Consider the following 135,954-nt stretch of genomic DNA (forward strand, 5'->3'; position numbering starts at 1 on the left):
AAAATCTTTGAAACAGTTGCAAGTTGCGTTTATATTTTTGTTCAGTATAATTTCCTTTGTTCATATTTCCCAGGTTATGTTAAGAGTTACGTGTGTCTCTGTCATTCTGGATGTGCATAATAGGAGTGCCTGCGCACTACGCTTTGGAGCTTTCCGTTGAATAAGATACAATTATTGTTCCATGTATGAATGGTGATGAAATATCATTAATAATCATAAATTCTGATTAAGATTAATGTACCAATGTAACAATGGATGTGGAAATTGTATTTTACATTGTAGAACCAGTTTATTGGTTGTAATTGCCAAATGGGTAATTGTATGGTCCTGGGAGGGGCCAAGTGCTTATGTATTGTACCTGTTTGAGCTCCTATTAGACAGATTCGATTTGGTTTCTCAAGGGGAGGCTTCAACTATGGGTAACTGCATACTTGGAGCGTGTCTGAAAGTGGGCATTGCAAAAGAAGTGGGTGGCTCAACAGCGATGGGTGTAAAATCAGCGCTCCATTATTGGTTAGACCGGCCATAGTTAGGTGCACCGCTGTTCAGCTTAATGTTTACGTAGCAGGTTAGGAGAATTAACGTGGCAAGTTATGATAATTAATGTAGCAGGTTAGGATAATTATTGTAGCAGGTTAGTATAATTAACGTGGCAGGTTAGGAGAGTGAGGTTAAGGTTAAGAAAATGGTTAGGCGTAGCTAAAATGCATAGGATGTTAGGATAATTAACATGGCAGGTTAAGAGAATGATGTTAAGGTTAGGAAAAGGTTTAGGATTAGGCTTAGCTAAAATGCTACAGTTTTCAACAAATCGACTTTAGCCACGCAAAACAGTCTTGAGTGGTATCAAATCTGCCCAATTAGCTGATTCGCTTTCCATACACCCACTGCTGTTGACATGCCCACTTTCAGACACACTCCATTTATGCAGTTACCCATGACTCGGAGGCTGTGCACCCTTTACCTGTGTCTGTTCAGATAGAACAGGTTAAGCCTGATACAGATGCTATTTCTTTTGGGCTATTGCCCATGTATATTTTGTAAATCTACTTGTATATTTTGTATCTGGCACTTTCACTATTGGATCACCAAGACCTATAAATAAATCTACACTCTGAGCACGTCAACCTGCCTTGCCTTCTGCTGATTTCATCCCCTTACGACTGCTACAAGGTCCCTATTTTACAATTACATAATCAAAATGTGCTGTAGACAAAATAATCAAAAGGGCTGTATGGTAGCCTCAATAAATAGACAAAGATTTGTAGTCGTCATTGCATGTATAGATTTTTTTTTTACTTGACTTGAAAAAACTTGTGACAACTTGACTTGTGCTTAGAATGCACGACTTGGACTTTACTCAACTCGACCCGTTTTACTTGCGACTCGGACCTTGTGACTTGGTCCCACCATACTGAACCCCTCCCTTGAGATGATGTAGAGTCATCACGATTTCAATGGTAGAGTTGAACCGCTAGGGGCAAAAAGAGCTAGATTTACTACAAAAATACCAATATATACAGTGGGGAAAAAAAGTATTTAGTCAGCCACCAATTGTGCAAGTTCTCCCACTTAAAAAGATGAGAGAGGCCTGTAATTTTCATCATAGGTACACATCAACTATGACAGACAAATTGAGAAAAAAAATCCAGAAAATCACATTGTAGGATTTTTAATGAATTTATTTGCAAATTATGGTGGAAAATAAGTATTTGGTCACCTACAAACAAGCAAGATTTCTGGCTCTCACAGACCTGTAACTTCTTCTTTAAGAGGCTCCTCTGTCCTCCACTCGTTACCTGTATTAATGGCACCTGTTTGAACTTGTTATCAGTTTAAAAGACACCTGTCCACAACCTCAAACAGTCACACTCCAAACTCCACTATGGCCAAGACCAAAGAGCTGTCAAAGGACACCAGAAACAAAATTGTAGACCTGCAGCAGGCTGGGAAGACTGAATCTGCAATAGGTAAGCAGCTTGGTTTGAAGAAATCAACTGTGGGAGCAATTATTAGGAAATGGAAGACATACAAGACCACTGATAATCTCCCTCGATCTGGGGCTCCACGCAAGATCTCACCCCGTGGGGTCAAAATGATCACAAGAACGGTGAGCAGAAATCCCAGAACCACACGGGGGGACCTAGTGAATGACCTGCAGAGAGCTGGGACCAAAGTAACAAAGCCTACCATCAGTAACACACTACGCCACCAGGGACTAAAATCCTGCAGTGCCAGACGTGTCCCCCTGCTTAAGCCAGTACATGTCCAGGCCCGTCTGAAGTTTGCTAGAGTGCATTTGGATGATCCAGAAGAGGATTGGGAGAATGTCATATGGTCAGATGAAACCAAAATAGAACTTTTTGGTAAAAACTCAACTCGTCGTGTTTGGAGGACAAAGAATGCTGAGTTGCATCCAAAGAACACCATACCTACTGTGAAGCATGGGGGTGGAAACATCATGCTTTGGGGCTGTTTTTCTGCAAAGGGACCAGGACGACTGATCCGTGTAAAGGAAAGAATGAATGGGGCCATGTATCGTGAGATTTTGAGTGAAAACCTCCTTCCATCAGCAAGGGCATTGAAGATGAAACGTGGCTGGGTCTTTCAGCATGACAATGATCCCAAACACACCGCCCAAGCAACGAAGGAGTGGGTTCGTAAGAAGCATTTCAAGGTCCTGGAGTGGCCTAGCCAGTCTCCAGATCTCAACCCCATAGAAAATCTTTGGAGGGAGTTGAAAGTCTGTGTTGCCCAGCGACAGCCCCAAAACATCACTGCTCTAGAGGAGATCTGCATGGAGGAATGGGCCAAAATACCAGCAACAGTGTGTGAAAACTTTGTGAAGACTTACAGAAAACGTTTGACCTGTGTCATTGCCAACGAAGGGTATATAACAAAGTATTGAGAAACTTTTGTTATTGACCAAATACTTATTTTCCACCATAATTTGCAAATAAATTCATAAAAAATCCTACAATGTGATTTTCTGGATTTTTTTTCCTCATTTTGTCTGTCATAGTTGACGTGTACCTATGATGAAAATTACAGGCCTCTCTCATCTTTTTAAGTGGGAGAACTTGCACAATTGGTAGCTGACTAAATACTTTTTTTCCCCACTGTATAACTTTTGCAAGGAACTGTCAAAATGAAGACCAGAATTGACGTCTGGTTTTCCATTAATTTATTTTCCATTTTTATGAAAGTTACTCTTTAAGGCCAGGATTCAATCAGATTAGAGTTAACCCGTGATAACCAACAAACGCATAGCATATCATTGCTTTTGTTTAGGCGATGTCGGAGGTTTAACTGCTTTGTAGCTGTCAAATCAGTGAGCGGCTGCTGTTGCAGTCATTGTGACGAAACCACACCCATCCTTATATCCCACCCGCGTTAGAAGTTCAGAATGAGAACATGTAGGATATACAGAAATGACACTCAAATGTAAAATCATGAAACAAAATAAGGATTTATATCAGCCTAATCGAGGTGTAATGGCCTAATATTCTGAACAATAACCCCTCCAAAGATTGAAAGGTAGCTGTAATCATTGGAAGGCATATGAATCCCAAAACATCAGCAGAACAACAAGAATGGATGGTAGTAATGTCTCAGTATGCACTTTGGGCTGCAAAATGTTCCATGACGGGTTCTTCACAAAGAATAAATGTAAAATAAATATCCAATATGGAAAGCACCTCCACACCACACCTGTCAACTCCCACTGCTTGCCCTTCTACAGTACATTTAGTGTTTTAAGCAGAAGGGTACAGCACACACCTGTATTCGAGTGTGATACGCTCTGGATAAGAGCGTCTGCCCAGAGCATCTGCTGAATGACTAAAATGTAAATGTAAACGATACAACGCGTCACTCAATCAACAGCTATTACCTAACACCTGAAAACAATGAAACATCCTGTCAAGCTCCAGATATTCTCTTTTGTTTTTAGCAGTGTCCTCACTTTTTGAGCTCCCAAACAGAAAGTGAACAGCTTGAATGCTGGCCTTGAAGAATAATAAGGACGGGGAGGCTGATGTGCACCTCTCTCCCCTGTGAGCATGCCTGCCTGTGAGGAGGAGACGGAGAGAGATAGGACTGGCGTACGCCACAGATGAAGTGATCCTCGTGAGGAGGAGGAGGCACATTGAAGCAGATGCAGAGAAATGTGAGAGGGTGTCAGTGAGACTGGTGATGACGCGCTCATGGCTGCGGAGAACTGGCGAGGCCGCGGACCTGGCTCTGACTCACCTCATCCCCACGAGGCCTCCTGGCTGACGTCACTCGGCGCGCTGTGGCATTTCTCTGCTTCAACTTCACTTGCAGGCAGGCACACTTGAGCCCTCGCCTCTAAAAGACTCACACAAATGTGTACACTCCCTCCTGCAGTCTCACTCACTCACAGCCTCTTCGTTTTTTCTGCCATATTGCTGTTTATTACACGTGCACACTCTTTCTGTCTACCAAATGATTCCCTCTTAACCCTGAGCCAAAACCTTTTGGCTGCTGAGTGCTGGAAACACGTGAATGGCTGGGTATATAGCCATTTTACCATGTCTACAAGATCAAATTAAATGAAAAACAATCACACTGGACTAGATCACCAACTGTTTTCTCCAAAAAATTGACAGTTTTAGTCTGTTTGCCACCTACGCACAGGGCTCATGATGCAATAGTTGCATCACATGATTCAATAGGGTTTGGGCTGACCAATTTGGTTTATACCTTTAGTTAAGTTGGGGAGAACGTCACTGGTTTTACTACTCAGGGGAAAGTGAATGTGCTGTGCATCAAAGGACTATGATGCTGCAGGTTTGTGTACATTGGTGGCCTCTCCTTTTGAATGAAAACTATGCAAGAGAACAACACACACAAACATCACATGTTAACAAAGCATAGAACAGTAAGAGGCAGGGGTACATTGCAATTAAATCATAAGTGGGCCTCCTCAGATGTGGAAATTGTACGTTATTATCTCGCCTGGCAAATAATGCATCAGTGGTAATTGCAGTTGCACTTACGACTTGTTTTGATCAATTACTTGTAATCAGCAATAATCATATAATTTGCCTGGTAGAAACCAGAAATACCAACGACTATTCCGCTCTCTCTTTTTGACCTACCTCCTCTCCCTCCCTTTTTCTTTCTCTCTGGTAAAATGTCAAGCATGAGGTAAAATAAGCAACTGCCTGATTCAATGGTAATTGTATCTGTTAATAATTAATAAGGACAGTCTTAGTCATGCTGCTGGGCTGCAAGAGTGAATGTATTGATGTGGAATATTAGACTAAAAATCATTGTGTTAAAACTGTGATGAAGATACAGTAGTTGTAGCTGTGTGTGTGTGTGTGTACAAGTGTGTGCATGTGATTCAGTCAGAGGAGGCTAGTAGGAGGAACTATAGGAGGACAGGCTCATTGTAATGGCTGGAATGGAATAAATGGTGGTTTCCATGGAATAAAATGTGGTTACATATGTTTGATGTGTTTATACCGTTCCATTATTCCATTCCAGCCATTACAATGAGCCCATCCTCCTATAGCTCTTACATTTACATTTTAGTCATTTAGCAGACGCTCTTATCCAGAGCGACTTACAGTTAGTGAGTGCATACATTTTTCTTTTTCTTCTTCTTTTTTTTTTCATACTGGCCCCCCGTGGGAATCGAACCCACAACCCTGGCATTGCAAACGCCATGCTCTACCAACTGAGCTACACAGGACAATTATTTATTTATGTCCCGACTCATTTACATTTAAGTCATTTAGCAGACGCTCTTATCCAGAGCAACTTACAAATTGGTGCATTCAACTTAGGATAGCCAGTGGGACAACCACTTTTTTTTCTTTTTTTTATGGGGGGGTGGGGGAGGGGTAGAAGGATTACTGTTATACCATTCCATTATTAGTTTTTGACCAATCAGGATCACCCATCTCTCGGCGTCGGTTACAAAGCGGAGAGCTTAATTTCATGTGGGGCAGCTGTTGGTTTGTGCTGTGACTCAGGCCTGTGGCGGCCAAGGAGCCGATGACCATCTGGCCAAGAGGGTCCTCATTGGTCATGTTTATTTGTCCTCCACATTTTGACCAGTGAAGGCTGCTGAGGGAAGGACGGCTCACAATAATGGCTGGAATGGCGTGAATGGAATGTCATGAAACATGGAAACCTTGTGTTTGATACCATTCCACTCCAGCCATTACCACAAGCTCATCCTCCCCAATTAAGGTGCCACCAACCTCCTGTGATTTTGACCCATAGCAAAAATTTTTTTGGGTCTTTGACACTTGATCATGCTGTCCCATTAATCATTTCAGCTACACCATGCCCCACAGTGTAATAACATAGGACTGATCTCAAGTGTTTCAATTCACCTGGGACCAGATTGATTCTGGTAACCCCGTGGATCAAACAGACAAGGTGACAATGTAAAATGAGGGAGGAGTATTCATAAATACATAAAAGTTTTAACAGAGGAGTGGAGGAATCATAGGAACCTTCCCTCTCATCATCTAATTAAATGCTCCATCACAGCTCAGAAATCCAACACCAGGGATCATTAACAGTCTCTTTGGCCCTGATTAAAAAAGGAATCACCCTCCCCGCTAACTGCATTAGAGTTCACTAACAATGAGAGACAGATGCCGTGGCCATTACAGACAGACCACAGGACTCCTGTTCGTACACTGCTCCAGCAATCTGACACACCAACAGGGTAGCTGCTGATAAGCTGCCAGGAGAGACCAGTTTGAGGAGGACTCCATTTGGGCCGTACAGGAGGATGTGCTGCTTGGTCTGGAGTAAATGACACCTTCAACAAACCCTGTCATTACCTAAGGGTGATTGTTTTGTCTGCAACCTCCAATTCACTGTCATCTTAAAATGGTGCGTGGTGAGAGCCCATGGACTGCCACTGGGAATATTACAGACCGCAGTGCAGACGTGATAATGGAGCCAAAGTGGAGGGGCCGCAGGACTGAGTCAGAGGCCCCCACTGTGAGGAAGATTATTTTATTTTGCCGCCACTATCCAATACGTTGCCTCATTGGTGTTGATTACTGATAGCTCCTGGTTTCTGGGCTTTGTCATTCCCCACTGTGCCAAAGAAACCTCCTGTCAGTGTGATTTCCTTTATAGCACCGGACTATTTTGTTATTTTAACAAACAACCAATAACAAAAATAACCCATCTCAATTTATCTATTCCCATGTACGAAAATAAATTGCATTTTTCAGAACTCAAAATTCAGAAATTGACTATGGTGAAGCCTTAACCCAAATACTTTTTCCTTGAGAATAGACATACTGTGTTTAAAAGCTAGGGCACATCTAGGACTAAGAGTTTTTCCTGACTACGTAACCTCAGGCCTGGAGAATTTACTGATGAGGAAAAACTCCTGGCCCCAAATCCTATAGTAATGTCTGTGCCCTGTGTAAATTATGTTACAGACTGTGCACAAGGTTTTCCTCTAGCTCTGGGACTTCTCAGCCTGTCCAGTATGTTGATCATTATTATATGAGCAGAGTGGTGTGGAATTCAATCCATTCATACAGTCCACTGGGGAGTCGGTGACCTGTCTCCAGGGTATCTACTCTCCTGAGACGAGACCATACTACCTCAGGTCACTATGTCATCTGACAATTCAGAGAGGTGCATTCTATTACAGGTGAGAATAAAATAGATTACTTTGAGAACGGACTGAGTCAGAGTGGGGATATTTATGGTTGGGTTCAGGGCATTAGCTATGCATTCTCAGGAGGGGGAGGACTTCATAAATACTATTTGAATGTAATATTTTATTATCCATATCCAAGTTTTTAATTGAAAGTCAGCTAAATGCAGCAGAAGCCTCCCCTACAGTAGCTGTGCTCCCCGGCTCTGCTTCAATATGTCTGTCTCCTCCCACAGCCCCTGCGTCATTCACAAAAATCATTCAAATGGCTTTGACCTCAAAGCCTTTTTCATTGAGAAATCTTTTTATAGCAGGAGCAAGAGAGACGGGCGGGGAGTGAGTGAGTGAGAGCAGAAGGGTGGGAGTTGTTGGGGGGAGGGGGTTCGGAGACTGTGCTGTCCCTACCTGACTAGCAATGTACTCTGAGCCACTGCTTCTCTCTATCGCTCAGAGGGGGAGCCATTGGCCGGCACGTGTGTCTGTTTCATCACGTGTGACGAGCTATTGGCCAAGATACATATCTCTTCTGCCTCTGATAGTGAAAAATTGTCTGGAGCAAGCAACAGTCAGACTGTTCAACTATTGAACAGTAAGCCATTGGCTGGAATAGCCCTCTGTTTACGGATTGGCTAGAGAAGGCTTTTTGGCTCAAGTTACAGCAGTGCAGACAGGTTGAGTGAAACAGTGAGCTAGTCTCGGAAACAGGCTAAAATACTTCAGCTCCTTTGTTCATCTCCCAAGCATGCACAGCACACACACAGCCTACACACGTATGTACTGTAGAGCTCAGATTCCATTGGTGGGCCCCGTGTAGCTCAGTTGGTAGAGCATGGCGCTTGCAACGCCAGGGTTGTGGGTTCGATTCCCACGGGGGGCCAGTATGAAAAAAATAATAAAAAAATGTATGCACTCACTAACTGTAAGTCGCTCTGGATAAGAGCGTCTGCTAAATGCCTAAAATGTTGGGTCATGGGCATGTCTTCAATCATTGACGTTTTCCCAATTTCAAGAGGATGTCATTTTTTCAGCCATACGCATTGAATCTTAACAGGATTCTACATGCTTGTGAATGCAATTTTTTCATTAAATGCATATTTCATATATTTTATTTTCTTCATTCTATACTCCCTTTCTCAAAGCTATGGCTAGTGTTCCAAGACTTGTTATTATAAATATAATTTCCCTTTTCCAAGGTGACTCGACAGCAGGGATCCAGCGTGCACACCCCACCTCCACAAATAGCCTACCCCCCACCACCATACCATCTCCACTCAGCCCACTCAGGATTTCACATAATGGACAAAAGGTGTCTAATTATGGCTAATTAGAATAAATTCAAGCATGATTCTCATTACTAGCCCATTTATTCTGTTGACTCACATTTTTAATTGGTACATTAAAAGAAACACCGCACGCAAAGTCAGGGTGGAGTTAGGCGATGAATGTATTTATTTTGGTCTAGAATGAGCAGCCCAAAGCGAATGCACAGAGCAGGAAACAGGAAGTGCTACTAGGCTCACGTGTTACTAGGCTCACGTGACAAAACTTTCTTTCATTGCCCCTCCCATTGTAAATGTAGCCAAATTTGTGGAAACATCTGGAAAAGTGTCAAATCATTGTTAATGTAGAAAGCATCCAGATCCATTCATATCCTTATCCTTTGGCTCCGGACAGACAGACTTCATCCAATATTGTCAAGGCTCTCTAATCTATTCCTTATTTTTTTAGACGTATACCAAACAACCAAAGCATTCACAGAGAAAAGGACTGGATTTCATTTTTTATTTGCATTCAGTTACAATTTCCCTCTGTAATACCTTTCTCAGAAAACTGAGGTGAGTTAAGAAATCGGTTTTGTGAGTTTGTTCCTATGGCAACTTACCCAATACACACCTTTTGTTAGTACATGGGGACGGACGTGTGTAACTCTGAGAGACTTAGCCAGAAACGGGCTCTGAGAATTGATGAACATCTTCCTGGTAGGTATTACTTATTACTTGGTAGTAATTCAATCCATGGATTGATACATGGCTGTTAATAATAGAGCAATTTATCCCAACGACTGTTTACTTAAGCCACTGTTTCCATGGTAATTGAGAACATACAGGCACAGGTTAGTCTCATTTACAACCACTGACATATCTCCTTTATGCTCATCTCCCTCCACACAAGATTAACTCAATTGATGTTCACAATGTAGTTTACAAGTCTTAATGTTACCAAATCAGGATCCATGACCAAGAGCATGTAGTGTAAAACAGAACACTGACAACAATTGTTGACAGCTATATGTAATACAAGAGACTTGTTGATAGATTTGAGTGTAAAGAAGAATGTGGAATTTGCAATATGTTTCAGAGGGGTCATTCCTCACTAGTAAAATACAAAAGGTGACACAGGTTACGAGACGTGGGGAGAAACAAAGAAAATATTGTTAAATTGGTTGGACAAACTTGGAGTACTGAAGAAAGATTTAATTTGGTCAGGTGGCAGAGAGGGTGTACAGGAAGGAGGCAGATGATGGCGTGATGATGTGTACAGGTGCTGGCGGGTGGATATCTATAGAATAATTTATGGTTGGAATTGTATCCAGTTGCACGATTATGAGCCAGTTATATTGTGGTCATCAAAGGGAAAGAGTCACATTTTGAGTTTTGTTTTTTGAATTCAGATTACACACACCAGGTGTTCCATGTCTGAATAATTCCTGATTAGAGGGGAGGAATGAAAATCAGCAGAACCTCTGACCTCAAGTTCCAGATTGTAGAGTAGGGGGTCTTCAGAGTAAGAGGCTTAGAACCCTTGGACCATCCATTAAAGAACAGATCAAACCATTCTTATTTCAAATTGAATTCAAATAACCCTGACGACTGTGTGACGTCGACCGACCTCAAAGGGAGGGGCGTCCAAATTCTACATACGCCATCGTTTCGCAGAAGATTAAAACAGCAAACACATTTAGACACAGTTAAATGTTACTTCTGCTGTTTAGTTTCCAAGGTAACAAGAAGTGTATATTTAGAGTGTACAGAACGAGGCAGAGGGGAAGAAAAGTGTTGATCCTCTTGATGGAACAATTACAAATAGACAAAGTCCAATAGTACAGATCAAAACACCTTATCTGTTAACAGTTGGAGAAGGCTCATGAACGAAACAGTCATCCGCTCATTCACCGCCACTTGTGACAGTTGAGTCACTTGGTATTTAAAGACATTACTGATTCATGCAGTGCAGTACAGTACAGTACACATTCGTCCAAAACTACCTAGGAAGTTGTCATCTCATTGCTGGGGAATACAGACATCAGTGAGGGAGGTTAGTGCCTACATCCGTTGATCTGGCTACTCATCATTCGGTTGGAGGCAACATCGTTCTGATTAATTCATTAGTCAAAAGAGCAAAGACATTATGGGTTCAGCCAACGGGGAGAACTGAGGAAACTCAGAATACAAGACAGAACTGTTACTGTATGCAACTGTGTCAGCTCATCCATAAAGTAATGTGTGAGTGAGAGAGTGAGTGAGAGATTGAGAGTGAGAGTGAGAGACTTTTTGTCTTTTGTGTCTCTGGCTTCAGCCAGGTTGAAGATACCCAGATTAGAATCTTTCAAAAAATAAAACAGACTCATGGAACCAGTGCCGTTGCTAACTAGCATAGCTGGCCCCTTTGTTTTTGAATTATTTCTCATTTATGCAAAGAGTTATGGGATACTAGAATCCTCGTCTTAACCTTTATCTTCTTCAACTTGGGCTTTAGCACAATTGTGTTTCCTATATTTCAAGTAGTGTACACAAGTCACTTAAACTAAATTAAATACTCAGTACCAACACACAGTATACGATGAACTAAGGAGCACATGCCTAGATGGATTGTTGACTGTTAGTGCATGGCAGTTGAATTCCAGTCAGCCTCAGTGTTCCACCATTAACAAGGCACTTGTTCTGTATGTCACCCGACCGACACCAGTGAGACCGTGCCTGGATATGATCAGTATGGTGGTGTCTGACAAAGACCAGCCTGGTGGTTCTGTGGTTCAGTCAAAACAAGGAGGATTTAATTGGTGCAGGTTGAGGCCAAGTTCCAGAGGGTTATTGTTTGAATGCTGCCCTGAGTTTGGCTGAGCGTCCTCGTGGGTTCTCCAGTACATCTTCTGCCTGTGGCGTCAGCACCCCTCTCTGCAGGTCAACCCAGTGACCACTGTCCCTTTCCCCATCTTTCTCTTCTTCCTCCTCTTCCTCCCATCGCTTGACTCTCTGACGGAGATTCCGACGGGGTGGGGCACCTAAATCCTCTCCATGGAGAAATCGCTTTACCAAGCGGTCCTCTAGTGAATGGAAGGTCAGCACACAGAGCCGGCCGCCAGGTTTAAGCATAGTCTGAGCAGTGCAGAGTCCAGCATGCAGTTCATTCAGCTCATCGTTGACAAACATACGCAGCGCCTGAAATGTCTTGGTGGCAATGTGCGAGGGCCGCTGAAGCCGATCTTTGCGGGCATAGAGAGCGCCGGCTGCAAAAGATCCTAGAGACAAAGAAATGCTTTTATTTTAAATAAATCAAACAAATTACATGACATCAATCAAGCATGTTATTCATCTGGAGAGCAGCATACCTGAAATGTTTCACATTCTATCCAGGAGACTCATGGTTCTCAGCAACAGACCAGAACAGAAGTCTCACAGCTGTGTAATGACTCTTAGTTTTTAACCACACTTCCAGTCTGAATAAGCCCCACTCACAGCCACATTTTACCATATCCTGTCCAGGCGGCAGCTTTAATATGTGATTGACAATGACAGTAAGTAAAACCTGTAAATAAACAGGTGCTTGTGATAATACTTGAAAATAAAGTTGTGGCTCTCTTTCAGATTACTCTCTCTTCATCCCCCCTATTGCTAGAAATGGCCTATAATGATTGCCTTTGCTTGTACTGTTTGATGACGCGGTGTTCAGACAGACTGTGTTCAAACAAGCTCAGATGGTAATGTTTGCATTTTGTACTGTTTGAAGTGCCACAAAACAATCTGTGCTGGGTTAAGAGCACAACCACTCCTCCCTGCTCCCTGGCACTGATTGACAGGGAAGGGCTCCAGACTGCAGTGCCTTCCAGGCTGCTGAAGCACTGCTCTGTTTCCTATCTGGAGCTTTGGTGTCCCCTGTCCAGAGTAATGCCAGCATTGACGTAGGACCCAGCCCATGTGTGTATGTGAGAGGAGAAGACAGGAAGGGAGAGGAGAGGAGAGGAGAGGAGAGGAGAGGAGAGGAGAGGAGAGGAGAGGAGAGGAGAGGAGAGGAGAGGAGAGGAGAGGAGAGGAGAGGAGAGGAGAGGAGAGGAGAGGAGAGGAGAGGAGAGGAGAGGAGAGGAGAGGAGAGGAGAGGAGAGGAGAGGAGAGGAGAGGAGAGGAGAGGAGAGGAGAGGAGAGGAGAGGAGAGGAGAGGAGAGGAGAGGAGAGGAGAGGAAAGAGGGAGAGAGAGAGAGAGAGCGGGAGAGAGACCGCAAGCAAGAGGGAGAGAGAGAAAGAGAGAGGGGGGAGGGGGAGAGGTGGCAAGGGAGAGAGAGCAGTGTGGCATTTCTCTCCTCCTGCGCTCAACAGCACTGAGTGTGAGTCATCCAGCAATCAATAGAAAACCTGCTCCCCGGCCGTGGCCCAGCCTCACCAAGTTGTGCTCTCTCTCTCTAATTCATCTTTCAAGGGTCCCACAGCTAGAGCGCATGAGAAAGAAATAAGCAAAGATGCCACAAAGCAGCAGACTGGGAAAAGGAAACACAAATCTAGCTATATCCAAACAATCTCATTGATCAACTGAACAGGCTGAACAAATAGCATTGCCAAACAGACACCAAATCCTCCAGACCTGTTGGAGGCAGCGGAGCTCTAAAACCCCTCTGGGATGTAGTGGTTATTCCTTTTTTATAAGACTGATCACTTTGTCTTCATCGCTAATGGATAAATAATAGTCGAAAAATACCTTTGTCTAATGTTATTCGATACAACCATGACATAAAATCTGGAAGAATGCCAAAAAATAAGGGAACTTGGCAAAATCGAGCAGAATTGGTTTAAAATAGATACCAAGACGAGTTTTCACTTGCTGAGTTGCAAGATTATATAGAGTGCGAGGAAACAAGTTAAAAGGATGCTGGGTGGAGCGAGTGGCACCCAACCACTGGTGGTCTTGGTGACTCAGCTCTCCAAGGAAAACCATCGCCATAGTCAGTGCCATCACCTAATCTATCATTCCACTGACTCTTAGCTAAGGACTGAGAAAGGATGGCAACACACTAAGTAGCAGTAAGAATAGCCAGGTAAATGGATGCACACCGGGATATCCTGCTCCAATAACTGTAGCACAGCTCATTATTAATGAAGAATTTAGTCTAAGAAACATAAGAATGCCCTTGTTTAAATAAAAAATTTCTCCAGGTGATGTTACCCCTGGTGATTGTCTGGTTTGAAGGCTGACATGATGGAGTCTATGTCTTGCTATAAAATGAAAGTGTATCGCTGCTGGTTCACTACTGTTGAGCTGTTTAGACTCAAGGTAGATGTTTTTTCCATCTTATTTGTGTTTCTATAAAAGGGGGTCAGGGAAAGGCATTCACGTCACAATCATATTACAGCAATTACTTCTCAATAAGGACAGTATTGCACTGTGGAACAATACACCACTAAATATAAGATGGATCCAAATTACATGGCGTCATTTGGAGTCCTGGAAGAACCATTCCTAGGCAGCCATTCGCTGCATGTTTATGCACAAGAGTATTTCAGAGTGATGCTTCATTATTAGTTCATAAATCCTGTGTTCTATAAAGCAGTGAGGCACTTGAGGATGTATTACATCATGAATATTGTCAGGGCTTGAGGCATGAGTGCAATTGACTGCTCGTGAACTCTCCATGGAGCTTGGGCTTGTGCCGTGGTGATTATTTGTTTTTGTGAGCTGAAACCACCACCTCATTCACGGTCTGTGGTTAGTGAAACACCAATGCCAAATGTCACCAAGTTGCAGACACCAACATCGCTAGGAATGAAGGCTCAATCATCACGTGCAGATGACGATTATTTTGAGGTTGTTTTACATTGGAAAGTGTGATTTAGAAATCAACACAGTGTTGCAATGCTAAGGGATATTAATTTGTAATTGAAGAAAACAAGGGTGTCCAATTAGCTGGGCAAACTTCACACTGACACACTGCATTTATTGCCAGGCTAACAGCCATTACTAACTGCATCCATCACGAGTGAATGTTGGGTTGGGGGGTGAAAGGCCGCACACTCCTACAACAGTCAATCATGTTATCCTCACTAGCTGCGTCCATCACCATATCAAGCATGTGCCTGTTCACTCTGCTGCATTAACTCTCAACAACTTGAGTCCATTTGAGATGCATTTCCCAAGAGGCAGCCAGTGAGCCCCATGCACTCTCAATGTTTAGTGGTTAGATGCACCACTCTGACCCACTGAATAACAGAGCCTATATGGCAGGGGTAGGCAACTAGATTCATCCGCGGGCCTATTTTTGTCGGAGCGGATGATCAGAGGGCCGGAACATTATTATTATAATTTTTACACTGCAGATTGACCACATCTAAGACTAAAAAGAGATTGTATTTTAAAATAACAATAATGTCATACCTTGATTACATTGAGACATGATCACATAACTTGTTCTATTTTCGTGGGAATTAAACTAATTTTCAGCTGAATTCCTGGTGATTTTACAGTGTTATTTGACAAAGAAAGATTTTTTTTACTAAAAACTTGTTGCTGACCAATGCTATATGGGCTAAATGGCTTGCTCTCCATAATAATATGTTAGGAGGTCTTTCTATATATATATATTTAAATGAGGGAAAATTTGCAATTCCATGGTAGGGCTGATGTGACAGTCAACCCCCCAATGATTATTTTTGGGGGACCTCAGTCAGCCACAGCTGTGTGGGTTTACACAAAGGAAGGAAGAGAGAGACAGGGGGATGGATGGATGGAGGGAGGGAGTGAGTGAGTGGGGGGAGCGAAAGGCTCCCAAGGCACCTGTCATTATGGTGTCTCAACACCTTCAACAACCCAACCACCACTGCTTCATTTGGAACAAAATAGATGCTGGGGTGCAAGCGAGAGGGGGTAGGGAGGGCTCATTAGGCATTACTGTTGACTCTGGCAGGGAATGGGGTGGGGGAGGGGGACAATCGGCTTAGAATGTATATATTGGAGCCATAACTGAAGCAAAACTGCATGATTGTGTTATGCAAATGTAGGTAAGCAAAACACACAATTATTTCAAATAGTCTAATATTTCATCTGTTAGTGGATTGTTGCCATTGTTTATCACACCCCAAACATGTATTGTTGTATTCATATCAATTTATATAAACTATGGGTCGGTTAAGTCATATTTATTTGACTGCTTTGTCTATTTCTGTATTGTTTTTCTCCTCATGACATCAGACCCATGTCCTTTAGCTAGCTTTGCTAAACAGGAATACAAACAGATTCATCAAATTCAAAAACATTTAGGAATTACGTTCAGTACACTCTGAATGGCTCTATTGAGGCAGGAACAACTTGATTTAGTACGTCTCTACATTTTCATAATACAGGCCAATGGAAAGGAGATGGAGGAGGCGGGGCTACTACTCCTTATAGAAGAGCTGCAGAGCTATTGGTAGCAAACACAGACAGTGGCAGTGTTGAGCCCTGGCTCAAAATAAGCTCTGCACCCCAACATGGCCAAACAGTCTGGAAGTCTTCCTGCCACTGTAGTCTATGGGGCTTAAGAGATCTGCACCCAGCTCTAAGTGTGCCTGCAAAAAGGTTGACAGAGATGGAGAGAGAAAAAGAAAGAGAGACCCGTCCAATAACCCTATAGCACACTGTCATTATGGTCCTGAACACCCCCAACCGTCACGCTACAAAGTGTGCCCCCTTCCACAAATACAACCTCCCCTCCTCCTCCCCTCCGCCCACATAGCATTCTTCCCTAGGCAACGGTGTCACCAGCAGCCTAGCTGACCCGCTGGGACCCACACGAGTCAGGACCTCTTGGATTGATTGGAATAAAGATTGCTGGTGACTCGCTCTGCTCTTCAAAAGAGATCAAACAACTGTCCTTCCTCACACCTGTTCTCCCTGTATGACGCACGTAGCGGCGTAACAGCCATTGAGAAGACCTCTCTTTCGAGCTCTCAGAGGGAGGCAAAAAAATACATTTACAAAAATGCATAAAAAAATTATGATCCATCCTCAATCTGTGCATGAGTGTGTGTGCATGTGTGTGTGTGCATGTGTGAACGAGACGGGTGCGGGGATGGGTATAAAATGAGGTAGGGTGGGAAACGAAATCAAAAGCAACAAAGGGGAGGAGGAAGACGGGAGGGAGGGGATGGGAGAACGGGGGGGCTCGTGTGAAAAAGAGAAGTAGTCACTCTCTCTTGTCAGAGAGGCAGCCGCACCCTACGCCAGACGCACCTCTCTCCTCCTTTTTAATAGTAATCTCATCAGGAAAGGGGTGTGAGAGGCGTCCAAAACCCAGACGGGAGAGGATGATGCTTGAGATTAGAGCCATCGTGATTTTTGCCCAGACAAATAGGTCCCACAGGGAGACGGGGGCTTAATATTTCCCTACCTTTTCTGCCCTGAGCCTCTAAGACGATGTAGGGAATTAATGAGGGTACCTGCCACCACGCTGGCCAGCTGCTGTGTCCGGGTGATGGGGTAGACACTGCGTGCCTCCATCATGGCCGAGGCTATTTTCCTGGCGTGCCTCTCTTCCCCATAGGCAGTGAGGATGGACGCAAGAGCCTGATGATCTAAGCCGTTCACAACGTCAGCGGCGCAGGGCATGTCGGGGTACCTACGCACAAAGAAGAGCCCAATTAGGCTGCTTGACGTCACGTCCTTGCTGACAGCGGCGAAGCCTGACAACTCTCAGACACAGCTGAAAACCTCTGTGGCTAACAAGAGAGATGTAGCCAGTGGCAGAGCCATATGTCTATTTGCCAGTTCATTTGTCTCCATTTAGTCATCGACAGATTCTCGGTACATCTCATTAGAGAAACATAATTAGTGTGGATAAAAATACATAAATATAACTACAAAAAACTGTTGGGAGGACAAGACATTTAACGCTTTAGATGAATAACGTGCCAATGATCATACATATGATGTGTCGTTTTAGTTGGTGCTGGAAAACAAGTGCAAAAGGTTGTCACAGGAAAAATGAATGCTGACCTTCGCATTTTAAAATTCTACAAACACCTCAACAGATTTGAATGCAAAGAAAAGGAGCAGGCATACAAACATCACCTGCACAGTAGACCCTGAAATAGACAGTGTAGACTACAATCTCTGAACTTGAGATCTGCCATATGAACAATTATTTAAAGGGGTTCATTGGTCATTTCAACTAGGGTAACAGAACGAGGGTAATATAATTGAAATATAAAAAAAATGTTTTAAGGAATATGAATTACAATAAAATGCCTTAATGAGTTTAGTACAACTGTCATACCTTATCATAACCTAAAAACGAAGGATATTGTGCTCCATGTCTGTTTTTGTTGTCATAAGATACTTTAAAATATGTAGCTTCAAATAATGTTTAAAATACATTGCCTATGAGGTTCCTCAAATGGGGCAAAAATAAAACACATAATTGACTGAGATGGGTTTTTACAGTGTAAATGGGACGTAAAGGTAAAAAACTGATCTAAGCCCTAATATGTTGTTCATCTACCACAGCAAGAGTGACTCATTCCTTAATCCAACACTAACATGAGATACTAGTTTATGAACCACTCTGCTTTGCCACCGTGAGATGTATCGCTAATTTTCATTTTGCTGCTGCAAGGGTTGGCTGATGCGGCGGAATCCTACTGATTATACAATAACAATTGCCATTCCTTTCCTAAGAAACATAATACCTGTCAATTTGAAAAGCTCACGTCAAATCACTATCAAAGTCCTCGGAGGCATGGATAGATTGCCTACAAATTCCAGGCCTTATGAGTGCTCAATGTGCACATACAGTTGAAGTCAGAAGTTTACATGCACCTTAACCAAATACATTTCAACTCAGTTTTTCACAATTCCTTTATCCTAGTAAAAGTTCCCTGTCTTAGGTCAGTTAGGATCACCACTTTATTTTAAGAATGTGAAATGTCAGAATAATAGTAGAGAGAATGATTTATTTCAGCTTTTATTTATTTCATCACATTCCCAGTGGGTCAGAAGTTTACATACACTCAATTAGTATTTGGTAGCATTGCCTTTACATTGTTTAACTTGGGTCAAACGTTTCGGGTAGCCTTCCACAAGCTTCCCACAATAAGTTTAGTGAATTTTGGCCCATTCCTCCTGACAGAGCTGGTGTAACTGAGTCAGGTTTGTAGGCCTCCTTGCTCGCACACGCTTTTTCAGTTCTGCCCACAAATGTTCTGTAGGATTGAGGTCAGGGCTTTGTGATGGCCACTCCAATACCTTGACTTTGTTGTCCTTAAGCCATTTTGCCACAACTTTGGAAGTATGCTTGGGGTCACTGTCCATTTGGAAGACCCATTTGTGACCAAGCTTTAACTTCCTGAATGATGTCTTGAGATGTTGCTTCAATATATCCACATAATTTTCCTTCCTCATGATGCCATCTATTTTGTGAAGTGCACCAGTCCCTCCTGCAGCAAAGCACCCCCACAGCATGATGCTGCCACCCCCGTGCTTCACGGTTGGGATGGTGTTCTTCGGCTTGCAAGCCATCACCTTTTTCCTCCAAACATAACGATGGTCATTATGGCCAAACAGTTCTATTTTCATCAGACCAGAGGACATTTCTCCAAAAAGTACGATCTTTGTCCCCATGTGCAGTTGCAAACCGTAGTCTGGCTTTTTTATGGCGGTTTTGGAGCAGTGGCTTCTTCCTTGCTGAGTGGCCTTTCAGGTTATGTCGATATAGGACTCGTTTTACTGTGGATATAGATACTTTTGTACCGGTTTCCTCCAGCATCTTCACAAGGTCCTTTGCTGTTGTTCTGGGATTGATTTGCACTTTTCGCACCAAAGTACGTTCATCTCTAGGAGACAGAACGCGTCTCCTTCCTGAGCGGTATGACGGCTGCATGGTCCCATGGTGTTTATACTTGCGTACTATTGTTTGTACAGATGAACGTGGTATCTTCAGGCATTTGGAAATTGCTCCCAAGGATGAACCAGACTTGTGGAGGTCTACACATTTTTTCTGAGGTCTTGGCTGATTTATTTAGATTTTCCCATGATGTCAAGCAAAGAGGCACTGAGTTTGAAGGTAGGCCTTGAAATACATCCACAGGTACACCTCCAATTGACTCAAATGATGTCAATTGGCCTATCAGAAGCTTCTAAAGCCATGACATCATTTTTTTGAATTTTCCAAGCTGTTTAAAGGCGCCGTCAACTTAGTGTATGTAAACTTCTGACCCACTGGAATTGTGATACAGTGAATTATAAGTGAAATAATATGTCTGTAAATAATTGTTGGAAAAATTACTTGTGACATGCACAAAGTAGATGTCCTAACCGACTTGCCAAAACTATAGTTTGTTAACAAGACATTTGTGGAGTGGTTGAAAAACAAGTTTTAAATGACTCCAACCTAAGTGTATGTAAACTTCCGACTTCAACTGTACCTATGGGAATAAATTGTTGACCCAAATGACATTCCTCTCATGGCAGTGACAGAAGCAGGGAAATAAAATTGCCAATTCAGATTATAACATTTCCCAGCATGCAGTAGGAAGGAGATGCCGTATGTGTGTTGAGGAACACAAATACTATGTTAGAGTAACCTGGGCTGACGGTAGTTCAATGTATCCTCCTGACACATAGGCCTATATCATTACTATTCACTGATGCTACCCTATAATACATAGTGATGGACATAAAATGACAATAATGCTTTGGTCGACTGTGTAGCGGTGATTATGCGTGGTCCCACCTGTCTGCATCCATCCTCATGTCCAGAGGGCCATCTTTACTGAGGGAGAAGCCTCTCTCGGGACAGTCCATCTGCATGGAGGAGCAGCCAGCATCCAGAAGAACAGCATCCACACTACCTGGCTGCAACCTCAGTCTAGACAGCAGGGCTCCCAGCTCACTGAAACGCCCCAGTAACGGGTGCACCTGGCCACTGGGGGGGGGGGGGGGGGAGGGAGGGATGGAGAAAACCTTTAATCAGATAATTAAATGTCAGGAAAGAGACATGGAGAAATGGGTACAGATTATGTAAACACATTCAACACAGGTCAGAAATACTGTACAATAATTTGTACAAGAACACCGGTTGACATTTCCTGTTTGTTATGAATGCTAATGAGAAGAAAATGCACTATAAAAGTAACCTTTTAAGCTAAAGTGGTTGACAGAAAAAGTCACCCTTTCCTTGCTGTTCAACACCCGTCTCCTCTGAACCCCATGCCCATGCAAATCCTTCCTGTACAAGACACAGCCTCCTGCCTCAACACACAGCCCTGTACAAGACACAGCCTCCTGCCGCGCACACAGGTGGTGGGTTCTTCCCATCACAGTCATGCATTTTTCATGTGACCTTTTCAGACAGTGAGCACAGAGATGATGGCTGGTGTGAGCTAGAGGGGCAGCCATAAATCAGCCTGGGGGCCAACAGGGCCACCCAACACTGGCAGACAGAAAGGGACAGGCAGAGGAGGGGTCTTAGACACCACACCAACCTGACTTATAACGTCTTCCGCATCTCAGCACCGCAGACAATTGCGATTCCTCCGCATCTAACCTCCTCTAGTCTCCTCTCAATAGAATCTTATTAAAATGAAATAAAAGACCCCCATTGCTGCAATAAAGCTATAATAGCAGTGGCCATCTCGATAAGGTCTCTCCCACTAACGGCTTAGCAAGGGGCGTTACCAAGCAGGCCTTGGGGTCCTTGTGTTTATACACCCACTGACGCTTGAGAGGCCAAGGGTTGAGGGGAGCATCTCGCCCGCGCTGTCAGGCCAGGGCTTTTCCTTATCATGCTCTAGAAGTTTTTCATTCTTCGCTGCAGTCGTTAATTTGCTGTAAAATCTATAGCGAGGCATTCTCCACACCCACATGCCTCACAGACCCGTCCACCCCCTCCCGGTCCCATCTCAACAGAGCAGTGCCCCCAGACAGAGCAACCATGCCTACTGTGTACCGATGCAGTATACAGTAAGACCTTATGTCAATATGCTGAGAATTTATGGCTTCAGCAGCTCATTGGTTTAAGACTGTTTTCGTCAAATCAGGACTCTTGATGTATTTCACTCCCTTCAGAGACTGAAGACCCCTAAAAAGTTACATTGGGTATAAATTGTAATAAAGTGTAAGGAAAACTGAAGGGATATCATATCCATTGGAGGGATATCATATTATCCATACATTGTTTCATGGCCATAAAAGCAACATTTACAAACCTTTGTTATCCCACTAATTCAATTAAACTTGGTTACCATGGTAAACTATACTGTGTGTGGAGATACATTTAATTTCATCCAGGTAGTTGACTTGTTTAAATGCATCGTAAGGTTTAATCAGAAACTTGGTTTGGTACAGATGGTGTCGTGTCAACTCTTCTAGCCTCCTCCACAAATCTTACATTGTCTTCAGCAATAAGGCAGGCAGGCTAGGAGAAGAGGTGGATTAAGTAATGAAGAGAGAAAGACCCTAACAAACTCTTCTTATAGTAGTTATGGCAAAAATGTGTTGAACTACAAAAGATTATGATGGAGCTTTCTTAGTAAGGGATTTTAATCTATGGACTTCATTAATTGATAATTGCAAGAGATGAGACACTGGCCAAGTTGGCAATTTCCTTATCATTAGTTACCATTTTCAGTTACTATATTTAAGTTCCTGGTACTTTTTTCTACATGGCCATAACACTTGTGGAGCTCAACACCCTCAGCTATGCGGGTTGAACTCACCTTCCCCTACACACTGAGGAGGCTCCGATGCTCGGTTTCTGTCAGCCACAGAAGGATTTAAGAATATGCTAAACAGTTACACAACGTTTTTTAATTATTAACTTCTTTATGTGGCTTAGACACAGGGTTGGATATATACATGCCTTATATAAGGTGTTATATTATTCAACAGGACCAGTTTCAGTAGTGTGTGTGTGTGTGGTCCAAGTATAAGCTTAGAATTGCTTTAGAAAACAGATCTATATATAAATTAGTTGTGCAACCCACAACATTGACATCATTCTTAACTTATAACTGAATAAAAGGTTGTTGTTGTTTTAAATGCCATCTCCCCTGGCCCACCTACAACATGTTAAATGATTGAAGAGAAGACCACATTGGGGCATATGGTGGATTTAATGACCTTAAGTAATGCTGGAGGATGCCCTGCCCTGCTGAGTGAGGTAAGAGGGCTCCAGGCAGGTCAACCTTGTTTAAAAAAACAAATATGAACTGGTTATTGTTACAACCACTCTCCTTCACGCGCATGTGTCAAACTAGGGCCAGTAGGGGCACTCTTCCCTCTGGACAAAGTAGACCCCAATGCCCCAGGGTCGTGACTAGGGATACTGTCCTGCAAAGACTACCATTCTTCAGATGAGATGTTAGACTGACTGTCTGTAGTCACTGCAACTTCCATGTCACGTATCACATTAAAAGGGGTTTTGGGAACTGCTTCCATTTAAGTTCCATTAGGGTCTTCAGGAAGTGTGAAGATAGGCCATTAAAACGGCGAAACTTCCGTCTTTCAAAATCAACATGTTCCAATTTCATATTTCTGGCAAGGTTTTCCACAAGTGCTCAGCCTGCATCTATTTTTGCTACTCAGTTTGCTCCAGCAAATGTCCCCAGTTGTCCACAAATGTTAAAAAGAGAGCCCTTCCCCTGTCTGTGTACTGTAGGCCCATCCTGGAAGTAAGTATTGGTGGTAGTATTGGTGCCCTGGAGCAGGACCTTGATAAAGGAAGGGAGCTTTGAGCTGCTGCAGTCCTCTTCATATGAACGTCTTGTCACTTGTTTTCTGGATTTGAAGTAGAGCAGATAAAGTTTTCCTACAGATATTCCTTCGTTGGTTTGTTTCATCTTTTAAGCGCTTCCTCTGGCGGATGAGACAGATGTAGAGTACGGATGTACTGTGTAAAGATTGTGTCCTCTGTTTTCATGACTGTAACCTGAACTATACACATTCCACAAAAATGCACTATTTTCAGCAGCACTTGAAAACACACATCCTCAGATGCCATTCCCCTCCCAATGCCCCATCTTGAGGTAAAAGTGCCAGGAGTCCTCACCGTTGAGTGCTAAGTGTGTGTGTGTGCGTGCATGCGTGCGTCCAACATGACGCGCTGCCTCTCCACAAATCAAGTCTGAAATATTCCCCAGTGCTGACCTGCTCAGTTCCTCTACCTGCGTCACTAAGGCCTAAGACAAGATGCTGATTGATTGCTTTCAGCAGGGGAGCAGTGATGAAAATATCTACAGGACATGAAAAAAGAACACACACAAAGTACCACCGGCGAAAGATGCTTATGTTTGGTTTGGAATGTGAACTTAAGCAACCTCAACTCTAGTTTAAACTAAATTTAAAAAGACAGAAATGTAGCATGATGTGTTTAAGATGTAAGCCTAAGACTAAAGAGAGTAAGAGCTACGTAGATTCTCAGTAGAGTGCCACAACTAATGTCGCTGCCTCTTTCTTCTCCCTGGCAGGCCTGTTCACCAGATTTCTTATGGATTGTCGCCCTAGGAGAGTGGAATGGTGTCTATAGTAAACACGATACATCAGGTTTCTTGCTAAATGCTAATCACCCCCTGCAAATCAATGACATGCAGACACCAATCACTAGTAATTGACTTTCTCTTTTTTTCCCCAGATGTGGCTTTTGTTCATTTTCTACCTAAATGTGGCACACACATAAAGCCCTCTTTATGTAAGTAATAGCAATAAGAAAGATATCTCTGGTAATAGACTAGTGCATAGAATCTCCACAATATTGTCACACTCAGAATAGAGAATTGCGTCTCAACATTAGGGCCAGGACAATACCAGTATCGCGATACTCATTAGTGTAGTGGCAAGGAAACAAAACACAAAGCAGATTTACCTTCTTTAGGAACACAGCCCTAATGTTGGAAACAAACATCATTATGATGTCCTTCAGAGTTACATTTAGAGATTTTTCAAGCTAAAGCACACAATATTTTACTTACAGCAGGTTTTTAAAGGACCAAAGAGTTTGATCTGCTTCGTGTTTTCATTTTTGGCCTGGAAAAAATATTGCGATACTGGTATCGTCCCGGCCTTCTTTCATTTTGATTTCGGCACAAATGAAAACGTGGCACTGACTCGCCCATGGATTGATGTTTCAGCATTGTCTCAATGAAGAGTTTGGTGTTGGACTAGCCATGTGTGACATGCACACCAGTTACAAGCCTGCTAGAGTTAGCGGCAGGCTTCATACCGTAGTAGTACGGATGAAGCCTGAGCTGAAATCTGAAGCAAATTGAAGCAGGTTAGCTTTAGAAAACCCTGAGTAGAGCTAGTTTCCTTCGTAGGATACCCCTCCGACCACTGCACCCAATGTGAAAGTTGTCCGGGCATCTACTACGCTTGAAAATCCCTTCCTCTGGGCTGTAATCTAAGCAATTACATAAATGCAGATTTACATCGCTCTTCAATAGTTTGCATCAAGGCTGTACTTTCTGCAAGGCAAAAGAGAAGTGAAATCAGTGATGGGAGGATAGAGAGAGAGAGAAGAGAATGCTCCCCAGCCCTGTTGTGAGGAGGCATTGCGTGGGCTGCAAGGGTCTTTTATACAGGCTTCCAATAATATTGGCTAATTGCTAGATTTCTCTGGCTTCTCTCAACTCACATCGTGAGTGGGTGTGGAAGGGTTTATAGCCGGGGTATATTGCTGCTGACAGAATGCCGTACTCTGATTTTCTCTCTTCTGTCTCATCCCCCTCTCATAGGCGCATTGCTGTAGCAGACAATCCCCCCGAGAGAGGTTTCCCCAGAATCTACGTAAAAGGATTCCTACCCACGCCATGGTCTTAGGAACATCTAATTTTCATCCTCCCTCATGCGCTCTCGCTCACTCTCGCACACACTCCCTCTCTCCCTCATTATTAAACACAGTGTCCTGGTGTCTCCCTCCTCTCTCTCTTCTAAGTTTGCTGGGCTCTCCTCTCTCTTTACCTCCCACTCACGGAACCTCAGTGGGAGGCAGCATCTCCCTCACACTGGGGCCGTGGGGGCCCCTGTTCTGACAAATGAGACGCCAGGCCCACCAGCTAAGCGTGGGGGGACTGGGTTTAAGTCTCCCTGACACAATGGATGTGGATGGATTGTGAAACGAGGGGCTTTAGCAGCAGTTACTCAGTGATGAGTTTCTTTTCAGGGTTTGAGGGTTGGCAGGGAGGTGGAGAGGGTTGGGAGGTGGGATGTATGTGAAAGGCTGTATCGTGATCTAGCTAACCTTCAATCTAAACTATGATCCAGAAATTGTTGACTGTATAACTTTGAGGGAAAATAACCCACATAACAGCATTAACAATGCAAGCACATACCAATCACATTTGGCAGTTGAGCTATTGTGGGTGAGATTTTACTAGAGTGTCTATTCTGTTTTGTAGTCTCACTTCAAATAAGTGTCTCTAAAGCATGTATACATTAATCAATGTAAGCAGGTATAGTGTAATTAATTGCATTGTAGGTAGCCTACACATTTTACAATTACTTTTATGTGATTGCACATTAAGATGTGTTAAAGGGATCCTTTGGGATTTTGGCAATGAGGTCCTTTATCTACTTTCCCAGAGTCAGATGAACTCGTGGATACCATTTTTATGTCTTTGCGTCTAACGTTAGCACAATTTGCGCTAATGTGATTTAGCAACTTCCTTCAAACTGCACGCAGACATAAAAATGGTCTCCATAAGTTCATCTGACTCTGGGGAAAAAAGAAGGGCCTCATTTTAAAAAATCCAGAAGAAATGTCAATGATGTTCATTGACATTTCTACATGCAGATTACATTTGCAAACAAATGTATTTACATTTGACTTGCAAATCTGTGAAATGTGACTTTTAAGTACAATTTGTATCCATATTATACATACCACTGTAATTATTATAAAAAAGGCAATCACCTGTGTTCCTTGGCCAGCTGTTGAGCTAAGCTGAATGCTGTGGGGTCTCGGTCTAGGGCCAGCACTGTCACCTCAGGAGAGGCCCTCAGGATGGCTTTGGTGTGACCTCCACCTCCAAAGGTCATGTCCAGAAAAACCTATGGACACAGACAATAGGCTATAGGTAGGCTGATGTCAAGGACAGTGCTTTCAGAGGCCTCACAATGACAACCCTCTATCAGTTAGCCTATACATAGTGCTAATCTCTAAGGTGATCGTTCAGAGAATGATTAGTAAGTATACCTCAATTCCTAATGCTCTACTACACTATAACATACAAAATAATCATGAAATGTCCAATGATATAATTGAAATTATATGATATATTATTGCCATTGTATTAATAGCTATCATGCACTTAAACATAGTTGTGAACATTTGATGAACCTTTTAACAGTACTGTTTGTGTCTCTTTTATAAAACACACACGACTAGGGGCTCCCGAGTGGCGCAGCGGTCTAAGCACTGCATCTCAGTGCTAGAGGCGTCACTACAGACCCTGGTTCGATTCCAGGCTGTATCACAATCCGGCCATGATTAGGAGTCCCATAGGGCGGCGCACAATTGGCCCAGCGTCGTCTGCGTTTGGCCGGGGTAGGCTGTCATTGTAAATAAGAATTTGTTCTTAACTGACTTGCCTAGACAAATAAAGGTTAAATTAAAAATATAAAAAATAGACACCCAAAAGTCAATGTGTGAGTCATCCTTGCCCCTCTTGAAAGATCTTTCTCAACTCAGCCTGCAGTCCAAGCTACACCCCAGACCCCAATTCCCTGGACGATCTAAGCTACGCCCACACATCACACAATATGTGTCCTGATAAATACAAATGCCACTGAACAATAAAGACTTATCCCCAATAGTACCTTGTGTAAATATTTACAATTAGTTTTACTTCCAATCTCCTTCTGGAGTTATAAGCTCAGCCCTTGCACATACTTTATCACTCTCTGCATCATCACTGGGGATGGGGATGGGGGTTGGGGGAAATGGCTGTCTGTGCATGAGCATTTAACTCAACAAATGGTAAAATGGTTCAACAAATCAGAGTTAATAAAAATTATGACATTTGTCAAAAGTATTTGTGCCTGTAGAAATTACCCATTGATTATTGTCTGAGAAAATCACTACCTAGTTTTGTAGAAATTACCCATTGATTATTGTCTGAGAAAATCACTACCTAGTTTTGTAGAAATTACCCAATGATTATTTTCTGAGAAAATCACTACCTAGTTTTGTAGAAATTACCCATTGATTATTTTCTGAGAAAATCACTACCTAGCTGTTTCTCTCTTTTACTTCTCAGTGGTTTGTAAAATAATTGAGTCATCCAGACATCTTTTTAAAATACCTACAGAGTTGTTCTCTTCCAGTGAACAAAACACAATGAGCATGAACCAGTTAAGAGATAACTTGTTTTATCAAGGTAATTCGCTTATAGATCAGTCAGTTTTTTATATATTTGTAATTTATTTATTTATTTATTTCAGCTTAATTTATCCAGGTAAGCCAGTTGAGAACAAGTTCTCATTTACAACTGCGACCTGGCCAAGATAAAGCAAAGCAGTGCGATAAAAACAACAACACAGAGTTACATATGGAATAAACAAAACGTACAGTCAATAACACAATAGAAAATCTATATACAGTGTGTGCAAATGTAGTAAGTTATGGAGGTAAGGCAATACATAGGCCATAGTGCAAAATAATTACAATTTAGTATTAACACTGGAGTGATAGATGTGCAGAAGATGATGTGCAAATAGAGATACTGGGGTGCAAATGAGCAAAATAAATAACAATTTAAATAACAATATGGGGATGAGGTAGTTGGGTAGGCTAATTATAGATGGGCTGTGTACAGGTGCAGTGATCGGTAAGCTGCTCTGACAACTGATGCTTAAAGTTAGTGAGGGAGATAAGTGTCTCCAGCTTCAGAGATTTTTGCAGTTCGTTCCAGTCATTTGCAGCAGAGAACTGGAAGGAATGGCGGCCAAAGGAGGTGTTGGCTTTGGGGATGACCAGTGAGATATACCTGCTGGAACGCATACTATGGGTGGGTGTTGCTATGGTGACAAGTGATCTAAGATAAGGCGGGGATTTGCCTAGAAGTGATTTATAGATGACCTGGAGCCAGTGGGTTTGGCGACGAATATGTAGTGAGGGCCAGCCAACGAGAGCGTACAGGTCACAATGGTGGGTAGTATATGGGGCTTTGGTGACAAAACGGATGGCACTGTGATAGACTACATCCAATTTGCTGAGTAGAGTGCTGGAAGCTATTTTGTAAATGACATCGCCGAAGTCAAGGATCGGTAGGATAGTCAGTTTTACGAGGGCATATTTAGCAGCATGAGTGAAGGAGGCTTTGTTGCGAAATAGGAAGCCGATTCTAGATTTAACTTTGGATTGGAGATGCTTAATATGAGTCTGAAAGGAGAGTTTACGGTCTAACCAGACACCTAGGTATTTGTAGTTGTCCACATATTCTAAGTCAGACCCGCCGAGAGTAGTGATTCTAGTCGGGCGGGCGGGTGCTAGCAGCATTCGATTGAAGAGCATGCATTTAGTTTTACTTGCGTTTAAGAGCAGTTGGAGGCCACGGAAGGAGTGTTGTATGGCATTGAAGCTCGTTTGGAGGTTTGTTAACACAGTGTCCAATGAAGGGCCAGATGTATACAAAATGGTGTCGTCTGTGTAGAGGTGGATCTGAGTCACCAGCAGCAAGAGCGACATCATTGATATACACAGAGAATAGAGTCGGCCTGAGAATTGAACCCTGTGGCACCCCCATAGAGACTGCCAGAGGTCCAGACAACAGGCCCTCCGATTTGACACATTGAACTCTATCTGAAAAGTAGTTGGTGAAACAGGAGAGGCAGTCATTTGAGAAACCAAGGCTATTTAGTCTATTCTATGTAGAGTCTATTCACTTCCCAACTGTTTTGGCTAACAGCTACGGTTCCCAGCTTGAATTGAAGACTCTGGGGTATCGGGTTACATATCCACATCCATTGGAGGCTGGGAAGTCCCGCCTAAACTTTCATTCGCTGGTCAGACTGACCGTACATTTATGGTGGAAGGATACGTCGCACCCTCATATGCAACACAGCGTTGGAAAGCTAAGAACCTTCCACATAGATAGCAACTAGCTGTTCTATGACAAACACAAATGGTTTTATAACAAATTATATTTTAAAAAATGAACAATTTGTAGAGAGCCATAATTCGTAATTCATTACAGCAGGACAAAATGTGGAGAAAATAGGAGACAAAAGCTGAGATCGTAACAAATTCGTAGAGTCACTAACCAACTCTGTGCGGTGTACAGGAGGGGAGGAAAGAATGAATCAAGGCAGTGCTGCAAGAAATAAGGATACTTTTCCCAACCCATTAGTTATATGAATTATTACAGTAATAAGGCAGCTGAAATCTTATAGGATGTCATTTGTAAAGTTGATAGTATATATATTTAGATTGTATTTCTTATTCAGGCCATATTCACCCATTTTTCATGAACAGGTTGTTGAATAGGTTGTTCAAAGCATATGAAATCGTAAAATGTCCATTGGTACATTAAATCCTGTAATATTCATCTGTATGCAGATGATACTGTTATGTATGCCATTGCACCAACTGTTGACCAAGCTATGTTAGAGCTGCAATGTGATTTTGTAACATTACAGAAAGCCCTTGTTGATTTAAAACTTGTACTTAATGCGGGCAAAACTAAATATATGTTGTTCTATAATTCAGGCAAGAATGTCACAGATGGACTACATATTTACTCAGTGGATGGTTCTCTCATCGAGTGGGTTCCAGCCTATAAATATCTGGGCGTTTGGATTGATAAAGATTTTACTCTTAAAAAAAACATACGGAAGAGCTAGTTATAAAGCTAAGATTTAAAGTGGGTTTCTTTTTTAGAAATAGATTTTGCCTCGCTCTAAACAGCAGGAAGCTGATTGTACAATCACTTTCCATCCAGTTATGGACTATGGCGACACCATTTATCAAAATACCCTTTTGCTTTGGGGTCTCAGGCCACCATTGAAAATGAGACCCTGGTCTCAAATTGGGGTCCCCTGATTAAATAAAAGTGAATAAATAAATAAAATACAGCAATCAGTAAACATCAATTGATAATGTATTTTCAGATACAGTGGGGGAAAAAAGTATTTAGTCAGCCACCAATTGTGCAAGTTCTCCCACTTAAAAAGATGAGAGAGGCCTGTAATTTTCATCATAGGTACACGTCAACTATGACAGACAAATTGAGAAAAAAAAATCCAGAAAATCACATTGTAGGATTTTTTATGAATTTATTTGCAAATTATGGTGGAAAATAAGTATTTGGTCACCTACAAACAAGCAAGATTTCTGGCTCTCACAGACCTGTAACTTCTTCTTTAAGAGGCTCCTCTGTCCTCCACTCGTTACCTGTATTAATGGCACCTGTTTGAACTTGTTATCAGTATAAAAGACACCTGTCCACAACCTCAAACAGTCACACTCCAAACTCCACTATGGCCAAGACCAAAGAGCTGTCAAAGGACACCAGAAACAAAATTGTAGACCTGCACCAGGCTGGGAAGACTGAATCTACAATAGGTAAGCAGCTTGGTTTGAAGAAATCAACTGTGGGAGCAATTATTAGGAAATGGAAGACATACAAGACCACTGATAATCTCCCTCGATCTGGGGCTCCACGCAAGATCTCACCCCGTGGGGTCAAAATGATCACAAGAACGGTGAGCAAAAATCCCAAAACCACACGGGGGGACCTAGTGAATGACCTGCAGAGAGCTGGGACCAAAGTAACAAAGCCTACCATCAGTAACACACTACGCCGCCAGGGACTCAAATCCTGCAGTGCCAGACGTGTCCCCCTGCTTAAGCCAGTACATGTCCAGGCCCGTCTGAAGTTTGCTAGAGTGCATTTGGATGATCCAGAAGAGGATTGGGAGAATGTCATATGGTCAGATGAAACCAAAATATAAATTTTTGGTAAAAACTCAACTCGTCGTGTTTGGAGGACAAAGAATGCTGAGTTGCATTCAAAGAACACCATACCTACTGTGAAGCATGGGGGTGGAAACATCATTCTTTGGGGCTGTTTTTCTGCAAAGGGACCAGGACGACTGATCCGTGTAAAGGAAAGAATGAATGGGGCCATGTATCGCCAGATTTTGAGTGAAAGCATTTCAAGGTCCTGGAGTGGCCTAGCCAGTCTCCAGATCTCAACCCCATAGACAATCTTTGGAGGGAGTTGAAAGTCCGTGTTGCCCAGCGACAGCCCCAAAACATCACTGCTCTAGAGGAGATCTGCATGGAGGAATGGGCCAAAATACCAGCAACAGTGTGTGAAAACCTTGTGAAGACTTACAGAAAACGTTTGACCTGTGTCATTGCCAACAAAGGGTATATAACAAAGTATTGAGAAACTTTTGTTATTGACCAAATACTTATTTTCCACCATAATTTGCAAATAAATTCATTAAAAATCCTACAATGTGATTTTCTGGATATTTTTTTCTCATTTTGTCTGTCATAGTTGACGTGTACCTATGATGAAAATTACAGGCCTCTCTCATCTTTTTAAGTGGGAGAACTTGCACAATTGGTGGCTGACTAAATACTTTTTTCCCCCACTGTACGTGAGGGTAGCCAGATCCATTTGTCATGTAGCTAGATAGCTCAAATACTTATTTCCCTCATTAAAATGCAAATCAATTTATAACATTTTTGACATGCGTTTTTCTGGATTTTTGTTTTGTTATTCTGTCTCTCACTGTTCAAATAAAACTAACATAAAAATTATAGACTGATAATTTCTTTGTCAGTGGGCAAACGTACAAAATCAGCAGGGGATCAAATATTTTTTCCTTCACTGTATACTTGTCAGGCATGGTTAACTTTTATATCATTCAAATATCCTATTAATGGTGGCCAATATTGAGAGATATCGTGTGGCTACCCTCACTTATCTGAAATGACCAATTTATGTTTACTGATCATGAAAAGCATTCAGTTACTTGCTGTAGGCCTATAACTTTCATGATAGAGCTAAATGTGTACCAATTATTTTGCATGGAATAATCAGAAATGTGTAGTTCTGACTATGCTCTTCAAGAGGTGATGGATGATATTACAAACAAATAGTTAACATTTATTTAACAAAATAGCACGCAGTTGTCAATTGTTTTAGACGAGCTGCAGGTTTCCTTGCCCCCCAGCAGGAAAGTCGAACGCTCTGCACCTTAATGTGACATTTTATTGATTACGACCTACAGCCACAAAGTTATAATTATTGCTAAACCACACCAATTTCTACAATTTATCCTTTAACCTTATGCCTAACCCTTACCTCTGCCGAGTCCCCAACAACCGGATGTTCCAGTTTTCAGGGGAAATGGAAAGGATAGAGAGAGCCTGTGACAAGACTTCTGCTTTTGGACGTTAACAAGGTGACACTCCATCTTAACTCCTCCTCCACATTTACTGGATTGGTTGAACAGTGTAGAAGAGAACCTCCCCTGACAGTTTTTTTTCCTTCTCGTCAAAACCAGTATGTAGGGGATCTAGTTTCAGGTGTTTCTTTTACGCTTGCTATGTTGGGTTAGCGTAACCCTAACCTTAAATTAAGACAAAAAAAGCAAAATGTTTTACGATTTAGACAATTTTGACTTTGTGGCTATATAATCTAGTGGAAACCACTATGCCTGCTAACAGTTCGATCTGAAATAACACTGTGCCTCCATAAGAATTTCATCATGTTCACATTGCTGTCCAAATCACCTATTGTATTTATTTTTTCCAATTGCACATTATTTCCCCTTGCTTCCAGCCTAGCATTTAGTTTGGTATAGCAGGGGTTAATATAAGCCTGGCAGTCTGCCTGTCCGGCCTCTGAAGATTTGTTTCACTTTTGAAATGCAAACTCCCCTGGAGCCTACATAAAGTGCGGACTGGTGTCCAGACGGGACTTAACTTTTTTTGAGCCAGGCGATATCACGCATCAACGTCATTATTATGGATATATCCAAGTAAATGCCAATAGAAAAGAAGCTAAAACAAATGAAAATGCAGCTAGTGTACTATCATTCCAGGAGCAATGGTTGATGACTGAGTTAGCTGAAGTTGGCTAGCTAGCTAGAAATGGTCAGGAACGTTAGTCAGCCTGCATAGCAACCATTTTTGTTAGAACGGATGACCAGTCCTTTTACATAGTAAATATACAAAAATCATTAACGACTGGAGCGCATCTGTAGCAACAGGACGAAAATAACTAACGACCAGACTTCTGTAAGGACTATTTCCTCTGGTGGAAGAATTTACTTTATTTATATATTTTTTATGAAAATGTGTATTTTATTGTTGTTTTAATATGTTGGTAAATGTTTTATAAAAGGAATAAGGCACGCGAGGCAGTGCTTTATTGCTTTCGTGTAGGGCGAAACAACGCCATTTACCTTTGACCTTATTCATGATACAGCACTGAAGAAAACAAATATTTGGGCATAGCAAAACAGGTACAAGAATTAGTCCTGAACAGGTTTTAAGGCCTAAGCTTGGCATCCTTTTCCATTTTCTAAACGACTGATTTAAAGAATGTGCTACGCAAAAACCTTACGCAAAATGCGCCATAGCATTGGAACGTCGACCGGCAGAAAATGAATGGCGGCGAACCAGTATACACTTACTTCCAGGTTGGAATCAGTCTACCGGTAACCTACATCATCAGCCAAATGCTTATTTGTTTCGTTTTCAAGCTAATTTTAGAACATAGAACAATTGATAAAGCTATCTTGTAAACAACTACCACAAACAGTGCCGTGAAAAAGTATTTGCCCCCTTTCTGATTTTCTCTATTTTCTCTATTTTTGAAATGGAATGTTATCAGATCTTCAACCAAAACCTAATATTAGATAAAGGGAACCTGAGTTTACAAATAAAAATATATATACTTATTTTATTTATTTAATTAGCAAAGTTTTGCAACACCCAATTCCCCTTTGTGAAAAAGTAATTGCCCTCTTACACTCAATAACTTGTTGTGCCACCTTTAGCTGCAATGACTGCAACCAAATGCTTCCTGTAGTTGTTGGTAAGTCTCTCACATCGCTGTGGAGGAATTTTGGCCCACTCTTGCATGCAGAACTGCTTTAACTCAGCGACATTTGTGGGTTTTCAAGCATGAACTGCTCATTTTCAAGTCCTGCCACAACATCTCAATTGGGATTAGGTCTGGACTTTGACTAGGCCATTCCAAAACTTCAAATAATAATAATAATAATAATAATAATAATAATAATAATAATAATAATAATAATAATAATAATATGCCATTTAGCAGACGCTTTTATCCAAAGCGACTTACAGTCATGCGTGCATACATTTTTGTGTATGGGTGGTCCCGGGGATCGAACCCACTACCTTGGCGTTACAAGCGCCGTGCTCTACCAGCTGAGCTACAGACATTTAGACATTAGACATTTTCATATAGACTTGATTGTGTGTTTTGGATCATTGTCTTGCTGCATGACCCAGCTGCGCTTCAGCTTACCTACGGATTGCCAGATATTCTCCTGTAGAATTCTCTGATACAGAGCAGAATTCATGGTTCCTTCTATTAAGGCAAGTCGTCCAGGTCCTGAGGCAGCAAAGCTTACCCAAACCATCACACTACCACAACCATGCTTGACCATTGGTATGAGGTTCTTACTGTGGAATGCAGTGTTTGGTTTTCGCTAGACATGATGGGACCCAGCTCGTCCAAAAAGTTGACTCAAGTTTGCCAAAAAGCACCTGCAAACACCTGGATGATCATCAAGACTTGGAAGTATGTTCTTTGGACAGATGATTCAAAAGTATTACTTTTTGGACTACATGGGTCCCACGGTGAAAACCAAACACTGCATTCCACAGTAAGAACCTCATACCAACGGTCAAGCATGGTTGTGATAGTGAGATGGTTTGGGGATGCTCGGGTGCCTCAGGACCAGGACGACTTGCCTTAATAGAAGGAACCATGAATTCTGCTCTGTATCAGAGAATTCTACAGTAGAATGTCAGGCTATCCGTCTGTGAGCTGAAGCGCAGCTAAATCATGCAGCAAGACAATGATCCAAAACACAATCAAGTCTACATGAAAATGGCTAAAAAGCAACACATTTGAAGTTTTGGAATGGCCTAGTCAAAGTCCAGACCTAATCCCAATTGAGATGTTGTGGCAGGACTTGATATTAGCAGTTCATGCTTGAAAACCCACGCTGAATAAAAACAGTTCTGCAATAAAGAGTGGGCCAAAATTCCTCCACAGCGACGTGAGAGACTGATCAACAAATACAGGTAGCATTTGGTTGTAGTCATTGCAGCTAAAAGGTGGCACAACCAGTTATTGAGGGTAATGGGGCAATTACTTTTTCACACAGGGGAATTGGGTGTTGCATAACTTTGTTAATTAAATAAATAAAATAAGTATAATTTTTAAAAATATATTTGTAAACTCAGGTTCCCTTTATCTAATATTAGGTTTTGGTTGAAGATCTGATAATTTAGTATAAAAAATATGCAAAAATAGAAAAAATCATTAAGGGGACAAATACTTTTCCACGGCACTGTCATAAAAATACAAATTTGATGTAAGGATTTTAGATGTAGAGGATTTTAACTTGGCTATTTAGCGATGTACCGTAACTGCGCAGTCCGGAGCGATGTTGCTGCAGAGATGGTTGCGTAACTAGTGTAGGTCTAATTGAGTAAGAACACTCCTGGAAATGTTGGCTACCTTTTCTAGTTCTTTGCAGAGACAGTGATTTTGACAGTAACAGCAAAGAGAGTCACCAAATTTGTATTGAAAGCTATGAACTCCAAGTCCAGTTGAGTAGGCTATTGAACGATGTTGCCGATAGCAGCAGTTTTTTTCTACGTAAGGTTTTTGCACATGCACAGAACGTTAGGAGGTTTAGAAAACAGGAAAAGGATAAACAGGACTCCAAGCCACAAATAAAAAAAATATACAGTGGGGAGAACAAGTATTTGATACACTGCCGATTTGGCAGGTTTTCCTACTTACAAAGCATGTAGAGGTCTGTAATTTTTATCATAGGTACACTTCAACTGTGAGAGACGGAATCTAAAACAAAAATCCAGAAAATTACATTGTATGATTTTTAAGTAATTAATTTGCATTTTATTGCATGACATAAGTATTTGATACATCAGAAAAGCAGAACTTAATATTTGGTACAGAAACCTTTGTTTGCAATTACAGAGATCATACGTTTCCTGTAAGTCTTGACCAGGTTTGCACACACTGCAGCAGGGATTTTGGCCCACTCCTCCATACAGACCTTCTCCAGATCCTTCAGGTTTCGGGGCTGTCGCTGGGCAATACGGACTTTCAGCTCCCTCCAAAGATTTTCTATTGGGTTCAGGTCTGAAGACTGGCTAGGCCACTCCAGGACCTTGAGATGCTTCTTACGGAGCCACTCCTTAGTTGCCCTGGCTGTGTGTTTCGGGTCGTTGTCATGCTGGAAGACCCAGCCACGACCCATCTTCAATGCTCTTACTAAGGGAAGGAGGTTGTTGGCCAAGATCTCACGATACATGGCCCCATCCATCCTCCCCTCAATACGGTGCAGTCGTCCTGTCCCCTTTGCAGAAAATCATCCCCAAAGAATGATGTTTCCACCTCCATGCTTCACAGTTGGGATGGTGTTCTTGGGGTTGTACTCATCCTTCTTCTTCCTCCAAACACGGCGAGTGGAGTTTAGACCAAAAAGCTCTATTTTTGTCTCATCAGACCACATGACCTTCTCCCATTCCTCCTCTGGATCATCCAGATGGTCATTGGCAAACTTCAGACGGGCCTGGACATGCGCTGGCTTGAGCAGGGGGACCTTGCGTGCGCTGCAGGATTTTAATCCATGACGGCGTAGTGTGTTACTAATGGTTTTCTTTGAGACTGTAGTCCCAGCTCTCTTCAGGTCATTGACCAGGTCCTGCCGTGTAGTTCTGGGCTGATCCCTCACCTTCCTCATGATCATTGATGCCCCACGAGGTGAGATCTTGCATGGAGCCCCAGACCGAGGGTGATTGACCGTCATCTTGAACTTCTTCCATTTTCTAATAATTGCGCCAACAGTTGTTGTCTTCTCACCAAGCTGCTTGCCTATTGAGTGTGTGGACAGGTGTCTTTTATACAGGTAACGAGTTCAAACAGGTGCAGTTAATACAGGTAATGAGTGGAGAACAGGAGGGCTTCTTAAAGAAAAACTAACAGGTCTGTGAGAGCCGGAATTCTTACTGGTTGGTAGGTGATCAAATACTTATGTCATGCAATAAAATGCAAATTAATTACTTAAAAATCATACAATGTGATTTTCTGGATTTTTGTTTTAGATGCCGACTCTCACGGTTGAAGTGTACCTATGATAAAGATTACAGACCTCTACATGCTTTGTAAGTAGGAAAACCTGCAAAATGTGCAGTGTATCAAATACTTGTTCTCCCCACTGTATATACATGTCAATGTTTTAAACCCTCCAAAAAATACATCTCTACATTTTGGAAAGGAAACAAATTGCCAACTTGTGTGTCTTAAAAGTTGTCGGCAAAGTCTGGGTGAGCGACCATCAAATTCTAGTCTTGTCTCCTCTAACTGTTTCACACATGATCCGCTCTATTGCCCTAAGTATGAAAATGTATACACTCACTAACTGTAAGTCGCTCTGGATAAGAGCATCTGCTAAATGACTAAAATGTCAAATGTATTTAAGGAAGATCAGGGGGGCAGGGGTTGAACAGGGGTTTAAACGTCACTAGGTATGTTTTTTATTTGATCCTGTCACAGAGACAGAGCTTTCCCCTGTCAGGACATGCTTGCCTTTTTTGTGTGACTGTCAAACAGAAGGTGTGGGCCAACCTGTCCACATAAACTGTGACAAAAGGTTATTTTACTGCCTTTCCATTCATTTTCTTTTTCTACTATAAAAAATGCTATGTAAAAATGATTGATGTAGTGCACAAATTCCCAATTACAGAGCAGCCTACAGTACAATTATCTACATTACACTTGCATCCAATTACAGCAGCTGTGGTCATATTGTTATGCTCCCAATGTAATGGGGTATGGCCTTGAAAAACATTATGAAGGTAGAAAGAAAACAGCAAGCATCTAATTTTTTGATTAGACCACAAATCCCTTTGAATAGAATTTGTTTTGATAACAGGAATGTGTAGATCCCTACCAACGTATTCAGTTCATCTGTATGAGCTGGTTCATGATGGTTGTCTGATGAGTAACTTTGCCTGAAGACTTATGTTAGCTCCCAGAGTGAATGCCTAGGCTTTAGCTCAGTGGGCTTACAGTCTTGTGGCATGCAAGACAGCCAGGTTTTAACCTATTCGTTGACATTGGTGCCATGTCTCAGATCGGTCTTTGCAATAAGATCGTCAAAGGGGGTAAAGTTTAATGAAGATGGTTTGGTAAGACATGCTTGTGCATTGCCTGAGAGTTGAAGACTTGTGATACATCCCAGAGCTAATGCCAAGGATTCAGCTCAGTGAGCTAACACAGTCTTGTGGTGTGCAGAAAACCGGGTTCGAACTCAGTCGGTCACATGTACATAACCATAAGTGTTCAGTAAACCCAAAGTTTAGCCGTACTATACTTTCAATATATTATTTTATTCCTGTGCCTTTACAACCATATATCTATTTATTTTGGGTTGGAAGGGAAATTGTTCTCAGTGTGTCTCAACTGTCAACAGCGGATGCTCCCTAACCATTGCATTTTTTAAGAAAGGAAAACATTGCAGTCAAGTTGTCTGTGGCTTATGACTTCTGCCTTTTGTCACATTGCAATAACAAAAAGGGCTTTTTGGTGACCAACAGATGGAAAATGACAATGGGAAATGTCTTCCCTTCCCCACAAAAACATTAAACATGCCGATCGATAGTGATGTCGGAGGTGGGGTGTGTGCGTGCATGTGTGAGAGAAGAGGTGATCAATGGCGTTTCCCTCTCCCATCTAAAGCACAGCAACAGATGGGGAGGAGGTGTGGGCTAGTGGGATGAGTCACGCGCATAATGAACTCGCCTGTTGTGCCATTCAATACAAAAAAAGAAAAACAACAAAAACAAACTGCAAAGTCTGCTACCCCTTAACCAACATTCTTTATAAGACAACATCTCATGGCACAATAAGGACTGTGAAATGACACACACAGACACTATCACACACAATCTACACACACATTCTGTAGTTGTATTGTTTGTATATTGTTGTGTTTAACATTTGTGTGACTATTCTTGTCTATCAGTGTATCAGTGTTTTGTTACTTGTCATGTTTTGTTTTTGTGTGGACCCCAGGAAGAATAGTTGCTGATTCGAGCCCTGAATGCTGATTGGCTGACAGCCGTGGTATATCAAACCGTATACCACGGGTATGACAAAACATTTATTTGTACTGCTCTAATTACGTTGGTAACCAGTTTATAATAGCAATTAGGCACCTCGGGGGTTTGTGGTATATGGCCAATATACCACGGCTAAGTGCTGTACCAAGGCACTCCGCGTTGTGTCGTGCATAAGAACAGCCCTTAGCCGTGGTATATTGGCCATATACCACACCCCCTCGGGCCTTGTTGCTTAAATCCAAAAGTTATGGGCGGAGTTAGAAAGTTGGCTGTCAGAAGTATTACAATGTAAATGTACTTTTAATCCGTTTGTCTGCATATTTCAAGACATGGCATATGAGGGTGCAGTAAGATACCTGATGGGTTGGGCGATTCTTTTCTCGTCAATCATCTTGAAAAAACATATACTTAAAAACTGGAAATCAACCAATCTGCCATCGTTAACACAATGGAAAGGTAAAATGCTTTATTATCTAAAAATGTTACGTGTGTGGACGATGGAGAGAAACAAAATGGTGCAGTTTGAGGCCATGTGGCAGAGAGTGATACGGGCGCTGGAGATGGTTGTGTGAACAGGTGGGTCTGGGCAGGGGTGATGTTGTGGATGTTTGTGTGCGTCTGTATGTTGTCATTTGTAAGTGGATGTTTTGGATTGTTTAAAAATAGAATCGTACAAAAAAAAAGGCAAACTAGTCTTCTATTGGGGCAAGCAGAGGATCTAATCTTATCAACTCTACCTCAGCTCAGCTAAAGCCTCCTAAATCTTTAGAGCTGTGGCCATAGGAGCAACAATACTGGTCATGCCTAGGTGATGTGGACTACTAAAGAATGAAGTTGAATGTGATAGGCTATGTGCCAGTTTTGGAATCAGAGTTAGATATGGAGGAATCCATCTATGAGCATCAACTAATATTATTTTATAATGCCTTCTAATACAGTACTAACCTGAAGCTAGTAAACCTGCTCATGTAATCACAGCACAACCCACTCCAGTCTAGACACCAATCCTCATGATGTCTCCTAGCCCAGTCTAGGATAACAAGGACTGCCTCTGGGCATGAACAGATAATCTATGACATTTTTAATCCATGCTTTAGATGTATGATGGGAAGATCACCACCCTGACTGCTCATTGTTGATTAGGCATGTGAACACATGGGACCTTTCAAGCGTCGGGCACCAAATGCACTCAACAGTCAATTTTTTTTTATTTGATATATACTTTTTCGGGATGGTAAAACATTTTCAGTGTAAACTAAATAGACTAAAACCAGATATAAACTATGTAGAACTAACAATCACTGTATGCAATCAGGAGTATTTTTTGTCATGGCATAATGTTTTATAATGTTTGAGTCACTCAGATAGCATAAACCATGCCAAAATGTGTAGAACTGCAGGAAAGCCCCTCCACTTGTGTCATATCATGAGGATACCTGGACCACCTATTGAGATGTGCCTTTTGTTAAGTAAATCAGGTGATGGAGGAGCTGAAAATGAGACTGGAGTAGGACTATAAAAATGCAATCTTTTCTCCCTGCCTCATGGCAAAATGTGTCGAATTGCAGGAAATTGGCTTCAGAACAGCAACATTTTGTCTCTATGGCCAAGGGCCGCAAAAATGTAGCCCACTGCCCGACCCACCCACAATCTAAGCCCCATTTTCATCCAGAAAAAACCCTGCCTGTGTTAAACCTCATGTGACCCATGGAGATATATCCTACTACGCAGGGAGCATGCAATGCAACAAGTCTAAAGATCCAGCAGTGTCATTGGAGTGTATTTCATTTGTTTATCCACAACTTTCCTCCTTTTCAGAGCATGAGGTCTGTTTTGAAAAAGAAGACGAGAAAAATCCTAAAATATGAATGCCTTGTGTAACATCTACAGAGGCCATCATTTTATGTGATCCTTCCCCTTTAAGCAACCTGCCATCTCGGCAACCAGACGGACCAAACAACTCCCTGAAGGATTTGGCTATAATGGGCTTGGCATTTGCAATGATGATTGACATTGAAGTTGGAGCGAGTCATTCACATACAGAGATGGCTGTAGTGCTCTAGCCAGGTCTGCCTGCAATAAGACATCCTGGATCACGCAGGGGGGGGGGGGGGGGGGGGGGTCTCAAGTTGAGGGAGCGTGCAATTGGCATGCTGACTGCAGGAATGTCTACCAGAGCTGTTGCCAGATAATTTAATGTTCATTGCTCTACCATAAGCTGCATCCATCGTCGTTTTAGAGAAATTGGCAGTCTCTCCAACCAGCCTCACAACCGCAGCCCACGTGTTTGGCATAGTGTGGGTGAGCGGTTTGCTGATGTCAACGTTGTGAACAGAGTGCCCCATGGTAGTGGTGGGGTTATGGTACAGGCAGGCATAAGCTACGGACAACGAACACAATTGCATTTTATTGATGGCAATTTGAATGCACAGAGATACCGTGACAAGATCCTGAGGCCCATTGTCGTGCCATTCATTCAGCATGATAATGCACGGCCCCATGTCGCAAGGATCTGTACACAATTCCGGGAAGCTGAAAATGTCCCAATTCTTCCATGGCCTGAATACTCAGACATGTCACCCTTTGAGCATGTTTGGGATGCTCTGGATCAACGTGTACGACATCGTGTTCCAATTCCCGCCATTTTCCAGCAACTTCGCACAGCCATTGAAGAGGAGTGGGACAACATTCCACAGGCCACAATCAACAGCCTGATCAACTCTATGCGAAGGAGATGTGTCGCACTGCATGAGGCAAATGGTGGTCACACCAGATACTGACTGGTTTTCTGATCCACGCCCCTACTTTTTTTTTTAAGCTATCTGTGAGCAACAGATGCATATCTGTATTCCCAGTCATGTGAAATCCATAGATAAGGGCCTAATGAATTTATTTCAATTGACTGATTTCCTTATATGAACTGTAACTCAGTAAAACTTTGAAGTTGCAGTGATGAAAATTGTCAAGCTCAATGGCCCAGCTAGTGTTCAAAGGTGTTTCACTACGAAGGCTGTTTACTGTGGATCAATGCTTAACTTTGTGGCTTTAACAGATCAGGCCCACAACGCTCTTTTCCATTAACTGTAACTCAGTAAAATCTTTGAAATTGTTGTATGTTGTTTATACTTTTGTTCAGTATACTTAAAAAAGACTAAAACCAAATCAAACAGTGTAGAAATGATAATGGACCTACCTTTATACAGTTTCTTGACTGTGTCCAGCTCACTAATAATCACCGAAATGAAAGCTACACAGTCGGGGAGTATAAAACATTTCAAAAACGATGCAAGGAAATATTTGAACGGCAAGGAAATATAACCCATTTTCAGTGCGGCCCCCCGGACCTCGTTGAAGATCGAAGGTGGCCCCCGGGACAAAATTAGTTTGACACCCCTGTCTTAGATTAACATACTCAGAGATGAGACATGCAAATGATGAGGTTGTAATCTGATTTGACAAGGCAGGAGAAAAGGTAAAGTAATCATAACAGGTGAGACATGTATCTTGAACCTTAGCCTTATGAATGAATGATCGTCAAACATCCAGAGTTGCATGCATGTCCACAAATTAAGGCATGTAATATCTGCCTTTTCCAGCAGAGGGAACAGGAGAGTCAGGAGTGCCCCAAGTGTCGCAGTTGGGCATTGAAACTGCAAGGCAGTGGTAGCTTGAAGGGCAGTTGGGCACAGTCACCTTACTGCATTCCTCTAAGCACCTTCTATGCTCAATATCCTAACAGATGCTAAATGGTAAAGTTACACAATAGCCTATATGAACATACTTCAGGGATGCCCTTGCATTTTATCAAATGTTTTTACATATTCAAATCAAATTTATTGGTCACATACACATACTTAGCAGATGTTATTGCGGGTGTAGTGAAATATATTGAGTTCATTAGTGAAATTAGTGATTTAGTTCATGCAGACATATGATGGTCTCTGGCAATATGGAAAAAAAAGGCCACATTTCGATCGTCTTCCTCTTCAGATCATTAGGAAAAGGGGACAGGAACATGAGAGATGGCAGAGGACTCACGTAAATCCTACTTGTGACTCCCCAGCCCGGGTCAGTTACAGTGAGGGATCTAAAATGTCATTGAGGGGAGTTTTTAAATATCTTGTTACACTAACAGACAGACCATTAGGGAGACCGATCCACTGGTACAGGATCGCGTTCCTTGTCGCATCCGTTGCCATGACAGGGATGGGGGAGTGGGTTTGCATTTCCCCCGTCACTCAAAGTTCAGAGCAAGATTAAGTATACACACATTTGTCAATCTTGTGATGGAGCGCGTGTATTTTATGTAGGGCACTCTGTGTCTTCAATCGCTAATAAAGGTGCAGAATGTGATGGGGGTGAGGACAGATGTCATCGACTGGATGGCTTTACGGTTGAGTAGCAGAAGTGTCTCCTGTATAGCCGTTGCCCATGGATTCACTCAATTGCACGGAAGGCAGGCAGCCAACTGGCACTCTTACTGGTTAAGGCTATTAAGAAGCTGTAAACTACTGTTAAACATCTACATTTACACTGAATCTTGAAGACAGGAGATAAAATCTTGAAATAAGGTCAATGTGCTTTGCAGAAGGAGATGTTTTGTTTATTAGAGTCAACATTACCCTCTCCTCATCACAGACACGTGCAGATCTCACAAAGAAAAAACATCTTAGTGCTTAAATCGGTATTTCTCGCTGCACACCTGTTCAGGAATTAAAATAAGTCCGGGCTGAACATAGGGAGGGAATCAAATATAATACTGAAACAAAGATGTATCTGGACAAGCCAATTGGCAGGTAGCCTGGCGGGTAGGAGCGTTGGGCCAGTAATCGAAAGGTTGCTGGATCGAATCCCAGAGCCAACAATGTTAAAGAAAATTGGTCGTTCTGCCCCTGAGCAAGGCAGTTTACCCCCAACAACAACTGCTCCTCTAGCACCGATGATGTGGATGTCGATTAAGGCAGCCCCCTGCACCTCTCTGATTTAGAGGGGTTGGGTTAAATGCGGAAGACACATTTCAGTTGAATGCATAAAGTTGTACAACTGACTAGGTATCCCCCTTTCCCTTTACTTTAAACCAAGTGCACATATAATTTACAACCCAGCACACTGAAACAGAGTTCACACTTAATTTAAAATAGGTCTGAAGAACTTGCACTAATACACAGTATGGACTTTTGTACCACAAGATGCTGTATCTGCACTTCACATTATTAATCAAGGTCAGACTAATCCCCACTAAGCTAACTTACTTTCTACAAACGCGTCACAGAAACTCTTAACGGTGTCCAATACAAACCAAGTGGAAGTTTAAAATGTTGCAGAAAAAGAATTGCAAGCTACCTCAGAAAACAAATAATTGTCTGGGCATCAACTCCATACACCAAGGCTTGAGCAGCAGCAACGCAGAAGGCAAATGAGAGGTGAATATCTCATGGACAAGAACATTTCAAGCAATTACTCTGTCAAGACTGAGGTTATTATGTTGATTGGGATCATTGATGTTCGTGGCCAAGACACATGTGGTCTCTTGCCTCAACTGTCTCTACAGGCTTTGAGTAGACCTACCTGAAAAAACGTCTGTGTGTGTGTGTGTGTGTGTGTGTGTGTGTGTGTGTGTGTGTGTGTGTGCCGCCTGACAAAAAATGAGATGGCAAGAGGGCCGTCTTCTACTACCTTGCTGTATGTAGAGGTAATCTCCCTTTTGTAAATGGAATGCAGTAAAGTTACAACAAATACAAACATTCTTTGTCTATTCATCTACAGAGATTTTAAGTAAAGATTTTTTTTAGGAGAAAGCTTTTAAGCTAGCGAGGACAAGAGGGAACTGCACGAGCCAAAACATTTGTTACAATAACCACCCCATCTGAGTAGGTTTAGGGAATATTTCCCAAAGAAATGAATACATTAGCAGCTGAATTCCATCAGGAAAATAAGTCAGAGGCCCAGAGCACACAGTTTTTGGGACTCTACCATAACCCCTCTATGGAGAGTCCGGCCAATGGCTGCCATACTAGAGATCTAACCCATCCTAACCTCGGAACCCATTAGCACATCTCTCGCCAGGTAGCTAGCTAATGCCATCTTCATATTTATATGAATGTCTGTTACGAGAGATTAGACCCATCACGATCTTCATAAAATCATAACTGCCTTTTGCAGACCAAGTCAGATTTTTCAGACCGAAAAGTCAGCAGGTAAAAACTAAATTGCTTGCAAATCAATTGCAAAACTGATGTCCTGCAATGTAACATTATTTTTTAATAAAAACAAGTTAGATTTCTTTGTGATTCTACGGATTAAAGAAATTGACTTAGTGTGCAAGAGGAACTGTACCCATGACCCGGAGGTGAAATTAGCTATACAATAATGTTTCAGTTAGTGAGTTCTACCTAGCACACACAGTCAGTGGAGGAGCTCTACCTTCTTTCGCCCTTTGCTAGCAAGGAAAATAGCTGAATCTTACTACGCCACATAGGCTATTCAAGCTGCATAAAAAGAATAACAAATATTTGCACTTAATATTTTTTCATTATTAGATGGACTCAACATAATCAATTCAATCAATGTGAATTACTTTAGGGCTTAGGGTGAGGGATCTAGTGCCTTTTAAACTAATTGGCATTGCCCTTATATCAAATCAAAATCAAATTGTATTTGCCACATGCGCCGAATACAACAGGTGTAGACCTTACAGTGAAATGCTTACTTACAAGCCCTTAACCTTAACCAACAATGCAGTTTAAAGAAAAATAAGTGTTAAGAAAGTATTTATTGAAATAAACTGAAGTAAAAAATAGATAAGTAAAAAATAAAAAATAAAAATAGAAGAATAACAAATAATTAAAGAGCAGCAGTAAAATAACAGTAGCGAGGCTATATACAGGGGGTACCGATACAGAGTCAATGTGCAGGGGCACAGGTTAGTTGAGGTAATTGAGGTAATATGTCCATGTAGGTAGAGTTAAAGTGACTATGCATAGATAATAAACAGAGAGTAGCAGCAGCATAAAAGAGGGGGTGGGGGACAATGCAAATAGTCTGGGTACCCATTTGATTAGCTGTCCAGGAGTCTTATGGCTTGGGTGTAGAAGCTGTTAAGAAGCCTTTTGGACCTAGACTTGGTGCTCCGGTACCACTTGCCGTGCGGTAGCAGAGAGAACAGTCTATGACTAGGGTCTCTAGCCTAATATCAAACCACATAGGCCTACTTCATCCTCCTCAAAATCACAGGACATGGTGAGAAGAAACCAAGAAAAGATTAGGTTTTTTTTATGGCAACCAATTCAGTCATAAATTCATGGCTTGTTAATAGTCTCATTGGGGTGATCAACTCTTTAATGATCCTACAATCACTTGCTGTTTTACAGATCATGAGGCTTCCACACTGTGTCCCCAAGCCACACTTGGAGGGGGACAGAGGGAATTGGGAGATAAGATGTATCTCTCCATCAACGCCCCCAAAGATGTTTCTAGATGTTAGCAATGCCATGGACAACTCCTGTCCGAGCCTCCTCTTCATAAAAGCCCCTGTCAACCCTGCCTCCCACGGCAGGTGCCCTGAGACTGTCTTAACTGATACGGTGGTGGATGGAAAAGGAAGGAGGAGCCTGTATATGAAGCACTTCATTCTACCGTTAAAATAGTCTGCAATGAATCACATACTGAACTTGTTGTCAGCTAAATACAATGCTAGACAAATGTCTGAGCTATATCTGATGTGAAGATTCTTTTTTTCCTCTGTCAAATACAAGCCACATCAAGTAGAGAGCCAAAATGTTTCACAGGTAAAAGTCCAATATGGTGGCAATCTAGTCTGGAGGCAATGACAGCAGGTAATTAGTTATTTGAATATTGCAGGTGAGGGAGAAGGAGCAAACTCTAAGTGTGTGCATGAGTCATCACCCCATAGACGGAATTCTAGACTGATTTTGCCCTGTAGGTTAGTTATTCACCGAGCACCACTTCAGCTTATTTCCAAACAAATGTGACTGACTCATTTATATCATCCTCAGCATCATCACCATCATCCTCAGCATCATCACCATCATCCTCAGCATCATCACCATCATCATCAACATCATCCTTAGCATCATCCTCCATCAAATAATATGGAGATTAAAAAAATAAAAAGGCTTGTGAAAAAGTGTGGTGACAAATGTACGCAGACATCACTCGACTGAAGGAAGTGTTGATTTGAAGAAAAAAAGAAAGTCTAACGAGAGTGAAATCTGATGAGTAGGCTGAATCCAAGCCATAGCTTTGAGGTAAGGAAAGGATGTTAGTCATGCCTGCTGTCTCTGGGAGGGGGTGGAAGTGAGAATATCAAATAATTTATTATAAAGCTTGAACTAAGGGCGTAGCTTAATATTGCGCCAAGATATTTTGATTGCCATTAATTTGAAATATTTCTTGCCACTAGAGATATTGGAAAATTTCCCGAGGTTGGGGGATGAGGGGAAGGATTTAAAAGAAATGGGAATGCCAAAAAGCTCTTCTTAATTCATTTTAACAAGAACAAAACAAAAACAGGGTCAAACATGATACAGCGGATCCATTCAAAATGACTATGCGGTCGGTTGGTGCCCATTTTAAAAGACTCCACTTTGTCAAATGGACGAGAGTGTAACAGTATTGTCAACACGGCGTGCAAAGGAAACAATGCAAACTATTTATAGCCCAAATGAAACCAAATTGAAAGGAGGGGATTCGGGGGTGGAATCCTCCAACTACTGTATATTCACAAAATGTAAAGAAGCAGCGGGAGAAATGGCTTCCCTCCTGAAGGTGAATTTCATGGTACTAAAGGAAGACAAAAGAAGAACAGGGCCATGTCCATTAGTATGTGTCAAGTGTGGCGTCAAGCTAAATGAAGACCTCCCAGTGAAAGAGTAGTCATAGAAAAAAAGATCTAGAGGCATATGAAGAGATGCTTCCGGTAGTTGAAGGCTGCTTTCACAATAACCGATGAAAGAAATAGAAATGGGGGGAGGGAGGGTTGGATGGGTTGAGAGACTGAGCCATCCTTCATCATGTACTGCAACGGTTTAAAGATTTCCTGATAAAGTGGATGCCCCAGGCAGTTTGATGACTGGAATTATCATCAGTCCATAGCTAGCTATTTTGTATACATCTAGCTGTTAGAAAGGGGGTGGGGGTGTAGCCTACTAAGTGCACAGCATTTCTAGTTCAGCCTCTCAGACTAGACTCAGACACTATGTTCACTTTCTAAGCCTTGTGCTTAGAACCCCCTGAAATGGGTAAGTCATTAAGGCACCAAAACACCCTCAGATCTTGATCTATTATCTTTGTTTTGTGTCTTGTGTCTTATTTGTTTTGTATGGTATAGTTGTATCATTTAGCAATATGCTACATGACACATATTTCAATGTTGGCAATAATATGCAGAGGTTTGCGTTCCTGGACGTGCTATGGGATTAGGCAGAATATGCAAGGAGTAGGATGGAAAAGAGCGTTGTGGGCCTGATCTGTTAAAGCCACAAAGTTAAGCATTGATCCACAGTAAACAGCCTTCGTAGTGAAACACCTTTGAACACTAGATGGGCCATTGAGCTTGACAATTTTCATCACTGCAACTTCAAAGTTTTACTGAGTTACAGTTCATATAAGGAAATCAGTCAATTGAAATAAATGAATTAGGCCCTAAAATATGGATTTCACATTACTGGGAATACAGATATGCATCAGTCAATTGAAATCCTTCATCATGTACTGCAACCATCCTTCATCATGTACCGCCCCTACTTAAAAAAAAAAAAAAAAAATTAGGGGCGTGGATCAGAAACCAGTCAGTATCTGGTGTGACCACCATTTGCCTCATCCAGTGCGACATATCTCCTTCGCATAGAGTTGATCAGGCTGTTGATTGTGGCCTGTGGAATGTTGTCCCACTCCTCTTCAATGGCTGTGTTAAGTTGCTGGATATTGGCAGGAACTGGAACACGCTGTCGAACACGTCGATCCAGAGCATCCCAAACATGCTCAATGTGTGACATTTCTGGTGAGTATGCAGGCCATGGAAGAACTGGGACATTATCAGCTTCCAGGAATTGTGTACAGATCCTTGCAACATGGGGCTGTGCATTATCATGCTGAAACATCAAATCAAATCAAATGTTATTGGTCACATGCGCCGAATACAACAGGTGCAGACATTACAGTGAAATGCTTACTTACAGCCCTTAACCAACAGTGCATTTATTTTTTACAAAAAAAGTAAAAATAAAACAACAACTAAAAAAGTGTTGAGAGAAAAAAGAGCAGAAGTAAAATAAAGTGACAGTAGGGAGGCTATATATACAGGGGGGTACCGTTGCAGAGTCAATGTGCGGGGGCACCGGCTAGTTGAGGTAGTTGAGGTAATATGTACATGTGGGTAGAGTTAAAGTGACTATGCATAAATAATTAACAGAGTAGCAGCAGCGTAAAAAGGATGGGGTGGGGGGGCAGTGCAAATAGTCCGGGTAGCCATGATTAGCTGTTCAGGAGTCTTATGGCTTGGGGGTAGAAGCTGTTGAGAAGTCTTTTGGACCTAGACTTGGCACTCCGGTACCGCTTGCCGTGCGGTAGCAGAGAGAACAGTCTATGACTAGGGTGGCTGGAGTCTTTGACAATTTTGAGGGCCTTCCTCTGACACCGCCTGGTATAGAGGTCCTGGATGGCAGGAAGCTTGGCCCCAGTGATGTACTGGGCCGTACGCACTACCCTCTGTAGTGCCTTGCGGTCGGAGGCCAAGCAGTTGCCATACCAGGCGGTGATGCAACCAGTCAGGATGCTCTCGATGGTGCAGCTGTATACTTTTTTGAGGATCTGAGGACCCATGCCAAATCTTTTTATGGCGGAGGATTAATGGCATGGCAATGGGCCTAAGGATCCCGTCACGGTATTGCTGTGCATTCAAATGGCCATCGATAAAATACAATTGTGTTCGTTGTCCGTAGCTTATGCCTGCCCATACCATAACCCCAACGCCACCATGGGGCACCCTGTTCACAACGTTGACATTGTCAGGTGGATGGAATATCTTGGCAAATGAGAATGCTCACTAACAGGGAGGGGAGACTGCATGTGTCCAGATTCCCGGTCTTCCCTTCCAAGGCTCTTGTTTGTTTGTTTGTTTGTGTTGGAATAGTGGATTGGTCTAGCTCCAATTCGGGAAACGGAAAGGGGGATACCTAGTCAGTTACACAACTGAATGCATTCAACAGAAATGTGTCTTTCACATTTAACCCAACCCCTTTGAATCAGAGAGGTGCGGGGGGCTGCCTTAATCGACATCCACGTCATTGGCGGCCAGGGAGCAGTTGTTGTTGTGGGTTAACTGCCTTGCTCAAGGGCAGATTCGAACCAGTGACCTTTTAGTTACTGGCCTTAACCGCTAGGCTACCTGCTGCCCTTCAAGGCTAGTGCTCTAAGCGGTTATTGGACAACAAAAAATACTAAAACGTCTCAGAAAATCTAATTGTGACAGATTCTGGGTATGCCAGATTCCAGGCTTGTTTGAATATGAACTTCCTTTGAAACAGACTTTTGAAGTTGACAAAACATATGAAACCATATTATAATTATAGTATAAATGTAGATTTCTAATACTTAGCTGGCAGGCACATTAAATCAGACTGAAGACTGCTTGTTGACAGTGTGTTGAAAGCCCTGCTGCACGTGCCCTTTACTACCCCATACCTATTTTTCCCCAATAACAATAACAGCATCATCCTGGGAATGACAGAGTCAACTCAACCCCACCTACAAGCCAAATACGTGGCACTTCACTTCCCTTCACTAGCAGAGTGTTTATTCTGGGGCTGTTGGAGCTGCATTAAGTGTGCTTGTACTATGACACAGATACAATGCAAACAGATGACCTACCCAACTAACAATAAGCAACGATCACAGTGCATACTGGGAGCTCTTTGAGCCTGTTTCGTACAAGCTAAGGCAATGTGTGTAGAGTAGACCATTCATAACTGGTACTAGTCCGGTTGCCCCAATTTCCGTTACACAACAATATATGCCTACCGAGAGATTACTCGTTTGTCACGTTGAGCCTTGAACATTTACAATGTTGGAAACCCAAAATGTTCTACTTTGGATGGGAAGTCCTAGCTTTTGCTTTGGTGGCCCCTTGCAGCTATATCTGCATATCAAATCTCACGTCTTTCATGAAGCAACCATTTGGGTTTGTGGGACATAATTTATGAGGACTAACTTCTGCTGGTGAAGACTGCTTAGCCACGTACTCCTTCATTCTGGTTTTGCCAGGGTGAGAATATAAACAGTACCAGTCAAAAGTTTGGACACCTACTCATTCCAGGGTTCTTCTTTATTTTCTACATTGTATAATAATAGTGAAGACATAAAGCTATGAAATAACACATAAGGAATCATGTAGTAACCAAAAAAGTGTTAAACAAATCAAAATATGTTTTATATTTGAGATTCTTCAAAGTAGCCATCCTTTGCCTTGATGACAGCTTTGCACACTCTTGGCATTCTCTCAACCAGCTTCATGAGGTAGTCACATGGAATTCATTTCAATTAACAGATGTGACTTGTTAAGAGTTAATTTGTGGAATTTCTTTCCTTCTTAATGCATTTGAGCCAATCAGTTGTGTTGTGACAAGGTAGGGATGGTATACAGAAGATAGCCCTATTTGGTAAAAGACCAAGTCCATATTATGGCAAGAACAGCTCAAATAAGCAAAGAGAAACGACAGTCCATCATTACTTTAAGACATGAAGGTCAGTCAATCCAGAACATTTCAAGAACTTTGAAAGTTTCTTCAAGTGCAGTCGCAAAACAATCAAGCGCTATGATGAAACTGGCTCTCATGAGGACCGCCACAGGAAAGGAAGAACCAGAGTTACCTCTGCTGCAGAGGATTTCATTAGAGTTACCAGCCTCAGAAATTGCAGCCCAAACAAATGCTTCAGAGTTCAAGTAACAGACACATCTCTACATCAACTGTTCAGAGGAGACTGCGTGAATCAGGCCTTCATGGTCGAATTGCTGCAAAGAAACCACTACTAAAGGACACCAATAAGAAGAAGAGACTTGTTTGGGCCAAGAAACACGAGCAATGGACATTAGACCGGTGGAAATCTGTCCTTTGGTCTGAAGACTCCAAATTTGAGATTTTTGGTTCCAACCGCCGTGTCTTTGTGAGACGCAGAGTAGGTGAACGGATGATCTCCACGTGTGGTTCCCACCGTGAAGCATGGAGGAGGTGGTGTGATGGTGATTTGCTGGTGACACTGTCTGTGGTTTATTTAGAATTCAAGGCACACTTAACCAGCATGGCTACCACAGCATTCTGCAGCGATACGCCATCCCATCTGGTTTGCGCTTAGTGGGACTATCATTTGTTTTTCAACAGGACAATGACCCAACACACCTCCAGGCTGTGTAAATGCTATTTGACCAAGAAGGAGAGTGATGGAGTGCTGCATCAGATGACCTGGCCTCCACAATCACCCGACCTCAACTCAATTGAGATGGTTTGGAATGAGTTGGACTACAGAGTGAAAGAAAAGCAGCCAACAAGTGCTCAGCATATGTGGGAACTCCTTCAAGACTGTTGGAAAAGCATTCCAGGTGAAGCTGGTTGAGAGAATGCCAAGAGTGTGCAAACCTGTCATCAAAGCAAAGGGTTGCTACTTTGAAGAATCTAAAACATAAAATATATTTTGATTAACACTTGTTTGGTTACTACATGATTCCATTTGAGCTATTTCATTTTGATGTCTTCACTATTATTCTACAACGTAGAAAATAGTTTTAAAAAATAATAATCCCTTGAATGAGTAGCTGTGTCCAAACTTTTGACTGGTACTGTATATATATATATATATTTTTTATTATTATTTGATTTTCTTCCACAGCTGACTAGTTGCAGGTGTAATTCAGCACCACAAGGAGTAATGCATCCTACCCCACCTGAACCCTGGGCCACTAAGCAGCCTGAGCAGGAACAAGGCCAACACCGCAGTATAATCCTACTATCAATGGGCTCAATGTAGAACATTTAAAGCACTGGAAAACCATTATTTAACTTTACCCAATCATGTGCATAGTGAATGCATATGATTGTATGAGTTTGTAGATAAATCCAACATATGTTATTGTTGCCGTTAGTATCGATACTGTATCGTATCGTTATGGATATTGAATTTGTATCAGAAACGTGTTTGTATTGCAGATAAAATATTGTCATCATATTGGTGCATTAAAGCCCAATGTGGATTGACCAAATCCCTGCTATAGTCTTTTCAGGGATTTTATTGAATGTGAAACATGTTATCGTATTTGATCTGAAGGTGTATTGAAATGTTTATAAAAATTCACCTACATCAGTACTTTTTAACATTGCTAAGTGAAATGTATTTTCTCTCAGAAAATGGTCTCCCTGTTCATTATGAAAGTTACAATTTTTTTAATATATCACTAACAGTGGAGTGATTCCTTATTTTTCCCTGACCATATTTTTAGCTATGTTCTACATAAATAAATTAGCCATGTATTTAATTAATCAATTAGTTAATTCCCATTAGATAGTGAGCTGTGTGGGAGCTGACGGCTGCTGCACAAGTTCAGGAAAATTCTGATAAATAGGCAAAAGTGATGTACGTTTATCAAACACTCAACCATCATTCAAGTACTATCCATTAACTCAATACAGTCATGTAGAGCAGTGTTTCCCAACTCCAGTCCTCCAGTACCCCTAACAGCACACATTTTTATTGTAGTACTGGATAAGCACACCTGATACAACTTGTCAACTAATCATCAAGCCCCAGATGAGTTGAATAAGGTGCGTTTGTCCATGGCTAAAACGAAAATGTGTACTTTTGGGGGTACTTGAGGACCGGAGTTGGCAAACACTGATTTAGATGACATGGGCTGTGTTTATACAGGTAGCTCAATTGTGATATTTTGTTTCACTAAATTGGTCTTTTGACCAATCAGATCAACTCTGAAAAAGATCTGATGTGAAAAGATCTTATGTGATTGGTCAAAGGAACAAAATACATTGTTGAATTGGGCTACCTGTGTAAATGAGACAAAGTCAGTCTGGTATAAAGTAGGTTTGTCATCACATCACATGACTACATTATGGCAACAATCAGTTAAACTTGGTTTTATGGCAAATTCATGTAATGTTTTACATCAGTGATGAGTTTAAAATGTTGACTTTACTGATATTTGCTAATAATATAATTGCTGTTGTACATCAATAACCAATGATGATTACAGTGCCACTATGTTTGACATGTTCTGTATGATATGAAAATGACAGCAGTGTTAGGGAGGGTCACAAAATGAAACAAGACAAAATGACAGGCTTCTCAACTCGCCCCCTCTGAACTTGCCTCAGACAAGAGAGCTAGTTTTATTTCCAGCGGTGTATTACAAAGAACTACAATTGTTTCATATGCCTACCCAAACCTCTGTGACCTGTGTATGCACTATACACAGGCCCCATTACTTATGAATGCATTTATTCGGTCAATGCATTGTTAGCTGCCCCCCACGACTGTCAAAATAAACACAAACAGCTAGAGGAATCCATGATGGCATGAGCATACCTGCAACAAGAAATAAATAAATAGGGGTACATACTTTGAGGACTTGTCAATCAGGTGAGGGGCTAACAACTCCACTTCAATTAAATCTGAGGCTGTTTCCCATTACTTAGGCGAGGGCAGGAAAGCTCGGAGTCAGGGAGGCTGACTCATTCCCCAGCAAAAACGTTTTAAACCTCCCTCCCCACTTTTTAAACCTCCCTCCCCCGTTCCATTCAGAAAGACAAATATAATCTGCAACAGATCCGTCAAAGATAAGGTCATTTCCTTATCTAACACACTTAGCCTAGTTCTAACAATTAGATGCTCCCCAGCACCTTGATTAGCTAAATCAGGCGTGTTGTAGTAGGGATGGAGCAAAACCATGCAGCTGTCCAGGAAGAAGGTTGGCCACCCCTGCTTTACCCTTTCTATGTTCACAGGTCTAAACGGACTGGATAGGTGCAAGCAGTATGTGACCAACTCTAGGAAAATGGGGTGTATGACTCAAAGGCTGCGTTTACACAGGCAGCCCAATTCTGATCTTATTCCCAATTATTGGCAAAAGTTCTGATTGGTCAAAACACCAATTAGTGGCAAAAGCTCAGAATTAGGCTGACCATGTAAACGCAAGGGATACCCCTCTGGTTAAAAAAAACGTACAGTAATCAGGGGCGTAAAACAGACACCCTAACTGTTTTAAGAATTTGGTATACAAAATAAAAAAAGCAGCAAACCAATATTTGTCATTGAAGAAACATGAGGGTGAATTATCATTTCCTGCTCTAACAGCAGACACCCAACCACAATGTTATGTTTACAAGTACACCACGTGAACTGTCATGCCTATAGTTGTGCTAACAATTTCATGTGAGGTGTGTGTGCTTATAATAATATAATAATAATAATATGCCATTTAGCAGACGCTTTTATCCAAAGCGACTTACAGTCATGCGTGCATACATTTTTGTGTATGGGTGGTCCCGGGGATCGAACCCACTACCTTGGCGTTACAAGCGCCGTGCTCTACCAGCTGAGCTACAGAGGACCACCCCAGTGTTTCTCCTAGGATTTATTTCTGCAGCAGTGGCATGAACGACTGAAGGTCACTTCTGGGGCCTTTTTTTTTTTTTAAAGGACATTCTACTCCAAAATGCATGAAAATTCAATGATGTTCTCTTCCTTTGAAACTTATCTGAAAATCGAGGACAGTTTAATTTTATCTCTTGATCTCAATGACATCACCAGGCAATTCTATATTAGCTAGGGGTGCATCTTTCCCTTTCAAGACGATACAAGAACTATATGTTATTGTTTGAAACGATTCGGTGCGATTCGGTTTGACTAGAGAACAAATCAATGTGATACGATGCACTAACATTTGTTGCATAAACACATACATTGTCTATTATAAATTCAAATCTGCTGCTGAAGCTCACGAGCTGGGCGTGCGTGTGTGTGAGTGCGCGTGTGAATTATGCATGTCTATGGTGAATGTACTATGTAGGCACCTGAGCTGAGCCATAAGGGAGACTAGGCATCTCCCACCCCACTATCAGATTAGGGGGTGTAATGTAGCCTGTTTTTTTTTTGTCCGCCCACTTTGGTTCTGAAATCACGATCACACACTAATTAACCTGTCATTTTTGCAGTTTAAGTGTTTGAGCTAGTAATGTATCAATATTTATAGTTTAGAAATGAGCTATGACATAGCCAATGAATATATAGCACAACTTTGGATTTCACCCCCATCTCAAAAAAGTTTGGACGTTTTTACGGAGTGATCTTCTCTTCTCCTCTCACGTTGGCCATGCAGTGTGCCTCGCAAAAGTGATTGCTGTCCTCGTTATGAAATTATCAACTTTACCGTGTATATAAAACAATTAATATACAGTCGTGGTCAAAAGGTTTGAGAATGACACAAGTATTGGTCTTCACAAAGTTCGCTGCTTCAGTGTTATGAGATATTTCTGTCAGATGTTACTATGGTATACTGAAGTATAATTACAAGCATTCCATACGTGTCAAAGGCTTTTATTGACAATTACATTAAGTTTACAGTGGGGGAAAAAAGTATTTAGTCAGCCACCAATTGTGCAAGTTCTCCCACTTAAAAAGATGAGAGAGGCCTATAATTTTCATCATAGGTACACGTCAACTATGACAGACAAAATGAGAAAAAAAATCCAGAAAATCACATTGTAGGATTTTTAATGAATTTATTTGCAAATTATGGTGGAAAATAAGTATTTGGTCATCTACAAACAAGCAATATTTCTGGCTCTCACAGACCTGTAACTTATTCTTTAAGAGGCTCCTCTGTCCTCCACTCGTTACCTGTATTAATGGCACCTGTTTGAACTTGTTATCAGTATAAAAGACACCTGTCCACAACCTCAAACAGTCACACTCCAAACTCCACTATGGCCAAGACCAAAGAGCTGTCAAAGGACACCAGAAACAAAATTGTAGACCTGCACCAGGCTGGGAAGACTGAATCTGCAATAGGTAAGCAGCTTGGTTTGAAGAAATCAACTGTGGGAGCAATTATTAGGAAATGGAAGACATACAAGACCACTAATAATCTCCCTCGATCTGGGGCTCCACGCAAGATCTCACCCCGTGGGGTCAAAATGATCACAAGAACGGTGAGCAAAAATCCCAGAACCACACGGGGGGACCTAGTGAATGACCTGCAGAGAGCTGGGACCAAAGTAACAAAGCCTACCATCAGTAACACACTACGCCGCCAGGGACTCAAATCCTGCAGTGCCAGGCGTGTCCCCCTGCTTAAGCCAGTACATGTCCAGGCCCGTCTGAAGTTTGCTAGAGTACATTTGGATGATCCAGAAGAGGATTGGGAGAATGTCATATGGTCAGATGAAACCAAAATAGAACTTTTTGGTAAAAACTCAACTCGTCGTGTTTGGAGGACAAAGAATGCTGAGTTGCATCCAAAGAACACCATACCTACTGTGAAGCATGGGGGTGGAAACATCATGCTTTGGGGCTGTTTTTCTGCAAAGGGACCAGGACGACTGATCCGTGTAAAGGAAAGAATGAATGGGGCCATGTATCGTGAGATTTTGAGTGAAAACCTCCTTCCATCAGCAAGGGCATTGAAGATGAAACGTGGCTGGGTCTTTCAGCATGACAATGATCCCAAACACACCGCCCGGGCAACGAAGGAGTGGCTTCGTAAGAAGCATTTAAAGGTCCTGGAGTGGCCTAGCCAGTCTCCAGATCTCAACCCCATTGAAAATCTTTGGAGGGAGTTGAAAGTCCGTGTTGCCCAGCGACAGCCCCAAAACGTCACTGCTCTAGAGGAGATCTGCATGGAGGAATGGGCCAAAATACCAGCAACAGTGTGTGAAAACCTTTTGAAGACTTACAGAAAACGTTTGACCTGTGTCATTGCCAACAAAGGGTATATAACAAAGTATTGAGAAACTTTTGTTATTGACCAAATACTTATTTTCCACCATAATTTGCAAATAAATTCATTAAAGATCCTACAATGTGATTTTCTGGATTTTTTTTCTCATTTTGTCTGTCATAGTTGACGTGTACCTATGATGAAAATTACAGGCCTCTCTCATCTTTTTAAGTGGGAGAACTTGCACAATTGGTGGCTGACTAAATACTTTTTTCCCCCACTGTATGCAAAGAGTCAATAATTGCAGTGTTGACCCTTCTTTTTCAAGACCTCTGCAATACGCCCTGGCATGCTGTCAATTAACTTCTGGGCCACATCCTGACTGATGGCAGCCCATTCTTGCATAATCAATGCTTGGAGTTTGTGGGTTTTTGTTTGTCCACCCGCCTCTTGAGGATCGACCACAAGTTCTCAATGGGATTAAGGTCTGGGGAGTTTCCTGGCCATGGACCCAACATTTCAATATTTTGTTCCCCGAGCCACTTAGTTATCACTTTTGCCTTATGGCAAGGTGCTCCATCATGCTGGAAAAGGCATTGGTCGTCACCAAACTGTTCTTGGATGGTTGGGAGAAGTTGCTCTCGGAGGATGTGTTGGTACCATTCTTTATTCATGGCTGTGTTCTTGGCTGAGACGCAACCCCACACATGAATGGTCTCAGGATGCTTTACTGTTGGCATGACACAGGACTGATGGTAGCGCTTACCTTGTCTTCTCCGGACAAGGTGTTTTACGGATGCCCCAAACAATCGGAAAGGGGATTCATCAGAGAAAATGACTTTACCCCAGTCCTCAGCAGTCCAATCCCTGTACCTTTTGCAGAATATCAGTCTGTCCCTGATGTTTTTCCTGGAGAGAAGTGGCTTCTATACTGCCCTTCTTGACACCAGGCCATCCTCCAAAAGTATTTGTCGCACTGTGCGTGCAGATGCACTCACACCTGCCTGCTACCATTCCTGAGCAAGCTCTGCACTGGTGGTGCCCCGATCCCGCAGCTGAATCAACTTTAGGAGACAGTCCTGGCGCTTTCTGGACTTTCTTGGGTGCCCTGACGCCTTCTTCACAACAATTGAACCTCTCTCCTTGAAGTTCTTGATGATCCGATAAATGGTTGATTTAGGTGCAATCTTACAAGAAGCAATATCCTTGCCTGTGAAGCCCTTTTTGTGCAAAGCAATGATGACGGCACATGTTTCCTTGCAGGTAACCATGGTTAACAGAGGAAGAACAATGATTTCAAGCACCACCCTCCATTTAAAGCTTCCAGTCTGTTATTCTAACTCAATCAGCATAACCGAGTGATCTCCAGCCTGGTCCTCGTTAACACTCTCACCTGTGTTAACGAGAGAATCACTGACATGATGGCAGCTGGTCATCATGAGGTAGACGGCCTGTTCTTGCACATCTGCCTGGCACCTTCAGCATCCTTTTGTGGCAGGGCTGAAATGCAGTGGAAATGTTTTTGAGGGATAAAGTTCATTTTCATGGCAAAGAGGGACTTTGCAATTAATTGCAATTCATCTGATCACTCTTCATGACATTCTGGAGTATATGCTAATTGCCATCATCAAAACTGAGGCAGCAGACTTTGTGAAAATTAGTATTTGTGTCATTCTCAAAACTGTTGACCACGACTGTATACACTGATTGTTTAAAGCAAAACCTGAACAATCAAAATAAAACCTATTATAAGCCCCGTTCAGCAGGTATAGTCTCCGGTAGATTACTTTTATTCAGGTAAAACACTATTTTCAACAGCTAATAGATAACAAACTAGCAAATTACATAGATTGTCAACTAATAAAGCCAAATATCATGCAAGCCATTTTAGCATTTGAATGCTGAAGGTGCCACGCAGATGTGCAAGAACAGGCCGTCTACCTCGCGTCGGTCAGCGAGCGAAGCTGGGCACAGTGCGCAGTTTGACTCAGCTACTGGGGTTGTTTGGCATGCAAAAAGACTTGTAGATCAATGACTGTCAACACAGTTACATGCAGTTCGACACTGAAGTAGAGGACGCATCAGTTGTCACAAAAGATTAGAGGTATTTTCGAAATGTAGAAAGGAAGCATTTTTGTGAACCGGTAATTCGTAACGTTTAAATAGATTTTCTGACTGATGCATGCTACATTTGGATCGGTTTGGGGTCCACAGACCGATGCATTTATATCTTAAACATTTGAATTGGAGACCGATGCGTATCGGTAAAATCGTTATATCCCTAATATTAACCCCCAAAATAATTTATCTTAGCTAACAATTATTACATACATATTTTCATATGGTTGGCTCATAGAGATAGTTAGAGGATGCAACATTGTATATGTCCCATTATGGCGTCTGTGAGAGCATGGGCAGATGAATTGAGGCTATCTCCAATTTGAAGTAGCACATTTTCTTCTTCTACTACTTCTATGGAGTTGGTAAACAAACTGAAAGGGTGCATACTGCCACCTGCAGTGTGGTGTTTGAACAGGTATGAAGCCAAGGTTGGCGATTTACTGCCACCAGCAGTTATGAAATGTTTGCTCACGAGTATAAATGATTGGCTGATCCCTCCTGATGACCTGGATGGAATTATGTGATCGTTCCTTAACCCATAGGAAGTCCCAACAAGTTGACTACTTAAAAATGGTGAAAGTCCTCAATGGCACTGCCCAATCTAAAACAGGCTTTTGGGCACTAGAGTCCTCTATCCATCTCTATGGGTTGGCTACACTTCCAGGATTACAAGCTAGCTAGTAACCTACCTTGGAGGTTTATCTGACAATCTGATGAGAATATGAGGAAGATATGTAATTTGCTGTAACTTGTCACTCTGATCTTAAAAGCACGTCTCGGCAGAAATGTTAAATTATTATTATTTATTTATTTATTTTTATGTGCAGTGCGCCGCTGCTAAATAAATATAGGGGAAACACTGAACCCCATACACCCCCTCACCCCAAAGAAAAACCTAATCTCCTGACAATAAAGGACATTTTAGTGGACATAATGATAACATTCAATCCACAAACATAGCGGGAGATGTACTTTTTCAGAAAAAGTTTTCATTATGGAGATCTACTGTAATACATTTAAGAGAAATCCTCACTCAAATAATGCAGTTTTTGAGCCCTCATACAAACCCCAATCAAGGACATGTTGCAGGGATGAGTCATCATCTCAATCCAGCTGTCCACGGGGCATACATCTGATTAGCATACCCACGCTCACACACCAGGCGCAAATGTAAATATTGTAATAAAACCCTCCATAATAACATTGCTCCCGTGTCTTGGAAAGGCTTTGCTTTGTTTATTTTTCCCACTTTCAGCAATATGGTATGACTGTGAGCAAGTACTCAAATAACAGTTATTAAAACCGGATTTCAGGTACAGCTTTCTGAGATCCTTCTACAGGCAGCCTCCCCTCCTCTCTATTCTGTGCCTTATGCTCTCTCTCCTGCCATTTTCATCATTAGTATAAATATCATCCTCATTTTTGACAACAAGAGTAACCATCAAGGCAAATGTTCAACTGTACATTTTGATCTCAATATATTAATAACTGAGGTCAAATTCATGGAACCTGTTGACAAAACAAGCTAATTCTGCACACAGTAATGTTCTCATGTGTAATGTAATCAAATAAAACAAACTGGCAAAAGGATACGTTTGGGTGTGATATGATCAAAATGGCTATATTCACACATTATGGCCTTATGCCACTCATAGTTTGCATGTACAGTACATTGATGAACATGTATTTAAATGAAACTAGAGCCGCAGACTGTGTAAGATGAACGGGTTAAAGTAGCTCAACATGACAGTCTGGTGGAGCACCCACAAGGGGGTTGTCTGCTCAGCAATGCTGAACCACCTGGTGCTCTATAGACTCAGGCAGCCCATTTGGCTAATGAAGTCCCAGACTCTCTTTCACACCACGCCCCCATCACCACTATGAAATGGTCTACTCATGAAAGTAATGAGCCAGGGAGGGAGAGAGACTCTGCTGGCCACTGATAACCTCAGACTAAACTTGCAACCTTACGAGACAAGGGCTTAATATCTGGCCGTCAATCAGCCCCGGCGTCCCTAGCTGGAGTGTTTAATTACAAGGATAAATTATTCACCAGCCTCCTCTTTCACTACTCTGTGAGCCGAAAAACAATGGAGGAGTGAAAAAAAAAACTGTGGCCATGGCCCACAGGGGGGCCCAATTTTACCCCCTGCTCTTGTACATACACCGAGTGTACAAAACATTATGAACACCTTCTCTTTCCATGACATTGACTAACTGACCAGGGGAATCCAGGTGAAAGCTATTGATCTCACTTGTTAAATCCACTTCAATCAGTGTAGATGAAGGGGAGGAGACAGGTTAAAGAAGGATTTTTAAACCTTGAGACAATTGAGACATGGATTGTGTATGTGTGCCATTCAGAGGGTGAATGAGCAAGACAAAATATTTAAGTGCCTTTGAACGGGGTATGGTAGTAGGTGCCAGGCGCACCGGTTTGTGTCAAGAACTGCAACACTGCTGGATTTTTCACGCTCAACAGTTTCCCAATTTGTATCAAGAATGGTCCACCACCCAAAGGACATCCTTTGTCTGTGGGAAGCATTGGAGTTAACATGGGCCAGCATCCCTGTGGAACGCTTTGACACCTTGTAGAGTCCATGCCCCGACAAATTTAGGCTGTTCTGAGGGCAAAAGGGGGTGCAACTCAATATTAGGAAGGTGTTCCTAATAATGAGGTCGTTCGACCTCAAAAAGCACAAGAAAGAGGATTGACACCCACCATCTCAGATTGTTCTGAAATTGTTTCTGTTGTTATTAACAGATAAGATTTGTAAGTCGCTCTGGATAAGAGCGTCAGCTAAATTATGTAAATGTAAATGTAAATAAGATATTGTATACTCGTTGATAGGGTGGGATTGGCGTAGGGTGCGGGGGGGTCCGTGGGTGGCTTTTGACAATTTTTTTGGATTCCTCATGTCCTACTCACTGTTAGAAAAAAGTTTGGTCCAAATCAGATGTTAGGTATTTATTGAATAATATATGAATCCTATAAATAAAAAATTGCCAATTTGGGTGCAATCAATTATCTTAATTTATCAGAGATGAAATTATATTGCAACAAAATAATGTTGCAGGAATGCTAATCTTATCTGTTCTAACTACGGAAATTATTTCAGAACAATCCGAGATGGTAGGTTTGCAGACAGTCATTTGCATGGTTTTCAGTTTTTTCACTAGGATTGTTTTCAGCAGCGGTGGCAAAGTTAGTGTGGGTGTGGCGAGAACTTCCTGCAAAGATAACATTTTACAGTTTTAAAGCTAATTTCCTGCAATTTTACACATTTTGCCATGGCTTATGCTGTGTTCTTATGCTATCTGAATGATTCAAACATTATAACAAAATCAATGGGGGCTCCATGCCATGCCATATTTTAATTCTCCCTGACTGTCTAGTATTTATATAGTGATTGATCATGATCTTATAAAAAAAAAAAATATATATATATATATATATATAGCTCCATTATCTTTTCTACATACTTTATATCTGGTTTAGTCGTTTACGTTTACACAGAAAACATTTTACCACCCCCCCAAAAAAAAACAAATCTACAAATTAAAAACCTTAATATATTTGTATCCTTTTTTTTGGAGTGGAGGCAACGATTTAGCAGAGGTGGCCTTGATGTAAATGGTGCTCTTTACGTAAATGCATAGACAAACAGTTGCAGAAGTCACAAAAACAAACAGGAAAAGAGCCATTTAGGTCATCCATTTGTTCACTTTTTATTATCTTTTTTATGAACAGAGTGAACTATAGATTTACATGTATTTTGTACCTATGTAACTATTTCTGCTGAGTAAGTTGAATCTCTGCAGTTCAGCACATACACTTTCCTGTCTCCCTGTTTTTCAAACAGCCGAAAGTATAAGGTGCTTTGATTATATAAAAGTCATTTCATTATTTGGCTAACAAATTTCATTGGAGCTAAATCACTCTTGTAAAAGGACATTGTCCTTGTTAAGTATTTAAAATTAGGTAAGGATAAGGTGTAACACGGGAGGCCATTTTAATTCCACAAGGGGGAGTGTGGTGAGACTGCAGTGGCCACCTTGTTTTTCCCTGCAAAAGCAATAGTGGAGCTTTCCCTGGACACCCAGTTGACGGCTCATTAATCTGCCCTGGCGGAGGTCCCCAATCCTGGCACCAGAGAAAAGGATTCCCCACACCTTGTCCTCACTCTCGCAATTCCACCTGCCTGGGCCAACCACTGACATGAGGAGGGGACGAGGGCCACAACAACGAGACGGGGGATTCCTGGCAGCATAAAAACAAAGAAATAACTTCCTGCCCGTGGAGCCGGTAATGAGGGATGCTGGAGGAGAAAATCTATTGCAGTGGTCGTGGGTGGACCTGACAAAAAGACAAAACACTCAACAATATCGAGTTCCGGGGCTGCGCGACAGGCTTTTAGTCCATACATTTTGAAAAGATGTCTCTTTTCCTAAGAGTGATTGGGGAGGTCGTGAATGGATGAATAACTTGTTCAACTTGCTGAGAAAAGTAAAATCGTATTCTTTCTTTTTAAACATTGTATAAAAGCTATGTTCTACACTTGCAGAGAACACTTGTACAAGACAGTTTTCTTCATTGTTTCATTCAAATAATTAGGTTACAACAAAGGGAGTGTCAGGGATGATGCAGGGGGTTTCATCAACGCTATTAACTTAGCCTGAGTAATAAAGCCTAATTGTATCATCAGCCAGGGTGTACCACAGTGATTTATGATTAATGACTGATGGGCTAGGAACATAGAGATATTCTCTGTATGTTCCTAGCTGACGGGGCAGCCTTGACATTATGTGGTGATGCTGACTGACACTACCTTCTCTAGTGTATTATGATCAGTCGTTAAACTAATGACTTGCAAGTATCAAAAGGAGTGACACAGTAGGGGGATACTGTACTGTGGACTTTTAAAATATGGCCATCCTATTCATCCATTTCAAAATCTTAGTGGCACTTTGTTAGTGTTACCAATCTTCTGACACCTTCTTCCTTTGATTCAATTGGATTTATTTGAGTCATTTTCATAGCAATAAGCAGCCAGAAATCCTGTTCCTGCATGTAAAGAAAATACCCTATCCTCCAGCTCCTCCTGTCTTAAGTAAAGTAATAACCTCCAGGTCAGGAAAAGCCTGATTCTGCCCTGAGAAAGGATATCCTTCTCCAAGCCCCCTACCTCGACCACCGTCTTCCCACATCACGGATTATAATCACGCTTTAGGCCTCACACTGCCCATTATTCAATTAGCCAAATGCTACAATTGCATCAAGATGGTGAAGACAATTAGGTTAAAATGGTTATCCGGCTCGCTAAGCACATCCACGTTCAAGGTGAATAGAAAAATATTCAATTGTACAAACTGTAATCTTTTAAGAGCTAATTTGGTGGTTAATGAGGCCAATCTAGTTTGGGTAATTTATGGTTGATGGGAAGGGCAGGAAGGCCAGCAGGAGAGCAACACTGTGGCTGCTTGAGATAAAGCTAATTTCTGGAGCATAAAAAGGTTTTACAAGGTCCATCTCTACACTTATCAACTATCTCTAGACTGATCAGCACAATTAAGACCTAAGCCCACAACCTTATCGTCAGTTTTGTAAGGAGTACAATCACTTGTTATTTTAAGGGCTGTGCATGTGCAGCACTACTAGCCCTGACAGTGTGAGAAATATCACAGTGTAACTAGTCCACCTGTGTAGATATCTGCGCTGGACTTCATGCGTGGGAAGCAGCGGGGCGCTGAAAGGCTGCATTGCCATTTACCCACTTTGGTGTAATTGCAGCGTTTGCTCTCAGATACCCATCATCTCCCTAAGTGCTCCATTCATACACACTCTGCTTAGCCTGACAAGAGCAACTACGCAGGGTTGATTGCTTTACAATAGCAGTTCAAAATATTAATCTGACTCAGTTCAGTGATTTAAGTGAGTATTTGGCTAACATGGAGGGTGGGTTTCCTCCCCGTCATTGACTTGTCAGTGAAACCCCCACTTAAACAAACAGGGTCTGTGATTACACTACCTAGCTGCTCTACAGGACAGCTGATGGAAACAGAGTGCAGACACCTGATTGCCTGACTGGTTCAGGAACAGAAATGGTGGGGGGATTTCACATGGGGAATCGCTACCATAAAGATTTCTATTGTAAGAGCGCTTAAGTGTTTACATGTCCTGTCATTACTACATGGAAATGGAAACATAAAAACTAAATTGCTGGTAGCTGTTTATTTACATGTATACCTTGACCAAGGCTGCACTTAGAGGCTATTACATATAGCCTAATAGACCACATGAATGAATAAACATTTTATTTATTAAGAGCATGTTTGTGAAACCTTACATTACAGTTTATAAACAGTTGCCATTGTCGTTGCAATGTTTCAGCGAGCAGTCTGAACATGACGCATTTGAAATCTCCATCAAAGAGAAATTACAGTAAGAGCTGGATTCAATCAAACATGCCAAAGTAGGCTTAGTGTTTATGCAGTTTCTGTTTACACAACAAGCCTACTTCCTGCAAACACAAGTGACTCAGTCTGAAAGTTGAAAAGGTAAGATGGATGTGCAGTACCCAAAAAATTCTGCTAGTGTATTTGAGTACGGGTGAGGGGCCTGAGTACGCCACTGTGTATATACTGGAATGCTGGTTTGACAACGTTGCTACGAGTGTAATTACAGCATCATACACAGGTAAGCACAACTGTGACTACTACTGTCACTACTACATCCCCTTTTGGCCTTTTAAATGGATTATTCTTGAAGAATACATCTTATAAATTCCTCAAGAGCTTAGTTCAACTGTCATACCCCATCAGAACCCAAAATATTGCGAGTGGTTACATTTCTCCAGCCCCAACCCTCAACATTTTACCAAAACAGTGGCGGGGTGTTATTTTATTATTGTTTTACCAGCAGATTCCTGCTTTAATGTAAAGTATTACAGCTTTTAATTATTGTGCTACGTTGCCGGTCTTCCAGCTTTTAATATGTTGTATTTCAGCATTTGGGGTTGAAGCAATATACAATATTATGGTATTATATAAAGCAATACCGTAATATACAGTACCAGTCAAAAGTTTGGACACACCTACTCATTCAAGGGTTTTTGTTTATTTTTACTATTTTCTACATTGTAGAATAATAGTGAAGACATAAAAACTATGAAATAACACATACGGAATCATGTAGTAATCAAAAAAGTGTTAAACAAAATATATTTTATATTTGAGGTTCTTCAAAGTAGCCACCCTTTGCCTTGATGACAGCTTTGCACACTCTTGGCATTCTCTCAACCAGCTTCATGATGTAGTCACGTGGAATGCATTACAATTAACAGGTGTGCCTTGTTAAAAGTTAATTTGTAGGGGTCTTAAGGTAGGGTTGGTATACAGAAGATAGCCCTATTTGGTAAAAGACCAAGTCCATATTATGGCAAGAACAGCTCAAATAAGCAAAGAGAAACGACAGTCCATCATTACTTTAAGACATGAAGGTCAGTCAATACGGAACAGTTCAAGAACTTTGAAAGTTTCTTCAAGTGCAGTTGCAAAAACCATCAAGTGCTATGATGAAACTGGCTCTCATGAGGACCGCCACAGGAAAGGAAGAACCAGAGTTACCTCTGCTACAGAGGAAAAGTTCATTAGAGTTACCAGCCTCAGAAATTGCAGCCCAAATAACTGCTTCACAGAGTTCAAATAACAGACACATCTCAACATCAACTGTTCAGAGACTGCGTGAATCAGGCCTTCATGGTCGAATTGCTGCAAAGAAACCACTACTAAAGGACACCAATAATAAGAAGAGACTTGCTTGGGCCAAGAAACACGAGCAATGGACATTAGACCGGTGGAAATCTGTCCTTTGGTCTGAAGACTCCAAATTTGAGATTTTTGGTTCCAACTGCCGTGTATTTGTGAGACGCAGAGTAGGTGAATGGATGATCTCCGCATGTGTGGTTCACACCGTGAAGCATGGAGGAGGAGGTGTGATGGTGCTTTGCTGGTGACACTGTCAGTGATTTATTTAGAATTCAAGGCACACTTCACCAGCATGGCTACCACAGCATTCTGCAGCGATACACCATCCCATCTGGTTTGGGCTTAATGGGACTATCATTTGTTTTTCAACAGGACAATGAACCAACACACCTCCAGGCTGCGTAAGGGCTATTTGACCAAGAAGGAGAGTGATGGAGTGCTGCATCAGATGACCTGGCCTCCACATTCCCCCGACCTCAACAAATTGAGATGGTTTGGGATGAGTTGGACTGCAGAGTGAAGGCAAAGCAGCCAACAAGTGCTCAGCATATGTGGGAACTCCTTCAAGACTGTTGGAAAAGCATTCCAGGTGAAGCTGGTTAAGAGAACCTCAAGAGTGTGCAAAGCTGTCATCAAGGCAAAGGGTGGCTACTTTGAAGAATCTCAAACATAAAATATATGTTGATTTGTTTAACACTTTTTTGGTTACTACATGATTCCATATGTGTTATTTCATAGTTTTGATGTCTTCACTATTATTCTACAATGTCAAAAATAGTAATAATAAAGAAAAACCCTGGAATGAGTAGGTGTGTCCTTTTGACTGGTACTGTATGTGCAATAAGGCTACACCCTAGATAGAGCCTCTCATTGTGCAGTGACTAGAATTACATAAAAAATCCATCTAACACTTGTTTTTAATGGCAAGCTCTTGGCAAGCTTTCTTGGGACAGTTGGTCAATGGGCGGACAGTGAAGGAGTTACAGTAAGAGGCGCTAAAGTTCAGGCAGGAGTGTTGCAGGCAGCACTCTATGTCCTGCCAACAGCCTTACGGTGGCGCAATGCCTGACTAAGTTGTTGACCCATGGCCCCCACCTGCCCTGTCCGTGCAGCATCTCTCGGCCACCCAGGGGGCCCATCAAGTCTCCCTCCGCACTGCCCACCAGAAACAGAAGGCCTTTGACTCATGCCCATCTGTCCTGGTAGTATGTAAGGGAAAGCCAAGGTAGTGGGATCCTGGTGACTTAATGTGCCCTCTCAAGAGAAGTAGCCCATCTTATGAACTGAAAAGTGAAGTTTGGCCACAAACAACCTTTCAAAGAATGCAGATTTCTCTATGACTCATCATAGGGGTAAAAACTGGCAAAATGCACAACAAACTTCCCTGCTGTTCCATTGAATTTTTAACCATCAAGGGCTCACTAAGAAAAGGTGCGTCGACACACACACACAGCGTGTTAAGAGAAGCAAGACTTACCTGGCCAGGTTGAATATCTAAGCAGCGGAGCACTTCTTTAAGCATGACAGGTGTGTGCAGTGTCTGTTCAGCCAAGATGATGGAGTCCTCTTTACGTCTGTCCTGGTGACCAGGCACCAAGGGAGCAAAGCCCGAGTAGGACAACCTACTCCCCTTCCATGGCTGGCTGACTCTACAAGCAGCATCAAGACCCACTCTCCATGATGATCTCAAGGTGAGACAAGCAGACACATGCTGGCATGCCATGGTCTGAAGAGAATTGGAAGGGGACATGATGAGAGTGACATGACAAACACACAGCAGCTTTATAAGATACTGTTCTAGCTAATGCAATAACGGCCACTAATTGTGGATGACAGAAAGAATGGTATTAGATAGCTACAATATGTAGCTAACATAAAAGATAAGCCATTGATCCGTTATTTCTATTTAGTTATCCAGCTACAGTAAATAGTTAGCTACTTAGCCAACTACACAGTGATCCAAATCAAAGTGGGCTACAGGGCACCTTTTTACAGTAGAGTAGAGTACTCCGTAGAAGAAGACCACGTTGAAGAGAGCTCTGCGATGCAGTCTGGCAGATTAGAGCTGGCTATCTAATGTCAAAGTGGAGTAGTGCGAAACAATGTTTTGTTTAGCTAACTTGGCAGCTACTAGCATTAGACCGCTACTAGCTAGCTATTCTCAGGCGCATCTTCATAAAAAACTCTCGGGAAAAGTGTACGGACATGTGCGTTCCGTTCAGCTGTAGTAGCTAGTTAGTAGTTTGTGTTACAACACCTTGAATAGCTTGCAACTGGACGATGCAAATTGTACTTAGGATATTGGTCTTGACGCAATAATGCTAGCTCTGTGCCATAATGGTTTCAATTATATGATACAAACCAAATTTGCTAGCTAATAGCTGGCATACGAACAGAGTTTTTAAACCACTTCTTCCTCATGCACTGTAACACCAACCTCATCGACGTCACTCGCAGTGCATAGCCAATCAGCTGTTACGAAGGAAGAGGGGGCTTGTTTTTGAAAAGACGCGCTGGTCTTGGGAGAAAAGGTAGCCTTGGCTGTACTAGCTAGCCACAATTGCAAATGTGAAAACATTATAGTCAAAGGTAAGCTGTGGATGTATTATACTTTGTTCCTGAGCAGAACTAATGTTTACGATGTATTTTAAACTCGCAGTACTTGCTGTTTTCGCTCAGAGTGGAGCTTCTATGGCTCTTTGTTGACTGCTAATGTTAGTTAGCCAGTGACTAGGCAATACGGGCGACGACTACACGACACATTCAAGTCGCCCTGTTCTGAATGTAACAACATATTTGTATATGTTCACTGCTTAAAATGTAATGTTGTCGAATGCAAGTAGCTAGCTATGTTATTATTACACAAAGCCTGGTCTCTGCTCCACTCCGTTGGTGGAGTTCATCAGAAACATCCTTCACCGTGGAGTTTAGTCAGCTAAAGCCTCTTCCTTGTGATCTCTCAACTAGATCAATACACAGGGAGAAGAGTCATGGACGTGTGCAGCCATGTCAAAGTGGTTGTTCGTGTGCGGCCAATAAACGACAATGAGAAGTGCGAGAACTTCAGGAATGTGGTCCAAGTTGTGGACAACCACATGCTAATATTTGACCCCAAGGAACAGCAAATTACATCTTTCGGGGGACCAAGAGTTCGAAACAGAGATGTCAACAAGAGAGCCAATAAGGACCTGAAATTTGTCTTTGACAATGTTTTTGGGGAGGATTCTTCTCAGGTGGATATTTTTGAGAACACCACTAAAAGGATACTTGATGGAGTGTTGAATGGCTTTAACTGTACAGGTAATAAAATGGGCCTAAGCCTACTAATCTATACAGGAATACACCATCTGATTAGTAGGCCTATGGCTATGTGCACATTGAGACAGACTTCGTGAAAACAGTGTTGCAAACAGCCTGATTTAAATTAATGTCATAGTATAGAGGCCCATTTTAGAAATGTTAATTAGTATGCTGTACTAGCCTACATCTTTATACCCCAGTTAAATTCCAAAACATTTGGTTTCACATTTAAACCTACCAAAATCAGATGTATTTTAATTTGAAGTGGAAGTTTTGATATTGTTTAATTACTAATCCTTCTCTGAAACGTTGCAGTCTTCGCTTATGGCGCAACAGGAGCAGGCAAGACACACACCATGTTGGGCTCAAGCAATGACCCGGGTGTGATGTATCGCACCATGACGGAGCTCTTCAACCGTATGGATCAAGTCAAGGAAGAGAAAATATTCGATGTAGCATTTTCTTATCTTGAGGTGACTCTTTGGTTTTGTCTGTCTGATTTTTTCAGTTAATAAATGTACACAGAAATCAAGGAAAAATATTCCTCCACCATACCTGGGAATTAAAGAAACATTTTATTAATGAATCAGAATTTGAATGTCTTTAAATTGTCATTAGAAAGAAGTCACGTTTTTGTCATAACTGGTTTGCAGGTCTATAATGAGCAGATCCGGGACCTCTTGGCTAATGTGGGACCTCTTGCAGTGAGGGAGGACCCCTCGAAAGGAGTGGTTGTCCAAGGCCTTACTCTGCACCAGGTTAGTGAGAAACAGGTTATTTGTTGTCTGTCAGCTGTGTTTGTTGTTGTTTTTTCCATAGTTGAATGAATTTACATCTATTTTTTATGTATGTGTACTGATTTTATTTGTTTAAATGGAGCCATGTGACCTCTTCTGTAGCCTAAGTCTGCTGAGCACATCCTTGAAGCTTTGGATTATGGCAATCGGAATAGAACGCAGCACCCCACCGACATGAATGCCACCTCGTCACGATCCCATGCTGTATTTCAGGTAGGCTATTTCAATGGAGTGGAGTCATCTACCTTTCCTCATTTTACCAGACGGCAAGCGGGTTTACCCACTGCAGTCACTGGACAGGTGAAGATGAAATTGTTGGTGTTCTTGTCCCCCTAGATTTACTTGAAGCAACAGGACAGGACGGCCAGCCTTAATCCAAATGTCCGGGTGGCCAAAATGAGCCTGATTGACCTCGCTGGCTCCGAGCGAGCAAGTGCCACTAACGCAAAGGGAGCACGTCAACGGGAAGGCGCAAACATCAACCGTTCACTCCTTGCCCTGGGAAATGTCATCAACGCTCTGGCTGACCCTAAGGTATGTGTAAAGCATCTTGATGCATGTTTCTGATTGAATAGGACCTTCAATTATTCAAAGGAAATGTTGCCGTGCACAGAATTCAATATAATTCAAAAAGGTGGTTGATCTTTTGACAATACCACCCACAGGCATTTCTGTGTGACTCGTAAGCAATGTTGAACAGGCCTGGGTGCTGCTACCTCACCACTGAGAATACACAAACTTATGTCTAGATTTAACTCTAAGACAGGGGTGTCAAACTCATTTTTTATTCCGGGGGCCGCATTCGGTCTTCGAGGTCCAGAGGGACGCACTGAAACGTATATTTCCTCGCCGTCAAAATTTGCTTAAGATAGTCCTCTATCCATATTTTTTCGCATTTTCAATGCTCCTGGGCTGTCTGGCTTTCATTTTGGCGATTATAAGATAGCTGGACACAGTCAAGAAACTGTATGAATGTAGGACCATTATCATTTCTACACAGTTTCGATTTGGTTTAAGTCATTTTAAACTATTGAGTTCGTTCCCGAACTCATGCGTGCATACATTTTACGTATGGGTGGTCCCAGGAATCGAACCCACTACCCTGGTGTTACAAGTGATTTACATTTACATTTTAGTCATTTAGCAGACGCTCTTATCCAGAGCGACTTACAGTTAGTGAGTGCATACATTTTAATACTGGCCCCCCGTGGGAATCGAACCCACAACCCTGGCATTGCAAACGCCATGCTCTACCAACTGAGCTACATCCCCTGATTTCATATGTTTATCTCACCAATGAATGGTATTAGGGTTATCCCTTGCTGAAGTTCATTTTCTCTGTGCCAGTTGATTCCTGTTGTCACCCTGTGCATTTTTTAAGATTCTTTTTTTCTTTGGGAAATTTAGGGTGGTCTAGTCTAATTTATTCTGCCTTCATTTTGTTTGTATTTTGTTTCATTGATTGCAATTTTACATCATACACTGGCAGCTACACTCCCCTGCTCAGTTGTTGCCATAAAAAAAGTGAGCAGCTCCCTGTGACTCATGGAGTCTTGCTTGGTCTGTTAGCTAGCCAAGTATTTGGGTAATATTTCACTCCAGTTGCATATATTAACCTGTCACTGAAACGTCTCGGTTTACCACTGTCCCTGTGGAGTCCACAAGCAGGCCACTTGCATTTAGGAAATGCTGGACAAACGTGCCACCGCTGTTCCTAAATGTTTTTTTTTATTTTTCATGCCACCGTTGTTCGCTTTAGGGAATGATAGGACTGGTCCCATGGCCATGAATTGCAGTTGCACATTTAGCCTTTGTGGTTTTCTCCACTGGCCCATTTCCTCTCTCTCAGGCTGTTTCTCTGTACATTGTAAATCCTGCTCTGACGAAAGACTCGCTCTGCTTAATTGGGACAACCTCCTTTTAGCTGCAAACTTTGAGCTCCCATAGGATCGACTGGAAATATAAGGGTTTCCTGAATCCAGATGTAGGGTTCGGCCAGGGAGAACAGCTGGGCAGCCCCCAGCTCATTGTAGATCACTTTTCCTCTGCAAGTTCCTGGTAATTCCTGCCATTTGAATCTCCATGAGACTGTGACTCACCTGAACAGATGTAATGTACTCAAGATGCATCTGTGCCATTAGTGAAGCCAGGCTGAATTCAGACCTAGCACATTCACACCAGCAGAAGATAATGTGATTGGGAGTTTTCATATTCTATAGAAATGAAAGGTATCTGTCTGCCAGAAACCTGTTTATGGAAACAAATAGTTAGTCTGCCAAAGTAAAAAAAAAAAATATATATCTATATACAAAACATTAAGAACACCTTCCTAAAATTGAGTTGCAATATTTTTTGCCCTCAGAACAGCCTCAATTCGTCGGGGCATGGACTCTATAATGTGTCGAAAGCGTTCCACAGGGATGCTGGCTCATGTTGACTCCAATACTTCCCACAGTTGGCTGGATGTCCTTTGGGTGGTGGACCATTCTGGATACACACGGGAAACTGTTGAGCGTGTAAAACCCAGCAGTGTGGCAGTTTTTGACACAAACTGGTGCGTCTGGCACCTACTACCATACCTCGTTCAAAGGCACCTAAATCTTTTGTCTTGCCAATTCACCCTCTGAATGGCACACATACACAATCCATGTCTCAATTGTCTCAGCTTAAAAATAATTATTTAACCTGTCTCCTCTCCTTCATATACACTGATTGAAGTGGATTTAACAAGTGACATCAATAAGGGATCATAGCTTTCACCTGGTCAGTCTGTCATGGAAAGAGCAGGTGTTCTTAATATTTTGTACATTCAGTGTATATGACTATTCTAAAACGGCCCACTATACAGCCTTATTAGTGTGTTGTCCCATTGTCACTGGGCATTTACTGTATGCAGTAAGAACTAAGGGGTCATATGACTGTTGGAATGAATTGGTATAAATAAAAAAGCATTTTATGTTCAGTGAGGTTTTTCAGACCTTTCCCCACCCCAAACCTGAATGTGTAGGTCTAACCTTTTCCTGTTTTCCGCTTTTACTCTTTTCGCAGGCTAATGTTGCTTTTGCTTTATTTATTTTAGCAGAGTAAGAAAGCCCACATACCATACAGGGACAGCAAGCTAACACGACTCCTTAAAGATTCTCTGGGCGGGAACTGCAGGACGGTCATGATCGCCAACATTAGCCCCTCCTCCAAATCGTATGACGACACCCACAACACACTGAAATACGCCAACAGGGCCAAAGAGATCAAATCATCGGTCAGTAAACTACTCACCCATCCCAACAATGTTATAGGATTTACTTAGGCCTCTTTGGCTGTGCTCCCCTTAGTGGACCTTCATCTGTAATAAGCTCTGTGTTTTTTAAAAGCCGAACATGAGTTCAGAGAGGTAGTTTTGACAGTGGAACTTGTACTACATGGCATTTCTTACAATATTTCTCTGTTTGTAATGCCTTTCTCCCTCCTTACATCTTTACATGCATCCACCTGTCCTTTAGCTCAAGAGGAATGTTGTCAGCTTGGACAGTCACATCGGCCAGTATGCAGTGATATGTGAGAGGCAGCGAGAAGAGGTAATGGAAGACGAAGCACCCATCTCTACTACACTGACTGGAGGCCCTTAGGGTCAGAAAATGTGTGCATATACATTTCGCTGTCCTCTTTTTTTTTTATGGCCTTCCTCCTCAGATAAAAGACAGATACTTTGTCTTGAAATAGGTGATTGTTTCTACCTGACCATTTTATCTACGGTTTATGCCGTTTCAGATCGTTCAGTTGAAGAAGAAGTTGAAAGAGTATGAGGAGAGGAAGATGGACCCTCTTGTTCCTGGAGGCCATAATACCATCTCCATTCAGAACCAAACAGAGATTCACAAGTAAGCACTTATTTCTTGTGCCAGTGTGCATGCAACAAACAAAGGCAAAACATGTATTTATACAGTAATATAAGTTCTGTTATGCATAATATGCAACCACACTTGAGTGTTGTCCTTTAAACTTGTAGACTTTTAATTGAAATCCATAGATAATTTATCATGACGAGGAAAAGTACAAAGCCCAAGGACCTGGTGGGTGGAGAGTTTGCTCTGCATTTTTGATAGGGGCAGCTGTGAGCCACGTAAAAAACAACAAAAACATTTACACATATCTATATTAGACACCCCAGAAAGCTAAAAACTTCCTTCCTTCACTCCCCTCCAAGGGCTGCAGTGGCATCTGTTTAAAGAGGGGGGGGGGGGAGCTGAATGAGTCTCATTCCCACGCGTTTCATTCACCGGCATCAGAATTCACAACTCGCACAATGTGAGGCTCTGAAGAGAGGCAGCACGCTTCTCACACTATTAAAAATTCATCAGTCTGGCAAGGCCACGGCGGCTCCTACGTCACAGGGGTTACATTGGAGAGTGCAGTCACATCTCAGCGGCAGCTCTCCACTGTCTGTCTATTTATTTATTTACCTGCATACCCCTCTTCCTTTACCAGAATGAGACATTGTTGCAAGGCCTCTGCCTTATTGGGTAAAAGCTGCTGAGGGTGATCCAGGGCAGAAGCCTGATTTGAACATCGTTCAACCTGTTGAGTAGTACAATAACGTAGTACAATAACATGACATAGGATTTTTATTGAGGAAAGGCAAACACTAAAAACAGTATTTTATTAAGCAAAGACTCCATTTAACGATAACTGGCTGGTTGCCCCTTTTTTCTGGACAGGGTGTCAGAGTCCCTGCAGAGCATTTTCTCCAGCCGTACTCAGATCAGGAGGGAGCACCTTGTTCTGGAGCGGCAGCTGAAGGAGAATGAGTTACGTCAGCGCCACAGCGAGGAGTGGAACCAGCAGGCCCAGCTCTTCGGTGCCAAAGACAAGACTGAGAAGGTCTGAAAAAGGACCTGCTTTATATCACCTCACTTAGAAGACTCCCTCCCTCCTTATCAAATGTTATCACTGTCATTTTAGCCAGAAAATGGTTCCAGAAGGAGCATGTCTTTTATGATGTATCAGTGATAGATGGATGTTTAAAGCGCATACACTCCTTTGTCATATCCCCATCTGACAGGCTCTGTTGTTGTTGAATAGGCCACCTGCAAGCACGAGCGCAAGCTGGCCTCCCTCCTCACACAGCAGCAGCACATCCGCAAGAGGCTGGAGGAGGCTGAGCTGCGCTTCCTTGAGAACGACGGCTGGCTGCACCGCATGGAGAATGACATGAAGCTGCTGGGACAGGACTCCCAGCCACCAGAGGTGAGGGATCAGGAGATATGGTAGCGCTTGACCCAGGGGTTGGGGTGGTGTGGTATATGGGTTATTTTGTTCATGTAGTGGTAGGTGGAGCTGTAGAGGAAGACTCCCTCCAGGATTCTGCGATCTAAATTTTTTTAGCAAAATCAACAATTCCCTGCATATTGTGCGAGGGTTTGCAAATTTGACCAATCACCGCACTATTTCCACATAAAACAGTAAAATCGTCACATTATTAACGCATAAAACAGACCTGTCACCGCAGTACAAAAAGAGGGCTTGCAATTTCAACCAATCGTGGCACATTTATAGCATAATATGTTTCAACCAAGCCACACGTCAACACACTTTTTCCCTCGTCAGCGCATTGTTGCCCACAAATATCACAGAAAATCCTTGCAAAATCCTGAAGGGATTGGGAATATTTATTGACAATGCTGCTAATTGTAAGCTACCTAAACTAAGCCACCTTTTTGGTTGCTGACACGCTGGATCGGAGTCATATAATAAACGACTTGCTAATTATACATAGAAATTGTCCTATTTACGGTTAAGGTGAACTATCCCTTTAAATATGTTTTTTTCCATCTCCCAGAGTAAATTTTTAAAGGGATGGAACGCGTCACAGGAAGTTAGCTCAATGCTACCTTTCTTTGTGTGGGGGGGTGTTTGTTCTTGCAATTATGTCCCAACTGTTGTTGTGACAGTTTGTTTTCTTCCATCTGTTCTCCTGGTAATTAGAACTGTGCTTATTTTATTGCTCTTGTTCACTGGTGGATGACTGAGGTGAATGGATCAATGGTCTTTACGCATCCCTCACACAGCCAGTTACCTAAAACCATGTAGATGTTTATTTTCTTTTCTCATCCCTCTTCTAGGAAGTGGCACAGGACAATGATTCATCCGCTTGTCAAATGTTCTCTCTGCTGTCGTTTCGTATAGTCTTTTACGTCAGAGGTGGATGACAGCTTTTCTTTTTTACCCAGAAGACAGGTTCTCAGAGATGAAGCATGGCACAAAATGAACTCCTCAAGACTCATTGTCTTGTGCGTCACTGATGACTCCCTGCCAGCTTGTTCTCTAGCTGTGGTCAGGGTTACTCAATATGTTCCCTCGTGGTCATTTCACCAGCTCTTCCACTTTCCCCTTTCCCCCTCAGGTACTCCAGAAGGACCTTCGCTGCCACAGGCTCCAGCTACAGGTAGAGGACCTCAAGCAGCACATTGAGCAAATGACCCACCTCATCAGTCTCCAGGACCAGGAGAACAAACAGACTAAAAAGTAGGTAATTTTTCCTCTTACAGGGTTAAACATGTACGGTAATGTTGTCACCATACCAGAATTTGGACTTCGATACCAATATTAATTGTATTATTTGGTACTCGGTACCCCAGTGATACCACGGTAGAAAAATACCTCACTTACTGTATAAAACATGTGGCCAAGCCAACGCTCCAGCTGGAGAGCTACTGGGTAGGCAGGCTTTTGTTCCAGCCCTGCTCAAAAAGATCCTGTTGAGCAGCTGATTGCAAGATTCTGGTATGCTACAGCAGGGCTGGAACAAATGCCTGGCATTGCATGTCAGAGTTGAATCATCCACGTGTATCCACTGAAGACAGAGAGTGGAAATGCAGTGATATTAACATAAGATGGCGTTGGGGTTTGTCAGACCTTTCAGACCAATAAAGTAGACTTAAGTCAATCTGAGCCTGTACTCCACAACATCTGTTGTACAGATATTGCTACATGTTTTAGAAGTAATCTTCCGGCCTCAATCCTACACGAATGGGCAGATATGGTCAGGTAGACGGACAGGCATATTAAGATGGGAATGATATGAAATAATATTTATGAATAATTGAGTATCAGTCATGTGACTCACACTGTACTATGTGAGTATGAATAGCTGTGCGCCATCCATACCTGTGTCATACATTACCTCCAGAGAATGTACAGTGTTGTTGTCGCTTACTCATATGAATTAGTGAATAGAGAGTATTAGTCATATGAATCATACTGTACTAGGTTTTGCATACATATGGAACATCAGTGGGGGGAAAAAGTATTTAGTCAGCCACCAATTGTGCAAGTTCTCCCACTTAAAAAGATGAGAGGCCTGTAATTTTCATCATAGGTACACGTCAACTATGACAGACAAAATGAGGGAAAAAAATCCAGAAAATCACATTGTAGGATTTTTAATGAATGTATTTGCAAATTATGGTGGAAAATAAGTATTTGGTCAATAACAAAAGTTTCTCAATACTTTGTTATATACCCTTTGTTGGCAATGACACAGGTCAAACGTTTTCTGTAAGTCTTCACAAGGTTTTCACACACTGTTGCTGGTATTTTGGCCCATTCCTCCATGCAGATCTCCTCTAGAGCAGTGATGTTTTGGGGCTGTCGCTGGGCAACACGGACTTTCAACTCCCTCCAAAGATTTTCTATGGGGTTGAGATCTGGAGACTGGCTGGGCCACTCCAGGATCTTGAAATGCTTCTTACGAAGCCACTCCTTCGTTGCCTGGGCGGTGTGTTTGGGATCATTGTCATGCTGAAAGACCCAGCCACGTTTCATCTTCAATGCCATTGCTGATGGAAGGAGGTTTTCACTCAAAATCTCACGATACATGGCCCCATTCATTCTTTCCTTTACACGGATCAGTCGTCCTGGTCCCTTTGCAGAAAAACAGCCCCAAAGCATGATGTTTCCACCCCCATGCTTCACAGTAGGTATGGTGTTCTTTAGATGCAACTCAGCATTCTTTGTCCTCCAAACACGACGAGTTGAGTTTTTTTACCAAAAAGTTCTATTTTGGTTTCATCTGACCATATGACATTCTCCCAATCCTCTTCTGGATCATCCAAATGCACTCTAGCAAACTTCAGACGGGCCTGGACATGTACTGGCTTAAGCAGGGGGACACGTCTGGCACTGTAGGATTTGAGTCCCTGGCGGCGTAGTGTGTTACTGATGGTAGGCTTTGTTACTTTGGTCCCAGCTCTCTGCAGGTCATTCACTAGGTCCCCCTGTGTGGTTCTGGGATTTTTGCTCACCGTTCTTGTGATCATTTTGATCCCACGGAGTGAGATCTTGCGTGGAGCCCCAGATCGAGGGAGATTATCAGTGGTCTTGTATGTCTTCCATTTCCTAATAATTGCTCCCACAGTTGATTTCTTCAAACCAAGCTGCTTACCTATTGCAAATTCAGTCTTCCCAGCCTGGTGCAGGTCTACAATTTTGTTTCTGGTGTCCTTTGACAGCTCTTTGGTCTTGGCCATAGTGGAGTTTGGAGTGTGACTGTTTGAGGTTGTGGACAGGTGTCTTTTATACTGATAACAAGTTCAAACAGGTGCCATTAATACAGGTAACGAGTGGAGGACAGAGGAGCCTCTTAAAGAAGAAGTTACAGGTCTGTGAGAGCCAGAAATCTTGCTTGTTTGTAGGTGACCAAATACTTATTTTCCACCATAATTTTCAAATAAATTCATTAAAAATCCTACAATGTGATTTTCTGGAATTTTTTTCTTCTCAATTTGTCTGTCATAGTTGACGTGTACCTATGATGAAAATTACAGGCCTCTCTCATCTTGTGGGAGAACTTGCACAATTGGTGGCTGACTAAATACTTTTTTCCCCCACTGTAATTCACTTTGGCACCTTTACACTATAAATTGTGATACTGACTCAACAGAATGTCATTTAAGCCTGAGTTTCATGCTTTCTTCCATTCAGAATGGTGCACATGCTGCTGCCAGCCTACAGCAGACAGTACTGGACGCTGAGGGTGTCGGGCCTGGTCACAGCTGCCGACGAGGCTGAGAACCAGGACCTGGAGCACCTGGTCCTCAGGGAGAGGGGTGTGGTGTGGGCCGATCAGGAGAAGGGAGGGGAGCAGAAGGATGAGGAGACCCAGGCTGAAGGTTCTAGGCTTAGGCCAGAGCTCGCACCCATCCTGTCATTCTCACACCTCATCTGTCCCCATCAAAACAGTCCCTGCAGTAGTAAGTCATGACTTCACACCTTATGTTGTCTTAAAAATCCCAAAATATTTGAGTGTGTGTGCACCGCATAATTGTTTGGCCAATTTGCTTGAACTCCCAGTGGCAATGATGACATGTCCTTTCCCCCTGATGGGGTATACTACAAAGCAGGATCAATGAGTTAGCCATCTAACTTTGATAAACAACCAGAAATAACTATTGATTTTCGGGTTCATTAAGAAAGCTAAAGTTAGATATGGGTTTTTGGTTGTTGATTTAATTAGACTGTGCCCATTTCATGCTCATCTTTCTAGAAAATCTCAAGTTAATTCAGAATATTTTTGCAAGTTAGCTGGCCATAGATCTTGCTTTGTAGTATTACCCCCCTGGTCGACTGTTTAATCATCTGTTGTAGTGTTTTATTTTCAGGCCACCAGTGGCCATACAGCAATATCTGGTGGCCCTGGGCTATTGGGCTCTATTTACTGTTGTTCATGGGAGCCTACACACACGGGAGCCACCATTCTCCAGGTCCTATCACACCCTTTATAACCCAGCACCAGTGCACCATCAGGCCTCCTTTCATGACATTCAGCCCCTAGGAGACAATGGAGCGTGAACCAAAGCTGGCCAGCAATACTTAATTACTATGTTGCTGTCCATCATATGTCAGCAGGTGCACCCCGCACCTGTCCCCCTGCACCCGTCACATGCTTGTTTCCCTGTGTCTTTTATTTAGTATTTTTGGCCTTGTCCACTTGTGCTTGTAGTTGAGTGATACCCTGTAATTTGACCCTGCTTTCACAAGCCATGAGCACAAACGTATGATACCAGATCTCAATAGGTCCCGTCTGTTTGTTCTATTCCCTCCGTTTTCACCTTGCAATGACTATCCTGAAGACTACTGTTATTATTTATTTAACGCTACATTTATTTAAAGGCCCAGTGCAGTCAAAAATGTGATTTTCCTCCATTTTATATATATTTTTACACTGAGGTTGGAATAATATGATGAAATTGTGAAAATTATGATAATAATTATTATAATAATATGCCATTTAGCAGACGCTTTTATCCAAAGCGACTTACAGTCATGCGTGCATACATTTTTACGTATGGGTGGTCCCGGGGATCGAACCCACTACCTTGGCGTTACAAGCGCTGTGCTCTACCAGCTGAGCTACAGAGGACCACACATAATGCCCTTTTAGTTTAAGAAAATACCATCAGAAATGTCTGCCTGTTTTGATGGCATTTTGGCCTGCCTGGTGACATCACCAAATGGTTAATTAGTTAATAAGAAACCGTTCCAAACCTCTCTGCTAATAACAGCTAGTTTTCTCTGCCAATAACCTCATTCGACCACTCCCAGACAGTCCACTAGCAAACTTCTTGCTTGAGAAATTGCTCTTTGCTAAAAAGCCATTTTTTGTTTGTTTTCAATTAAAATGGTCAAAAAGAATCACAGTAAGGAACTTAATTGTTACCCTGAAATGATTTCATATTTAGATTAAAATGGATGCATTGGACCTTTAACCCTTACCCTTGTGGGAATTGGATAGGGCTAAATTGAAATGTTTCTTACAGAATAAATATGGAAATGCATAACCATGGTAGAAATGAAAAGGGAACAGTTTGGAGATTATGGGAAAATGATTAGACTAAAGGTGAGGGCAACAGTTCAGCTGACACAAGACTGAATCCAAACATTACACTGTTGATTTTATGTGCATTTTACATTTACTGTCATTTTCACCGCATTAGTTTTTTAACCAAATCTGAAAAGACTCTCTGCAGTAACATGATAAGAATATTCTTGGGAAATTTGAGGTAGGTGCAACATAAGACAAAAACATTTCAAGTTTTTTGAGTGAGAGGTCTAACTGATGTTTCCAAGTAGCCACACCTCTCAAGTGTGCACAGTTCCAAAGTAATTTCAATGCAGTTTTATGACTCAGTCCTCAACTATAAGGTGCTTTTTTTTTTGCTCTCCTAGCTGTGCCGTTTAGGAATTAGAGCAAGCACACTGGTAGTTGTTTTATTTGGAATATAGCCCTGCATCCTTGCCTTTACACAATTACTGTTGTTTACGCAATCCAAACACGGTCAATTTTATAAATCACAATCTGGGTCAAGTGGGCAAAATGACTAGCAAAATTATAAAATACGATCTTAGTGTTAGGCTTTCACAAGCCAATTCAGAGAAACAGATTGTAATTTTGGTGCGCATGGAATGGATGCACGAGTGCATTCAGATGCGTGGTCCGCCGCAAGTTTTCTTCACAATACAACAAATAGGCTCATTCTGTTCAGGACAACCCAGGGTATAACGCCATGTTATCTTGTAACTGTACATCAAACATAGTCAAACAAAGCGATATGTATTATAATCCTTTATCGTCTCATCTTTCAAAATACATAGAGTCCTCGTACTTTACAGCATTTCACTCACTCAGACATGTTTTCTAAAGTTGCCCAATTAGCGGGAGGGATGGGGGCATCTTCTTGTTGTGTGCGGTGCTCAAGTTCAGAACAGCTGTCAGTCAAAACCCATACAGCGCTGTGAATCTCAGACCCTGAGATCTGACGTCATGTATAGCATGTTACTGTACAGCCACTGCATTCCAATTTAGGTGCTTATCAATGTTCAAATCTGCCATTTTCAACCCATATACGGGTACAAGTGTAAAGGGCTACCCATTCTTTAACCAGGCAAGTGTACAGCAGCAGACGTTGCTGCACAGCTCATGATGACTATTCACATTTGCCACAGCCAAATGCTGAGGCACGATTGTGTCTGTTCTATTGATAACTGTGCCGGCTGAGCTGTGACGCTAGTCATGCTGTGTGTTGTGCTGATAACTGGGGGGTGGCATGGTAGTCATGAAGGAGGCTGTGTTGTTGAACATACTGTTGTCTGTCACTCAGGTGCTGAGAAACATAAGAGGAGAGTCTCGCTGCGCCTTCAACCCAATCCATCATGGAAAGGTAAACCTGTCTTTACTCTCCCACAGGCCTGCTAACCTGGTCATTAATCTAACAGCTCGCCACATGGAATCCTTCATAGTGACTGTCGGAGGGGATCAAACATGTCCATCAAAGTCATCACTCCTGTGGTAAAAGCTCTGTTTCAGCTGTTAAGTGTTCATCAGCAATTTCACAGTTGTGATAAAACTTGTTTCAGGATTCACTAGTATAAACTTGATGTTAACAAAGACTGGAATGGTTAAAATAATGAACTGACAATATTAAACATCCCCACTGTAATGGTCAAACAGAAGTGAGAGGCCATGAGTAATATTGATCTGTGAATTAACAATGTGTTTTTTGTTTTATTCCCACTGATCACTGGTGTTTAGTGTAACAACTTAATTTCCCTTCTGCCTTCCTCAAGAGATGATGGGATATCAATTGGCACTTCAACTGATTCTTAAACTAGGAAAAATAGGCAAACTGTTACAGAATAAACTACAAAAGTATTCCAAAATTAAATAGAATTTCATTTCCAGTTGTGCAGCACTGCAGACTTCCTGGTCTGGAACTAAAGATATTTTATGGAAATGAAATAACACTCAAGACCCCTTTAGAGAAAGAAAAGGACTGGGAAAACCTTTGGGAAATACAATAAGGAAGTATGTGAAATATGGCCGTCCAAATTGGCTGTAATGATATTTTCTGCTGAACAGGTGGTCTACATTTGATTGAAACACATTGTGGGAAACGTCGGCTACATTTGAAAGAAAACAACACCAGACGACCACAGTGCAACAACGGAAATGGCTTTAAAAACACTTTTTACTAATAACCTTCATAACCATTTAAAACGTTTATTTTTTGGGGGTGGATGACTGAAGACTGGGTGGCCAGGCATTTGTGCGGTTGAGTCTGTTTCTGCGGTAACATGGACTCTTAACAATGTGATTAAACTTTGTTGCTCCTTGCTGAAACAAGCAAGGTGTTGTAGCAAACATGTACTCGGTTGCCTAGGCTACAGCCCCTCCCTGCAGCAGCAGCACATGCAGTCAGGAGCAGAGCAATGTGCATATTTTATTTTGCTATTTGAGCAGTAATAATGGTGACCGGTCATTTGGCTGACCAATAACCATCATCCAAAATTCTATGACCGTCACAGCCCTACTTTTTGCACGTCTTTCTTATCTAGTTCAGAATTACTTTTTGTGATTGTGAATTACATGAATGTCCTTGACTTAAGGGTCATCACACATGACCCTCTCAATAGGGTTCTACACCCCGCCAGTCCAATGCCTTGTACCCATCCCTTTATCTCCCCTCAGCACAGCATGGCCCACACAATTTCAATCACTCTTCTCTCTCTCCTCCAACCTCGTTCTGTACCAGTCTTACTTATTCCTGCTCGATCACACTCTACCTCCTTGCCCCCCTCCCCCTTTCCTCCATATCTTGTACTCAGTCAATCCAGCATCCAGCCCTCCCAACCCAGGCTGCTCAAACCTCATTCATGAAAATGCAAATTCACTGCAGGGAAAAGAAGGTAGGCGAGGCAAGCGTAAACGCCCCTGCCCCGTCAGCGAGAACAGCAGCAGTGCTATAAAGAGAGAGGCAGCAGCCAAGCGACCCTAATACGGCGCGGTCTCCACCAGAAATAGCACCTCATGCATGTATTAATCCTACAAGCCAAAAATATGTGATTGAAAGAACTTGGCTGCCATTTATTGCCGGGCCAGATCTCCGTCAGAGAAGCAGTACCATTTATCACTGTCCCCTCATCCTGCCTTGTTATCTGAGCTGTGACTCAAATTTCCTAAATATTGCATTCTGCTATCCACATTAATAAATAGGTCCATTAATCTTACATATCCCCCCCCCCCCCCCCCCCCCCCCTCACTTAAAAGCATCTACATTAAACAATTAGTTGCTTGTTCTATTTTGTCTGTGGGGGGGGGGGTGTTGGCAAATTGATATATCAAATCCACCGCCACACAGTTCACATTTCTGGGAATTGCCTCCTCAGTAAAATGTAGGAGGTAGGAAGCAGTGTCACAGATCTGTGGTCAGCAGCATGTAAATGATGCATCCGCAGTGTCTCACTGAAACAAGTGAGTCTGCCTCCTCATGCTGTGATGCAACGTGCTCTCCACTTTACTTTTACACACCAGCGTTTAACCTCTAACAACCCTGCTTGTGTATGTTATTTTGGTGACATCATCCTCAATCTCAGCCAGGTGTTATCATAGTCTAGCTATTCCCGTAATTTGTTTAATTTATGAATGTTCATAAGTTTAAGCACTTTTATTACAGAATTAAATCCCAAAGTTCTGTTCATAACATTTATAAAATATAGCTAGGCCGGTTAATGGAAGACACGTTTATATTAAAACGACTTTGGTGTATATTAAAAATAAATTGTGTAGCCTATAACAATTATTCCCATTTAATCAGTTGTATGTAAAGTTAGTTGTATCTAAATTGGTCTTGATCAAATGTCCAATAATTAACAGTATGTAGCGTGTATGACTCATCCTCACTGATGACTAATATGGTGACCATTCAGTGTAGCTGTATCTTTTATGCGACAGGTTGTTCAGCGTGAGTCATCCATCATGGCTAGTGATTGTGAACCACTTATACCATGAAACATTTAGGCCTAACATAGGATGTGTCCACTCCTGTTTTGTCGGCCATAAGTTGTTTTCCCTCATTCCCTGCTTTGTGTTCCATAAGGATTTTATGTGGCCTTGTTATGTTTGCTTGATTGGTTAAAAGTCCAATGCAGCAGTTTTTATCTCAATATCAAATAATTTCTGGATAACAATTAAGTACCTTACTGTCATTGTATTCCATTAAAATGGTCAAAAATGAACAAAAATAGCTTCTTAGCAAAGAGCAATTTCTCAAGCAAGAATTGTTCTAGGACTGTCTGGGAGTGGTCTGAGTGGGGAGGGGAAAACTGAAAACAAGCTGTTATTGGCAGAGCGGTTTGGAACTCTCTTATTGGTCTATTAACTAGTTTACTGTCTGGTGATGTCACAAGGCATGCCAAAACTCCATCCCACCAAAACAGGCTGACATTTCAGTATTTTCAAACAGCTCTTATTAAACTAAGAGGGCATTATAATTTTCATAATTTCACAGTATTGTTCCAAGCTAATAATGTGGAAAATATACACAGTATACAAAACGTTATGAACACTGACCAGGTGAAAGCTATAGTCCCTTATTGATGTCATTTGTTAAATCCACTTCAATCAGTGTAGATGAATGGGAGGAGACTGGTTAAAGAAGGATTTATGAGACGATTGAGACATGGCTTGTGTATGTGTGCCATTGAGGGTGAATAGGCAATATAAAATAAGTGCTTTTGGACAGGGTATGATAGTAGGTGCCAGGCGCACCGGTTTGTGTCAAGAACTGCAATGCTGCTGGGTTTTTCACGCTCAACAGTTTCTAATGTGTATCAAGAATGGTCCACCACCCAAAGCACATCCAGCCAACTTGACACAACTGTGGGAAGCATTGGAGTCAACATGAGCCAGCCTGTAGTACGCATTCAACACCTTGTAGAGTCCGTGCCCTGACAAATTGAGGCAGTTCTGAGGGCAAAAGGGGGTGCAACTCAGTATTAGGTGTTCTTAATGTTTTGTACACTCAGTGTATATAAAACACAGGAAAATCATGTTTTTGACTGCACTGGGCCTTTAAGTCTTGGTTTCTTTGAAACATCTAATTATTCTATTTTTCTTTTGCCTTATTCGATTTGATTCATTTTTTTCTTTCCCTTACTTAGCCATCTTCCATGTCACAGTACCTGGGCTTGTGTCGGGGCTGGTGAAACTCAATTTGTGAGCATGAATGTGTCCAGGCCCTTACTCCCTTACACCTCTGATTTAATGTCTGCACTGTGTAAAGGTCACCAGGTTCACTTTCTTTGGGTACCTCTACACTTCTCCAACTGCCAAAAGATGAGAACCCATATTAGGCCTACTGCAGACATGGACTTCTCCTTTCAGTATTTTTACAAAAAGGTTATTCCTCTGTCTGTACTCCTGAGTGGCGCAGTGGTCTAAGGCACTGCATCGCAGTGCTAACTGTGCCACTAGAGATCCTGGTTGGAATCCAGGCTCTGTCGCCGCCGGCCGCGACCGGGAGACTCATGGGCGGCGCACAATTGGCCCAGCGTCGTCCAGGGTAGGGGAGGGAATGGCCGGCAGGGATGTAGCTCAGTTGATAGAGCATGGCGTTTGCAACGCCAGGGTTGTGGGTTCGTTTCCCACGGGGGGCCAGTATAAAAAAAAAAAAATGTATTCACTAACTGTAAGTCACTCTGGATAAGAGCGTCTGCTAAATGACTAAAATGTAAAATGTCTTTCAATGGTGGTGATACTCTGTATCTTCTTTTTATACCGGCGCCACCTAAGATCTATTCAGATGTGATTTATTTTCTTTAAAAAATGATTATTGTGCTCTAACACACATGGTAAGGCCATGCAGAGGTTAAAGTTCTCCGGAGAGTGATTTCTTTGGGGTAAAAAAAAATGTTTACAACTCTCCAGACAACACTTGACCGTCTAAGACTAGATAGAAAGTATGTAGAAATTGTAATGGACATACACTACCGATCAAAGGTTTTAGAACACCTACTCATTCAAGGGTTTTTCTTTATTTTTACTATTTTCTACATTGTAGAATAATAGTAAAGACATCAAAACTATGAAATAACACATTAAATCATGTATTAACCAAAAAAGTGTTAAACAAATCAAAATATATTTCAGATTCTTCAAATAACCACCCTTTGCCTTTGACAGCTTTGCACACTCTTGGCATTCTCTCAACCAGCTTCACCTGCTTTTCCAACAGTCTTGAAGCAGTTCCCACATATGCTGAGCACTTGTTGGCTGCTTTTTCTTCACTCTGCCGTCTGACTCATCCCAAACCATCTCAATTGGGTTGAGTTCGGGGGATTGTGTAGGCCAGGTCATCAGATGCAACACTCCATCACTCTCCTTCTTGGTAAAATAGCCCTTACACAGCCTGGAGGTGTGTTGGGTCATTGTCCTGTTGAAAAACAAATGATAGTAGCTCAGTTGGTAGAGCATGGCGGTTGCAACGCCAGGGTTGTGGGTTCGATTCCCACGGGGGACTAGTAGGGGGAAAAATAAAATAATGTATGCACTCACTACTGTAAGTCGCTCTGGATAAGAGCGTCTGCTAAATGACTAAAATGTAATAGTCCCACTAAGCCCAAACCAGTTGGGATGGCGTATCGCTGCAGAATGCTGTGGTAGCCATGCTGGTTAAGTGTGCCTTGAATTCTAAATAAATCACAGACAGTGTCACCAGCAAAGCACTCCCACAACATAACACCACCTCCATGCTTTACGGTGGGAACTACACATGTGGAGATCATCCGTTCACCCACACCGCGTCTCACAAAGACACAGCGGTTGGAACCAAAAATCTCCAATTTGGACTCCAGACCAAAGGAAAAATCTCCACCGGTCTAATGTCCGTTGCTCGTGTTTCTTGGCCCAAGCAGGTCTCTTCTTCTTATTGGTGTCCTTTAGTAGTGGTTTCTTTGCAGCAATTCGACCATGGAGGCCTGATTCACACAGTCCACTCTGAACAGTTGATGTTGAGATGTGTCCGTTACTTGAACTCTGTGAAGCATTTATTTGGGCTGCAATTTCTGAGGCTGGTAACTCTAATGAACTTATCCTCTCCAGCAGAGGTAACGCTGTGTCTTCCATTCCTGTGGCGGTCCTCATGAGAGCCAGTTTCATCATAGCGCTTGATGGTGTTTGTGACTGCACTTAAAGAAACGTTCAATGTTCTTGAAAATTTCCATATTGACTGACCTTGATGTCTTAAAGTAATGATGGACTGTCGTTTCTCTTTGCTTATTTGAGCTGTTGTTGCCATAACATGGACTTGGTCTTTTACCAAATAGGGCTATCTTCTGTATACCACCCCTACCTTGTCACAACACAACTGTTTGGCTCAAACGCATTTTAAGAAGGCACACCTGTTAATTGAAATGCATTCCAGGTGACTACCTCATGAAGCTGGTTTTGAGAATGCCAAGAGTGTGCAAAGCTGTCATCAAGGCAAAGGGTGGCTATTTTGAAGAATCTCAAATATAAAATATATTTTGATTTGTTTAACAGTTTCTTGATTACTACATGATTTTATATATTTTTTTTAGTCATTTAGCAGACGCTCTTATCCAGAGCTACTTACAGTTAGTGAGTGAATACATTTGTTTTTTTCATACTGTGTTATTTCATAGTTTTGATGTCTTCACTATTATTCTACAATGTAGAAAATAGTAAAAATAAAGAAAAACCCTTGAATGAGTAGGTGTTCTAAAACTTTTGACTGGTAGTGTATATATTTTCAAATAACTGCCCTTTTTCATGCCGCAAATCGATTTTGACAAAAGATATGTGCTGCAATTCGTTGAATTTCGAAATCCCAATGTGTCCCTCAAGCCAAATAGTTTCCCGCTGATCTGAGATCAACTTAAGTTTCAGTCATGGGATTTTAAAAAACTTTAATCCCTGGGCCATGTATGACATTGCTATGGCAAACTGCTGCCATGTTGTTAGTGAATACCCACATGCTGAAGCCGACAGGCTGCTGTGATTTAGACTGGATAATGCGTTCTTATCTTGTTCTTGAGCTCAAACTAGTAAACCATGTAGGAATGCCTCACCAACCACTAACAGAAAAGGTGTATTGCTGAACAGGATGAACCCTGGACCCTGTTCAGGAAGAAGCAAGGTTATAGAACTCTCCCATATGAATGTGTGTAGAACAGATGTGAATGTTTGTCAAGTAAAATATGGAACTCTTTACATTTTATATCCGCAACATTCCGAAGGTCTTACCGTACTGAATACATCCAAGTTGTATACACTTCCATGTAAGTGCTTGGTGGAGGATGTTTTTGAATGACTTTATAGAAATTAATTGTTGTTATTTATATAAGTCAGGGTTGGGGTCAATTCCATTTGACCTCTATCAATTAAATTAAGTGATTTGAAGAGCTAGGCCTAAATTGAAACATCCTCTAATTGTCAATTAGCAGTACATGGATTGGACTGTATTAAAATGGAATTGACCTTGATGAAGTGTGTTGTGTAACTTGTTTTGCACATTTATTTGATAATGTAAGGCCTAAATTTGTTAGGTTCTTTGTGGCTTCTTCATAAAATAGAAATCCTATTGGTGTTGTTTTCTAGGTCCAGCGGCCCAGGTGACAGTGATGGAACCCATTCCCAAGAAACCTACCAGGAGGAAGCTTGCAGTGTCTCCACCAAACCCTGGGAGTGTTGTCTCCGCTTCAGCACAGGGTCCCATGGTCCTCCAGGAGGTGTTGAGACAGGAGGGGATGTTTCCACTGCTCTACACTCCAGAGGCCAGCAGTACACTCAACAGGCCTTCACTCCTGCCTCTCCAGCACTCTGCAGTCAATGACCCCAACATGACGTTTGACATTGAAGATGAAGACAATGAAGCAGCTCTTGCCAACGCTACCATTGTCCTTTACCAATGTAGTCCCAATCATCAAGCTGAGTCTTCGTGCCCCTTGGGTCCAAGCCAACAGCAGGCTCCCCGAGCCAATAACATGAGCAGACCCCCCAAAAGGTGGGTGTGGTATTGTCAAAGATGGTCATCATACTCCGTAATTCCAACAGTCCAATTTAATATTAGCTGCTGAACAATGTAAAACAATACATACATTCATAGATTTAGACATTCTCAATAGAAATCATTTTTAAGCCATGGCTTTGCCTCTCTTACTATTTCAACGATTCACATTTTTATTTTACACATTTTGTCCCAGGAGACAGACTGACAGAAATTGTATTAGAGTTCGAGCCCCTCCAAGTACGTATTTCTAAACCTTGAGCTGCCTTGTCTCTTAAGTTTTAGGTACGAGCAAGTGGCAGTGAGAGAGCTCAGAATTGTCTAACGTAACAGAGTGCTGTACTTATTCCAGTGTGTTTATTTGTTTTGGTCACATGTAAGAGACTGTTCAAATATTGAGAAGGAAAGTGACATTGCCAGTCTTGTGTCCCACAGACTGGAGATACCGTCTCTGTTAGACATCCGACGTGGCAAAACCTACATGACCATGACTTCGGCTGCACAGGGCAAACGCAAAATGAACTGGTGAGTGTGGTTGTGACATACTCTAAATACATTTTTCAGGGAAGGAAGTGTTGTACTGCTCAGATAGTCACGTATTTCATCTCTTGTGTTTCCATCTCCCCCTGTAGCAGCAGCAGAGAGCAGGAAAGCCTTTCAGCACCCAAGCGCATAAAGCAGGACCCCACAGTAGCAGCAAGCAGACCGCTAAGAGTGCGTCGCTTTGCTGGTGAGTGCAACAATACCAGTATTTCTCCCCTGAAGCGACCCAGAGAAAGAGTGTAATTGTCTTTCATTAACTATTTATAAAATATATTAAATGTGTGCCTTTTTCCCCATCTAAAATCCCCATGTTGATTTCAGCTAGTGGTGCTTACACACAGAGCTTAGGCCTACATCTGTCAGCTGCAACACAAAGTTCAGGGCAGGGCCAGAATATGCTTTTTTGAATATGCCTGTTATGAAGAACACTTGCTTTTAGAAAGCCAGGCTGTTTTTAATCTACAGTGAAGGAGCTTGTCTGCCTGTTACGTATGGCCCTTATTCTTTTATTTTGAAGGATTTTCTTTGGCTTTTGGACAAAACTGCAGAATTTGGTTTCTCATCAGATTGCATACTTTTGGTGTGATGTGTTTTTGACAGTGGTTAGTTTTGTTTGATTTATGTACAGTTGAAGTCGGAAGTTTACATACACTTAGGTTGGAGTCATTAAAACTCGTTTTTCAACCACTCCACAGATTTCTTGTTAACAAACTATAGTTTTGGCAAGTCGGTTAGGACATCTACTTTGTGCATGACACAAGTAGTTTTTCCAACAATTGTTTACAGACAGATTATTTCACTTATAATTCACTGTATCACAATTCCAGTGGGTCAGAAGTTTACATACACAAAGTTGACTGTGCCTTTAAACAGCTTGGAAAATTCCAGAAAATGATGTCATGCTTTAGAAGCTTCTGATAGGCTAATTGACATAATTTGAGTCAATTGGAGGTGTACCTGTGGATGTATTTCAAGGCCTACCTTCAAACTCAGTGCCTCTTTGCTTGACATCATGGGTAAATCAAACGAAATCAGCCAAGACCACAGAAAAGTCTGGTTCATCCTTGGGAGCAATTTCCAAACGCCTGAAGGTACCACTTTCATCTGTACAAACAATAGTACGCAAGTATAAACACCATGGGACCACGCAGCCGTCATACCGCTCAGGAAGTAGACTCGTTCTGTCTCCTAGAGATGAACGTACTTTGGTGCGAAAAGTGCAAATCAATCCCAGAACAACAGCAAAGGACCTTGTGAAGATGCTGGAGGAAACAGGTACAAAAGTATCTACAGTGAGGGGAAAAAGTATTTGATCCCCTGCTGATTTTGTACGTTTGCCCACTGACAAAGACATGATCAGTCTATAATTTTAATGGTAGGTTTATTTGAACAGTGAGAGACAGAATAACAAAAACAAACAAAAAAATATCCAGAGAAACGCATGTCAAAAATGTTATGAATTGATTTGCCTTTTAATGAGGGAAATAAGTATTTGACCCCTCTGCAAAACATGACTTAGTACTTGGTGGCAAAACCCTTGTTGGCAATCACAGAGGTCAGACGTTTCTTGTAGTTGGCCACCAGGTTTGCACACATCTCAGGAGGGATTTTGTCCCACTCCTCTTTGCAGATCTTCTCCAAGTCATTAAGGTTTCGAGCCTGACGTTTGGCAACTCGAACCTTCAGCTCCCTCCACAGATTTTCTATGGGATTAAGGTCTGGAGACTGACTAGGCCACTCCAGGACCTTAATGTGCTTCTTCTTGAGCCACTCCTTTGTTGCCTTGGCCGTGTGTTTTTTTGTTCATTGTCATGCTGGAATACCCATCCACGACCCATTTTCAATGCCCTGGCTGAAGGAAGGAGTTTCTCACCCAAGATTTGACAGTACATGGCCCTGTCCATCGTCTCTATGATGCGGTGACGTTGTCCTTTCCCCTTAGCAGAAAAACACCCCCAAAGCATAATGTTTCCACCTCCATGTTTGACGGTGGGGATGGTGTTCTTGGGGTCATAGGCAGCATTCCTCCTCCTCCAAACACGGCGAGTTGAGTTGATGCCAAAGAGCTCGATTTTGGTCTCATCTGACCACAACACTTTCACCCAGTTCTCCTCTGAATCATTCAGATGTTCATTGGCAAACTTCAGATGGGCCTGTATATGTGCTTCCTTGAGCAGGGGGACCTTGCGGGCGCTGCAGGATTTCAGTCCTTCACAGCATAGTGTGTTACCAATTGTATTATTGGTGACTATGGTCCCAGCTGCCTTGAGATCATTGACAAGATCCTCTCGTGTAGTTCTGGGCTGATTCCTCACCGTTCTCATGATCATTGCAACTCCACGAGGTGTGATCTTGCCTGGAGCCCCAGGCCGAGGGAGACTAACAGTTCTTTTGTGTTTCTTCCATTTGCGAATATTCGCACCAACTGTTGTCACCTTCTCACCAAGCTGCTTGGCGATGGTCTTGTAGCCCATTCCTGCCTTGTGTAGGTCTACAATCTTGTCCCTGACATCCTTGGAGAGCTCTTTGGTCTTGGCCATGGTGGAGAGTTTGGAATCTGATTGATTGATTGCTTCTGTGGACAGGTGTCTTTTATACAGGTAACAAGATGAGATTAGGAGCACTCCCTTTAAGAGTGTGCTCCTAATCTCAGCTCGTTACCTGTATAAAAGACACCTGGGAGCCAGAAATCTTTCTGATTGAGAGGGGGTCAAAAACTTATTTCCCTCATTTAAAATGCAAATCAATTTATAACATTTTTGACATGCGTTTTTCTGGATTTTTTGTTGTTGTTATTCTGTCTCTCACTGTTCAAATAAACCTACCATTAAAATTATAGACTGATCATTTCTTTGTCAGTGGGCAAACGTACAAAATCAGCAGGGGATCAAATACTTTTTTCCCTCACTGTATATCCACAGTAAAACGAGTCCTATATCAACATAACCTGAAAGGCCGCTCAGCAAGGAAGAAGCCACTGCTCCAAAACCGCCATAAAAAAGTCAGACTACGGTTTGCAACTGCACATGGGGACAAAGATCGTACTTTTTGGAGAAATGTCCTCTGGTCTGATGAAACAAAACTAGAACTGTTTGGCCATAATGACCATCGTTTTATGTTTGGAGGAAAAAGGGGGTGCATTGCAAGCCGAAGGACACCATCCCAACCGTGAAGCACGGGGGTGGCAGCATCATGCTGTGGGGGTGCTTTGCTGCAGGAGGGACTGGTGCACTTCACAAAATAGATGGTATCATAAGGAAGGAAAATTATGTGGATATATTGAAGCAACATCTCAAGACATCAGTCAGGAAGTTGAAGCTTGGTCGCAAATGGGTCTTCCAAATGGACAATGACCCCAAAGTCAAGGTATTGGAGTGGCCATCACAAAGCCCTGACCTCAATCCTATAGAAAATGTGTGGGCAGAACTGAAAAAGTGTGTGCAAGCAAGGAGGCCTACAAACCTGACTCAGTTACACCAGCTCTGTCAGGAGGAATGGGCCAAAATTCACCCAATTTATTGTGGGAAGCTTGTGGAAGGCTACCCGAAACGTACTCCTGAGTGGCGCAGTGGTCTAAGGCACTGCATCGCAGTGCTAACTGTGCCACTAGAGATCCTGGTTCGAATCCAGGCTCTGTCGCCGCCGGCCGCGACCGGGAGACTCATGGGCGGCGCACAATTGGCCCAGCGTCGTCCAGGGTAGGGGAGGGAATGGCCGGCAGGGATGTAGCTCAGTTGATAGAGCATGGCGTTTGCAACGCCAGGGTTGTGGGTTCGATTCCCACGGGGGGCCAGTATAAAAAAATAATATGTATTCACTAACTGTAAGTCGCTCTGGATAAGAGCGTCTGCTAAATGACTAAAATGTAAATGTAAAATGTTTGACCCAAGTTAAAAAATGTAAAGGCAACGCTACCAAATACTAATTGAGTGTATGTATATTAAACTTCTGACCCACTGGGAATGTGATGAAATAAATCATTCTCTCTACTATTATTCTGACATTTCACATTTTTTAAATAATGTGGTGATCCTAACTGACCTGAAACAGGGGATTTTTACGAGGATTAAATGTCAGGAATTGTGAAAAACTGAGTTTTAATGTATTTGGCTAAGGTGTATGTAAACTGCCGACTTCAACTGTATGTTCAGTAATCTAAAAATAACCAACTCTTTTAATAATTGGATTTTTCGCACCGCAAAGGAAACATATTATATTATAATCTCTCCATACAGATGGGGGCTCTAACTAAGCATTGTGTTTCTCCTTAGGGTCAGAGGAGAACGAGCCCAGAAGAGTTATGAGGAGTGTTTCTGAGGGGAATCTCCACCTCATGGATGTTCAGAAGAAAAAGTCCATATTCTATAAAACCTCCCAGAAATTCAAGAGTGTGACGAAGAGGATGTGAGACCTGCTTTTGGCCAGATGTTGCTCAATGCTTGTAGATATTGGGGAATCGTGTGTAGGTATGGAGAGAGAGAAATTAAGTCCTATGGATTTCTTGAATATGTTTTGCTTGAATTGTGTATGATTCTGAACTTGTACTTAGTTTTATTTCCTACATTAACATTTTTTGTACAGATCATTTGCTATTGTTATTTAGTAATACAAGTTTTTGTTAACTAGTAATGTATGTGGTTGTTTTTACCATGAATATATCCACTCGTCCAATCATTCTTTTTTCGAATGGTTCATTTCTGGGCTTTTCCCTGTTTAGTGTACATATATTTCCTTTCAATATTTAAATTTAACGGAAGGGGTAGATTTAGTTATCAGACATGCAGTTGTACTGTCAAGTCATGTTGCCATGCATGTGAATGCTGTTGACATGGAGACTTGTGATGTTCGTTCATTCCGCTTGTAACCCATCTGTATAGGGAAACTCATTCACCTGTGAAACTCTTTTCACTGTTCAATATCAGGCTACACATAAACAGAAATGAAGGCTCATAAAATATTATGTTGAACAGTTAAGAATTCCTACTCACTGAGATTTAGATTTTAGTCATTTAGCAGACGCTCTTATCCAGAGCGACTTACAGTTAGCGAGTGCATACATAATTTTTTAATTTTTCATACTGGCCCCCCGTGGGAATCGAACCCACAACCCTGGCGTTGCAAACGCCATGCTCTACCAACTGAGCTATATCCCTGGCCAATCCTTCCCCTAACCTGGACGACGCTGGGCCAATTGTGCGCCGCCCCATGGGTCACGGCCGGCTTCGACAGAGCGTGACTTTTTTCTGAGCTCTTGGCTGATTTCTTTTGATTTTCCCATGATGTCAAGCAAAGAGGCACGGAGTTTGAAGGTATGCCTTGAAATATATCCACAGGTACACCTCCAATTTACTCAAATTATGTCAATTAGCCTATCAGAAGCTTCTAAAGCCATGACATCATTTTCTGGAATTTTCCAAGCTGTTTAAAGGCGCCGTCAACTTAGTATATGTAAACTTCTGACCCACTGGAATTGTGATACAGTGAATTATAAGTGAAATAATCTGTCTGTAAACAATTGTTGGAAAAATGACTTGTGTCATGCACAAAGTAGATGTCCTAACCGACTTGCCAAAACTAGTTTGTTAACAAGAAATTTGTGGAGTGGTTGAAAAACGAGTTTTAATGACTCCAACCTAAGTGTATGTAAACCTCTGACTTCAACTGTATATCTTCAGATAAAAAAAATCGGACTTACAATATGTCTGGAAAGAAGCCAACTCGTCACTTTGAATTCAGTCTTTCAGTTGCACAGCATCCAATGTGATCTTTATTTTTAGCCAGGAAGGTCAATGCCAGGTGCACAGATGGGTTTACCTGTGCTGAGCACACGCCCCTTTGCACTCCCAAACACAGAGTGACCTTTTGGGTGGTTGTATAAAGTGTCTTCAGAAATTATTCACACCTGTTGACTTTTTCCATATTTTATTTTGTTACAGCCTGAATTTAATAGATTACATTTAGATTTTGTGTCACTCGCCTACACACAATACCCCATAATGTCAGAGGAATTATGTTTTTAGAAATGTTTACAAATTAATTAATGAAAAGCTCATGTCTTGAGTGAATAAGTATTCAACCCTTTTGTTATGACAAGCCTAAATAAGTTCAGGAGTAAAAATTTGCTTAATATGTTGCATGGACTCACTCTGTGCAATAAGTGTTTTTACAATTTTTAAATGACTACCCCATCTCTGTACCCCACACATACAATTATCTGTAAGATCCCTCAGTCGCGCAGTGAATTTCAAGCACAGATTCAACCACAAAGACCAGGGAGATTTTCCAATGCCTCGCAAAGAAGGGCACCTATTGGTAGATGTAAAAAAAAAAATGACGTGAATATCCGTTTGAGCATGGTGCAGTTATTAATTACACTTTGGATGGTGTATCAATACACCTAGTCACTACAAAGATACAGGCGCCTTTCCTAACTCAGATGCCGGAGAGGAAGGAAACCGCTCAGAGATTTCACCATGAGGCCAATGGTGATTTTAAATCAGAGTTTAATGGCTGTGAGGATGGATCAACGACATTTACTTACTCCACAATACTAACATAAATGAGAATGAACAGAATACAAATATTCCAAAACATGCAGCATGTTTGCAATATGGCACTAAAGTAATACTGCAAAGAAATTAACTCGTCCTGAATACAAAGTGTTATGTTTGGGGCAAATCCAACACTTCACTGAGTACCACTCTTCAAATTTTCAATCATGGCAGTGGCTGCATCATGGTATGGGTATGCTTGTCTTCAGCAAGGACTAGGGAGTTATTTTTTTAGAATATAAGAAACGGTATAGAGCTAAGCACAGGCAAAATCCTAGAGTAAAACTTGATTCAGTCTGCTTTCCAACAGACACTGGGAGACAAACTCACCTTTCAGCAGGACAATTACCTAAAACAGAAGGCCAAATATTAACTGGAATTGCTTACCAAGACGACATTGAATGTTCCTGAGTGGCCTATTTAGTTTTGACTTAAATCGGCTTGAAAATGTATGGCAAGGCTTGAAAATGTCTGTCTAGCAATGTTCAACAACCAACTTGACAGAGCTTGAAGAATTTTTTTAAGAATAATGGTCAAATATTATACAATGCAGGTGTGCAAAGCTGTAATCGCTTCCAAAGTTGATTCTAACATGTATTTTGGAAAAAGTCATGGGGTGTGAATACTTTCTGAAGGCACTGTATACATATCTTTTTTAATCGTTTTTGTTGTTGTTCTGAACCCACTGCCCGCAAGTCGTCATGGGCCTGTTGGTCTGCCCTGTATAGAGCTCCGCGCGCCTGTTTCCAGTCTGCCCTGTATGGAGATTGCGCACGCCCGGTATCCAAACGTGCATTGCTTGAGATGCGTTGACCGGTCAAGTGTGTGTAGCCAGCTGCCACAGCAGCATAACATTTGATTAACACTTGATAACACTTGATTTACGTCATCATCAATATTGGGTCTGGTTGGCTGATACGCGCAGCAGAGAGACAGAAAGACAGAGAGAGGAGCGGCTGAATCAACGACCCTCCGACTCAACTCCATCCCTTATTCAGTCGGGAGTTGCACATGTGTGTCAGGGCAGCAGCAGCAACACAGGTAGTCTAGACTCTAGCTAACCACCACTCAAATATCCACACAAGCCACCAGCCAGCCATATATCATGAGTTAGAAGATTATGAATATTATATTATGAAGTTATTCTTTTAAAACTTTTAATTTTGAGCACCTACCCACTGAAAGGTCTATGCACGGCGCTGCTCAATGCAAACATCAGCACTCTACTGTGTAAATACTGACGCCTCTCTCATTCACAAGAAACTCTTCATTGTGTTTTTTTTTTCTCCAAGAGAGGCAGGTCTTGACTAAAGTGAGCCAATGAGGTGACAACTGCGTTTTACCCACTGACCAATGGGACAGATTGAGAGGTTGTAGGTGGATGTTGCTTAGCAACTGCAGGTAGAATCTAGGATCATGTTGGTATCATTGTCTTATCTTACCTCCCAGAGCGACATCACGTTATGTGTTGTGACTTTTAAGATTACAAAATGTGAAGTTCTTAAGTCTGTTTTTTTATACTTAAATTAAAACCTCATTGCCTTTCATAATGTCACTGCGCAGTGTCCCTTTAAGGCAGACCACTTTTAATTTAATAAGATAAATACCCAAAGCCTATACTGAGTGTACAAAACATTAAGGACACCTGCTCTTCCAATGACATAGACTAACTGACCAGGTGAATCCAGGTGAAAGCATGTCACTTGTTAAATCCACTTCACTTACTGTAGATGAAGGGGAGGAGTCAGATTAAAGCCTTGAGACAGTTGAGACATGAATTGTGTATGTGTACCATTCAGATGGCGAATGGGCAAGACAAAATATGTAAGTGCCTTTGAATGGGGTATGGTTGTAGGTGCCAGGCGCACCGGTTTGTGTCAAGAACTGCAACGCTGCTGGGTGTTTCACGCTCAACAGTTTCTTGTGTGTATCAAGAATGGTTCACCACCCAAAGGACATCCAGCCAACTTGACACAACTGTGGGAAGCATTGGAGTTCCTAATGTTTGGTATACTCAGTGTATACTGCCAACCCATTGGAAAATGCCTTCCTTAATTGAGAGGTAAATGTGTTATAGTACTTAATCAATGACCAGATTTTCTACTGGAGAATAATGAGGCATGTCTACTATTATCAAATGTATACTGCTAACTGCTGTAGTTATAGTTGTGCTATTAAAAAACATTAATATGACTAAATGAAACCTTTATTCACATACTTTCCTTGATCCTATGTTCTTTATCGTCAGGTTGCATCTTGTATAATTGTATGATTTTCCAGCTGAGGGGAGTTTGGCTGGACCTTTAAGGGAGGCTAATACTGATATAGCTGAGCGCGAGAGAGAGCATGATTTGGCGGGTAGATGCTGAAGTTTAAGACAGATTGCAGCTTGCTGTTTTCCATGACTGGTAAGCAGGAAAACATGCACAGACTCCCACACAAACATACGCACTCCCCTCCTACAATGCTGCCGTCTCCCACAAGGCAGCGCGTCACAGCTGTGATCCTTTTGTCTCTTCACTAATTAGAGAAACTGAAGTCTTAAGACTTCTTCTTGAGTGGAGGACTGCTTTTTATTGTTTGTCATCCCCCTTCTTTCTTCCAATAGTTTTTCAGCTCTTACTTTTACTTAACTACACTTTTCTCTGTGGAGTGTCTTGGTTCGGTTTATCTTTGTAGGTGGGTGTGTTTCTGTAAGTCCGTTTCTCAACCCAAGTCCAAAAAGGATATATTAAATGTAGAGATCAGGCAAGGTGACATAATACTATTTGTAGGAGAGACATCATCACCCAAAAATAAACACAAATTGTAATTATCAAAAAAGAAGGATGGAGAAAACCTCTTGAGATTCACTCAGGAGGGTCCAATACAAGTATAAAAAAATCCTCTTACACAAGTAATATCACAGTAATGACAATCATTATAAACCACAAAACAAGAGCATGTCAACAGAACACAAACTCACCTACAGACAAATAGAAGTCAAGTTCTTCAATGCACCTTGTGGAAACATAATCTAGTCATAAATGTCACTACAGAATACTAAATTACTCTTTGCTTGCATACACTTAAATACATTAAGACTTTGGCTGCCATTCAAGCTAAGCCACTCTGCAGAATAGCATTCTATCGGCAGTATAGAAATGAACAATGCCATTTTTCTATAGTGATTGTGAAGGTAGGAATGGTAATCATGGAGGGCAAACAGACAAAATAGTATCAAGGTTTTCTCTTGCAAGCTTAAAATCTACTTTGACCCGTTTTTTAATCAGTAAACTTATTTTCTCCTGAGCCTAAATAAACGTTTTGCACTGGATCCTCTCTGCTGGCCTTAGCTCTATCCCAGCATCAGCACCAAGCAAACAGCTTTGAGCCATCCCTGCCAAGTAGGGGGCCTACCATCCTCCCTTACGGTCTCAACAACACCACACAACTGTGATGCTGGGTTTTTGTAAATCTCTTCAACTGTAGAGAGATTGGAACTGTTCACATTTGAAATTCAATTGCCTGCACTTAACTCTGGCTTCTATATAGCCTACTGTGTTGGCATTTGTTCTCTGATGCTCATTAACCCTGTGAGACCCAACATTGTAAAAATATCAGCCAGGTCACCCGTGGTACAAGTCAGTATTCGACATCCAACCATGTCTGAGGACGTCGAGAGAGGACTTGGAAACCGGCCACTAGGGGCAACAGTGAGCGCTGTTACCTTCAAGTAGGTTTCGGTTTTGCTAGGGCATTGTGGACGGGGATGGTGGATGGGCATAAAGGTTGCAAGTTTGAATCCAGCGATAGAAAGCTTTTGATATTTTTGTTTTAAGCATATCCCAAACCTTAACCCTTACTTTAACCATTCGGAATTAATGCCTAACCTTAAACATTTGGAGTTAATGCCTAAACTTAACCTTAAACAAATTTGACGTTTGGAACAACTTTGAAATTTGACGTTTGAGGAACATGGATGAACATCTAATTCTGACGTGAGACCATGAGAGCTGGTAGCAGCATGCAATGTTTTCTAAATTGCATCCTGCAATCATGTCAACCACTACATAGTGCATCTCCTTAAACCCAGATGTATCTTTCAATAATGTTTTTACAGTGTCAGTACGATTATTGTAGCATCAGTAGCCTCTGAAACATTAGAAAACTGTCCACTCGCCTGACACCACACTGGCCCCTTCACAAGCATATGTTGTTGGCCATCCATGCAAGTACATGACATGAAATATGTCTGTCTTCTCTAAGATGTAGTGATTATGTACAAAAAAGAAAATCTAAAAACAAACATTCTGAATCAGAGTTAGAGGTAGTTTTGTAAATGTTGCAAAAGGGCAACATTGGGTTTAAAGGGTTGATACACTGATAGATCAACTCTTAGAAAAAAAGGTGCTATCTAGAGCCTAAAATATATTTTCGGCTGACCCATAGGAGAACCCTTTGAAGAACCCTTTTTGGTTCCAGGTAGAACCCTTTTGGGTTCCATGTAGAACCCTGGGTTCTACATGGAACCCAAAAGGGTGCTACCTAGAACCCAAAGGAGTTATTCTATGGGGACAGCTGAAGAACCATTTTGGAACCCTTTTTTCAAAGAGTGTAGGGCCACAGTAATATTTTGATAGACAAGTTATTCTGCAAATATGGACAACCAAATACTTCAAGAGTAACTTTGATGCCCCCTCTACACATCAAAATAACAGAACTGTATATATTTTTTTATGTGTGGTTTATGAGGTCAGAATACTGCCGTTGACTACCATTAATTTTATGGTAAAGAAATTAGATTGAAAGTTATCTCTACAATTTAAGATAGAAAAAGGACGATCAGATATTACTAGAAGTAAGTTAGATGTTCTCCATACACAGAAAACCCACAAAATAGTTTGTACTTTCAAAAATATAAAAATGTGGATTGGTCAAGTTGATCAATTTGGCTATTTCAGACAAAATATGACTTCATTTTAAATGGATATACCATTAGACAATATTTGTTATTGTAAATGTAAATGCTTTTGATCCATTTTGATGTGATTTTAATATAATTTCTTACCACACATTTTTGCTACCATTAAAGCCCAATGTTGCATTTTTGCAACATTTCTAGAATGGACTGTTTTCATAATCAGAGGACTATTAGTATTTCTGAAGTTTTTTTTTCCCTCATCCTGATCTATGCTTGGGTCTCACAGGGTTAGTATTTTCTTGGTGGTGTATTGTTAGGGCCCTTTTATGTGTTTCTACTGTATAAAGTGTCCTTCGGATCCGGAAAGCCACAACACAAATACAATGTGTTCATTGTAGTATTCCTTGTTCAAAATGCAACAGGAAGTCTATCGTACATGTATATACATCAAAGTGAATGTTATCTTACTCTGCTAATATAATTGAAGGGTACTTTTTAAATGGTGACTAGTGGATGGAATGAGAATTTTCAGGTGCTGCAGCGCCACATTGGAAACTGTATGACATAAAGAAATGCATTTGAAAGGATGATGAAGAAGCTGAGGGTGTAAACCAAAGTCAAAAATACAGTATGATGATGTTTTATTACCATGTTTTAATTATCATTATCAATCCTATGAAACTGGCTTTTTATAAAGGGTAGCATTGGGCTCTGTCCCATGTTGCTTAATTTAAATATTTAAAAAGGGTTTATGGAAATTTCTGTCATGCACCCTTGATTTGAAATGTAAAGCAGGGCAGTAGAAGATGGTTGCTGGGACTCACTCCGTACTAACAGAACAGGACAGAACCCTGGCATTACTTTGATTTGGGGTTCTGATATATTATTTTCTGGATCTGGGCCTGCGTAGGAGATACTGCAGTCCATAGGCAGTTGCCTGAAAAGTAACTTTAGCTACAGTATAAGGTAAGCTTTGCTGCACAGATTCCTTTATGCTTGGATTACACAGGTGGAATAGCACCACAGGATCTTGTTTCACCAAATTTTATGAATCAAATATTTCCATGGTTTCCTGCCAAACTTGATAGTCTCAATGGAAATGTTCGTGTCTCCTTTTCAACTGGCAGCCTTGCCTCATAAGTACATGTTGATGAACTCAAGCCTCTGTAAAGCTTTTCTTTTAAACTTAGATCTGCTTTATCAATCAAGGTGAGTGATCTAAAGCGAGCTATACAGGTAACTGCCAAAATAAAGGAAACAACAACATAAAGTGTCTTAATAGGGTGTTGGGCCACCATGAGCCAGAACAGCTTCAATGCACCTTGGCATAGATTCTACAAGTGTCTGGAACTCTATTGGAGGGATGCAACACCATTCTTCCATGAGAAACTCCATAATTTTGTGTTTTGTTGATTGTGGTGGAAAATGCTGTCTCAGGCGCCGCTCCAGAATCTCCCATAAGTGTTCAGTTAGGTTTAGATCTGGTGACTGAGATGGACATGGCATATGGTTTACATCATTTTATAATAATAATAATAATAATAATATGCGATTTATCATTTTCATGCTCATCAAATCATTCAGTGACCACTCGTGCCCTGTGGATGGAGGGATTGTCATCCTATTGGGGCATAGCCGTGGTAGCCAATATAATGGCCTGCCCAGCACTTTTATACATGATCCTAAGCACGATGGGATGTTAATTGCTTAATTAATTCAGGAACCACACCTGTGTTGAAGCACCTGCTTTCAATATACTATCAATATACTCATTTACACAAGTGAAGTGTTTCCATTATTTTAGACAGTTGTACATTTGCTTGTTAGTTGTTGTCAGTTTCTACTTTATATATTTATATTATGGTGCATGATTTCATTACAATGGATTCATTTCATTAGATTTAATTAATTTAGATTTTGATTTGGATCTCCTATTTGGTATCATCAGGTACCATGAACCTGCCTTGATTTATTGGTGGCTAATTTGCAGAGAGATCTGAGCAGGGTGTCTAGCTAGGAGATTGGCTGCACCAGCATTCAAATGGAATATATTGGCTGATTGGTTGGTTGGTTTGTTAGAATGGTTATAAGAAGGATATTCCTAATGCATATATTCAGTGTTTTGCCCATATATCCTGGTCCTGGACCATTGCTTAAAGGAATAATCCGCTCAAAACAATAACAACTGTTGATAGAGTCCCAAAATGTGTTGCATGTCGGCAATCAAGTTTTCAAGATATTTAACTTTTCAAAAAGAAGGTTGTTGCCACATCATCATCATGATGCGTTTAACCAAGCCAATGTTTAATCATAATGCGAGCATACACTTTTGAAAATCGGTATGTTACCTCACTTGAATAAACAACTATTGAATAATTGAATTCCTTCATCAACGTACTGTTGAGCACTGTGTGATGGCGATAGTGGGGTGTGCATAGGTGGGGTGGTTACAAATATTCTCCTTACCAGGTAACGTCTACTGTTGTGAAATAAAGTGACATAAAATCACTATATAGCTGTGATGGCTCAGCAGTGTGCTCAGCTCCGCTACCTCTACTCAGTAACTCAGCCAAAACACACCCAGAATGTATAGAGCATGTGGATGACTCACCCTCAGGGGAATGTGTTGTATTGTGCAGGTAGCCTTGCATATAAGCACTACAACTTTACCCCGAGTTTGGTAAGCCACAGTGTTGTTCACCATCTAAATCGTGCCATCTGAGTATGAGTTTCAGATTGATAAGCGATTAGGTTTTGAATAAGGGATCTTCAAAAATACATGCTAGACAAAATAGACTGAAAGCTATGCAGCTGATGTCTATATTCGGCCATATTTATTGGAAACGAAACACATTCACCTGGTAAAGAGGCTCTTTGTGAAAGGAAAACCGAATCTGAAGCTGTAATGATGGCAGATGTGCCACAAACACAGTATATTGTAGGGTTTCTACCTCAAGGGGAGTTTGACGCAGGGATTACGAACTGGTTACTGTTCAGAGCCCTGTTTCTCAACCTCAACCTTCAACCTTTCCTTATTTAAATAGTGTAATAACAAAAACACCTGACCTTCTCTATCCAATTACAATGTATTTACTAAATTAACATGTAACATGGTAATACAATGTTGTTACTATTAATTACTGCTTTACTACAGAGGTATAAGCGTAACTTAATGTAAAGTGTTACCAAAAAATCAGATATCCAAAAGGAACAAAATAGGCTGATATAAGTAAATTGTATAGTAACAGGGCAATATGTATTTATATTTCATCAACATTTATTCATAATGCATGCACATTTGGAAAGATGAACTGCTGTTGTACATGAACATAGTCTATCAAAACAGGTTAACCTTCATGTTGGCCAGCATAGGCCAAAGGTGCCTCTCAAAGAAATGGCGCAGTGCCAACACTGTGTATTAACTCTTCGTGTTAAGGTCATGATTGGAGTAGAGAAAGCTGATCTGAGAACAACGCTTCCAGTCCTATCAATCACTCCATGAAATACACAGCATGTTCCTCTATGCTCCAATTATGCCCTTAGTGTTAAACTTCCTTTTATACTTCCCTATTTATTGAAACCCCTCACACATAGAAAATAGCAACTGTTCCTAATATTCACTTTAGTAGAGACACAGGTCTAAGGAGTGATATTTAGTTGTTATAGAAGTTGGATTGAGGTAGCCTATCTGTACGATTTTAGTAATGAAGCTATTGTTAGCCATCTTGGACTTTCGTTATGGAAACGTATGGTCTCATCCCTCCTAAAGACTACTTATAGGGTAAGAAAATGCTTCATGCAATTTGAAATTTGAGTGAACTATCACTTTAAGTCTCATCGATGGTGGGTGATGAAGGTAGAGTTACCTATTGTGTTGCCATGGCTGCCTAATTAAATCATGGCTTCACTAGTATTATTGGTGTGGAAAGGTCCTTATGTTTGACAGAACAACAAGAGAATAATCTTTTGTCCATTACTTTTTGTCCTTGCATTGGCAAGGCTTTTTATGTGTACTTAGAATTGTAGAATACTTAGAATTGTGAAGGGAGAAGATGTCAGTTACTTTGGTTACGTAGACATCTGGGTAGCTCATGTCTTCATCAGGAGTAGCAGCCATTTGTAATTGTTGACATTTAACTACATTTGCAAGGTCTTACTGGAGAAGGAGGAGGGGGTGAAAATATTCTTATATGCTTCATTTTCCCTTCTTGTTTGGACAAATATAGCTCTCAAATAATAAAAACAATATCCAGCTTATATCTGCAAGTTAGTGAGACACCCACACTCATTTACAGCGATAGGCAAATGACCTTAATGATGACTCATAGCATTCGCTTAAATACTTTTTTAAAGCACATTAAAAATCCTTTCATTCCAAGCCCAGGCGCCCCTGAGAAAGAAGAATGGTGTAAAGCTTTGCTGTGAACAGCAACCATGGGGCCATGGTTATTGTCCAAAATGCCCTCCCAAGTAAAATCCTTTAGAAACTCCTCTCATGTTCTAGTGTACAACAAACATATCAGTCATGTTTATAGAAGTGCAAATCATAAAGCCTGCATAAATAATGAGTCATTTCACAAACATGACATAGCAGCTTTGTAAATCATTCATAAGCTTGTGTCATACTTTGGGTAACATAGCTCATGCTGAGGTGGATACAATGGTATGACCACATACAGTGGGGGAAAAAAGTATTTAGTCAGCCACCAATTGTGCACGTTCTCCCACTTAAAAAGATGAGCGAGGCCTGTAATTTTCATCATAGGTACACGTCAACTATGACAGACAAATTGAGAAAGAAATCCAGAAAATCACATTGTAGGATTTTTAATGAATTTATTTGCAAATTATGGTGGAAAATAAGTATTTGGTCACCTACAAACAAGCAAGATTTATGGCTCTCACAGACCTGTAACTTCTTCTTTAAGAGGCTCCTCTGTCCTCCACTCGTTACCTGTATTAATGGCACCTGTTTGAACTTGTTATCAGTATAAAAGACACCTGTCCACAACCTCAAACAGTCACACTCCAAACTCCACTATGGCCAAGACCAAAGAGCTGTCAAAGGACACCAGAAACAAAATTGTAGACCTGCACCAGGCTGGGAAGACTGAATTTGCAATAGGTAAGCAGCTTGGTTTGAAGAAATCAACTGTGGGAGCAATTATTAGGAAATGGAAGACATGCAAGACCACTGATAATCTCCCTCGATCTGGGGCTCCACGCAAGATCACAGCCCGTCGGGTCAAAATGATCACAAGATTGCTAGAGTGCATTTGGATGATCCAGAAGAGGATTGGGAGAATGTCATATGGTCAGATGAAACCAAAATAGAACTTTTTGGTAAAAACTCAACTCGTCGTGTTTGGAGGACAAAGAATGCTGAGTTGCATCCAAAGAACACCATACCTACTGTGAAGCATGGGGGTGGAAACATCATGCTTTGGGGCTGTTTTTCTGCAAAGGGACCAGGACGACTGATCTGTGTAAAGGAAAGAATGAATGGGGCCATGTATCGTGAGACTTTGAGTGAAAACCTCCTTCCATCAGCAAGGGCATTGAAGATGAAACGTGGATGGGTCTTTCAGCATGACAATGATCCCAAACACACCTCCCGGGCAACGAAGGAGTGGCTTCGTAAGAAGCATTTCAAGGTCCTGGAGTGGCCTAGCCAGTCTCCAGATCTCAACCCCATAGAAAATCTTTGGAGGGAGTTGAAAGTCCGTGTTGCCCAGCGACAGCCCCAAAACATCACTGCTCTAGAGGAGATCTGCATGGAGGAATGGGCCAAAATACCAGCAACAGTGTGTGAAAACCTTGTGAAGACTTACAGAAAACGTTTGACCTGTGTCATTGCCAACAAAGGGTATATAACAAAGTATTGAGAAACTTTTGTTATTGACCAAATACTTATTTTCCACCATCATTTGCAAATAAATTCATAAAAAATCCTACAATGTGATTTTCTGGAGAAAAAAAAATCTGAATTCTGACGTGTACCTATGATGAAAATTACAGGCCTCTCTCATCTTTTTAAGTGGGAAAACTTGCACAATTGGTGGCTGACTAAATACTTTTTTCCCCCACTGTATGGCAAAACACATGCTCTACACAGCATATTACATGTTACAATTCTACAGTATGTCATTCTTTAAAATTGTAAATAATGTCAAATTACCTGAATGTTATATCACGGTTAATTATGGTGTGCTATAGCATAATAATACTAATTCGATCAAGAAGTACATGCTGGAAATATGCTGTGAATGCAATAGATAAAATAGCGAGTTTATCTGTAAAACCTCTAAAGTCACATCATATTCTTATGATACTGAATTAGTTAATTGGTGTGGCGTTGCAGGTCAGTTTACTGTGGGTAGGCATGCATCTAACATAGGTTTTCAGAATGGGACAAAAAAAAAGAGGACTTGGCTTCCCTGCCAGCTGCCACAACAATGTGTATTTGTCCAATCCAATCAGATCTGAGAGTACCTCTGCTAAAATCAGTAAGAACCTGACACTCATTTTAGGCCTCAGGCCTGAGGGGTGCAAGTGTTAACAGTCCCTGTCTTATCTGGCTGCATCAAGTTTACTTTGTTATTTTTAAAGAAAGTAGTGTAATTGGAGTCTTTAACAGGTAATAAAAGGGACTGAAAGGATTCTGATGCAGTGATATTATATATCTGTCCTGGTCAGGGCAGACAAAAGCACACAGCGAACTGCCAGAGCAAAGCATGTCATCTGAATGGTAAGTCTTCTTTGCAGTGTATTACATCCAAAGGCTTTGTGTCCCTGAATTTGGCTGGTAGAATGCACAAAGGAAGCAGTTTGTTCGCCCCTGACAAGTGTGCTTTTATTTGCCGCGGTCCTTTGATGTATAGAGAAACTTTGGCTGGGATATCCCTTGTGGACAAATGCAGGAGAAATACCACTCCTTCATATCATCCTTAACAATTCCTCACCATTCACTGGAGAGCCTTTATTCACTTTAAGACCTTAACTTTGAACCCTTGTGCCTACCGTCTGTTTCTCAAGTGTAATGAGGAATTTTGTATGACTTTATTGTTGGGGGTGGATAGTCGGTTGAAGTGAGGGACATGTTAGGAATCGTTGAGTAATGCTACAGAAGCATCACATCAGAAACACATTAGCCCTGCTTCATTAGAAATCCTACAGTGGCATTCATCTTTGCACCTGCTGGATTTGAAAGGATTTTGAGTTTTGAGACAAATATTCTGCCTCAATTATATTCAATAGCAAATTGTTCACGCCGGTGAAACAAGGAAAACATGTTGACAGGTTAAAAAATATTAGTTTGTAAGTCCAATGGATTTAAACACAGTGGCTGCATGGGTCTGGTCATTTTCTTAGGTATAAGTTGGCAATATAAAAATGCTAAGTATCTGCATGGCGCCAGAGAAGTTTGAGCTTTACACATGGCCCCAACACTGTAATTGTGTGTTGACTGACAGCTTTGTTCTGACTGTATGCTTGAATAAAAGTGCTTCTCCGATCTTAGCTGCCTTCTGTGAACAATATCATGAATAGAGCCCAACCGATCATGACCTCTAAACTGCTTTTCCCATAGCATAGACAAAAGTATACATATAAGTCCCATTCCAGTGAATAGAGTGAGGGCTTAAGATGGCGTAACAGATCGCTTTTTGGAGTGTGAAAGTTGGGTGCTGAAAGGGGGATGGTATGACCAGTGTTTCTCTCTCACTTATTAGTAATGGGAGTAGTTAGCTTTGAACTTGGTCCCCAGCAGAAACTTCCATGAGTATTACTCGATGTAAAGACAGTGTCTCTGACTACTGGACTAATATCATTATATTGTAAGAGTTGAGGGTCAACCAATTGCATTTCAGATTGTTATTTTTTTCTATTAGTGTAATGGACTGCGGGGGTTGTCAGGGTAGTCATAAATGCAAATGATCAGGTCAGCACTCCTCGGAAGCCTGCAATGCCTTTGGCCTGGCAAAGAACAGTATGCAAATGTACTTATTCAAATGTACACCTACCTCTCTGTACACATACATGTGCCAATTAACTACTGCTTTTGGACTGAGCAATACTGTCACTGTAGCTCAGTTGGTAGAGCATGGCCCTTGCAACGCCAGGGTTGTGGGTTCGTTTCCCACAGGGGCCAGTATGAAAATGTATGTACTCACTAACTGTAAGTCGTTCTGGATAAGAGCGTCTGCTAAATGACTAAAATGTAAAATGTAATTAAGAGGAGCAATTCTGACCCTAGTGAAATGGGTGTGTTCATTCTTACGTTCAGCTCAGGGAGAGGCAAGCAGCTCTATAGACTTGCAAAAGCCCCAAAGTAATAGCAACATGCATATTTACTTTCTTTTGAAATGTACATGGTTGGTTCTGAAATGTTGCTATTTAGTGGTGAGCTCAGGCAAACAAGACAGAGTATGATTTATGACAAGCCCAGAGCTGTCAGCATGCAACAGGCCCTAGCAGAGTCATAAACAAACACATCACCCCATTCGGCAAAAACTGGTTGAATCAACATTGTTTGCACGTCATTTCAACAACAACAACAACAACAAAAATGTGATGACGTTGAATCAATGTGGAAAACTGATTGGATTTGCTAAAAGTCATCATAAGGAATTTCGTATTTTTTTCACCAAACTTTTTACCTAAATCCAACTTCATGGTGACATTTTTTGTTGATTTCACATTGAATTCATGTTAGTTGACAACTCAACCAAATGTAAATAAAAAATTAACGTTGAACTGATGTCTGTGCCATCTGTGCCCTGTGGGATGTGACAACAACAAGTAAGAGAGTTAAGAAGAGTAAAAACATAAGCTGTTATGAAGGAAATGACTGACAGTCTGTAATGACTATGCCGACCGTTCCTTTTCCTCATCTAGATAGATTTTTTCTTCTTCTCCCATATCACTGTGGTTACTCTACCTCAGCGTTATGGCCACGAAGGCCAGTCACTTTATGTCACAAGTTGGGCCAACAGAATATGACTCGGGTATGACACTAGCAAGTAGACTGAGAAGGGGACATGTAATCTGATAAACCTATATTGATTCTGATGTTGCAGTGCAGCATTACAGAGAACTACAAAGAGTTCAGCACACCGAGATGAGAAGATAAATGGGTTTTGCTAGTGTTCTCTTCCTAAAGGGCAGTCGAAATATGAGATGGGTGTCTGTGTTACAAAAGCATCATTTAGAACAATTCTCTCTTTTCTCTCTGTCCTTCTTTTTTTGACAGGAAAATTCTTACTCTTTCTGCATATTTGATTCTTAATGGTAAATGAAAAGGGAGTGAGACTGTTTCACTGTCATGCTAGTAATTGTGCAATCCATGTGCTCAGTCTGCTCTCATCTGTAGAGACTAACATCCTGTAGACAGAGACATGGGGAGAGAAGTTGAAGAGATGGCTTGGGATCTGAGGGTTAGCGATACCCCGCCATCAGTGTGTACACTATTTTTAGCACAGGTACTAGTAACTCGTGACGTGAGGCGCTCATTATCAATATTTATGGAACAAAGATTGAGACAGAGTAATGATACACAGTCCCTTTAGGACCCATCCACCCATAATAGTTGTCGTAAACAGGCAACGAAGGAAAATGCTGATGGACAAAAAAAAGTAGGCGGGCACTTTACATTTAGTAATGATTTCAGAGACCAGGCTATGCCCAAATGTAATTAACAGACGTAAACAAGAAAGCCGGATGACCTAAAACACATGTTAAACTATAAAGAAACACACATTCTAAATGAATAGCTACAGGTAAACAAGCTAAGGATTGTATTTTGGCCTAGCATTTTCCAAGCTAGCACTGCAATACTAACACTATTTCACCTGTTGGAGCCTACTGAGAGAAACCCAATGTAATCACACATCTCTAAGGACTGCACTACATGCATAAGTAATAATGCATGAGGAACCTATTGAGGAAATTATCTTACCAACCCACAAAACATTTTTTTTTTTTTAAGTGATTGAATTCTACCAAATTCTACCAAACTGTGGATCTATTGATTTGATTTTGATTATCAAATCAGGGTAAAAATTATACTGCAACTCAAAACGATGTACTGTTGCTATAAAATGAACAAAAAACTTGACCTCACAAGCCTTAGTGACTATTGCATGATACGAGACAATCCTGGATAGAGAACCTACAGGTAGTTAGTTGATGATGCTGCAGGTGAAGAGTTGCTCACCCCCTGCAGAAACAGACTGGCCATAGGTCAGTTTGGGCAAATGCCGTATTGGCTGGTCCGTCTTTAGCAGTGGGCAGGTCTAAATAGGTTTTTTTTCACAGAATTATCAATATTTGGCTAATAATGGGCCAGTGTGTTAGAAACCCTGGGCCGATTTCAGGTCCCAGTCCATCCCTGACCCCGTCAAGAATGCATAATGGTGGGACCTGTGAGTAGTTATCACAGGAGTAGGTCTAGTTTCTGTAAGTTGAGGATTCAGGAACTGAAAATGTATCATATCAATGTGTTGACTCTGAGTAACAAGTTCTCATATGTTTGTTCCTCATACTGAGTTTTTGTGCTGACTGAAACTGAGTTCCTTTTTGTGTGCATAGTGAATGTGCTGTAATGGAACATTGCCTGAATGGTTTTAATTGCTTTGGGACTTTTGTTTTAAGATTGCTAATATGTACGGTCCCTGCTGTTCATTGACCTGTTTTGCTTTAAACTTGAAGTTCTCGGTACATGGCCCTGTTGTAAGAATCAGTTCCTGGAATGGTCTTGGTGTTGATCAGTCTTGGATCTGTCCAATCACAGCTTGGAAAGATAAGAACAGAATAATCCTAACAAACCAGTTCCTCTACAACACCTAAAGTCATGTGCATGTTTTGTAGAAAGAGGTGACTGATATTGTAGGGTAGGGCATATGGCATAGGGGAGAATGCCATGCCAACTAACATGCAGTCCAGGAATCAAGTGATCGATTGGTGACCTCGGAGTGAGCCATAAGATATTGTGGTGCAGAGTGCGGGGGAGGGCATGGATAGTGGAAAAAGGGCGAGCATGAGTCAGTGGCAGAGTGTGTGAAAGCTGTGGGAGCAGAAGAAGCGTTAACAACATAACAAGTAGATGTAAGTCAAGTTGCCATGTTATGAGGAGAACTACGGAGGACTGAGAGTAGGATAACGGTAGAAGACGGAGAGGTGACGGATGAAGTACATTCTAATGTACCACCTTCTAGAGAGCTATGCTTTGTGCTTGTGGGAGGGCTACTGCTAATCAAACTTTGTGATCTAATAATGTGTGGTTCATCCACAGTTTGCCTTCATTTAACACGGAGCTGATCCGCATCTAAAATAAGTGAGAATTAAACTAAGGAAAATGTAGTATCCATTGTCATGGAGGAAGACTGATTTATTTTTGTTATTTTTGCCAAACAAAAACAGTCTTAGGGAATTGCCTTACTGTAGAACAGGTATGGAAACTACATGAGCTATGTAAAAAATACATATTCTGTAAAAAATAATAGTCTATCTGATTGTGCACAAGTGAGTCGAGTTGATTTCAGGGACATCATAGTCTTGCACAGCCTTCTTGACTTCCATAACCCACCCCCAAAACACAAACACACAGTAACACACGCACACACACACACACACACACACACACACACACACACAGTTTGATGGAGTTTATGTATGTTTACCTGGGAATGTTATCTCTCTTTACTCTGGAAGTGGTCCCTTGGACTGGAAGTTAAGATAGACATACAGTATGTACTGAATCAGAATTAGGGGAGGGTTATCATGCATGTGAGTGTCAGTGGCAACGTGTTTTGGGTACAGTCCTCTGATTGAGTAGTGTGTTACATTGTTAAACCTAGTTGTCTAATTAGTCCGATAGTCCACGTAGCCTATGTGGTGCGTGTGTATACATATGCTAGAGATATAATGTAGACATTGGCTACCATTCCTACAGTATTTGCCATGAGCGACGAATTATTAATACCATTCTGTTCGATAGTTCGAATCCTGGTTCAGAGACGGGCAAATATCTCCTATTAATCATGTTACTTACCAGTACATTTGTAGCGCACATACAAGTGTCACAGGTGTGACGAATACCCCAAGCATAGCGCTTCGTCACTGCATAACAATTAGATGGCTGAGTGTTCGCCGTGCAACTGATGGAATTGTACTGAAAACAGATATCGCGTTTGAACTTGGAATTAATTATTGTAAACTGAAATATTTAGGATTCAAACCATTGAGGTGTAGGCTACAACAAAATACCTAAACATATATAGAAGTTTAGGGCAATAGCCTAGGCTACTTGAAGACGTGGATTCACTTCTGATTTTTCTAGGCATTTGAAAACGAAGCACATAACAGTATATTGCAAATGTAAGTATATGAGTCTGGCTCTGTTTCGTCCTCAAAGCCAGTTTTATTTTTAGCAGCAACAAGTTCTCAAAGAACATCATCTCACTAGCGAGAGGGACTGAGAATGTGTTGTCTTATCGGGTATCATCCCACCTCTGATTGAAACAAATCAAAATGTTAAAAGTTGTCCCGGCTTTGCGTAATATTGCCTGAGTGATAACAATAGATATGGAGCAAAATATATAGCCTAGGCTACTTCGTACATATGTCTTATATTGTACAACTGTTAGGGGGGCTCAACATTATTGTGCAAACATAGCCTAATTGAAATAATTGAGATTGTATTCATTGAGTGGTCAGTTGGGGTCCCTCATAAACTTGACTGCCTTCGCTTATTTCAATCACGTAAGACCTCTAATGGCGTTGTCCGGGAGAGGGTATTGCGTATATCTGTCTTTCTATCTATACAGGCTTTTGTGAAAATCGCGGCTGGTTGTTGTTTGTCCTGACTGTAGAGCCACCAAGGTGTTACAGAGTTTAAGCACGCGGAGATTGCAAAGGGTTATTAGATTGATAAGTCACCGAAGTGGTGGGCGATCTACTGAGCACGGCAGAAGTTCTCATATGATGACTTCAAACAAGACACATTACCTACCAGCATCTGTTGGAGTGAGTGGATATTAAGACACTTCTATCTCCAGGACAGCGTAGAGGAAAATGGTAAGTAACATGGAAACACAATCGAAACAGGAATGGTATCTAAGAAATAGCAATGCTTGCGATTTAATCCGGGAATTAATATAGGCTAGCTATATAGCTGGATGATGGGTGGACTATGTGGGCTACTTAAGAAACTCTCAACAGAGACCCATATGTATGTTAAGAAGGATGATACTGGCAAAGCTTGCGTAAAAAGATTGGAAGACATTTCTAAGCTCAAGAAACGCAGGTAAATTATGTATTGGGATATATTGTATCATCTGTGCGCGCGATGTGCGAGTGTGCTGTATTGTCTTTGAGGGCTTTAAGGTTGTGTATATTGCCAACCAGGGTTTAATGGTATGTATTGAAAATCTTTTTTTCAAGTGTGGTGCCAATGAAACGCAACATGTGTGTACCTGTCGTCCTGTCCTATACATGACTTGAAGAGTGCGACAATAACGGAGTAGGATCAGCATTGTTAGGTGTACAGTTATTTGGAGATGGTATTTGAGCCTTTGTGGTGTCTAGAGGCTTTTGGTATAGGTGCTGCTTTTCTTAAGGTCCGGCCAACATGTGATCAAATATTAACAGGACGGGCTTGGGAAGAAAAGCGTTCACGTGACAAGGCGTTGGGAAGCAGCAGAGTAAAGCAGTATCAAATGGCACTCAACAAAACTATAGATTTTTTTTTTGCCCCCTTAGTTACCCTCGCTGTGTTATGCTTTCAGCACGTTGGACAGAGGCACCGGAGTCGTTGCATGGACTAAAACACCAAGTGGACATCAACTCTCTTTTGCTGTTGCCTTACCAAAGCTGGGGAATTTTTTCAACTTTTGGTAAGCGTATGCTGAGGGAGCCCTGTGGTCTAAAACGGAAAACAGGAGAAAAGCGCGTGTCAATGAAGGGTTTGCGCTTTGATATTTGTCTCGCCACTTAGAGCATGTGAAAGTTGAAATCTTAGAGCCGCTGTATAGGGCGTGCGTTCTTTTCAAGCTCCAGTCTTGGTATACAGCGTTAACTTTGGGAAATGCAAGTCTTGGTCTTGGAGATCTAACCACTGATAGTGGTTGTCAGCCCTTAAAAAGGTAAGAGTTCCCTCCATTGTGATTCATTGTTATTCATCCGCCATCCTTGTCATTATCGCCTATATTGTTTTGTGGTTTCAAATTGAACTTGGATCCTATCAAATGCACCGTCATGGTATTGTGCATTGGTTTGCGTGAAATTATATCCAGCTAATTATTTTAACATTTGAATTACTATTTTGATTTGATTTGATTGATTTCAGTCAGCGTTTATGGATTTATGCAGGGTGCTATTTCACCTCATCAAAGTTTCGTTTGAAGGATGTATATTTTATACAGATTACAAAATTTCTAATTACTATGAGTGCATGATGGAGCCTTAAGTTAGACAAGCAAAGCACTCGTTTAGGTTTATGCTGTAGTCATTTAGCAAACGCTGTTGTTCAGAGCGATTTACCAAGGCTATACATAAAGGGAAGCTTAATACAACTCGTAAACAAAACCTTTAGAATCACTCAAATATTTTGTTTAAACATTTACTGCAACACAATCTAGGCTACGGGATCCTGTCTCCCAATCGAAATGGAACTTTGGAATGCGCAATTCATGAATCATTCTACCCGGCACTAAGCAGAATAATGGTGCATGTCCTAAATAAAATATTAGTCTCAACTCAGGCTACCTCCTTCTCGCTGACTCGCTTCATATCTATCTATCTATCTATCTATCTATCTATCTATCTATCTATCTATCTATCTATCTATCTATCTATCTATCTATCTATCTATCTATCTATCTATCTATCTATCTATCTATCTATCTATCTATCTATCTATCTATCTATCTATCTAGGCCTATATGTATTTTTGTTTGTCTCGCATATCAAACTATTTTATTCCTCTCTCGACCCTAAGCGGCAAAAAAACAGGCTACTCTTATCTGTTTAACATCTTACCATCCTCCGTCATCGCGATCAAATCACTTGTGTTTTTACTACGGCCGCTCCTCGGTTTCATTCATACTGCGCTTTCACTCTAGCACTAGCATCACCTGCTACCCCTCTTTGTCCACGCGCAAGTCTATGTAGCCCACATTCGACCTGTCGGAGACAACTTCCACGTTTACAATAAATAGCAATAACACAAATTATTACACAATGATTTAATGAAATATGAATAACAAAAACATTACCGAGAAATCATCTCATAGAAATCAGAGGAATTTCAAAGATGCAATCAGAGATATGAAATTACAAGAAAGATAGGCGTGGTCAAACTGCCTATTGACAGATGTTAGGCTATGGCTGGCTAAAGGTGGTGCGAGATAAGATGGATTGATAAGAAATTGTCCAAAAGCAGTGGGTTTTTAAGACAGTAGAAAATCAGACATGCAAGATTGCCATGATCTTCAAATTGATTAGTCCACGACGATGTTTTTGCTGACTTAACAGCCAACGGACTTTAGAAATTCGTCATGCGTGCCAGCGAAGAAACTGTGGATATTGTCTGTATTCAATCTATCTCTTTGTACGGCTTCAGTTCAAATATTCTGATTTCAGGACGATGCTATTGAATGGCAAACAGCTGCACGAAAAACCCTAAGATATCAACGCCCACAAGCGCTCGCAGCACTGTTTTAATCAAGAGGCTTCCAGGGGGGTTACATTTCAATGCATTATTGAGCCTATCCTCATTTATAGGCTACATCTGAATTATTACAGCTGCATTGTGTTTTTAAATGACATGTTTAAATGAAATTTTAGCTTACTTTAGAGAACCACATAAGGCTCTTTAAAACATAGTCCATGCGTGACTCATTATTTAATTAAATAATTTACTTAATAATTTAACGAAATGACTATACTTATTAAGCTATTGCCTATAGGAAAGCAGGAGACCCGTTAGTTATGATGACGCTGTGAGTTGTAACATATATCAGCTGTAATAATAAGAACAAGAGGAATCATGTTAATATTATGAATAAAAATGATAATATAATAGTCCTTATAATAAGATGATGATTACTAGGGCTATGCTTAACGAATCTATCGCCTAAAACGTTTTCGTTTTATTTGTTGCAGTGGGTTTATGAATGAGTAGACCTGCGACAATATGACAAATTGGCTGCATGCAAAGCAACATGTATATTGTTATTTATTAGATTTTGAGGTTATCTATTATATTTCTTAATTTGGTCAGGTTTTTCTTTTAATACTTTTCTCAGGAATAACATATTTTCTTCAGGAAAGTCGTAGCGAGAGACGTAGGTTTATGTGTAGGCGTGCGGAGGGAGGGAGGAGCGGAGGCGGGGAAGGGGGGGTCTGTGGGGTGGCACGACACACTTTGTATGTATGAAGGTTTTTTATAGAACTTTCTGCAATGTACGTCATCGGATCAGTCCATAAATGGGGTTGTGTTATCTTACTGAGAATCTCCCTCAAACGGCCCCCCTCTCCGCACTCTTAGCGCTGCAGAGTTGGGGTGGGCGTCAATAACAAATCTGAGGATGGTAGGTTTCATTCCAAATAACATTAAATGCTATTGTGGCATCATATTTGACAGAATATGCGTGTTTCATTCTTTATAGATGACTCACAGGGACGATGAGAGATATTTCTAGTTTGCGTTCATAAAAAAGGTGTTTCGTTTTCCGAGTCAACCTTTCATGAACTTTAGAAGGTGAACATGTCTAGCTATAGTTATAGCCTATAGCTCTCGGAAGTATTTTATTATTTTACATGGTAGTATCTGAAGTAGGCTAACAGTTAATAACACTCCAGTTGGAACTCTGAGTCTCAACACAACGTTTTTACCAAAACAATCTGTTTTCCATCCTTTTCGTGCGTATTTTGATAGGGGATAGTTTAACATTTCCGTAACAGTAAAAAACAAAACGAACAAAAGGCTAATGATTATCATAAAATTAATAGGCTAATGATAATAATATTTGAAGAATCGGATTATAATCGGCGGCGGCGTCATCATCTTCATCATCAGCACCTCCATCCATCTAGTTACATGTCATCATAATGAGTTATGGCGGGTTGAAACGTTTGAATCCTGCTATTTATCTATTCAACGACGCCGAGACACGTCTTGGTTCATTTAAAAATGGGGAATATACGATTACAATAGCTGATCCAACACAATGTGACGAGGTTGTTGTTTCCCAAACCAATACCTTGCTGTGCTGCTTGTCCGGTAATTGTAACCAACGAGACAAGAGTCTGACTGGCTGCTGGCATGACGCCACTGCAGGACAATTCGGTGTGTGTGTGTTTGTGTGTGTCTGTGTGTCTGTGTGTCTGTGTGTCTGTGTGTCTGTGTGTGGAACAATGAGGTCCGATGAATTGCGTCTGATCAGAAAACAGAAAAGAGGCATAAGGGAATTGTCATGTTTACAATCAACTAAATTCCGTTCTTACATGTAATTGAGTAAAGGAGAGGGCATTGTACTGAATGTGCTCAGAAAAATAGATGTAATTGTAAAATAATTTGTTGTGTATGCATATTGTGCATATGTGTCTGTACAGTAGCCTAATTAAATATCTGTGTTCAGCATAACTTTGAGATGTCTTATGGGGTAAAGTTGGACTCATGATACCTGCCATGAGTGTTTGAATATGGAATGGGGTGCTGAGCTCTACCCCTGGTTGGCTTTCCACACACTTTTGATATTGACATCAAGTTGGATGCCTGTGTTATGGACAGAGGGGAGTGACTCATTTACCTTACCTATTGAAATACTTAGGTGTTGTGCTCAAATAAGAGCTCCGCTTAGATCCCCACAGACGTATTTGTTTTGTTTGTGTTGTGTGTGTGTGTGTGTTAGAGAGAGAGAGACAGAGAGAGAGAGAGAGAGAGAGAGAGAGAGAGAGAGAGAGAGAGAGAGAGAGAGAGAGAGAGAGAGAGAGAGAGAGAGAGAGAGAGAGAGAGAGAGAGAGAGAGAGAGAGAGTTTGGGCAGTATATACATAGACAGACTAGAGTTCAAACTTACCACTCGTTCTTAACACTATAGCCGGACATTCATTATGTTTCATGGGAGACAGAGAAAGGGTTAATTGTACCCTGAAGTGTGCATTTTGATATGGAGTTGCAAATACTCAGCAGATATGCTTATGATGCCTATTTTGATGCTGCCACAGAGCCTTGTTGTTCTATCGTCTGATTACTTCCAAGAGGTATCTTCTGAAGGTGTCTTAATTGAATGTTAATGTCACAGTGTGGCTCTTGGCATTGCTGATTTGTCAGAATTATGTCACAGTTGGCAAGAGAAGGTGTGAAAAGATGTATGCCTGTGTGTAGTGTCATCAGTGTTGTTTTGGGCATCTGGTCAGTGAAGAGAAGGTATAAGGTGCCACAATGTGTGCTTCTTATGATCGCTAAGTGGAGACTATCATGTTGTGTGAACCACACTTGAACTTCAAAAGGTTATTCAATATTTCTGAATTATTTGTTTAGGGACTTCAGAACCATCTGTTTAAAAGTTGATGTCTGTTTTAGTTTTTAAAGGTTTAATTCACCCAAATTACAAAATGAAGTTCAATGTTTGCTTACATTGAAAATTGTGTAAAAGCTGGAGAGTGTGTATATTCCATGCTTCAGATTTCTGCCTACTGACACCAACCCCTAAGAGAAACTATGGGAGTGAACAGGGCTCCATCACCATGCTCTAAATTGCATGCTCAAACCACCTCATAGTAGCTTTCAAGTAGCCTAACTTTATGTATTTATATAAAAAATCAAATTCATCATGCTGCCCTTTTCCAAGTAGAAAATTGTTCAATGGGGAAAAGAAAGCAGGAATATGCCACTTCTGTCCAAGGATTGTAGTGTTATGAAAGACGGGAAACAAGGTAATGTTGGCTTGCCACACCATTCATGGTAAAGCGCCCATCACTCTCGAGAACTCTTTTGAGAAAGATAACCCTTGTGGGAGATGTCCCACACTCAACTTCAAGAATGATGTCTACTTTCTGAAAAAGGATTGGTGATTGTCTGAAATCAACTTTTATTCTGAAAGTGGCATGCTGAAAACCAGTTTGGTTCACTGCTCAACACAACATAATGGTCTTATGTTAGCATGAGTGAGTGTTTCTGAGTCTGAGTTTAGGGGCAGTAAGTTCTGATCAGGCACCCAATGTGACCTTCATCAGACACATACTGTACTGTAGGTGCAAGATCATTAGCACTGACACGTATAGTATAGCGTAGGATAGCATAGGATAGCATTGCATAGCATAGCACAGCATGGTGCTTGGTATTGGCTAGCTCTTTCTGACTTTGCTTGAGCGTGACCCATCTATGCATTTTCAATTCAGTTGCGATGCACTTTATTTCAGACACGCTAAACTTCATTTTAAAGTTCTACACAAAATGCTAAATAATCTCCTCAAACAAACTCTCTTAGGTAACAAGTCTCCGGAATGTTCCACTGCTTAGAACGCCACCTTGCATTGTGCTGTATTTGCAGATATGAGCGAGACCATGTTGTTGTTCTTCTAATGAGATGCCAAGTGATTTATTTATGAATTACCTTGTTGGAACAGCCCCTGTGCAAGCTTTTTTTTTTGGAGTCATGTCGCTCAGTGATTGCTGATGCAACTCTTTGTCATCCAGAGTTTGCCCTCGCCTACTGTGATCCTTCAGGGAGGGCTATATTCATCTTGGCATGTCCCCGGGTGTGTTGGAGGTGGAGTGAATCACAGAGCAGGTGTGAGCATTCACTCCCATACTACTATATGCCAAGTAAGAACCCTCCACCTCATTAACTTGTACAGAGAAGAATCATGTTGGCCATATAGCAAACACATCACAATAAATATTTCATTGGAGGAGGTCCAAGCCACAAGGATAATGAGCTGTTGACTGAGGTTGAACCCACAACCTCTTCTCTTCATCACTTGACTTCTCTAAAGAACACTCACTGCATGCTTAAGCCAAAAGCTTTATTAATTTAAGTGAGACATTTTTTTTTCCTTTTCCAAGTTTATTGACTTTCAGTCATCAAGCCTTATTGAACACTGCTGGGATATTCAGAATAAAGTGTGTGCATTGTCTTGAATGTATACCTTTAATATTGTGAAGCCTTGCATTTAATGATAAGACTTTTGCTTTCATGTGATTAAGTTATGTGTTATGAGTTTACAATTCTATGTTAGGGGAAAAGGGAATGGAGACAATTGGTATCATGGCAAAAAGTGTCTACCAGTAGGCTTTCCGCCTGCATAGATCCCAACAACTAGGACATTGAATCTTCTCATTATATAGGCTGCCTGGAAGCGGCGCTGTTCAGTGACTCTGTTTCTCAATCAGCGATCAGTCCTTCACTTCGCGCAAATCGCGGTGCTGTCCACGGTTCTGAATGTTTAGTATACGGCGCGTTGATAGAGGCGCTGTCCATGGTGCTGAATATTTAGTTCGTGGGCGCGCTGACCGCAGCACTGTCAATGGTGCTGTTTTTTTTTTTCTCGCGCTGTTCGCGGGGCTGTCCATGTTGATGAATATTTGTGCGCTGGTATAATAACACAACAAGGAATTCCCACAGACAAGTTATATGTGCACGCATGACTGTATGTCGCTTTGGATAAAAGCGTCTGCCAAATATCAATTTTTTGATTGAATATGCTGCTTCTTCAATTTAAGTTACAACAGTTTCGAGAGCTAGCCTATTCAAATGCTTCTTTGTCTTAACTTTGGACATTCCCTGAGATGGTTATATCTACTTGTAACCCATAGTTTTTGTTGGTATAACATACATGGCATAGCCTACCTATCGATCTGACGATGAATCATTTCAAAGGCTTTGGAAAACGAGGTCTAGCTAGGCAGCTTAGCTTTTACATTTAGAACACTTCTCCTGGTCTGTATAGGGATAATTGTCTCCACATTATATAAGGATAATTCAATTTATCCACTGCTAGTCGTAAGTCTTCTGTAGACGTAATCAATCCCATACACTTCGTTAAAACAAATTAATTAAATAATTATGTAGCAGTGAATGTGTGATTCTGTCCAATTTCACAATTAAAGTAACAGTGCTTCTAAAGAAATTCCATATTTCTGGTAAAACGCATGGAATACGAATCTCTATTTTTGGGTAGTGTATTGGTTTTCTTATATTCATGAGTTCTAAAGTAGTATACATATACATATAGGCTATAAGCCTTAGATCTAATCACATCTTATCATGACACGCAATGTAGCCACATGGCACAGAATTGAATGCGTTATTCTTTTTTTATGTACAGTACAGCTACAAAAATATCACATCTAATGTCAGTGAAACACGGAAGAAAGATCCACGGCCAATCCCTTCGTTATCCCACTCCCATCTGTCGACCAAAGGCGTATAAAAAACATGATGAGAGCTAGGCCTACTTTAGGGCTCTGGTAACCGTGTTTGGTGGCAAGCAACCAGTCAGCCAGCGGCGAGTCACATGTTGCAACGTCATAATGTAGTAAGTTACTGTAGTTGCAAGGGATACAGGCGTCATTTCAAGCTCAAGAGGTCTCTCATCGCGTAGTGCCGTCGCGGCGCAGCATATAACATGCAACCCCTTCGGTTTTAAGCGATCTCCAAAGGAGCCGCGCAGCCATGGGAGTCCATTACCTCAACCATGCAATTTCCACCATCAATAATTTAATCTATTTGCTCCAAAGCTGAAGAGATATCCTGAAGCTGTCGGACAGTACAGGGAAAATATAGCTTAAGTAATTACACGGTGGGTTGTCCAAAACATCCCAGATGACACTGTCCTGTTGAATGGTCTCCTTTACGACTGGGCAGTAAAAGGTATGTTTTTCTAAACTTGTTTGATCACTTTCGCTCTGCTGTGTCGATGCTCGCTCGTTTTGTGAGTGGGGAGATGTTTTAAAAGTATTGTAATCAAGTTGGGGATCATGCAGGCGCACGGACTCCGTCGCAGTTTGAGAGAGGATACGGGTAACTCTATCCTCTTGTTCATTAATTTAAAAAAACGGCGTTATTATGCTGATTGAATTTCTAATAGGGACCAAGAAAGGGGTCAGTGGAGGTAATCAATTAGTTTTCTGATGTGTTTAGCTGATTAATTAATGTGAAGGGTTGTAGATTTAGCCGTGTTGGCTATTGCCACTGTAAGAAATAGGCGAGTAGGCTACATTGCCTACCCACATAGGCTGTAGGCCTATTGTAGCCTATTTCTTTTAACCCATCATCCGTGAATGCAATGCATCTAAATGTTAAATAAATAATATAGCATCGTAATTCAGATAACACATGTTTTGACTATCTGTAAATTGACTTTATTTTCTCAAAAACCAGACAGGTTTGTAAGCAAATGAAGAAAAAAAAAGTTTGATGTACTCATTAAGAGTTTATAGGAAACTTGAGACCTATGCTCAGCTATACCCTGCAGTGTTGGTCTAGCTCTCTCTTAATCCGGATAACCTCACAAGGCAAGGATGAATATACGGGATTATAAAACGAATCCCTACATGGAGCAGTCGGGCAATTATCAAGGAGCGCGCGGAAAATACCACAATCATGACATTTTATGCGCTCTAGCTCGAGAACAACCCAAGGGCGCCGCGATACTGACGTTTACCAAGTAAACCTAGTTAATGTTTGGTGTAGAGATTTCTTTTATTGCATTCTGTCTGAGATTATTGCTGTTTTGTAGTGTAGGCTAGTTTGTCTCGGGACATTGCATCAAATAGCACTGAAAGTAGGCTCCAATTTGGCACAGACTTGGAAAACAACTAAATATGCATTAATGCCATATGGTTAACCCGATTTTCTTTTTTGTTTAGTAACCTATTGCTTTTTCAGTCTACAAGTGTTCATGTTTTCCTATCTGACTTTGTTATCGCCTTAAAGTGTGTGTGTGTGTGTGTGTGTGTGTGTGTGTGTGTGTGTGTGTGTGTGTGTATGTTTAGGCCTGTGTGTGTGTTCGAGAGACAGAGAGAGGATCTGTGTCTTAAGAACATTTCGTGGTCTAATGCGCCATCTAGCGCAAATATATGGAAACTGCTTGACACCCGTTTTAAAGTAGGCCTAAGTCTAGGTCTAATGTGCTGCTGTTGACCCTTTATCTTATTATTGTTCGAATAGACCACTTGCAATCAACTTGGAATCAACATCGTTTTAAGATACTACTGATTTCTTTAAATATGTGCAGTAGGCTAATAAGCTAACTTGAGCACTGTTGATGAAAGTCATTATCTTCAAGACATGTCTTTCATCACTTTGCTAAATGTGATTATCCTAAGGGTTTATAAGAGCTATTTAAGGGTTGTAAAAATCCCAAAGAGAGCACAGAGTACTGGGCTTGTCGACCTATGTGGGGACACTGTCTGACAGTGCCAATAGATTCATTGACATGTAATGTAGACCTTATGTTTGTTTATTAATTAAGATGGCCTACACTGGTATTACAGGCTAGTAATTGGCAACTTGTGATTTTAACAAATTTTTTGCCAATTTACACATAATAAAATATTGTTAGGCTGTGGTTTTGAAGCAGTTATCATGTTACCTGTGTGACCTGGTCAGCAGTCATGTTGACAGGCTAACATGTTGCACCACTAATTAGTAGTAAGTGCAACTTGCGGCTAGACATACAGAAAATGTTGCACTTATTAGAGTACTACGTTTATCAGGAAGTGGCTTAAGTATGAAGTGGGTAACCTTTGAATATTAGGATATTGTTATATATAGGCTATTATAAACTGGGTAGTTCGAGCCCTGAATGCTGATTGTCTGACAGACGTAGTTTATCAAACCGTATACCACAGGTATGAGTGACAAAACATGTATTTTTACTGCTCTAATTACGTTGGTAACCAGTTTATAATAGCAATAAGGCACCTCGGGGGTTTGTGGTATATGGCCAATATACCACAGCTAAGGGCTGTGTCCAGGCACTCCGTGATGCGTCGTTCATAAGAACATCCCTTAGCCGTGGTATATTGGCCATATACCACACCCCCTTGTGCCTTATTGTTTAATTGGACCTGTCTTTTGTAAACTGCCACATTAATGACACTCACTGGATGTTTCCGGAGGAAGTGGTGGAGGACAACACCCACAGTATCTGTCAATGGAAAATATGCAATTAGGGCCTTCATGATCTACTGGAACATATTCCAACAGTCTTAACATGTCTTGTTTTAAGTGGTCATTACATGTATTTTATGTCAGAGTTTGCCTGGAGGAATAGCTACAGTAAATGATACTTATCCATTTCAAGATGCTATTTGCAAGTGTCAGATCTCTCAAAACAGGCTTCCACGTGGTTTCTTGGTTGCATCTGTTAGCTATTACTGAAAGAAAGGATAATGGCGTTATATTTGTATATTGTGACTGAGTCCTCTAGTATGTTTCCAAAATATATAGTTCATATAAATGAAGCATTCTCTTTTAGGTAGGTTTATTTGGAGCACATCCAAAGGTCATATTTGAATGGACTGGATAGGAAAACATGTTCATTGGTGTAGCCATAGCACAAGCTGATGTACAGGGATCTTGGATCATCTGGACAAAGGGTTTTTCCCCCTCGTAGTGACTTACTTGACAGTGTGTTTTGAAAGTGAAAACATTTGTTAACTTTGCCCTGGAAAAGAGAGGCGTGTTAAGACAAGAATCTTGAGAAATTGTCTCTTTGAAAATGAAAGTTTGTATGTTTTGCCACAGAAATGTTGCCTACATTCATGACTGTGTAAGTTAAGTGTAAGTGAAATATGAAGTAATATGTTGTCATGTGCTGAGTTTTGTACATGGGTTTGAAACACCATTGTGTTTGCGAATCCACTCCAGCATCTGTCAAAGGGGGATTTTTCATTATAATCCCCACCTGGCACGAAGAGCAAACACTGCAAGGCACCTAACTGTCTCTAAACCCAACCGTCCAGCCTTGCCTGCCTCTCTCACAACAATTGAACAGGTGCTCATCTGAATGTGTTATCGCAAAGCCCTGCCACTATGTGGAAATCCGTCAACTATTATCTATGAACATTCTGAATGCACCAAATGCAACTGTAAAGGACTGATTTTATTCATGCAAATCTTGATATTACGGAATATATGTTATGGCTGGATAGAGTGTGGAAGTTTGCTTGTTCTCTCTCCCACACCCATACTGTACATATACAGTACATGAGAATTAAATATCAGTGCACTGATTACCTGGAGATAAAAAATTGGAGCGTAAAATCCAATTCAGAGCTGAAGATATTCTCAAATCTAATATATTAAATGAGAACATACCAGCCATGGTGAGAATCACTTTTACTTTGGTTTGAATTAGATAGGTCTCAGAGAGTACTGTTATTCTGAGCCAGTCCCACAGCAATAAAGTGATTCATCGGCTAGATTGCATTTTAACAGGATGTTGATTGAGAGCATAAGCCATATTGATTTTCCTGATGGAAACAGGAAATAGCCGAGTTAGAAATAAAATTATTTGTTGTTCCCGGTGTGAGGAGGCCCAGAGGACTGGCAGGCAATTGCACACTGATGAGTGGCACTGCCCCCAACACACCTCCCCTCTATCCTCTCCCCTATGGAGGCCTGGGAGAGACGTCATCTGTGGTTGTTATGCTGCGAAATGATGCCTGCACTGACTCCCCACCCCCTGTTACTTCAATTTAGCCCCAGTGATCTGTCAGGAAAGAAGGACTACTACCTCTGCTGCAGCATCTTCTACATGAAGATGGACCCCCAACCCCAGGTTTCCCCAACCTGGGAGGAAATGTATGTTTGGGTTGTGACATTGATGAGGAAATCAGTTCATGTATCTATAAGCAGTGTGATGGGATTTCAGTCCATGTATTTGTTTTCCTTGATCATTGAACAACAGCTGTTACCATCTTTAGCCAATGACAATGGGGCAGCCTGATGATGGGATTTTACAGGTCACAGGAACACTTTATCGGATGATAAAGGATTACCTCTTATGAATTATTATTTTCTAATTACAATATTGAGAAAATGTCGGAATGATTTCCTGCTCATCTATGTTTGCTTGGCTGCGTTTTGTCTCCAAGGTTGTTTTGTCGGTAAGAGGAAAGATGCCCCCATCCCCCTCCAAACACATACAAACCAAGCCCTCCTTTCCTCTCCTCCTCCATCCCCTCCCTTCCCTCTAACACACACTCACGCTCTGGAGAAACGCGTCACTGAGCTTGGGGACTCAGCGGCTCATTAAGGAGAAGGATGTGATATTCTGAATCGAGACTGTGAGACTCCCAGCACGCCTATTTATAGATGCAATATCTCTATGGCAGTCACCGTGGCGTTGGCTAATCGCAGCCGCGGCCCCAGACACCAATTAAGAATGAAACAAATGCTTTTTAGGTGGGGTATGCCCCTCCCTTCTGCTAAGGTCCTTCCGTCCGCCACACTGCCTGGTTGGGGAGCGGATCTGCTTGGAGCGTATTCCTGCATCAGGTCGGGACACAAGGAGGACGGCATGCAGAGTGCAGTCAAAGCCCTGCCGTGGCTATTTTTAAATGCCCCCCTCTGGAGAGCAAGAGCTAGGTTTTTTATATTGTGGTTGTTTTCATATGTTTAACTCTGGGTCTGGGATGTCCGTGGATATGTTGAATTGCTGTGACTCATAGGGCATAAAGGTAAGAGATGCTATTGTGAGCTATGGGTAAAGGATGAGGATTAGGGTGTGTGTGTATACTGGTATATTTTGGCTCTGTTGGGCCCTTGTGGCGTTCTTTTCCTTGCAATGTCTGTTTACCAAATTGATGTGAGCAGCTGTACAGAGTATGCATCTGATAGAACTGGTATGTGAGTGTGTCAGGATCCAAGAACATTACCTCTCTTCACATTTCTAACCAGTACTTTACTGACTCTTTCTCAGTCTCTGCTAGCACTACTGCTCTCTCTCAGCATTCATCTATTTAAACATCTCTATGTCCCTTCATAAATCCTGTTCCCAATTTTACCCTATCAAGTTTAGCATATTGATGGTAATATTACAACAAAGATTGGTTGCCTTTTACAAAATCACACAAACTAAACAGTCACTTATCAGAACCATGTCAGAAACACTCATGAATTCAACCAATCAATCGATCAACAAGTCTCTATTAACCCTGTGGGAAATGTGGTGTGAAGTCAGGATAACACATGACACTGGTTAGGCTACAATACATGACATTGGATTGGAAACATGATATAACTTGCCAGTTCAATAGCTACACTGAAAAAAAGTATTCAGGCCGCATAGCATTTATGATACATGTCTGCCAATCGAAAATACCAGGGATGACAACATCAAAATATGAGAAAGATAATGATGATGATAATGGTGATGATGATGATTATGATGAAGACATACTGTAGTTGCCTTATCAATTTAACATAATTGTTTAAAAAATGGGGGTTGTTGTTTGTCGTTGTTGAAGAGAAAATGATGCGATATTGGGTTGCACTTCATAGTAGGATGGACCATTAGGAGATCATTAGCAATCTAATGCTTTGGCATTTAAAGCATGATGCCTAGCCACTCCACTTCCAGTCTGAAAAAACTTGGCCTCAGTTGAAAACGCTGGTGTCAGCAGCCCTTAATGTTGCTTCTGGGTCCTTTGTGGGAAATATTGTAACGTTGTATGAGGAGACAGAAAATACAGAATTCACAAGAACAGCACAATTGGTTACATGCACAATTAATTCAACTAGGTCTGGGTTGTTATGTTAAAAAAATATCCAATCATGTATGGTGATTATTTAAACTGTTATTTGCAAGTTGGCCAAATAGTAGTGGGCACTCATGGTGGTGTCAGACTGATGGCTTTCTTTGCAGCTGGAGGAGAAATGTGATACTCTGGTAGTAATGGGGGAGATGGTAGGCATGCATCATCTAATGGTGCTTAGTAATGACTGAAAGGAAAACAATTAGATTGTGATCCAACCTTGAGATATTATGGAATACTGTAATAATGAGTGTATTATGTACAGTACATTGTATAAGCACAGAACTCTGATAACTCAATGTATGGAAGAAAACTGTTGATATATTATATAATACATAATATAGCTACATAACAGTATATACATAAGAGTTGCACTAACATTTCATCCTCTCTCTCCTCTCATCTCTCTCTCTCTCTCTTGCTCTCTCTTTCTCTCTCTCTCTAGTTCCACCAGGTTAGAAGAGTGATGACCATCCTGTTCCTTACTATGGTTATTTCATACTTCAGTTGCATGAGAGCTGCTCCCATGAGAGACGCCCTGGGTATGCGGGGCCACCGAACAGAAGGCTACTTGGGTGCTGCAGTGACGGCCGGCCGGGTCCATGGGACTCCACAGAGCGGGGGTGGGCCGGGCCAGCATGGGGGACTGCCCTCGCTCACAGACACGTTTGAGCAGGTGATTGAGGAGCTCTTGGAGGTGGAAGGAGAAGCAGCTCAGCAGGGGGCTGGGGCTGACAAGGGCCAGGGAGGAGGGGGTCCTTCTTCTGTGGTCACCACGGAGACCAAGGATGTCGACCTGTATGCATCGCGGGTGATGATCAGCAACCAAGTGCCTTTAGAGCCACCGCTGCTTTTTCTCCTGGAGGAATACAAAAACTACCTGGACGCCGCTAACATGTCCATGAGGGTGCGGCGGCATTCTGACCCATCGCGGCGTGGAGAGCTGAGTGTGTGTGATAGTATTAGCCAGTGGGTGACAGCTGTGGACAAAAAGACAGCAATAGACATGTCTGGGCAGACAGTTACCGTCCTGGAAAAGGTCCCTGTCCCCAATGGCCAACTGAAGCAATACTTTTATGAGACCAAATGTAACCCTATGGGGTACACAAAGGAGGGCTGCCGTGGAATAGACAAGAGGCATTATAACTCCCAATGCAGGACAACCCAGTCCTACGTGCGAGCGCTCACCATGGATAGCAAAAAGAAGATTGGCTGGCGGTTTATACGGATAGACACATCATGTGTATGCACATTGACCATTAAAAGAGGAAGATAGTGTATATAATGTATAGATTTTATTGAGAGTTTAAAAAAGAGAGTAAAGAGAAAATATCTATTTGTATATATACATAACAGGGTAAATTATTCCGTCAAATGAAGATTTTATGGACTGCATGTAAAAAAAGATGACGTTTATACAGTAAAAGTGATACTACAGTCTATTTATTGAACATATTCATGACCTTGTAAACAATTAAAAAAAGATCTGATCAGTAATTTGCGCCCAGTTTAAATTACTATATCACATTCCTCAAGACATTGTGGTTTGTTTACGTTGCCAAGAATTTGAGAAAGAAAGAAAAGAGCGGTGTGGATGAGGGAGAGGGTGAGGACGAGTTCCATAAAAAAAAAAAATTGCATGCTGCTTCAATTGTGATTTGAGAATTTGTCCACCTAAGAAAAAAGGATATGATACTGACCAAAACATTCCGTTTACATACTCAACAGTAAAAGGGTTTTCCTCCTCAGTACTTTATCTGTTTACTGTTCTAAACTTCTCAAGGTAATGTTGGAATTACATACTATGTCAAGGTGCTGTTGTCAAAGCTTTGCTGTTTATTTTTTTATCCCCACCAGAGGACAAAATATAAGAATATAACATTTATTCATTGACATATGTTTCTGGATTAATATAATTCATTTTGTATGTTGTGAAGTTGTTTGCAATATTAAATTGAAATATTTGAAGAAATAAAAATGACTATAGGCAACTGAAAAACAAAACCAATGTCAATAAAGTTTGAACCCTGCATTTCTAGTTACACTGCATAAACATTAGATGAAAACATGAATGGACGGACGGACAGCCAGACAGATCGGCCAGACAGATTGGCAGACAGATACATAAATACCTACCTTCCTACATGCATACCTACCATCCTACCTACGTACCTGCCTGTCTGCTTGCATGCAGACCAGAGGAGGCTGGTGGGAGGAGCTATAGGAGGACATGCTCATTGTAATGGCTGGAATGGAATAAATGGAATGGTATCAAAACATATGGAAACCGCATGTTTGACAATGTTCCATTTATTCCATTACAGCCATTACAATGAGCTTGTCCTCCTATAGCAGACAGACAGACAAACAGACAGACAAACAAATAGAACACAGATAGATTTTATTTTCATCAGCATTGGCTTGGTTATAAAAGCATCAATATATAATCAATCAACCACACAAAGAATCAGAACATATAGTAGGCCCATAAGTCTACGTCGTATAGCCTAGGCTACAAGCTGATCTTTGATGGCCTCTGAGAGCTTGATGATAATTACATTCGAAAGTTCTCAAACCTGAAGACAGGATCCTTGACTGGTGTATTCCTTGGATGGGCCATCTCAACCCTGTCCCATCATCACAGGTAGGTGTCTATGTCCCATAGAAACATTCTCTCACAAAGGATACCAAAACATGCCTAATTGTGATAATAAAAGATAACAATAAAAGTGCATTCAAGGTATATTCCATAAGATTTGCACACACAAATAGCACTTAAATTCTAGTATATATCTATAGTAGTCAGGAAATTGCATTTTATGAGAGCAAAATCACATTATAGGCTTATGTAATGTGTTTACAAGTCTCCTATCACAACAAAAACATAAACAGTGGGTCAATAGTCTATGTCCTCAGTTTTGCAGTTATGATAAGGTAACACAGGTTTAATACATAGTAATGAGTACTAGGCCTATTTGGTGTTTCAGCTTTCAGTAGGCACATTCCCTATTGGTGTGAGAAGTGGAAATTCATCAATAGAAATGCATACATGATGCAAGCACTGACAGAGATCAAAATGATGGTTTTAAACATATTGAAGCAACATTGTAG

At 41.4% G+C, this 135,954-nt stretch overlaps 3 protein-coding genes across 3 annotated transcripts; 2 read left to right on the plus strand and 1 right to left on the minus strand.

Annotated features, from left to right (window-relative positions):
• Window positions 1–9,431: 9,431 nt before the first annotated feature.
• mettl15 (methyltransferase 15, mitochondrial 12S rRNA N4-cytidine) lies at window positions 9,432–71,268 on the minus strand. Its single transcript, XM_084154538.1, has 6 exons — window positions 71,106–71,268; window positions 70,598–70,846; window positions 26,811–26,947; window positions 20,637–20,828; window positions 17,347–17,525; window positions 9,432–12,188 (listed from the first exon to the last, which is right to left on the minus strand). The coding sequence occupies exons 2-6, from the start codon at window positions 70,841–70,843 to the stop codon at window positions 11,758–11,760; spliced, it is 1,185 nt and encodes a 394-aa protein (XP_084010664.1). The 5' UTR covers window positions 70,844–70,846; window positions 71,106–71,268; the 3' UTR covers window positions 9,432–11,757.
• A 372-nt stretch (window positions 71,269–71,640) lies between these two features.
• Window positions 71,641–99,325, plus strand: kif18a (kinesin family member 18A). Its single transcript, XM_084154549.1, has 18 exons — window positions 71,641–71,709; window positions 72,088–72,420; window positions 72,736–72,893; window positions 73,074–73,178; window positions 73,320–73,430; window positions 73,554–73,751; window positions 76,297–76,476; window positions 76,718–76,792; window positions 76,986–77,095; window positions 77,933–78,095; window positions 78,297–78,461; window positions 79,618–79,739; window positions 82,197–82,465; window positions 85,373–85,432; window positions 92,668–93,073; window positions 93,512–93,601; window positions 93,709–93,806; window positions 97,891–99,325. The coding sequence occupies exons 2-18, from the start codon at window positions 72,111–72,113 to the stop codon at window positions 98,025–98,027; spliced, it is 2,757 nt and encodes a 918-aa protein (XP_084010675.1). The 5' UTR covers window positions 71,641–71,709; window positions 72,088–72,110; the 3' UTR covers window positions 98,028–99,325.
• A 22,295-nt stretch (window positions 99,326–121,620) lies between these two features.
• LOC311111734 (neurotrophic factor BDNF precursor form-like) lies at window positions 121,621–134,119 on the plus strand (the record flags this gene model as incomplete). Its single annotated transcript, XM_084154545.1, has 2 exons — window positions 121,621–121,662; window positions 133,289–134,119. The coding sequence occupies exons 1-2, from the start codon at window positions 121,660–121,662 to the stop codon at window positions 134,117–134,119; spliced, it is 834 nt and encodes a 277-aa protein (XP_084010671.1). The 5' UTR covers window positions 121,621–121,659.
• Between the last annotated feature and the right edge of the window lie 1,835 nt (window positions 134,120–135,954).

This window comes from Coregonus lavaretus (genome assembly GCF_964263955.1).
Source record: "Coregonus lavaretus genome assembly, chromosome: 37".
NCBI classification, from domain to species: Eukaryota; Metazoa; Chordata; class Actinopteri; order Salmoniformes; family Salmonidae; genus Coregonus; species Coregonus lavaretus.

Bases quoted from the DNA above. Each gene is read 5' to 3' on its own strand.
- mettl15 (XM_084154538.1), bottom strand. From the start codon at position 70,843: ATGGCATGCCAGCATGTGTCTGCTTGTCTCACCTTGAGATCATCATGG. The intron at 20,829-26,810 runs GTGATTGCCTTT...CCCCCCCCCCAG, and splicing joins CAGCTGGCCAAGGAACACAG to TGGCCAGGTGCACCCGTTAC. The intron at 12,189-17,346 runs GTACCCTCATTA...CTTTGTCTCTAG, and splicing joins GCTGGCCAGCGTGGTGGCAG to GATCTTTTGCAGCCGGCGCT.
- kif18a (XM_084154549.1), top strand. From the start codon at position 72,111: ATGGACGTGTGCAGCCATGTCAAAGTGGTTGTTCGTGTGCGGCCAATA. The intron at 73,431-73,553 runs GTAGGCTATTTC...TTGTCCCCCTAG, and splicing joins GATCCCATGCTGTATTTCAG to ATTTACTTGAAGCAACAGGA. The intron at 73,752-76,296 runs GTATGTGTAAAG...TATTTATTTTAG, and splicing joins ACGCTCTGGCTGACCCTAAG to CAGAGTAAGAAAGCCCACAT.